General features: G+C 42.7%; 1 protein-coding gene and 1 non-coding gene across 5 annotated transcripts; both read right to left on the bottom strand.

Annotated features, from left to right (window-relative positions):
- Positions 1-6092: 6092 nt before the first annotated feature.
- Positions 6093-6164, bottom strand: TRNAA-AGC (transfer RNA alanine (anticodon AGC)). Its single transcript has one exon. It is a non-coding gene; the product is annotated as a tRNA-Ala (tRNA).
- Positions 6165-15067: 8903 nt separating this feature from the next.
- Positions 15068-108093, bottom strand: FLT4 (fms related receptor tyrosine kinase 4). 4 transcript variants are annotated; one of them, XM_056851632.1, is made up of 30 exons: positions 107996-108093; positions 75532-75628; positions 71490-71764; positions 67476-67588; positions 64480-64642; positions 60282-60421; positions 54867-55038; positions 53332-53449; positions 52109-52263; positions 49273-49435; positions 46236-46377; positions 41279-41387; positions 38974-39333; positions 37884-38030; positions 35997-36128; positions 35484-35590; positions 34751-34886; positions 34032-34136; positions 30049-30162; positions 27957-28045; positions 27097-27256; positions 25373-25467; positions 23736-23858; positions 22413-22524; positions 21714-21813; positions 21217-21322; positions 19271-19410; positions 18183-18303; positions 16925-17010; positions 15068-15327 (listed from the first exon to the last, which is right to left on the bottom strand). In XM_056851632.1, the coding sequence occupies exons 1-30, from the start codon at positions 108051-108053 to the stop codon at positions 15108-15110; spliced, it is 4158 nt and encodes a 1385-aa protein (XP_056707610.1). In that variant the 5' UTR covers positions 108054-108093; the 3' UTR covers positions 15068-15107. The 4 variants fall into 4 exon arrangements, with proteins under 4 accessions (XP_056707610.1, XP_056707626.1, XP_056707618.1 ...); XM_056851648.1 differs by having other exon boundaries at positions 15068-15324; XM_056851640.1 differs by having other exon boundaries at positions 46236-46374.
- Between the last annotated feature and the right edge of the window lie 21944 nt (positions 108094-130037).

The following is a 130037-nucleotide window of genomic DNA, read 5'->3' as shown; positions in this document are numbered from 1 at the left end:
TGCTGCAGATCACACTCTTTGTACTTCAGAGAGCGAGTACTGCGGCTTTGCTTGCGGAGTGTGTGTGTCTGTTTAGGGGATCACACCCGGGGGACAGCCTCCCTCCAAGGCAGGACGAATCGGCATGCTGCGAAGGGAAGGGAGAGTGTTTGGCCCTTTATGCATGGGAGGTTTTGCCTTGGGTTTGCCACTCTTTAGATGCACATTTCCCCATTCAAATTCTCAAAACTCTGCTTTGGGGGCTTATTGTTGAGTTCTGAGAATTCGGATGGGGAAAATGTGCATCCTGAGAGTGGCAAATCCAAGGCAAAACTCCGTCCCGTCATCCTTTTGAGGAGGGGCAGCCAGTGTGCTCTGGGTCTCCCTCCTCTCCCCCCACCCATGCATCCTGTGCATCCCCAACCTGGTAAAAGAACAGAACAAAGGAACTATGGAAATCTTGGGAAAGTGTGCGGATCGGCATGCTGCAAAGGGAAGGGAAGGGAGAGTGAGCATCCAGAGAGCGGCAAATCCAAGGCAAAATTCCCCATACATTTGGTTGCATGAAAGTGGAGTCGAGCGGTTTGGTCTCCTGAGTGCTCGCCACCAAGGCTCGCCCCCAAGGCTGCCAGCCCTCTTGGATGGAAGTTCCTGGCACTGGACGGCCGGAGCTGTACTGGGGGAGGGGGGAACAGTGATGGCCATCTGTCAAAGTCTGGGAAAGGGGGGGGAGCGTTGCCAAGTATGGTGGTGGGGGGAAACGGGGAGCATGGTAAATATAAAAATTATATAAGGAAACCAGAGGGACTGGTTCTTGTTTTTTTGCGTGGGGGCCGTGTCCCATAGGTGAACCGGACAAGGTAATCGGCTGGGTGGAGTTGGGGCGGAGTTGGGGGCGGGCATAAACAATGAACTTATCAGAAGGGGAGGGCTCCAGCAAAGGGGCAGACCAGACCGTTGTAGAATACTGCCTGCTTTGTTCCCACGAAAAACCAAAACTACTTCAGGATTGACGGGAATAATCTGCAGCCATGAAAAAAAAAATTAAATCATTTTTTTTTTTTTTTGCTCCATGGCAAGAGAGAAGCAAAATCTACTGTGAAAAGTTGGCCTTAGCCTAAAAATATCCAGAGGGCACAACAAAATTACAAAAGATGACAGAAGTCCATAGAAAAGAGCTTTCATTGCATTTGGGAAACTGGGATTTTCTGCTGGGTTATTGGCTAAACCATTAGCAGTTTGTTTGCGGATGTAGATATTCTCCAGTGTTTCATGCTCCGCATTTTCAACCTGCCCAGCAGAAAACTCCAAAACCATCTTCAAGAGAATCAGTTTTCTTTTGGTCTAGATTGCTTTGGAGACTTATGGGGAAGTTTTTGTAAACTTGCAAATGCCCAAGGTGAGTAGGTAGCAGCAGGCCAGTTCAAGGCCAAAGTCACCATCACCTTGGAACACCCCCCCACAGCCCAAAATGTCCGCTTTTGCAGGTAACAACCTTCTGTCTCCTGTTCAAAACAGAGGGTGCTATATATATGTATCTTATATTCTAATAGCATAGTCAGACAAATCTTTGGATACTTAAATCCGGTGACTGGAGCTGTGAACAGGCAATGCAGATCTTTCTACAAAACTGAAAAGGGCCCCAAGTTTGCAGAAAAATCTGAAATCTAAAAATTATAGATTGGGGAATTTAAAAAATATGAAAATGATAACACTTTAAACAATGGATTCCCTCAGTGGCTGTTGCTAGGCAACCACAGATTCCAGACTTGTTTCTGTCAGTAAAACGGGGGGGGGGGCCCTCCCAGGACTATTTTGGCCTTTGAGGGAGGACTCACTGGAGCCAAACCTGACTAGGAAGGCAGGTTTTGTGGAGGATGAAGCCTCAGCAGCGTTTAATGCCATAGAATCCTCCCTCCAAAGCAGCCATTTTCTTCAGAGGGATAGATCTTTATTCAGTTGTAATTCTGAAGGATCTCCAGTTCCCACTTGGACGTTGGCAACCCTAGGCCTGGCAGCAGCCTCTGGATGACTTGATAGCACCCGACTTGCATGACTCAAGTAGGCCTGGCTGCTTGCTACTGTTCAACAGCAGTCACCCTATGAAAGCCAGTTTGGTATAGTGGTTAGAGCATCAGAACAGGGTCTGTGCGACCCATGTTCAAATCCCCATCTTGCTGTGGAAGCTAACTGGGTGATTTTGGACTAGTCACATACTTTCAGCCTAACCTACCTCACAGGGTTGTTGTGAGGATAAAAAGGAGACTAATGTAAGCTGCTTTGGTCCCCACTGTGGAGAAAGACTGTACTTTTCCAAGGTAGAGGCTGTGAGGTGGATGGGGGGAGGGAGGTGGAAAGCATAAGACAGAGGGGTAGATAAAGACAGGTTGGCTGTTGGGTGAGCAGGAGATAGGGCTGCCAACTCCAGGCTGGGAAATTCCTGTAGATAGAGCCGGGGGGGGGGTTGGATTTTATGAGGGGAAGGACCTCAGAAAGGTATAATGTCATAGACTCCACCCTCCAAAGCAGTCATTTCTGCCAGGGGAACTAGTGTTGCCAACCTCCAGGTTAGGGCTGGCGATCACCTGGAATTACGACTCATCTCCAGATGACAGAGATCAGTTCCCCTGGAGAAAATGGCTGCGTTGGAGGGTAGACTCCATTGGCATTATACCCTACTGAGGTTGAGTCCCTCCCCTAACCTCACCCTCCCTAGGATCTACCCCCAAATCTCTGGGAATTTCCCCACCTGGAGCTGGCAACCCTAAGGGGAACTGATCTCTGTAGTTGGGAGATCCATTGTGATTCTGGGAGAGCTGCTGCCGCCACCGCTGCTGTGGGGAGGGGGAGGAATCAGGTGGGCGGTTGGGAGTGCAGCTGCCACCTCTACTGCTGTGGGGGGAGGAGGAGAGGAAGCAAGTGGGAGAAGAAGAAAAAGTTGGTTTTTATATGCCGACTTTCTCTTCCACTGGATGGAGACTCAAACCAGCTTACAATCACCTTCCCTTCCCCTCCCCACAACAGACACCCTGGGAGGTAGGTGGGGCTGAGAGTGACTAGCCCAAGGTCACCCAGCTGGCTTCGTGTGTTCCAGTTCACCAGATTAGCCTCCGCCTCTCATGTGGAAGAATGGGGAATTAAACCTGGTTCTCCAGATCAGAATCCACCGCTCCAAACCACTGCTCTTAACCACTATACCATGCTGAGATGGTGATGGGGGCAGAAAGAGAGAGTGATGGGGGCCAGAAAGAGAGAGAAAGTGACAGGCATGGAGGAAAGAGAGAGGAAGGAAAGGAATGGGAAGAGAGAGAAAGAGTGGGATACTGAGAGAAGTGGCGGGGGGGGGGAAGCAAACGTAGGGAGAATGGGGTAGCTGTTCCTGCAAGTTTCTTGTGGGACCCACTTGTAAATAGACAATTCTGTGAGTGCCAAAGGAATCAAAACCCGTGTCAATCATTAACAACAACATAAACATAAAGCACACCCGCATAAAACTGGACAATATTAAATGCTTAAAAATACAAGATGCTTCATTCCTGCACATTTCAGGACAAAGAGGAGTAGGAATGGACAAAGAAGAGTGGACATTTGCTGAGTGGACAAAGAGGAACAGGAATACATCCTCCCATTGGGATTACTTCTATCTGCCTCTGATACACGAAAGTGTTAATTACACCACTGTAAATGGCCAACTGAACAAGCCCTCATTTGGGAAAATACCCTGTTTCCCCGAAAATAAGACATACCATAAAATAAGCCGTAGCAGCATTTCTAAGCATTTGTGCAATATAAGCCATACCCTGAAAATAAGACACCCCGGGGCTGGGGTGGGGAAGACCAGGAGGAGCCCAGCTGAGCAGATGCAGTCTCCCGCGGCTGCTTCAAAGGCCCTGCAACCAGCGCGCCCGGGCCTCTGGGGGCAGGACTGGAAGGGGGTGGTAAGGGGAGAACAGGAGCTGAGAGGGAGGACAGTTCCGATTCCCCCTCGGAATAAGACATCCCCTGAAAATAAGCCATAGTGTGTCTTCTTGGGGAAAAATAAATATAAGACAGTGTCTTATTTTCGGGGAAACACGTAAGCACATATTGGCCCAGCAGAAATCCCTTTTCTCAGGACAAAGAAAGTGACCCTCCTGATCGTCTAATTCTTAAAGCCTCCAGCCACTAGAAAAGGAAGACAGACTCCAGTCTCTTGGATCATTTGTTCTGTGATGTTGTGCTCCACCTGTCTCTCTTCTTTCCCCCACGTACAGCTTTTATTTCCATTAAGACCTTGTCATCCAAGTATGCCTCTGTGGGCATTTACACTTAATCATCTTTTCTCTAGCTTGCACGAGCTCAGATTCTCTCTGTCTCATCCTTGGTATCATTTTCACTGGGGGATCATGAGTGCAGCAAAATGCCTTGATATCAGAAGGCTAGAACATTTGGCACCGACAAAAATGACTGTATCACATTATCGCTGCATTCTAATTCCTTCACACTTCTCAAATAGGTCTGTCCAATGGGAAACTCCTAAGGAAGCTCAAATGTCCAGAGGCCAGAAAACTACTTACTTGAAGTGAAGGATGAAGGGAGAAAGGAGCAGCTAGGGAGCTTAGCTTATACACATCCAAATTGGTAAGACAGGAAACACACAGGAAGATAAAACTGCCTTTAGTTCCTGTCTGGTGCTAAAACGGTAGTTCGTATACTTTCCAATCACTCAAAATTTAAGAGAACTCTTTTGAATCCCACGCCACCCATGCACACTTTGAAAGAACGGAAAGCATCCATGTTTTTGCCATTCTAACCACCCTGGTTGTGAGTACAGAAAGCTGTTTAAAGTGTTTTAAGGAGAAATAAGGCACTTTAAATGCTGTTAAGTGAGCACCTGGGCTTTCAGCCCATGGGGGCAAACCAGTTAGCATTCATAATTTGTTCAGGCTGTTTGGTGCAGGGAGTTAGCACGACTCTTCTAGTGGCTTTCCATTTTTCTTGTGTGTCAGAAATCATCACATTTTCCTTGACATTGTTACAATTCCCAGGTGAACAACCTCCTGCTCTTTTCTGTAAGAGCTAATTTTTTCCTCTCCCAGTGCAAGAAGCCTACATTTAATGACCCGTATTTTACTAAATAAAGCTGGAACATTTAGTGTGCCTGCCTCTTCTACTATCTGTACTAGGTCTCAGTATTGGTAGCTTCTAAAATGTGTAGCTCATCTTACTTACAAATAGGGCCATGTCCCCTTTCTGAACTCTCATGTCATTAAAAAACAAAAAACAAAAACCCCCTGTAATCTTTTTTATTATGGTGGTATATGATAACATGTGGAAGCACTGTTGCTTCTGATTTCATTGCAAGAGATGGAGAAAAGGAAGCTGAAAAACAACTCTGGACGTGACACTTGCTCATGGTCAGTTAACCCTTATGGAATGAATTCCTTGCACATCATTATAATTTTTCTCCTTTTGTCTTTCTTTCTTTCTTACTTACTTTATCTTTCCCTTAATGTCAGCAGCAACAAAGGAGCAGTGGCAGAAAATCTGAGCAAGATACATATTATTGTTTGATTGCCTCCTCTGATTGCTCTATGACATTCCTCAAAGAGTAAGCAAGGCCATAGGAAGGGGGGTGGGTAGCAAGAGGAAAGCAAGTGCCTGCCTCCTCTCACTCAGGCTGGTATCTGGTTCTCATCATTTGCTGCAAGCCATCTTTCTGCAACTATCATAAAATGCCAGCAGCTCAACAACCAAGCTTAACTGTCCAGTCTAACCCAGAACACACAAGTACCTTGTAAAGCCGACAGCAGCAAGAAAACATTTTTTTCTGCAAGCATTTATGTTTTCAAAGAGAAAGACTCCATTTGTTTTTGCGTCTTCATCCCACTGCTGCCAGCTGAAATCTGAGTTGCATCCATGCACTACCTTATTTCCTTGGAAAAGTGTAAACTGCACACAGGTTTTGGGCTTTTTCATCATGCCCTTTGAGTTCTTCCCCTTTTTGAAGCTGCCTTATACTGAATCAAACGCCTGGTCCATCAAAGTCAGTATTGTCTACTCAGATCAGCAGCGGCTCTCCAGGGTCTCAGGTAGAGGTCTTTCACATCACCTACTTGCCTAGTCCCTTTAACTGGAGATGCCGGGGATTGAACCTGGGACCTTCTGCATGCTAAGCAGATGCTCTACCACTGAGCCACAGCCCCTGTGTTTATCTTCCAGCCTCATGAAGAATTCTGGGGAACTCAAAACCTTGTGCACACTATTTTGTGATATTTTGATTGGCCCTAATAAAAAGGTATTGTTTTTCATGGACCAATACAGATGCCTATATTTTTGCTAAAATTGACAAGGGGTTCATAGTATAGCTACAGACAAATTCTTTTACCTGAATATGAAGAAGAAGAAGAGTTGGTTTTTATATGCTGATTTTCTCTACCTTTTAAAGGAGAATCAAACTAGCTTACAATCTCCTTCTCTTCCTCTCCCCACAACAGACACCTTGTGAGGTAGGTGAGGCTGAGAGCGCGCTAAGAGAACTGTAACTAGCCCAAGGTCACCCAGCTGGCATCATGTGTAGGAGTGGGAAACCAACCCGGTTCACCAGATTAGAGTCCACCGCTCATGTGGAGGAGTGGGAAATCAAACCCAGTTCTCCACATAAGAGTCCACCGCTCTTAAGCACCAGAATCATAGAACCATAGAGTTGGAAGGGACCACCAGGGTCATCTAGTCCAGGGGGTTCCCAAATATGTATTGGGTTCTTTAATTCTCTTTGTGGTTTTATAACACTATATTCCTATACACATGCCAATATCTCTAAGAATTTTTAAAAAAAACCACTAGAAAAAACATGAGCTAGCTCCTAAGGAAAGCAAGTAGATTCTCCAGTGCTGTGTTAATCTCTGGTCCTTGCCAGTCTCGTTTTCCTCTCCTCAACTGAGAAACTGAATTCAGGTTTTTCAGAATCACATTTTGTTTTTTACATTAATGTCATTCCTCTGACTGTTTAGAGACCATGCAACTGGATGAAACATGGTCACCTACGCTAATGAGGCTGCGGTTTCAATGATGTGCAAACTATGTTTAGTCAGATGCTGCTTCATTGGATAGATACACCCTCTCTGTTTTGATCAAAATGTTTGCCATTCCTCACCCTGGAGCTGCCCACTTCTGCACTGGTGCCAGCATAACGTTGATGGGATGATATGTCAGCTTATCTGTATGTTACGACATACAGATATGTTGTTATCCTAAGCAGTTTACAGACTGGTGTTAAAATTGTACAGTAAGCAACTTTAAGCATATTGGACCAATATTTAGGTTTGTTGCTGTTTCAGGTTGACTGCCAGTACCCCCCCCCCCCGCCCCAGTGTTGCCACAATTTTGCACAATTGGCAGGGCAGGCTATAAGTCTGACATTTTGTGACAACAAGGAACACTGTCAATTTTGAGTTCTTTGTTACAGAATTTCTGACCAAGAGCCTGCCTTTCCAATTGTGCAAAAGTCAACATTGCAGTTGCAGCATAATTTAAGAACAGCAGAATCTTTCCTGTATTCTTTCTGGGGAGACCAAAAGCCAGAGTGAACTTGCACCTCAGGGTGTGAAAACTGATCACCAAAGCAGAGTTCATGGCCAAGTAATGCTGACTAGCAAGTAGAGTCCACAAGGCCATGCCGAAAAAGGCTTGGGAGTCTCTGATCATAGGTATAATTAAATTATCTGAGGTACTAGGGGCTTTTATGGTTGCAGCATAGTAAAGAATGACTCCTGGTCATAAATATGTGGAGTTGCTGGATGAAATCAACACAGCAACAATAAAATGCACAAACTCTCCAGAGCAGTGTTTTGTGTTCCAATAATTGCTGTGGAAATATGGCCTTTCAGCTGTGGGTCATGTTTAATATGAGAGATTTTCCTTTAGTCCACAGATATCTGGTTTCCCCTCAGGATTAAAAAGTACCCCTTTCCCTTTTACAGATTGTGAAATGATAACAGGAACTTGCCCAGAGTTACACATGAAATCTTTGGCACTGAAAATGGCTATAGTAATATTTTGCAACTCTAAAGAGCTCATTCTCCTCCCTTTCTAAGGTGAGGTGGAGCTTGAGAAAAAAGTCTCAATTTTTGAGAGCCAAATCCAATAACTTTAAAGTCCTCCCCCTGGGGGGACTGGTAATACATTTTTGCTGAATGAGGAAAGTTAGTACTACACCAAACAGAGAATAACTAACTTCTGAGGAAGGATCAACCAATAGCCCCAAACCATCCTCAAGTCAGATTGCACAGAGAAGCCATTGAAATTCATAAACATCAGCACAACTTTAACAGAAGAGAGTTTAAGAATGAATAAGGCTTGGCTTCCTGTCCTGAAAACCTCCAGACTAACAAAGACTACAGTCCACAATAGCCATGCAGATTAGCTTTGGATTTCACACATTAACAGATCACTTCAGGATACAATGGCTTCATATTAACATACCACACCCTCATTAGCACATTATCTTGATACTTACAGGACAATGGTTAGCACATTACCTTTGTTACTTTTTGCAGGACAATGATTCAGCTCAAACCCAACCCCTTTCTGACTATATATTACTCTTCCTACACACTTGACACTGAGAGACACTGTCCTTCAGTGTTACTCCTCTGAAGATGCCTGCCACAGCTGCTGGCGAAACGTCAGGAAAGAAAATACCAAGACCACGGTCACACAACCCGGATAACCTACAAGAACCAATGAACTCTGACCGTGAAAGCCTTCGACAATAACATCCATATACTGGGCATCATATTTTATTTATTGAATTCAGCTTTGAACATCTATGATGAAGAAGAGTTCTGAGCAATTTGAAACTTGCTCCCAGTATTTTAAATGCTAGTCAAATATTGGTTACTTTCTTATTTACTCCGCATGAAATTAACATATTTCTATATGTTTAAGTCACAGTGGGTAGCCGTGTTAGTCTGTCTGCAGTAATAGAAAAGGGCAAGAGTCCAGTAGCACCTTAAAGACTAACAAAAATATTTTCTGATAGGGTATGAGCTTTCGTGAGCCACATCTCACTTCTTCAGATACAGCTAGAATGTGAATCCATCTGTCTTTAAGTAGAGGAGAGTGAATTCAGACAAGCATTAGTATGTAAATGTTAACAGTATGTAAATGTGAATAGCAGGCGTGATGGCATTAGGTGTGGTATGCAGAAGAGTCTGTGATGTCCAGGGGAGAGATGGGTGTGGAGAAATCAGCATTGGTCATGAGCCATGAATGCAAGGTCTTTATTCAGCCCAGGTAAATGCAATGACTTTAGTTTGAATATCAACTGTAATTCAGCAGTTTCTCTTATGTTTAAGTGTTGCAGTAGTGGTATGAGAGAAACTTTATTATAGATTTATCCTGCAGTACTGCTATTGTCACACTTAAAAGATGTGTGGTATATACAGAGCAAGCCTGTGTATGTATGTATGTTCAACAAGACTTACTCCCAGGTAAGGATTCACAGAATATTAAGATTAGGCAGTTGCAAAAAAATGAAAGAATTCCCAGAGTATCTCAAACTTCTCAACAATCTATTCCATGCCAGTAAGACAACAGAGCCCCGTGACGCAGAGTGGTAAGCTGCAGTACTGCAGTCCAAGCTCTGCTCATGACCTGAGTTTGATCCCACCGGCAGTTGGTTTTAGACAGCCGACTCAAGGTTGACTCAGCCTTCCATCCTTCCAAGGTCGGTAAAATGAGTACCCAGCTTGCTAGGGGTAAAGGGAAGATGACTGGGGAAGGCACTGGCAAACCACCCCATAAACAAAGTCTGCCTAGTAAACATAGGGATGTGACATCACCCCATGGGTCAAGAATGACCCGTGCTTGCCCAGGAGACCTTTACCTTTAGGACAACAGAGGAATTTCACCCAGGCTTTTAATGGCTCAGTGTTATGGATGTGAACCACTGAGTGAACAGGTACAAAGCTAGTGTGGTTATCTTGTGGAAGAAACTAGTTGCATCTGAACTAGCATTTGTTTAGGTGGCAGCTGAATATTGGCTAAGTCAGTTTGATTTACAGGCTAATAGTATAGCCTATGTACAACCACTTTTTTGCAGTTTGCACTACACACAGCAGTGATCCCTAATGCAACCACACTGCTGGTATTTACACTAAGGAGAAGGAGCACTGCTAGAACTGGGCTATGCTGTGAACAGATGTATTATTTTGCAGATTGACTCAGCCTGGGAGTTAGTCTCATTGAAGTCTGGGGGTAGGGGAGAATGTGGAAGTGAAAGATAGCATTCAAAAGATGGCATACATTAATAAGTACACTACTTTGAAGAAGGGAAAATTGTTAGCGGATAGCCTTTGTATTTTGCACTTCCGGGATTTACTTTTTCTTTCACCTTGAATTCTCCAAATCCTTTCTACAGAACAATAATATTTGCAATCTTTGCAGCAATTGTACTGAGACAGCAAGGTAGACTTCCCCTGACTATGGAAGATCCACTGATTTAACAATTTGTAATAATCTCTTTTCCTTTCTGTAAATGTATTGAAATGTATTAGGACAGCAGGGAATAGCTTGTTGCTGGGCAGGATATCTCTGTGTGTCTGTGTGCTCTAAGTAATTGGGGCAAAAGTCATGGAGGGTTACAGTGAACCATAACAAAGAACTGGGTGAAGCAACTACTGTACTGCCACCTCTCTGTCTGTATTACAATCAGATATGCCCTAAATGTTGATGGGCTGTCATAACTTGAATTTGGATAAATATCTCTCCCTCAGTACAATTGGGACTCAGAGATTTGGCTCGCTAGAGCATCTGGGTCGTAGCTACAGAATAAATAACTATTTTCTTGATAACGGTCTCAGGTCTCTTTCCCCCCCATGAACCCCGGTTTTACCATAACAGTACTAAGCCAGCCCAAAATAGAAGCCGGATAAAGTGGGTAGCAAAAAAAGCCCTCTCCTTAGGGGACAGTGACTCTGCAAATCATGTGGGTGTAGGTATTTTGAGTTTTAGCAAGGCAGGGTGCTGTTTACAGAGCACAGTTAGCAGGGTGTACCAGCCACTTAATCCATCAAGCACTGTCAAAGGAAGAAACAGGCAGGAAGTGCCAGTTTGGAATCTGCAAGCAGGGAGAAGTGAAAGTTAAATGCAACTGTGCTCGGAACCAAATTGACCAGCAAATGCCAGTGAGTTTTAAGACTCTGTTCTCACCTTCTGTGAAAGCTTATTGGGGTTCAATAGATCAGTAATGGCAACCAGTAACAGTCATAATAAAGAGATACAGGCCTGGCCAGTGTCGTGTGTGAATTGTGGGCGCACCTTACAAGCATACCTCTGAACTTTCTGCAATGCACCTGGGGTCCATGACAGATGTGTGAGGTTTTTTTGTAGTTATTTATTTGGCACACAGACTCTTCCAGCAGCTTAAAGAATTTGAAAACACAATTAAAATCAACATGATGAGTTGATGGGGAGAACTTTCCCTAAAGGCAGAACATTTGAAACTTATGACACTAGCCAAACTGTAATACCAATTGAAATGCAATTATTTGAGAACTTCCCAGTGTGGAAAACATGCTTATTTTACCTGCTATCCACATTGAGTTCCTTCATCATGTCCTGATGTTGAGAAAAGAGCTGCTGTTACCTCATCATGCAACAGGGGAAAACTCACCATATTCGTAATTTGGAGATACTTTTGGTAGCTAATCCTGCAGAATGTCTCTTTTTACTCTCTGTGAAATCAATAATTGGCTATTTTAAAAAACCCTGTCCACAATGATTGGAAAATTTATGACAAGGCAGTACATAAATGTAATGAAATAAGTTACATTATTTTTCAATGTGAATCACAGGTAAGGCCCTGTACCTTTGAACAAAACTGGCTTTTCCAAAGCATTTGTTTAAAAGTATACAGTGTTTTGTATAGTTCACTACTAACTAGTAAATATTTAGTAATTGATGTGAAATACTGTTGAGTGTGATCACGATGGGTAGCTGTGTTAGTCTGTCTACAGCAGTAGAAAAGAGCAAGAGTCCAGTAGCACCTTAAAGACTTAACAACAATTCTGGCAGGGTAGGAGCATTTGTGAGTCACAGCTCACTTCTTCAGACATCTACAGGGAATTCATATATCTGAAGAAATGAGGTGTGACTCACGAAAGCTCATACCTTGCCAGAAATGTTGTCTTTAAGGTGCTATTGGTTCTTTTATACAGTTCAGCATGGGGCATGACAATGAACAGAGGGGGTTAAAAATAATAAGCCATTATAATGAAGGAGAACTTCTGCTAATTTAGAACCGTAAAACATGATAACCAAAGTGAAAGTCATCCCTGGCTTTAGAACAGGACTTCACAGATTGTTATCAAGAGATGTTTTACATGTGGCATTTTAATGGATGCATTAGATGGCCCCATGGTGTATAGTTTTATATGAGAAGCAGATTCTTACCTGTCTCCTACTGCAGGTACAACAGCAAAAAGTTGTGATTAACTCTACAAAATATACAGGACATCACTTATTTCAAAATGGTCCTGGGCTTTCTAGAGCTGCAGTTTACAACTTATTTGATCTAGGTGATATCTACATTAGATATCAACTGAAGTGAGTTGGTTTTGGAGTACAAACAAATGATAGATAGATGCTAACAGAATGCTCACCGTGGTTATGTACTGTCCCTTTAAAATTTTTTAAAACTAGGTAATAATCTTAATGCGGAGGCAACTGAGTCTGTTGCAGCCTGATCTTTCAGTCTCCTCGGAGTGGCACAAGATGGAACACTGATCCGGGGAGGCTTACAGCTTCAGGGGATGTGTGTATCTTTGTCCGTTTCCATTTCTGAAGCTCTCAGTCAAATTAATGTGACTTCACTAACAGAAATGAGGAAGGAAAATGGTCTGGAGAACTATATTTTTCATTGTTTTCATCTATATGCTGCTTTCATTTTCCAATTTTTGACAGAAACAGTAAACTTTAAAAAATATAGATATATACATACATATAGGAACAAGAGAACTTCACCCTCTCCACACAGTAGAAGAGAACTTCACCCTCTCCTAATAACTAACTAAACCCACAATTGTACACTTGTATGGATAAGAAATGCCATCAAAAGGGACAAGACAATGAGTGCAGTCACACAAGGTACAAATCAACATGGGAAAGACATGGACATTGGCAGGTACAAATGTGTAAATGTATCAAGTCCTCTTATGGAGGAAAAAAAATATAATCTGGAAAACAAATATGCCCCATTGGGGGAAAAAAAGCCAACCCAAACTGTCAATTCTATATATGAAAGCCTGGCCTGCAAGCAGAAATCCTTTGATGTGGAGGCACCATTCAGAGGGGAAACTTCTGACATACAGGATTCTAAATTCACAAGTTGGTCCAAAGCTACTTCATAAAGCTTCCACGGGTGTTCTTGAGAAGTTTTTTCAGTGACAGTGACCCTCAGAACAGAAGCAGGGAGAGAAAATATGGTACAGCACTGTAAGGAGCGACAACATAAACATGCTCAAGTTGACTCTCTCTACACCTGCTGCCCTTGTGTACAAAAAATACTAATCCACTGAAGCAATGTTTTACAACTTCAGGTAGGAGCAGAAACAGAGAGGCGTACTGTGGTAAAGACTGGTGACTGAGGTAGAGGGGCAAGTATATACGTAAGTCTACAGATATCTCCAAATTTCAGAATCAGAATAAATAAAGCAAATTAGATTGAATCTGCACACATTAATTTTGGCATATTTTTCCTGGCTGACTGCAAAATTTAGAAGCTGCTACCAGGATCAAGTCTAATAATTGGAAACAACACCGAGGCTGGTAGGGACTGGGTAGGATAAGTAGATGGCAAACTCCTACTTAACTAGAGTTGCATCAGTTTTTTCATTTCATCAGAAGGTCTCTTCTTGGTAATCGTAAGGGTTAGCAGTTGATTTCTTTGCTGGAGTATAATGATTCATTAAATTTTATCATGACAAGAAACCATACTTTGCTGTGGAAACATGGGCGATACATCATTATTATGATCCTCTAAGGCTGGTTGCCAAGGAAGTGGAAATGTACTGTTTACTACGATGAAATTGTGTTCAAGCCATGGCTGCCAGCTTGTTTGAACACCAGGGAGCCAATATAAACTAAACTTTTTATTGAATCTAAGCACATAAATGGGAGAAAGGTGCTTCCCTAGCCCTCTCCTTGATGGACCAATTTCTATTAAAAGGAATGGATTGTGTGTGTGTTTTTAAATAAGTGAGCTACTACCTTAAGCTTCATTTTGGTACAGCCCCCTCCAAGACCTCTGGATTTTGCCATATTCTGTTCAAGTTGGTGGGCATTCTCTAATTCTTTCTGTAAACTGTAAAGTAGCTCTTCTATAAGTAAGTGACCATTGTGTGATCTACTACTTTATTAAACAATTAATTGTCCTTATTTGCTATGATACAAAGCAACTGTTCTCTCGCTTTCTCCCACAATTAACAATTTAGGATAAATCTGTAGGACACAATAATGCAGTAAAAGGTTCTGGTTGTTTTGGTGCTTAATGTAAATGAAGCATGTACGACTGTGCAAAAATGATGTATGTATAATTGTGTATGTTCAGTGGGGCAGGACTAACCTGGTCTGAAAATTCTGCGACTCCTCTGTTTACCAGACTCCATTCAATGGTCTCTGTTTTCCACTTCTGCTACTTGAGTTGAAATGAGAGCAGAAACAAACAAAGCAGCCTATCAGGAAGAAACTCAGCTAAGACAAATCTATTTTTATCTGACCTGAAATAAAGCTTATTATGGCAAACTAGTTGAACGGAGGTTGAATGCTGAACGGTAGCTGCAGCTCTCAAAGCAGGCATCCACCTGGTGGCAGAACACTTTAGTTTTTTTTCCAGAGAAATGCACACAAAGAGGTTATGATTAAACTATAGCACTACCAAGGGTGTGTTTGTGCCAAAGGCAAGAACTGGATCCCCTGATGAAATGCTTGGCATCCATCTTCATATCCAAGGAGTATTGCCATCTGTTCCTCCGGGTCCCCCCATTGTGTCTTCTTCTAGGATAATGGGATGTGACTTGACAAGGGCAAAGCTGCAGAAGCAGTGAAAGATGGCATCTCTGCCTGGTGTCTTCTCAATCTGTTCCTCTTTAGTATTGGTCTGAAAAGAACGAAGCATGAAGGAGAGAGGGGCTGGGTCCCTCAGTGGGCGGAGTGCAACTGCCTTCTTCAGATTGTTCTGACAGCTCTCCATATTCACTGTTGTAAAAAGTCTGACCCCTGAGCTGGGACTGATGTGATGGCCGACACTGACCCCTCAGGTCTGACTGATCCATGCTTGATTCTGCGTTTTGACTGGGCCCTTTACTGCTGTTGGGGAAAAGGGAGAGGCAGGGAGTCAGTGGTGAGCAAGAAATATCCTCAGCCACCTCTAAGAAAAGTGCCTTCGCACTGGAAAGCTAAAGACAAGCACAAATCATTTAAGCACATTGGTAAGGTCTGGCAGAGATGTAAAGTTATACAATAAAAAAGCTTTTAAAACAAACACCATTGTTCCAATGAGAAAGCAGCAAAACAGAAAAGGGATGAAAGAGTATGTAAAAAGTATATAAAGATGCTAACCAGTGCTTCATTTAATGTTGTACACTTCTTTGACAGATTAAGGCCACATTCATACAGAGATTTTTCAATTTACCTCTATTGAGAACATTTCTGTTTATAGTGATTGTCTTATCAGTCTATGAGCTATCAGCAAGCTGCCTCACGTTTACCACTGGGAATGATCTTCTCTCTATTTAACACATGAGAGTATTTGAACAAACTGAAAGCCAGACTTTGTACACCTAGCTAAATACCAGTGTGGGGATCCAGAGTGTCTGGGGCTGCTTGATCCTCCCTGTCCACCCTCACAGTTCTAGCCAAGACCCCAGGGGCAGCAAAGACTTCAGATGCAGAGAGGGGAGGGGGATCTTCTCCTGCTCACTGGCATTTGCCACGTCTTCGTTCAATTTCATAGAGCTACATGAGTGCCCTGTGCCATAAGATCATGGCAGATGGCGCTGATTATGATAATGGCACGATTTGGTTAAAGTTAAGCAATTTTAAGTACTCATTGATTTCCATGGAAGAAATCGAAGTATGTGCGCTACTCTCCCACTGAAATCAATGGGACTTCAAAGTACTTAATTTTGACCTAAGAAAATAAACCAGGGCATTAGGGTGGGCAATGGTTGATGTTCCCCATCATCATCAGTAATACCATAGATGCTATCTAAACATTTATTTAAAACATTTACATCCTTCACTCTTAGCATAAGGTCTCAAGGTGTCTTCCACAAGCAAACAATAAAATATGAATATGGGCAATCAGATAAGACTCACACAAAAACCATAAAAACCAGTGAAAAACAAAACAGGAACTTTCAATAAATACAACTCATAGAAAACAAATCAAGAGTGATGCTGGCAGAGGGCAAAAACTAAAAACAGAAAATCTACTTATGCCTATCACAGACGCACAACCGCATTCCACATGGCACTTCCAACAGTCCTGCTAGCTGAGAAAAGAATCACATTATAAAAATGTCACATTATTAAATGTGTGTGTATATTTGAACAGCAGTGAAATACTTTATTTCCAGAAACAAAGAGAACTGGGCATTTGTTGCTTGACCGTCTGGAAAGGCCTTTCATTTCCTGTCATAGTCCATCACTGTGTAAGAAGCTTCCTCTTTTTGCTTCTTTGCAGGGATTCAACTGGCTCCACTCAAAAGCCATTAAGCTCAATCAACCCGTTTTGTTATGAATGTCTTCAGGAATGCTGCCGCCAGCAGCAGGTTACAGGAGGATGGATGTGCCTGCATTTCTGTGTTCGCAGCATATTTACAAGAGGCTGCAGTGAGATTTGCTGCAGAGAGCACCACAGGGTATTGTATGTTACTGTGTGAAGAGTTAGACAATGAATTACCTGAATGCACCTTCTTTTCTGTGTCTATTTTCTATTCTCTCAAATTCCTCGGATGCCAAGACCATCCCACTGTCTGTCTGATTGTCCTGCAAGGAAACAGAAGCAAGACACATTGTAAAGTGCCAACCTTGCTGAGCATACACTCTCAGAATTTTTGACCACCTTGCTAAAGGCTGAACTTGTAAACAAAAGGCAAGGATTGAGGGAGCACTTGCAAGGGAAAAATCTGGGGGCAGGATAAGTGATCAGCTCTTTCCCTGCCCACTGCTTCTGCCCTCCAAATGCCTCCAGGCCATTTTTAATCTTTCCTCCTCCCCAAGATCTAAAGGTAGAAGAAAAACCATTTAAATGAAATCCACCAATTCCCCCCTATAATTGCCTCCTCCAGTTCCATCGCCTTGACTACTGCAGGGTTGCTAATGTGGAGCTCTGGCTTGTCAAGAGGAAAAAAATGTCTTAAGCCCTCATCAGGCACAACATTTCTCATCATAGAACCAATTTCACTTTGTGGATCTCAAGCTAAATGCACCCTCTGCATTCATCCTCCATATAGAACGAGTGAAACCTGTTTCTAGTCCAAGATCCAGCACAATCAAAATGACAGAAACTTTCTCTTCTACCTATAGCTTGAGCTAGAGGCAATGCCTGATTATTTATGGAAATACTCCCTTGGGAACGGATTGGGGGAGCATCCATCTCTTCCAGCCATCACCTGCACCTTAACATTGAGAATCAACCCTTTTCAGTCTGCTGCCCATACAAGCAGCTCACCATAGTCTTGAACCCCAGTTATTGCCATGAAAACCTCTTGCGGCAGAGTCCCACAAATCATATAGGAAAGCTTGCTGAATTCCAGCAGTTTTACAATGACAGAGCAAAATAAAAGGACTTTGGTTTCATCTTCCCGAAGGCATTCAATAAAGGGAGTAGGTGGGATTCGAGTGGCATCAACACCAGTTTGGAAAACTGAAACCAACCATCAATTGATTGTTAGCCATGCCAGTCATACTCAGAACAGCAGCAGATCCCCTTTCCCTCTAAACTCAAATATTCCCAGAGGAGAGTTGTTGTAAGGATATCATGTTTCCCAGCACAGAAACCACAATATATATTGTTTATAGGAAAATGCAGTTGGAGCAATATATTTGCTTGATCATCTGGGCTGGGCATAAGTTTGAACAGTGGTAACATACCAAAAAAAGGTTGAACAGATGTTTTTAGTTTTCTTGCTGTGGCACCAAAGCCTTGACCAACTCACCGGATGTGCTTTATACATGGTTTGTGTCATAGGAAATTCTTCAAAAGTCTTTATTCTAGACGGACACCTTATCTGATTCCCACCAGTCAAACAGCCAGGGAAAGACACACAGTTATAATATCTGGGAGAGGAAACAAAGTGACCACTAAATCAGAAAATATTCCATTGGGACATATGCTGCAAATAAGATAATCGGCACTTTGTGCTCTTCCTGTAAACAAATTTATGACATCATATAAGGCACCATAGAACATCACGGTCTAAGCATTTGCTGTCCCTCTCCTTGGGGCGCATGTTGAGAGACTAGCCTGATAACCATGTATTAGTGTATAACATTATCCTGATGCTTTAAAAAAAAAATTAAAAAGCAGCCTTGGGAGGCTATTATTAGGAACAGAAGAATGGGTAGGGGAAAAAGGCTTAAAGAGTCAATTTTGAGAAGGAAAATAGCTGTGGGGAAGGATTATCTTTTTAATGAAAATGTTTTCAGAGTGTATACCACACATATTTTTATGTTAGGTCTACGCTGGCCCTTAACCTTAAAGAGTGGAGCACTAGTTGGAAAACAGAAACATGCAGCGGAAAGTAAGACTGATAATCATTTCTTGGGAATACCAAAGCTTTGATTGGGCACGGAGCACTTTTCTGCCTGTGCCATTTCCACAGCTTCTGTCATTTTAGGACTCCAGTCTGTAGGCAAATGCTGTGCAGCAATTTCTTTTAATTCTGGGGTACCCACCTTTTCCAGCCCAGGGACAAGTCTCTATCTTCCTAAAGGAGCTATGCTATGCATATACCATGAGATGTTCAAAAAATACAGTTAGACAGCAGATCTTGCTGACTTGCTCCCACAAAACTCTGGGAGAGGAGTTCCATAAAAACAGCACGTGGAAACATTTGTGGACGAGGTTTTCCACAATGAAAGTGGTTGCGGCTGAAAATGTTGATGAGTTCCTCATAATCTAGTAAACTCAATTTTTTTGATGATGCAAGAGAGTTATATGGTCCTTCAAAAGGCATTGTTAGAAAGTCTGTTAGGCTCTCTCTCTCTCTTCTGTCATGTTTTCCAGGAATCAGCAAGGACTTACCTTGCTGCTATATTGTGACAGTGCATTCTCATATCAAATTCCTCTTCATCGGAGTTCTGCTGGATGGATGAAGCCACCTGGGAGAAGCCGTCATCTTCAGAACTCTGAGAGTCATTCAGGGGGATATAGTCTTTCCCCTCCTGATGTGGATGTAGGAAAATGTTTGTGAAGAAACAAAGAAAGAAATGGGAGTGATTAAAAGGTTTACATTTCCTCTTTTCTCCATACTGACAAAACTGACAAAAACATGGTTACAGAATTTCTAGTGGTAGCTGTGTATGACTATGCTAAGGCATAGAATAATTTCATGGGGAAAACAAGTAAATTAAAAAAAAGCTCAGAAAGTAATACCGTGCCTTAATTTATCCATCGCCTGACAAGCAGAGAGAGATATGCAAAGGTTGCCCTCTACTGTTACTCAGCCCATTTAATTACTTGCAGGCTATATCTACTCCATGAAATTGAATACAGTGTTGTGTGTACCATGCTGGTCCCAGAGTACAAGACAGACAAATAGGTAAGGAGGTATGTTTTACTGGGACCATTTCTGATTTCAAGCTTCAGATAGCTCTTCTATAAGCAGTATTACAGAAGTACTAAGAAGAAAAGGAAAATAAATGGGAGTAACCTATCTGAAGAGAGATAGGAATCATGCACAGTTGCATACATATAGGGTTGCTTTTCTTTAACCACTGCAGAAGAATGCCACAGGGCATGGACACTATGTATCTCTCATGCTCTAGAGAACAAAGTCTGCTTCAAACTGATGTATCTACATGAAGAAGTCCTATCCTCAAAGAAGACTCTTAAAAAACACACAAGTAAGTTACATATTTCAGAAGATTAGAAATATTTTTTTAAAATTGTCAGATTTATGGCATTCTTTGTGTGGGGCTCAGTTATAATTTAAATTCAGCTGCTACATTTTACTCACCTGCGAGATACTTGAAATTTATTACCGAAAAACACAATTACAAGACAGACAACTGGCACATAATGAAGTCATATCTACCTTTACAGTTTTTGCCCCATTATCCTAACCTTTGAGGTTTCATGTTATGCTCCTTTTACTTTCCAAGAAACCCATCAGTAAGACAGCTTCAAGACAGATATGCATGAAGAATGTCATACAACTTCTGAGGGCTTAGTTTTGGCAAATTCTTTCCTTAATTCCTTTCCACTTGGGTGTAGCAGGATGCAGCCAATTCATTTTCTCTCAGGATAACACCAGGGCCATATTTTGATTGCGCATACAATCTGACCATCATTTTGTGGGTTGAATAGGAATTTCCCCGCAGGTCAGATTAGCAGTCAGTCAGGGGGATTTCTTGCCGACCCGATGTATGTGCCTTGGCTCACTTGAATAAGTCATTTTGAGCTGTTTGACCTGCAAGTATATGCTTGAGACACAATGGTTTATATGTGTGGGCAGATATGTTAGGGAGCTTGAGCACTGAAGATTCTGTCTCACAGAAACAGACTGGAGAAAAAGCCTTTTAGTTCTTTCATACTCTATGATGCTACACAATCGCATAGACTGCCATCGGGGAACTAATATGTGGCTTCTAGATGTGGCCTCTGAGGCCGAACATTTGGGTAGTATGTCCATAATGCAGACAATAGGAGATAGTCTCCCATATCTCTGCAAAGAAACCCCATTTGGCTAGTCAACTCAATGCTACTCAAACATTTTTGTTCACTTGGGACGGGAGGAACCCCTTACATGCAACAACTTTTGAAAGGCACGGCATGCACACTATGCATAGCACTCACACAAGGCCAAGCTTACATGAATGAATGTGTCCCAATGAGATCAACCACCTATTTTCAACTGTGCCAGCATAAATTACAGGCACTGTATGTCTCAGCAATTCAGTGAAGAAACAACTCTTCATATACCACTCTTTCTGCTAGCTTCTGCACTGAGATAATGAAAGGAAACTTACATGCTGGACATTCTCCTGAAGAAGGTCCCCCAGAATCTCCACCAAATCAGAGAATGTTGGTCTCTCCTTGGGATCACCATACCAGCAGCTTAGCATTATACGGTAACTGTACAGGAAAATAATTAAGCTATATCATGGTATTTTTATGGTTTGGGTGGACATGCTTGCCTTGTACCTATTATTACGTATATCTTTTTACTATATTGAATAAATATGTATTTTTTAAAACCCCAAATAACAACAACAACAAAATTAAGCTTTTGCTTAACACTAAAATCAGCATCTTCATCCTACAGCTGTTGATCAAATACAATAGGCAAAAACCCCTAAAAGAGAAAACTCACCCTTAAGATGGACATTGTACTTGGGCACATGAAGTGATATAGAAACAGGTGAAAGCATTTGGACTATATTATCATCATTTTCAAAGATCTGGGGTTTCCTGCTGATCTATATTTTGATGGTATTTTCCCCAGCTGTTTTCAGCTTTGACTCACATTTCTGCAGTGGCATATTCTGGAGCTCTCATCCTGGTACCATCTTTCAGCCTCTGGCAAAATTCCTCATTGATTTGGACTCCAGGGTACGGAGAGGCACCTGAAGAGATTAACCCCCAGACTGTCAGGCAATGGTGTGATACGATGTGGGAGCAGAAGAGAAGAATGCCGCAATCTACCCTTTTACATTGAATACTGCGAGAATGCTCATGGAGACAATTTTTTTCATACTAAATGAAGCAGCCTGTTGGGAAAGGATCAAAGTCACAAGGACTGAAATCCAAGATGGCACTCAGTAGCTATTCACCATTAGGCCTTTGTCTGTATAACTGGTGATATACACACTCAGAAAAGGCCATTTTTTTCAGTAAAAAATCTGTAGGAGTTTTATTAAAAACAATAAGGTATCATCTTACCCATGTACACTAACTTGAGCATTTTGAAGGGAGAGTGGGATATAAATGTGAGGGAATGAAAAGCTGGTTGATTATTTTGAGATGAGAACAATGAAAGGGACCAGCAACTGCCATTTTAAAACAGGAAAGATAAGGCTAATGGCAAAAGAAGCAGATTTAGAATCATCTGCCTTCAGCATCATGTGCCCCGAAAAGTATATATGGTGGATACACAGGTGGGCATTGTGAGCATTCAGATCCTGACTTAGCAGGCTAGTGGACAGTTTAACTATTCAGAACCCACCCAGAGAGAAGATCTCCCACAGGAGGACTCCAAATGACCAGACATCACTCTGTGTGGTATAGACTTTGTCAAAGATGCTTTCTGGAGCCATCCACTTTAGTGGGAGGCGGGCCTGTAGAAATAAAATAAACGTGCATGACTGTTATGTTCCAGATTAAATTAATAGCAACAAAAGGAGAAAAATCACCAAAAATATGTGAATAATCTATGATAGCTCAAACCCACAGAAAGCAAATCTAGTACAATAAGATATCTATTTAGGAACACTATAGGAAGATGTAGTCTGGTATTATTTACTTGTCTGGATAGATGGGCCTTATTTACTCTCCAATTCAAAATGGTTATCAAAACAGTGAAAGTATTTCCATGACAAACAGCAAACTGAAATTTGGGTTTCCCTTATCACATCCTAATTACTAAATAAATCTTAAAATGGGACACACTATGTTGTGAGTATGACATACAAGATAGATTTTTTAAAAACATCTAGCTCATGACCTTGGATTGCCCTGTGTTGCCTGGTGATTCTGAAGAAGAGAGCAAAAAAACCCCTGATGTTGGTTCAGTAATATGAGTGCTCCAATGTCTCTATATGAAAGCTACTGAAGGATAAATGTGAGCAAATGCAGTTGTATGGACTTGGCTTTGATTTACTTGTGGATGTACATAAAAGCAGCAAAACATAAAGCATTTTTTTAGGTGATGGAAGAATGATGATTACTGTGGGTGACAGATAAAATCTGGTAGCCATATACAATGCAATGCTAAGGGCTATTGCTTACTTATTATACTGAACAACATGAGTCTCCAACAATGTTTCCCGTGCCAGTGAGGTACATAATATAAAGCTTCTTAATCAATTTATTCTTCTGCTACATTTCTTTGTGTATCAGTCTGAAAACAGATAATAAATGCATCTCTCCCCAGTTTTGCAATGTCCATTGGTCACAAGCAAATAAACGGTACTGCCTCCTGATTTACTATCACTATAGATAGTACTAAAGCAGCTGGAGCTTGTTTGGATTACAAAAGATGCAAAACCATTCAGAGACAAGGTACAGGACTCTACACACATGGGGAACTCAACAGGCTTGTTGAAAAACATGGCTTTGCAAATTAACCAAAAGGGGCAAAAGCCATTAAACTGGACTGATAAAGATTAAAAATGTTGCTGATAGGGTAGAATGTTGAGAACACAGGAGAACCACTTAAAGGGGGGTGGGAAATCAGGGAGAAGAACTCAGCCTGTTCAAGCCCCTGAGAGCTTGGAGAATCCTGGAAGGGGAGATTTCTGCTGTCCCATATCTATGACCCAAAACTCACACTGCCCTTCCTGACATAATCGGGATCCTTGTAGATGTCCCGGGCCAAACCAAAGTCACAAATCTTGACCACGTTGTTTTCTGACAGTAAGATGTTACGAGCTGCCAAGTCTCTGTGGATGCACTAAGTGAAAAGAAGACAAATAAAATAAAAAAGAGCCCTAGAAATTGCTTTTGACATAGGAAAGACTGGTCAGAGATGATGAACAGGTGCAGAAGTCTCTTCAGTCCTTTTCTCTTAAAGAAGTACTTAAAGCAAGACACTGAAACTTTGAAGCTCTTCAGTACTTATTTCCTCTGGAGTACTTAGCCAGCTCTCCAGTTATTCATTTGCTCAGAGCAAGCATCAACTCCTTTTGGGGAGTGAGTAAATTGTTAGACCCTGTGCACAGCAGTCATGTAAACAGGCAGGTAAATTTGTTTTCATTTATCTGCATTAAGTTTGCATTTGAATTCTTATGCCAAATTTGTACTCAATAGTGATCCAGGAGACTTTCAAAAATTACATTATCCTCTCATTCTTTCTGGGTCCACTATAAGGATTTTTGATTGGACAAGTCTTGCAAGTGTGAGCGTGATTTGGATCAGAAACCCATGAATGAGGGGATTAATCCCCACCCACCATTCTCCCATCCTGAAATGATCCTGGGGGGAAAACTTACATGTAGCCATCAGTGCATTTTAGTTTCCCAGCAGACCAAATACTGGTTCCCCTGGGCCATTTCAGCACATTTCTCCTATACTGTGACCCCAGTACCCATTGGGTTCCTGAATACCTGGGAATTCAGTTCTGAGCACAGAACTTGCAAGGCATGTCTGATCAAAAGTCCTTGAAGCAGACCCAGGGAGGATGCAAGATTAAGATAACTACTGTTAGCCGCAAAGTATGCCACCAAACTCTCTGAATAAACATTATAGTAGCATGACAAGAAAGTACATTCTCTTCTGGATCAGTAGCCAATTAAGGAACTAAAGTAGATGGTAGGACTAAACGTTCAATTCCTCAGGGGAGAGCAGTAAGAAAGTAATCTTCCAAGGACCTATCCCAGGACCTGTGCAATTTAACATTAATAAATAATCTTGAGTTGGGGTGAGGTAACTAAATTTCCAGATGACTCCAGATTATTCAGGATGATGAAAACCCAAGCAGGCTATGTAGATCTTCTAAAGGACCTCTCCAAACTGAGCCACAAAATGGCAAATTAGATACAACATACACATATTTTCTAACAGAGTGATTCCTCAGGTAAGCTCTCCTTCCATGGAGGTTTTTAAGAAGAGGCTAGATGGCCATCTGTCAGCAATGCTGATTCTATGACCTTAGGCAGATCATGAGAGGGAGGGCACCTTGGCCATCTTCTGGGCATGGAGTAGGGGTCACTGTGTGTGTGTGGGGGAGGTAGTTTGGAAGTTCCTGCATTGTGCAGGGGGTTAGACTAGATGATCCTGGTGGTACCTTCCAACTCTATGATTCTATGATTCTAAATGCAACATGCAGACAGTGGGGCAAAACATTCTAACTTCACATATGCAGGTCTGTTCTTATGAAGTCACTGAATCATAAATGTTCTGTAAACACCTCTATACAGAAAAGGTACGTCAGAATAAAGGTAAGAAAAGTTACATCAGAGTGTTTACCTTTCTGGATGCTAGGAACTCCATACCACGAGCCACCTGGAAGCTGTAGCAGATCAGGTCTTCCATTGTCAGAGGGCTTTGCCACAAATCATCCACTGTACAAAGGTGGAAGAAAAAAAGTTATATTTTGGATGTCAGTGGCAGAAAAAAAGTACTTCCCTTAGGCTACAGAGATTATCCTAGGGAAATCTGTGATTTGCTAGCATCAGTGCTAGTCTAGGATGCAAAAGTAGGGAGAAAATCAGAGGATTAGCTAGAATCAATGACAGTGAATCAGCCCACAGTTTAAGAGGTTTAAATTTAATTTAACTCAATAGGACTCAAGCACATGTACCTGTATGATACAGTGCCAACATGAAAACTATTATTATTTATCATTTGTGTTGCTGCAGGCATGAAATGAATTCACATGTGAGTGATCAAGTCTCCCTGCTATAGATGTCTCCAGATAAATTGGAAAGTAGCACTTGATACCAGCTGTGCCAAGAATTTCTAATCTAATTATGATATACGACAGTTGTATATAGAAAACCAATTTGAGACCTATAGAAAATTAAAAGGTGAAATCTCATATTTATTATTATTATTAAGGAATCAAGAATGGACTCAACACGTCGCTCTTAGGGGTGTCTGTTTCTGTTTTCTAATGAAAACACTTATATTTCAGTACTTGACCAGCAGGATACTTTTAATATATATTTTACTTTTTATATATATTTTTAAGCCAACATACAGCCTAACTCAAGTGTTAACTAGTTGATATTACAGGAGATATATGAAAAGAACTCCCACTGCATTTAAATCTGCAAACAGCAGCCATATGAGGACTTGACTTAAAATGGGTTTGTGACATCTGGGGCTAATCCTCTGCCACCATCACTATTTCAATCCCCCCAACCATCCTGGACTACTATTTGCCTCACAAGAAAATCATGCAAGTTCTACATGGGCACCTAGATAAGAAACATGTATTTTTTTCCTCCTTTAAGCAAATAGCAGCCCTGGTGGAGAAGCTTAGATTGCAAAAATGAAGCAGGGAAAGAATTGTCCCTCCTCTACCCACTCTCATGCACAACATGGCCCTGAGCAGAATGGCCTGGTTGCGATCATTTTTGCAGTTTTAAAAGCAGCAGGAAATCCATTAATGGATCTTTTGTCATCACTTAAGCTCTGAGCCATTTCAGGATGTTGACCTTTATGGTTCTGATAGAATTCTTTCTGTACATTTGTTAATGAATATTAAGCACACATATAGACTAGGGTAATACCAATCACTAATTTTGCGTTGTTCTTTGAAATCCTCTCATTGTAAACCCATTGCATAAAGTCGTTTCAGTTTTACACAGGTGATTATCAGTCATGAAAGAATTGCCATATGACTTTCAATACAGGTAAAACATTTGTGCTCATGCTGGGACCACACAGTGTATGACGACATGACAAATTCTGCCAGAAAACATATTGGCACCTCTAAAGAAGGATCCAGGACCCTTCTTACATTGTCCCCATATATTCCAGTCCATACTTTATGATTTAGCAAGGCCACCAAGTGCTGACTTCATTCCTTTCAATCAACACAGTGCTAGTTGTATTTCCCTTCCCTGTTACTATAATTATGGAGCCACCCTGCTCATAGAAATGTTACGGTCTCCCTTTACATTCAGTGTGATGCTGCTCTGACAGAAAAGGCTAGATACCCACAGATAGCACCTGAATCTTTTTACCTTCTTGTATGAGAGGAGGCAGTGCTGGCGCTGTCTGGCTCTTGTTCATAAAAAGTCTATTAAGAATTGCACTGTCGCTGGTACCAGAACGGCTCCTTCTGTCAGCTCTGACCGCTTCCACAATGGATTGAACCTGGATGCGCAATCTGGGAGATTTGTCCTAGGAAGCAGGCCAGACCATAAAAGTTACCATGAGAACGGTTAACTACTAGTCATGTAAACACTGTGAACATTTCCCCCTCAGATTAGGTGAAGTGACCTAGAACCTCTAACCTTTGGCTAGCATAGGGACTAACTAAATGTGAAGGCGGCAGACTCATACCTTTGGATGAAGATGTGTCACAGAGCTATAAAGGGGGACAATTTATAACAGAGGAGCAATAGTAAGAGAAGAAAGCTAAACTCTTCCTCAGCTCATTGTTTTTTTTTCCTCCAACAACTTCTCCTCTACAGATTTTTCTCTTAAACAGGTGTTGAAACTGCAGGGAAACCCAGAAGGGAAAATATGCAGTTGAGGGGAGGCGGTTGTGGAGGGAAAAGTGGAAGGCAAAGGATTTTAGCATTTGTCTTCCTAATGCAACTCCTTCACTTTAAATTATGCCCCCATACACTTGACAGCTATGTAGCATGACCCACTCCGAAGCTACGGATTGTGCCTTGTACTTCTACAGAAGCCCATCATGTTCATTCAATTGATCAAATGATACCGCACACACCAAATCTAAGGTTAAAAATGTGACATTTTTGAATCATTCTCTGGTCTAATCCATACCAAATCTACAGTGCGCATATTAATCATCCATATAGCCTGTCTAATGATAATGGCATAAAATAATCTCAAGATAATGTCAGTCACATACCCTGTAAGGACTGAATCCTTCTCGTTTGGTTCGCAGATAATTTGAGAGGTTTCCATATTTACAGAATTCAACAATAACCATCAGGGGACCTGTGGAAGAGAAGCTAAGAAGAAAACATGTTCTACACATAGAAATAAGTTGAACATCATGCATTTTTGCCTTTATTTGTTTATATCCTACTTTTCTGTCCAATGGGGGATCATTCTTCCCTCCTCCATTTTCTCACAGCAACAATCCTATAAGGGAGGTTAGGTTGAGAGAACACGACTGGCCCAAGGTCATCCACTGAGCTTCTATAGCAGAAGCGGGGATAAGAAACTGGATATCCCAGGATCCTAGTTGGACACTCTGTCCATAATGGCTCTAGCTCCTAAAGTTTATTGGATGATTGGGTACAAATTATCTCAGCTGCCTAACTTACTAGAGTGGGGGAAGGAATAACCATGTATACTGCTTTGAGCTTGGATGAAGGGTAAGATAAAAGTTTAATACAGATTTTCATACTTTTTATAATATGCACAATGCTACATATACAGGGGAAGGGCCATAGCTCAGTGGTAGAGCATCTGCTTGGCATGCAGAAGGTCCCAGGTTCAATCCCCGGCATCTCTAGTTAAAGGGACTAGGCAAGTAGGTTATGTGAAAGACCTCTGCCTGAGACCCTGGGGAGCCGCTGCCGATCTAAGTAGACAATACTGACTTTGATGGACCAAGAGTCTGATTCAGTATAAGGCAGCTTCATGTGTGTGTGTGTTCATGTGTATTTTGGCATGTATGGTGGAGAAACTAGTGCCTGATTAGATAGCTCTTGTAGCATTTTTTTTTACATCTCTCATCAGCCATCAAACAGGGCTGCCTCAAGGAATTTTGGTATCCTAGGTAGAAAAAATCTTTACTGTCCTCCCATGCCGCAGGGAAGTGACTGTGAATCCTCCCCCTTTGTGCCAAGGTACAGTGAGAAGCTGTTGTGCCCATCCCCTCAGCACCTCACTCCTGGCACTATGGCAGGAATTCATGCCCACTAGGGATGCCATTCACCTGCTGGGGGTGGGAGATCTCCTGACCCCAGCTCCTGTTGCCTACTACCACTCTGGCGGCCAGCGGGAGAGAGAGAATTTTTTTTTAAATCACTGTCAGCACAATAGCATCACACCACTCTAGGAATTGACAGAAACTCTGTGGCAAAACCTGAGTAATGTAATGCCATCACACCGACAGGGCCCCCCATGTCCCCAGAAGGTCAGTCCAAAACCAACGGGTTGAAATTAAATCAAGAGTTTTCAGCTAAACATTAGGAAGAACTTCCTGACAGAGCGTTTCCTCAGTGGAACAGACTTTCTCAAGAGGTGGTGGGCTCTCCTTCTTTGAAGGCTTTAAAGCATTGGCTAGATGGCCATCTGTCAGCAGTGCTGATTCTGTGAATTTAGGCAGATCACGAGAGAAAGGGCAGGAAGGGATGACTCAGTGCTAGTGCTCTCGTGGCCCTTTCTTGCATGCTCAGGATAATGCTGATCGCCAGTTTGGGGTAAGGAAGGAATTTTTCTCCAGGCCAGACTGGCCAGGGATCCTGAAGGTTTTTTACCTTCCTCTCTGCATAGAGCAGGGGTCACCGGGGGAGTGAGGGGAAAGTAGTTGTGAATTTCCTGCATTGTGCAGGAGGTTCAACTAGATGACCCTTGAGGTCCCTTCCAACTCTATGTTTCTATGTTCCCACTAGTACCCGAGTGCCTGTCCTCCTTGCCCCCAGCACCATGACAAGGTGGTGATGGGAGGCAGGAAGCTACTGGACATCTTCCTTACTACCTGGTGAGGAAAGGTGGAGGGAAGGAGGAAGAGGGCTTCCCAACTTGCATCCTGCCCTGCCCTCCAATGGACAGGACAGGAGGAACAGAAAGAGCAGGCTCTCCAGGGCTGCTCACTGAGGCTGGGGAGCTCCTCCCAAGACTGCTGCTTACTGTAGCAGACAACAACACTGCAAGAGTGTGAGGGTAGGTTGGTGCCCCTCTCCACCTCTGCTGCCCTGGTAATTGCCTAGGACTTCCTGGTGAATGGGACAGCCCAGCCATCAAAGCAGACCAAGAAGAAGATTTACCATTAGGTTTGGTGCAGGCACCCAATAGGTTAACTACATTGAGGTGGTTTCCTATGTGGATGAGGATCTTCAGTTCTGACATGAGTGCCTTGTGCTCACTTGCAGTAGCTCCTTCTGCAAAGATGAAAACAATATGACCATTACCTCTTAATTACAACTCCTAGCTTCACTTAGATATATCCCTATTATTAATTCAAACTACTTTTCTTTTGTTTTAAAAAATATTAGGGCATAAAAACACACACACACACACACATATATAAACATTACCATGCCTCCTAGGTTTGCACAGCTGTTTAACAGAAGCAAACTACTCTTAAACAAAAGCAAACTAGGAAATGCCATGGCCTGAAAACCAGCCCCTCCTCCTTTAACATCTAGCATGAAGAGTTCTGGAGAACTCAAAAGCTTGTACTGTGTTAAGCGAATTTTTGTTGGAATTAATCAAGGCTAATTATTACATGAGTTTTGTTATTAGATTTTTCTTGGTCCAACATGGCTACTTTGAACTTCATTTGCTCACTGAGAGCTTAATATACTCCATAATAATTGTTTACAATATCTAACCCTTGCCTTATGAACTACTGATGTCCTCAAATATTAGAAAGTTGCAAAAAAAAAAATTACACCAAAAGCCAACCGAGTCATTAAATTCCCTATTTCACAATGTGCAACGCAGGATGTACTAAGCCAAAGGATTTCCAAAACACCTTCATTCGTGAGCACCATTTGCCTCCTAACCACCAATTTTGCTTAGGAGGACAATCCACAGTCTTTGTACCAACACTGATAACCAGAGAGTAATGGCAAGCTCATAAAAAGAGACTCTTCTCTTCATGTTATATTCTATTTTTTTTTAAGAGGGAGGAAAGGATGGCCTCTGCAGCCACACAGAACTGACAATGTCTCCAGGCAATAAGCCTATTATTTGTTTACACTGAGCAGAGGACAGTCTTTGTTCTTCAAAAATTTTCTTCTAAGAATACTGTACAATATAGCTGTAATCATACATTCCTTGATCCTTCTGGGAGTGTCGCTGCATTGTTGTGCTCATTTTTGTTGCAGGCTAGCGGAAGGGGGGGAAAGTGGTGTATCCCTCACAAACAAATATAATTGGAGTCTGCAAGGACCCCTTTTGCCCTTCAGTAAAGGACAATTTGTTTTAAAGTGAGAGGAACTCTTGAAAGCCATATTCCAATGTAACAACAATTTACAGGGGCTCTGGAGGTAGAACGTGAGTACCCAGTGGGCTCCACACAGTTTCACTTGAATAGACCCTTGGCGGGAAGGTTAGAATTTCAAAAGGTTTCAATGCTCCTAATTCTGACTGAAACATATGGGGTCGGAGCTTTCTGCTGGATTTCATACCCACAAGTTAATTTTGATGAACAGCATGCTAAATGCTCAAAGGGACCATAGAACAGATGCTGTGCAAAGGATGTCACCTGGAGTATCTGAGCAGTTACCGGCAGCTGCCCGTTTTGCTAACAGTTCTGCTGTTGCTCCACTAGAGAATGTCATCCACATCCCTTTTCATATTATCAACAACAGCTCTGGTGTGGCTAAATTTCACTCTCCTACAACCAGGGAGTTATAACATTTTATTATCTCCTCTGCTCCTTACAGTTTTGTGATTTGTAATAGTAACACCTCATTGCATTTATATTTTAAAACAGATCTGGATTTGAAGGCTTAGGTTGTATAAATGTCATTCAAAGGAGCATTTGGTTCTATGCAAGTTGTCCTACATTTGTGGAATCTCAGCCCAAAGCCTGGCATAAAAGCTATTAGTACTGCCATGACAAGGTGCTTGCGCTTTCCCCATGCATCACAGATGAACCGTGAGAGGGGTTTAATGAACTGGTATATGACAGGCATGGGATTTCTTTTGTTTTTTGCCGTCAGGGCACAGCCTACTTATGGTGACCCTGTGGGGTTTTCAAAGCAAGAGACATTCAGAGGTGGTTTGCCATTGCCTGCTTCTGTTTAGCAACCCTAGACTTCCTTGGTGATCTCCCATCCAAGTACTGATCCTGCTTAGCTTCTGAGAACTTACCAGATCAGGCTATCCTGGGCTATCCAGGTCAGGTTAGGGCATGGATAGGGTTAGAAAAAGGGCCAGCAATGATCCTTTAAGTTACTTTTAGGCTGTTAACTGCTACTGAACTCAGAACAATGGTAAGACTTCCACAACCAATATTCAGGATTCAGCTTCTGCTTTAAATAAATGCTACTATAGTCAAAGCCTCTGAAATAACCAGGGGAAGTTCTTTCCTATGCTATTTAGTGGAATCCAAGCATCGAATTATGAAGACTAAAAGGCTGAGATGAAAGATATTATTTTCATTAGCAACATCTGTTATTAATTTAAAGATCCTGAAACCATTTTATAAAACAAGACTTTTCCTGGCCATGAGTGTTCCAGCTTGCCAATTACAGCTGACAATATTAAACTTTGTGATTATGCACAAAACAGACATATTTTTATGTCCTTGGTATAAAATTAAAATCCTCCCACTTTTCTTGGCACTACCTTGTTTCACTGCCAGGGCTGGTGTTGGGATTACCCAAGAGTTGCAGAAGGCCCAGTATACTAATCAGAGATGTTGGCCCACCTCCCATTTCCTTATTGGAAGTATCTTGTGAAAGCAGAGATGACTTTCCTCGGTACCCCACCTCTCAGGAAAAGGGAGAGTGCTCCAGAAGCTCCCAGAGCACCTTAAGAGCATCTGGTATGATCTTTCATTTTCTGCTAACAGAAGGCAGTAGAGAGTAGCTTCTTGTTTGAGAAGGTTGCACTCCTCTCCTTCTAGGTGTCTCTCCCATCAGGAAACAAGGGAGGGGCTGTGGCTCAGTGGTAGAGCATCTGCTTGGCACGCAGAAGGTCCCAGGTTCAATCCCTAGCATCTCCAGTTAAAGGGACTAGGCAAGTAGGTGATGCGAAAGACCCCTGTCTGGGACCCTGGAGAGCCGCTGCCGGTCTGAGTAGACAATATTGACTTTGATGGACCAAGGGTCTGATTCAGTATAAGGCAGCTTCATGTGTTCACGTGTTCATTATCCTACAGGACCTTGTGTTTTCATGGGGGCCTCTGGGGGGGGTGATTGTCTGTTTCTAGAGTTGCCAACCTCCAGGTGGTGTCTGGAGATCTCCTGGGATTACACTTGATCTCCAGGCAACAGAGAGCAATTTACATGGAGGAAATAGCTCCCTTGGAAGGTGGACTCCATGGTATTATACCCCATTGAAGTTCCTCTCCTCCTCAAACCTTGCCCTCCTCTGGATCTACCCCCAAAATCACCAGATATTTCCCAACCCACAGCTGGCAACCCAATCAGTTTCCCAACCCTAAGGGTGCCTTGACAAGTTACCTCTTGGTAAATTATCACCTAAAAACACCTATTACGGAGCAGCAGATGACCTTCTCAAGGATAGCTTTCATTATGAGCTTGCTGTTCCCTCTGATTTTGGTGCTGTCAGTCTGCCTTGATGTTCCTGGACTGGAACCTGTCTTACCTCTTGCCTGGATCTGACCTTTATAGCTACTATGAGTCAGCTCTGTTTATTTAGTTTATTTTAATAAACACTTTCAAAATATTACCCTAATTGAATAGCATAGTACTTATTTCAATCAGCTCATTAATTAATGTAATCAGGTAAAAGTTGATTAGGCAGCTACAAGATTGTTACTCAAACATTTTTAGTTGAAGGCTATATTGGGAAGAACAGATTATCGGATATCAACATGATAAAGACTAAGAAATGGAGCATTCAGAAGGAAGATAATCACTTTTATTTTCAGTGAAGGGGCATCAGTCTCAGAATTCCTGCTAGTGCAAGCACAGGTGGTCTTCAGGAGATGATAAGGGATTTACTTAAATCATGGAAAAGTTGTCTTCAGGGAAAATATTTAACCAGACGGATGTTTCCAGAGAGACAACTTCTATTCTGATGTTTACCAGAAGCCATTTATCTTGCCTACCTTTGAGCATTTTAACTGCCACAGTCTCACAGCTGTTACACTTATTAATTCCAAATGCAGAGGCTTCCATCACTTTCCCAAAGGCTCCATGGCCTAGGACTTTACCTGAAAAATAAGAGAAAAGGAACAAGATAAAAGCAGGACTGGAATGAGAAAAAAAAAGAGGAACTTGTTTTGTGTAAGTATTCAAAGACCCTATAAATCTGTGACTGTGAATAGGACCAAAACAAAACAGGAAACTGGGACAAAAAGAAGAAAAGGTGTGAAAAGGGAAGAGGAAGGGATAGAGTTTTCACCATCTCCAGGTGGCTGCCTTTTCACAGAAAGGGCATGAGAGGAAATTAAACAGACCCAGTGGCAACAAAGCAGAGGAAGGAAATAGCTAGCTGAAGAGAGGTGCCATTTGTTGCCCTTCAGCACAGTGTGTGAGAGAGGTGGGGGCCACTCTTTGGACTAGACTGACTCATCATTGGTCTATCCAGTGTTTGCCTGTCTTCTATATGCAATGTTGATTTTTTGGCTGCTGCAAATAGGTCATGCATGAGAACAGGCCGTTGAATATGATGATGGATGATTTGATGAGAGATCAACCCTGGATTCTGAGAGTTTTTGATAACAGGTGTATTCTGTAATGGATATAAATGATCAGAAATGGGAATTGGAATCACAGGAATTTGGCAAAAAAAAAATTACACCCGTTCAACACTGTTGCATCTTACCTAGCCGGAGCCTTTCCCGAGGGAACTCCCATTTGCTAGAATCGTAAGGTAGGTATTCACATTGCTCCTCCAAGGGAATTTCACCTGGGTCCATAATGATGGAAAGGTAGCCAGTCTTAATGTCAGCATGAGCAGGCTGCAGGAAAAAAGAGAAGTTGGTAGGCCTCTGTCATTTTGAACAAGCATGTATCACTGTGCTGTTTCCTTCAAGTTCTACACCTTTACGCTTAGCTTTTTCTACCCTGGTAAAGCAAGGGGGGAAAGTGGATGGTTTGGTATATCAACAACAATACTGTTATGCCTCATCCCAGCAGAAATGTGTATGCCTCTGAAAGAAAATATTTTCTGTTAACCTGGCAAAAATGGTAATTCTTACAATTCTCTCCATTAGTTCCTGCACAAGGAATGTCAGGCACCTTTGCGTGTTAATCCTTTGGCTGTGAAACATCCTGGTTTGAGACAGGGGAAACATTATGAGGGCAAAATATCTGTTTATCTAGGTTCTTCTGGTTTTCCTTCCACAGCAAGGTATTAAGTTTAAATAGCTGGAGCCACTTTAAGTTCCAATGAAAACCAGCTATTTCTCTCCCTCAAGGAGGAAACTCAACACACAAAAGGGGGAAATACTGAGTTGGGAATGTCGTTCCTTGGTGAAATTATCTCTTGTTCATGGCTCTGCCTGTGGATTACCAAATGAGAATCAGTCAGAGAACAGGTGAAACAGGACACTTACTCTCTTAATGTTGCAGAAGATCAGGATTAGGAGAATCCAGAAGAAGATGGCAATGACACCAGTCCCAATTAAGATAACAATCTCCACATTGGTCCTGTCATCTGAGCCTATAGGTCAGGAAGAACAATAGTAGAAATAGCAGAAGATAATTCAAAACATACATGGAGCAATACAAAGTATATGTTGAGTGCAAACAGTAAGTGAGCAAGAAGAAATACTGATAGGAATACGCTAGGTTTCTTTTTGGTTGGGCCAAGAATAGTACAGTTTGATTTTTTGTAGTTTAAGTAAAGAAGGTGAACTTGATCACATAAGCATAATGTATAATGAAGAATAGTTTTAAAGTATGTTTTAATATATGTTTTATCTTGTTGTTAACCGTTCTGAGCCCGGCTTGCCAGGAAGGAGGGTGGGATAGAAATGCAAGAATAAAATATCTTTTTCTTTCTGCTTCCTTTCTTTCCAAAAAATATTTGCCTCTAGAGACATAGGGACTGAAGTTAGCAATAGTACCTTCTACAGAGACACTGGCAGAGGAATTCACACAACCCTTGGCATTGCAGACGCTACACAAGTAGAGACCGGCATCCTCTTCTCTCACCCTCTGGATACTCAGCCTCTGATTGGAATCTGCCAGGTCAATCCCTGAAACACGCATAGGATAAAGATTTAGAGGTGTGAATTAATGAAATCTGGGGATGGCTCATATTAAGTTAACCTACAAAGAGCAGAAGCCTGAACCAAATAGTTGACCGTTATGTCCAAAGTGATTTCAGTTTCTTTAACCATCATTCTCAGCTTTCTTGTGGTAAACAGAAGCAATTTTTTAGTTTCCATTATCATGGATAAAAACCAAAATCTGTGCAGTCAATTTTTGAAGACTTGATAGCCAGAAGTCTGAGAAGTTTCCTAATAGTATCAGAGACACATGGCAATTTCATAGTTTATTTTTTTCAGCCTGTTAATATATATACAATACAACTTTAAATGGATGAATGGTAGTTTGCCAATCCATGAAACAAGTCTTTTTTGCACTATTTTTCCTTTACAGCATAAATGTACTCTGAGATATATTCCAACATGTGCTGACTTGCCAGTGCAGATCAGTAGAATTAAAGGAGCCACTTATGAAAACTGCATGTACTCTCAGAAATTTTCCTGAAGTTTTAAATTTTACAAATGATGAAACAAACTGTTTATCTGAAAAATACCGTCCTATAGCAATGAAAACTACAATGGTGAAAACTACACACAACCCCCCCCTGACCTGCATCTCAAGCTATGTGTGGTGTTTCTTTTGTAAGCATGCAAACGGAGCCTTTGGATTGTTGCCCATATTTTAAGCACAAATGTTTATTTGGAGGTGGCAAGGGAGGGGGTAAGCTTTAAAACAAATGACAGGAATAAAATTTAAGTTGCCTGCCTGAGCTTTGGAAACATATTCACAATTTTTACACTGCATTTCTCTTATGGCTCTGTCTCTGTTTACTAACTACAAACAGATGATATGGGATTTACATTGGATATATGTGCACACAGACAACTGCAGCAAAGTAGAATGTATGGACACTCTGAAGCATTAACTAAATTATATATCTATCCCACCCTTCCTCCAAGAAGCTCGGGGTATTGTCCATAGGGCTTCTTTCCATTTTATTTCACAACCTCATGAGATCAGCATAGCCCCCAGAATGCCCAGAGCAGCCGGTGTAATCCCATGCTGGCGTAAGTGCACCTTTACGCCGTGATAAACTGGTGCTTATGCTGGCACAGGGGCATTTACGCAGGCCCCCCAGATGCCAGTGGCAGCATGGTGCTCAGATGCTGCCACAGCCTCCTGATGGCATTCCAATGGCGCAACACCCCACGCCGACATCCTGGAAGGTATTCCCGGGGTGTTCCTTGGGGCGGAGCTGCCTTTAGGCAGCTTCCTAACCCCTTTGGCCTGGGAATGCCCCTCACACTGTGATGTTGCTACACTAGCTATTTTGCTGGTGTAGCCTTGGTAAAGGCAATGGGTTTTTTGGGGGGATTTTCTATTTTCTTTTGTTTTATTTACTTTTTTTGCAGCTGGGAAGCCTCTGAGCAGGCGGCGTGGCTGCGCCACTCCTGGCCAACGCGTATCCACGAATGGGCTGCCTGTCTTCCAATGAATGTCATGGCTGGTTGTGATTGGAACTCAGAACTTCTTTCTAACAGTCATATGAATTACATTACATTGACACCAATTTTGGTGTTGGAACTTGGAACAACTGAATGAATTATGTACCCTTACTTGGCATAAACCCCAGTCATTTGAACTTTCAGAGTTCTATACCCAGAGCCTTGCCAGTTATTGTGCATAGCAGGAAAATTCACATCCCGCTCTTCCCACCCACAGATCTCTTCAGTCAGCCATACCTGACACCTCTTCTACCAGCTTCTCATCCTTATACCAGTTGATGTTTGGAATATGTGTGCCATCAACTCTGCAGCGCATCTCTATGGAATCACTCACGTTCACCAAGATGTCTGTCAGATTCTGCTTCAACCTTGGGACTTCCAGAGCTAAAGCAGTAGCAACCCAATAAAAAAGGCGGTTAACAACATGGTGACAGTCAAGAGTAAAATATGAAAACTATAGGCATGTAGATAACTCTGACTTTACAGTACGTGCACAGAAAATTACCATGAGCAGAAGGCACAGAGAAACCATGCAACTTTTATGCTTTCAAAATGCATAAAACAGCTCTGATATAGCGAGGCTAGAGGCAGAGGAAATGGTGCACTTCTTCTCAGATATAACTTTTGTGTGTGACAAGAAGCTGCACTATTAAGGTTCTATAGGCAATCATTAGCTAAATCTGAGTGCTGGTGAAGACATAATAGCTTGGATCTAGCGATGTGCGAGTAGACACATAACTAGTTCTACTTACTCAAGAGCTTGTGAAACACTCAACACTTTCCCTCCTTGTATATTATAGTGCCCAGAAATTAGTTGCAAAAGATCTTGCACAAGTAGAAACACAAGTGGGGATACAATACATTTAATTTGGTGAAAGCAGTTCTCGCAATCTTTCTCTTGCATTTCTGCTTGTGCAAGAGCTCTAGTGCAAGCAGAAATTTTGCAATGGCTCCAAATCCATATTTCCAAATGCTTAACTATAGCTAAGGAATCTGAATTGGGCTGTAGGTAGTGGGCTGGGGGCTCCCTCCTCTCACCGCTTCTTTCTGGAGTATAGCCCTCTCCCACCTGGAGATGAATGTTATATCAGCAACAACTGGGTGGCAGTTTTTGTTGTATCCCTTTATCTGTTCGATCTGGAGCATTTAGCATGGGATAATCTTTATCTCTATGCACGGAAAAACTTCACAGTAGACTGTCTTCAACTCATCCCAAACTAGGATAAATCTGACAGTAAGTGGTAACAGTTCCCTGCATCTTTGCCCAACCAAGGGTTCTCTTTCAGCATCTCAAAATCCAAACAAACCTGTTCAGTGTAGTCCTTACCATGCACAGAAATATACTTCTTGTGGCAGTGTTTCTCACTGTTCTCCCGGTTCTGCACTTCACACACATAGTCTCCCTCGTCCTCTAGTGAAATATTTGGGATGGTAAGTGTCAAGGCAGCATAGTTGGAATTAGGTTTGAAGTGCAGTTCGCCTTGCATCTTGGTTGCATAGTGGTGGACATTCTTGCAGTCCAGGACCAGCGGGTTGCCCTCTTCATCATGCAGCTTGGAGAGGTTGAGCCGGTACCACTGCAGGTTCTCATAGGTATAGTTGTCAGCATTGCAGCTTAGCCTCAGGTCTTGTCCCTCAATGGGCTCTTCCGAAGGCTGCGACTCAATTTCAAATCCATTTGGAATGGCTACCAGGGAACCAAGGTAAGGAAACAGATGTCTGATTGAGGCTTTAAAGCTTATGTCAGGTTATGCTTATAGGATAGTATTCGGTTTACATTTATTTGTTTCTTAAAATACATTTGTAAATTAAAGACAGTAACATTAAAATTAATTCCCTTCCAAGCCAAAGTCTGTGAAGGGGGAGGGAGGGCCATTACTGACTACTGATCGTGGACACATCATTATATAAATGCATACTCAGTGGAAGTTTCCAGTTTCCTAATATGAAGCCTGGGCTTCAAATATCTTGGCTTCCTAAGCACCTTTAGAGTTGTTCAGATATACAGAAGAATCCATCCACAAATAAAACAACACTACAGACAGGAAATAATGACAATGACATCTTTATATGTGGGTGAAAATTAAGCAAACAGCAATGTAATCATTGCACTGGAGGGTTCAGCTTAAATTAAGATCAAATTTCACCATCTCTCAGGTCTTTTACACATGGCTATTCCTCTCGCTGTTACCCTCTGACAACTTTGGCTCTTTGTTTGGATTATGCATGCCGTTTCCGACCATCAGAGGTCGCCTCGCTCTCCCCCTGTGTTTTCCTGTGTTTTGCCCGTGTTTTGAGGGACCTGTTTTATCTCAAATTTGAAAACGTGGGCAAAATGTGGGAAAAGGCAGGGGGAGAGCGAGGCGACTTCTGACGGTCGGAAACGGCATGCATAATCCAAACACAGACCCAAAGTCATCGGAGGGGTGACAGCGAGTGAAACAGCCACGCATAAAAGACCACAAACATTTGGGTCAGATCTTTCATTGGTGAACAAACATGGATTCCTATTTGTACGCGCAGTACTTATTTTTCTTTGCCAGGCAGAAAAGACTCTTTGGTTTCAATCATTCCAATCACAGCTACATATGTAAATACCACTTTTGAGGAAACAACCCCTGAGTTTAAATAATGAAACCAGGATAAAATAAACCATTCCACGCCGGGAACAGAGCACTAGGGGGTGCCACTACTCCAGAAACATTTCTCAATTCCATTTTCCAGATTTGTATTGAAGAGTTTTGAACTCTTCATTCACAGGAAGTATGACCAGGGACCTATGCTAAGAAGAGACCAACGTATTTTCTCTCTTCTGGCTCCAGAACATGTGTATCATTTTGCTCTGCAGGAGAAACCAAGCCAGCTTTTAACCATCTACACATTGGGCAGTTTCCCGTAGATAGACTGTTTTCGCTGAATGAGAAAGCAGTTTGAAATACGGATGCTCAAATGTATTTATTGATTTAGATATTTATATCCTGCTTTTCTCTCTGATAGAAACACAAAGCAAATTACAACATCGTTCTCCTCACAACAACCCTGTGAGGATGCTAAAAGAGAGTGACTGGCCCGAGGTCACCCAGCAAGCTTCCATGGCCGAGTAGGGATTTGAAACGTGGTCTCCCAGATTCTAGTCTGACACAGTCACCACTACACCATACTGGTACAAAAATATACAAACATTTGCCAAGCGAAAACTAAAATACAAACTGCCAGTTTCTGTGTGTTTGCTTAAAAATCTGAATGTTTCACTACCAAATTTAAAGTTTTGTTAATTTCTGAGACTACTCACACATTATACATCTGAAAAACAGAAATGTGGGAAACTGTACACATTTTGAATTTGAAAAATTTGTTTTAGTCCACCTCGTGCACGTCTAATCAAAGTATCAGTGTCTTCCAATGATATGCATCTAAATTCTCTTGAGATCATAAATGCACACACTAGCACAGGCCATTGGATGTTTGTGTGCACAAGATAACAGTAGTCTGATTAATACTCAGTTGAATGGCTTCCAAAAAAGGCTAAGGATTTTTGGAGGTCTTTTCAAACACTTTTTGTGAATGGACTTCTTGAACAAATGTCACACAGAAAGCCAAAGGAGTTATCCCTTTTGCTTTCTGATACTCACTGGTCACGTAGAAATAGATGAGGCGTTCATCGCGACCAACTTTGTTGGAGGCTACACACTTGTACATAACAGAAATGCTGGCTTCTTGGATGACTAGTTTGCTGACCGTCTAGTAGAGGAAGAGAAGGAAATATGAATGAAATTTATAATGGAGAGGTGGAAGACCTTCACGACTCCTTACCAACTTTTCAGGAGAGAGGATAATGTTGTTGCTATATCCCTACAGAATGGTAAAACAGGAGATCTAACAAATATGTCAGGCCTTCATTAAAAAAAAAAAAGGTACGTTTCTAGTTCTTTTTGTTTGGAGGAAGTGTGAAAGCAGTTTTCCCCAGGATTGCCAAGTGACCACTTATAGTGGGCACACTTCCGGCTGTTGCCCTCCCCCAATGCTCAGCTGGTTGGTGGGTGGAAACCAGCCTGCCAAAAAACAACAAGAACAACACTGGTACCAAACTGCATAGTTAAACTGGAACAGTGGTGCTGTGATCAGCAGGTAGACCTTTCTAATGGCACGAAGCACAAGAAACCGTCTAATACACTCGTAGAAATGGTTCTATATAATGAAAAGGTCAGCCAGGGACACTACTATCCAATCCCCCCGCCCCCAAGCAATAGCACTTTCCTTTTCCAGAGTCTAACTATCTGAAGGGCTAACCAGTTAAATCAGTATTTCAGGATATTTACAAACATTTTCTTTATATTCGTCATCTTCCTAACTAAAAACTGGTAGGGAAAATAAAAACTAGATATTATAGTTATATAGACAACCAGGAAAAGAGGTGGCAGAGAGGGAACGAAATGAAAAAATAAAATGGGGAACTACAGATGGCAACCTCCAGGTGATACGTGGAGATCTCGCGGACTGATCATCGATTTCCGGACAACAGAAATCAGTTCCCATGGAGAAAATGGCTGCCCTGGAGGGTGGAATCTAGGGTAACAGATCCCTCCTGAGCTCCCTCGTTATTCTCCTCAGGCCTTCTCCTTCAAATCTTCAGAAATTTGCCAGCCCAGAGGTGGCAAACGTAAGGGGGGGGGGGAAGCTATGCAAAATTACAGCCACAGTATTCAAAATCACTTGTTTTTTCTGAATCACAGGTTCAGAAAAAAAAAGTTCATTCTTTTGGTTTAGTTGTTGAATTACTAAACCAAGTTTAAACAGAACAACAAGAAAATAGTTTCCCTCCCTCCTTTCTTCCTGGGAGGAACTCCTGACAGGGACATTGGAACAGGATGTGATTTTGGAGGTTCGTATGAAAACAGGAAGTGACTTTAGGAAACTGGGAGCCATTTGTTTGTTCTTTAGCCTAGATCACTATGATGCATGCATGATTGGTGACTGACATTCTCACCTTGAACGGGAAGCTAGTAATAGAGCAGCATGCATGCCTCTGGCACTTATTGCCACCAGAGATTACAGAAAGAAACCAGCTATAAAATGCTGACTAGCCTTTGACAGGGTCATCAGAAATGGCAAGTAAAATTCTCTTCCACTGAGAAAATGCAGTATAAGATCCAATGGAACTTCTCATGTTCAGGGCTGCCCTGGCCAAATCAGATATGACAGCGGCAGAACCATAAGTGAAAAACTAAGTGTGTGGCTGAACTGTATATATAAGAGGTGGAGTAGGGTTTGATTTAAAATGCAGCATGGGTGGGGAGGGGGGGGTTACTGAACCCTCCACAGTCTTTGCTTTTCATCCTTTTACTGCTCTGCCGTAGCTGTTCCCCACCTCCTTGGCATTCCAAAACTATAGGAAACCCTGGCTGGGAGAATAATGGCTGGGCACAGTGGGGGATGGATTCAGATCCCTCCTCTGCTGTACTTTCAACTGTCCCTTTGCTTAATATAAAATTAACAGAACCAGAATTGGGTCTGCTGCTGTGCTATCTAGCTATTGCCTATGGCCTGGCTTCAGTATATGGAAATCATAGAATCATAGAGTTGGAAGGGATCTCCAGAGTCATCTAGTCCAACCCCCTGCACAATACAGGAAATTCACAACCACCTCCCCCCCACACCCCCAGTGACCCCTACTCCATGCCCAGAAGATGGCCAAGATGCCCTTCCTCTCATGATCTGTCTAAAGTCATAGAATCATCATTGCTGACAGATGGCCATCTAGCCTCTGCTTAAAAACCTCCAGGGAAGGAGAGCTTACCACCTCCCGAGGAAGCCTGTTCCACTGAGGAACCACTCTGACTGTTAGAAAATTCTTCCTAATGTTTAGACAGAAACTCTTTTGATTTAATTTCAACCCGTTGGTTCTGGTCCGACATTCTGCGGCAACAGAAAACAACTCGGCACCCTCCTCTATATGACAGCCCTTCATTTATCTCTATCCTTTCAATTAGCCATTTATTAGCCTTGTCTGTAAACTTTCTAGCTTCCAGAAATATTTAATTATCATTATAGCAAGTGGAAAGGTGGCATAGAAATGTTTTAAGTAAATTAATTAATGAAACCTGTCAACACCCTAGCAGCACTCTCCTATGCAGAGTTACAGTAATTTAAGCCTGTCAGTTTCAGCGGCCTTCAACTACGGAAACTTCATACAGAGTTGCACTGTTGGTCTATCGTCCAGTTGGAAGTATTGCTGAGAAGTGGTACAGAGATGTGACAGTGATTGACTGGTGGAAAGGGGACACAAGGTATTATAAAAAAGCGCAAAGTTGTGCAGGTTTCTGTTCATGTACAATTTTGCTATGAGTACCTCTACCAAATAGAGACAGTGATATACAGAGACAGTAATGTGGGAAGAAAGTTCATCTTGACATCATAAATCCTATCATAAGGAGCCACCTTAGGCAAGTCTCTGGAGAGGTGGTCTATACATATTCAAACTAAAAAAATAAACACAAATAAACCCCATCCACAATACTGCTAATTCAGACCACTCCACTTGGACTTTTTGTTTGAAGTTGTTCAGTATCTATGTTGCTTATTTCCAGTTCATTGTGATCTCCCATTCCTAAATTCTTGCTATCTGAACTTTTCCAAAACAAACATTAACAAATACTTGAAATGTTATCATTATTTTGATATTTTCATATGCATGCTTCTAAAGAAATAATTCCCAAAAACACAAACACAAAATACTATGCTGGAATTGGGACATAACAGATGTTGGCAAGTGTTTCACCCCCCAAAATTTGTTAATATTGTCTATCTTTATTCACAGAGGGGGAATAAATGGGAGTGGAAATGGCAACTTAAGCATATGGAGTCTTACTTTAAAGAAACCACTTTCTTGTTTCACTTTAACCCAAGATAAGCAGCGGTATGTGAGACAGTAAAGAACTTCTAAAGGCAGTAAGAATAATATTCCATTTGCTTAGACCTATCTCAACAGCTTGAGTTTTGACACATATTTCAGTAACACCTTTCCTATTGTCATTAGCCTTAGATATTTCAATGCCATTACAAACAGCCAAAAAGTGAAAGCCATGTGTGACGTGGGTGGCAAGATATTTTACGAATTGCATCAAGCATAGCAGTCAAGATCCTTGTTATAATTATAGAAATTATAGAAATTTTAATGGAAAATATCCCTAACTTTCCAGTTCTCAAATCAAGCTATTTTTCTCACTTTAGAGTCCTGACTTGCCCGCCTTTGTAGATGCTTCTTGGCTTAGGGTCTCTTGGTCCTTTATGCATGGGTACTTTCACTCCCATTTGCCCCTGGACCGACTCAGGTTTTCCTTGGAGTTATGCATGAGTTTTCTGTCCATTAGAAATGACCTTGCGCCCATCCCATGCAAACCCTGGGTCTTCCTGTTCCTGTTATAACTCGATTCTTCGATCTTCCCTGAGATCTGCCCATGTGAAATCACCATGCATAAGCCAAAGCGCAGGACAGGGGAGCTGGGGGGTTGGGGTTGATGTTTCTCTCTCAGTAAGCACTACAGCCAATTACAAAGCAGTGTTTTAAGGGGCGGGGACTCAAATGCTTCCTGCTTTTTGTCTCCCACATGGAGTACTATTTTCTGAGCAGACATTGTCACATAAAAATGGGTTTTAAAGTGATGCTTGGGTGTCCCCCCCACCTTGTTCCTTTCAAAGAGCTCTATTGGTTTTTAAAACGGCACTTGGGTTTCCGCTGTGGAGAGAGGGGAACTGAACGTTTTTCTCACAGTAAGTACTACAGCCAATTACAAAGCAGCGTTTCAAGGGGCGGGGAGTCAAATGCTTCCTGTTTTGAGCTTGGTGACTTTGCACAGCGATTTTTGAATTTGGAAAAGAAAAGTGTGTGTTGAGCGAGCATTGAACCCCAGGTAAAACTCCCATACATAAATGGCCTTGGTCTTATAGCCTCCTGGGCCTATATGATACAAGACTTGAAAACTGTCTTTGAAAATCTCCAGGTATGCCTGAGAGTAACCCCTTCCCAATCTCAAGGCAAAGAAATGGCCATATTTATGCACAACTCACTTCAAACCATATTAAAGCACCTTATATTAGTCAGATTTTTGATCTGTCTTGCTCAGTATTATCACTTTGACTGGCAGCAACTTGAAACTTCAGCATATAAAGCATTTGCTCCACTGAGCAGAATCCTCAGATTCAACTCTAGGGCAATGCAAACAACCGTATACGGCTCAGCTTTATAAGGTGAAGTTGGATTCACCATGTCACTTTCACCATTTATTTATTTACTTCCTTCACGATGTGATTTCACCATATAGCAAAAAGCATAGAGAACTTTCCCTTCCAAACAGAGTCCTCACTCTGTCCACTCCAGCAACTTTTCCAGGGATGCAGCAAATTTCTATTTGGAGAAGCTTACGAACAGTTGCTGAACTGGGGGACCTTGTGGTACAGCCAGCTCAGGATGACTTTGTGTTTAAAAATACGCTAAAATTGGTATGCTCTGAGAAGACTCCATCCCATCAGTTTGAGATCTCTTTCTTCCACCTCCTTCCAGTACAGAAAGGAAATTGGGAATGGCCTCACCTTGTTCCTTCCTTCCACAAACTCTGTCCAGGTGTCAATACTCTCAATGGGGTTCACAGCATCCTGCTGCGATACATCCTTCCAGTCCTTGCATTCGGGCATCCGGTCACGCTGATGGCGCCGTGCAGCCCTCCTCCTGCTACTTTTTATCCAGAAACCATGAAAAAGGAGATAGAGAAACAGGAGAGCTCATTAGCAGGGAAAGTGGCTGTTGAGAAGGGTGTAGGAGAAACCCGTAGGATGGGATATTATAAAACTATTATGTAGTGAATGAGAACGTTTATATATTCTTGCAATTGGAATATGTTGTACAGTAGGCAGATCTGAAGCTTCAAAGCCTTATGGGTTTGTGTTTCTAATATGAAAAGATCATAGAATCATACAGTTGGAAGGGACCACCAGGGCCATCTAGTCCAACCCCCTGCACAATGCAGGAAATTCACAGCTACCTCCCCTACACCCCCCCAGTGACCCCTACTCCATGTCCAGAAGATGGCCAAGATGCCCTCCCTCTCATGAACTGCCTAAGGTCATAGAATCAGCATTGCTAACAGATGGCCATGTAGCCTCTGCTTAAAAGCCTGCAGGGAAGGAGCACTTATCATCTCCCCAGGAAGCCTGTTCCACTGAGGAACCGCTCTAACTGTTAGAAAATTCTTCCTAATGACTAGACGGAAACTCTTTTGATTTAATTTCAACCCATTGGTTCTGGTCTGACCTTCTGGGGCAACAGAAAACAACTCGACACCATCCTCCATATGACAGCCCTTCAACATCTCAAAATGTGAGATGTTGGATTTTTCAGCAAAAAGTAGGTCTGCTAGCCATCATTTAAGGGTTGAAGAGAGAACGCTGTGTGATATTCACTGGAAAATCAGCATCAGGTGTAAAACACCATATAATATGGGTATGTACTAGAACAGGGATAGGCAACTGGTGGCCCAAAAATGTGTCTCATTGTTCTTGCCCCCAAATTGTCTGGACATTAGAGTGGTTCCCAAGGACGCAAAGACTAGATATCTTTGAGCTGGGAAGGCGTGGGGGAGAGCTCTATTAGTCTATCCCATTGCAAGGAGAATGTGTAAACAACAGGAAATCATGATGAAGCTTCCTGCATCCTCTGGGCTAAGCAGAAATGTTGTGGCCTTGGGAGACAGTGCTCATAATTCACCGACTCTTCTTCTTTGTGACAGGATCACAAAGCTCTCTGATGGGACTGGAAATGCCCTTCTTTCCTCAGTGAGTCACACAGCACATTTATGCATCAGTATTTATAGCGGCACCCCACTTCCACCAAGGTCCATACTGTTCCCTCTCACATTCTTCTCTACCATGGTGGCCTCTTTGTATATTTCTGTCTTTCCCCAAAAATCTTCTGATAGTGCTGTCTAAAGGAGGGTAAGACAGTTTGATTCCTACTCATTAACCATTTAGAGTAGTGATGTTATATAAAGTTCTTAACAGCGCTTCTGCAACAATTTGCACTACTATACAAATAACCACAATTCAAACAATTCCTTCACGCCTTAACCTCCCACAGAACCATACTCCAGATTGGTGAATGGTGAACCCTGATCTGACTAGACAGAGCTCTTCCATAATTTCTCTTCTCTCAATAGCTACAGCTCTTAGGTAAAAGGAAACTTGTGAGAAATCAATGGGAGTGATCCTGCGCAGGTGTGCTCAGAAGTATGTTCCACTTTATTCAATGGGACATAAACCCAGAAAAGTGCTCAGGATTTCTCTTAGTGTACTAATAAAATTATGACATGGGTTTTCATTTCCCTGTGTAAACACATCTTGTCTTCAGATTTTTGTTCTCTAGTTTTGTTCTCTAGTTTTACATATTTCAGCAACATTATTGCACCCCCCTACATTTCTTGAATTCTTCCCTACACGCTGTATAAGAATTTATGCTCAGGCATATGCCACATTTACCACAAGCCATTGTCTCTCCTGGATATTTCTGCAGTACTTCTTTCTATTGGAAACTTCGGTTTGTGTTAAGGCTTCCTTTGCTCGGAGACGGATTGTATTTAAGTTTTTAAAAAGTACTTTTGTACTTCATTTGTACCTGTTTTTTTGCTACCCTGTTTCCCCTTCCCTGGATTTAATCCATGATATATTCTAAGGTTAAATAAATCTGCCTCACTAATCATGCTCCAGTCTGTCTCCAGCCACATATTATACAATATTTAAAGAATAATACACATTTGTGATAATAGTTATAAATCAGTTACAGCGGAATCTAAAATTTCTCCTTTACTTGGAGTTCTAGTGAAGAGTTTGTGTCTTTCATGTGTATCATTTCTTCCAGGTGCACAGTATGCTTGAAATGAATTAGTTTTCTTCCCTACAGCTGATCTCAAAATAGCTGCTCAAACTTACCCAACATGTACAGGGAGCCAATGCACCAAAAGAGTTCATTGCATGGAAAGGTACCGTGTGATATTATTTAAAGCAGCCTCTGCATCATATGCATTGGTATACAGAAGCATGCCAAGGCCACCCTCTCTCTATTAGAGTGCATTCCTGAGTGGGGGGGGGGGGTAAAACCATAGGAGCCAGCATAACTGCCCATTTAATCCAGGGTAAAGGGCACTTACGCTGTCCCGGGTGGCACACACATTGGTGCCTGGGCACCCCAGAGCGGTGCGGGCCTCCACTGCCGCCACGGCAGCACCTAAATCCCAGAAGCGGCAGGCAGCTCTGGTGTTGGGGGGCGTTTCCAGGCCGTTCCAAGGGGCGGGGCTGATGTTTGTACGCTTCCTAATCCCTTTCGCATCAGGAATGCCCCCTTGAGCTGCAGCGTGGATGTGTCACCTTTTTTGGTGGCGCAGCCTCACTGTTTGCAATGGGGCATTTCCCATTTTTTTCTTTTTAAAAAAGGCTCCCCCCCCCCTGCAGTGGCTGGGAAGCCTCTGAGAAGGAGCAGTTGCTGTGCCGCTCCCAGCCATCGCGGATCTATCCCTCCACCCCCACCCCAGGAATGGGCTGCTCTGAATCCAGGGAAGGTCTAAGAAGGAGAGCCTCTTACAGACTGCGGTGGGAGAACATTCGGCAGGGTGTCCAAGGCCTCCACTGCCACTGGATTTTTTCTGGTGCTGGGATGCCATAGACAGTGCAGGTGAGCGCTTGCCGACTCTTACGGGAATAGATGTTTGGTGAAGATGCTTCTTTCTCATGGATTTGTGGAGGAACTGAAACAGCAAAATATAAACATATCAGCCTTAGCAATAACAGTTATGGGGGGGTACTTGTGCCCACCCTCCACTTGCCCAAGCCATTGATTAAAGCAACCCTTAACTTCTTACAAGCAAACCAGTGGTAAATAACGACACTGTCACATCCAGCAACCTGGCACCTTAATTTTTGGAAATTAAACACTGAATGTGACCGGCAAAGTTGTGGAAGCTAAAATTAGATGCTTTTATAGCATGGGAGTGTCTTTTTTATTTATTTAAAACCACTTAAGTGCTGGACCAGCTCCAGGCAGTCTTACATATTTCATCCCTTTTTAGTATGTTGACATCATGGTGATATAAAACTGCAAATAATTTGGTCCTAATAAAACCCCTTCATTTCTCCCATTCACATTTCACCTTTGATTTGCAACTTCCTGCTGCTTCCTCTCCTTCTTTGTAGAAACTTGCCAACAGCCCAGCCTTAACATTCAGGTTTGCTATTGTCGTTTCTAGACTGTCCCAGAATGTTTTATTTAAAATCTTCAATCTTCTAGGATATTTTCACTTAAATGAATGGCATTCTGTCAGGAAATGTTGCACAAGCTGATGAGAGTCAAATTACAAGGTGATCATGGGAATCCCACTTCCCCTTCTTTTTGTAACAGCCCCATTAGCTATTGTTTTTAGATAGCTACCAAAGGGGAGGGGGGCAAATTGGTGGGGCTGACAGATTCCATTAAAAACCTCCACCCACCCCCAATAAGTCAAGCACCTGATGAGGGAGAGCAGGATGTGAAATGTGTATGTACATCTCAATCAGAATCAGTGTGGCTCCTCTCCAGCTATTGAGGAAAGGGATTATTTTTCCAGACAGAATGCATTAGAGGAAGGATTACAGATCCAGCCTAGAAAACCAAGGAGGGATACTTTTCTTAGGACACATTGATTGATCCCATCCCTGGCTTTCTCTACCATAAAGACACACCAGACAGCCTCCTGGGTCAGTTCAAGGGAGGCCCCTCTAATGGAAGCAGCGCACAAGCCCGGGCCCTCACACTTGTAAAGGGCATTGCTGGGTCCAGGTACAAACTGAATGACCTGTGATGATGCAAAGAGGTCTGAGGCATGGAGATTTAGGCCTTTTATGCAGGGACGTTTCCCCGCGGTCACTCCCGCCATCTGCTTTGGGGCTTCCTTTTGATTATGCATGCCTTTTCCACTCGTCAGAGGTCGCCTCGCTCTCCCTGCGCACTTTGCCCATGTTTTTCAAATGCTGTTTTAGTCAGAATCTAGAAAATGCAGGCAAAACGAGTGGGGAGACCGAAGCAACCTCTGATGGGCAGAAAAGGCATTGCATAATCAAAAGGAAGCCCCAAACCAGTCAGTGGGAAGTGACAGCAGGGAAATGTCCCTGCATAAAAGGCCTTATTTTTAACCCTACCTTTTTTTAACCTTACCCTTCTTCCAGCAAACATGGTTTTTAACCCTTTTTATCAGAAGAAGAAGAGTTGGTTTTTATATGCTGACTTTCTCTACCACGTAAGGAAGAATCAAACTGGCTTACAACCACCTTCCCTTCCCTTCCCCTTCCCACAACAGACACCCTGTGAGGTAGGTGGAGCCAAGAGAGTTCTGAAAGAACTGTGGCTAGCCCAAGGTCACCCAGCTGGCTTCATGTGGAGGAGTGGGGAAACCAACCCAGTTCACCAGATTAGCGTCCGCCAGTCACATGGAGGAGTGGGGAATAAAACCCGTTCTCCAGATTAGGGTTCACTGCTCCAAACCACCGCTAAGGACAGAACTAGATGTAACAACAGACAAGTAGCTGCCACAGCTCTGCATCACTTTGCATCTCCCTTCTTTGTAATGTACATTAAAACACAATGTGTGGTGTGTGTTTCCTACCCCCACCAGGCAATGGGATGAGGCAGGATGTTCAGCACAATGACATTGTGCCATGCACTTTTTGTGGAATATGTTATAAGGAGAGTCACCAGAGAGACAAAGAGCAGAGGCAGCTCCATGTATCTTATGGGTGATCCATGAGAGGAAGACTGGCCCAAGGCCACCAGCAACTTTCATAGTTCAGCAGGGCTTTGAACCCAAGTCTGACACTCCGTCTATTATGTTATACAAGCTCTCCATCTTCACCTTGAAAACCTTAAGCTTGCTCTGATTATGCTAATTTTGTACCTTTTAAACACTGTTCAGGCAGTGGGATATTGTACTGATGGGATATCTAAATGCTGCTTTGTAAATGCTGCTTTGCTTCTGTAGACATCAAGCTTCATGTTATATGGCAAATGACAATGTTTTTAGAAAACATATTAGCAGAATCATTTCCAATGATCCAGGTACTTCTCATCTGGCACCACCACCCAACCCAATTTGCTCTGGCTTTTGTGCTAGGTAATGGTACAAGGGTTAAGTTAAATAGATTTCTTATTGATTTACTAAATAAAATTATTGTGATATGAAGTTTTTGTGAACTTCAGCCTACTTTGTCAGATGTAAGAAGTGTATCCTATATTGGTGCATATACAATGTACATATATATGCATGTACAAATATAAATTGACAAAAATTAGACACATGGTTTGGATTAGGGTCATATGGAGGGCCTATGGTAGCTTTCAGCAGCCCTAGGGATGAATGGCTATCAGACTTCACGGGTGACTCCAGTCTTACCGTTGACCACCAGCTGGAGACTAATGTGCTTCTCTAGGCCAGCCAGCCCATTCCTAAGAACCAATGTATAAGTGCCAGCATTCTGCTCTGTCACATCCTTGATCTGTATAGAATACTGAGACTGTCTGCTGGCAATTAACCTTCCATCCTTAAACCTGGACAGAAGCGGAGAGAAAGTTATTAGCCTGTTCCTTCTAAAAGGCAATCCCAGATCTTTGGCCAATGAGATGGGTGCTTTCTCAAAAGGCCTCCCTCAGTAATCCCCCCCCCCCCAAGGATACACAGTGTATGTTCACTGGCCAAAAGAAAAATACTATAAAAAGTTGGAGATATGAACAGATGTTTCACTGCCTTTTAAGACTGCCATCTGTGACAATCTACAGCCACTTGGGTGAACAAAGGGGTGAACTCAAGGGCTTATATTGCCTTTAATTTTATAGTCATCTTGCACTGATATAAAGCAAAGTGAGGTAGAATCAGTCTTCCTTACTTATTTATTCATTCTTTTATAAAAACATTAATCCTCCACCTCTCCCATTGTCAAATGGTGGCTCATGGCAGCTACTTTCCTTTCTTTCCAGATTTATTGCAGCCAGCTGATCAGAATGAGAGATCAGCAACACACTCAAGACTTCCACAGGACCACAGCTATTTATTTAATATTATCACCCCTCTGTCCTGTGTATAGGTACAAGTCCAGACGAGAACACGTTACTCTCCCTAACACGTTTCATGATGGTCCCTTAATCAGAAAGGCCTCAGCCTGCTGAAAGAGTAACAGGTGTTTTACAACCACAGGGAATATGAGACAGCACTTGCATGTTGGGTGGGTGTTGTGAATGCGAGAGTGTGTTTGCCAAAAGAACTAATGATGAGAGAGATTTGTTTTCTCTCCGCCTCTAATGTCTGCCAGAAATCTGGTCAAAAAGCTGAGGAAGAATTTTTTAATGTCCCTGGTGAAAAGCGTAGCTAATTTCTCCACAGCATAAGGAGAAAGCGAATGAGGTGAATTTAGGGATCACAGCAGCCATCAGAAATAGCTCTTGTTTTGAAAAAGGGCTCCAAAGCCAATTCCTCATACTGTAGCAGGGCAATGTCCCTCCTCTCAAAATTGATTTCAGCAAGACCCTTCTTAATAACAATAGCCACCCCCCACCCCATTCTCCTATCTACAAATGACAGCCCAAAGCCTGCTAAGCCTGTGGCTAAGAGGAAGGTATTACCACTGGAACTCAGGCTGGGGGTATGCAACCACTTTCACTGGCAGCTTCACAACTTCATCTCCTGCTGTGGCTTCTATTACTGGGCCCTTCTTCCACTCCACATTGATGAAAGGTTTCTCTGTAAAGAACCAGTCAGATAAGGGGGAGGGGAAGCAGAATGAAGCTGTTAAAGAAGCTTTCTGAGGCAACAGCAAAGGTATCATTAACCCAAATACATAACAAAAGAGTCAATTTTAAGCCAATAAATGTACATACTGACACCCTTTGAATGTCACACACATAAATCAACACAGACACAAGAACATTAGGCAACTATTATACCAATCCACATTTCATACTCAAGGTTGCCAACAGATCTCTTTAACAGAGGCTTAATGTATGGAAATGTGCAGCTGAAGCTTTCATGGCATGGAGGTAAATGACATCCTTATTAAAGGGACAGAACATTTTTCTCTAGGCCTGTTGGCCATCCTATTCATACAATGAAGACATGTCTTTGCTATCCTTTGGCAATGCTAGTGCACCTCAGACTGAAAATTATTTTTCATTGGACTAATATTTTAACTGAGTCCTTACCACTTCTTTTATCATAAAAGTTTGCTAGTGGTGATAGTGGTAGGCCTTTACTACATACCTCCTGTAGAAGGACATAGGCAACAGCAGGACAAGCGACTGTTTTCATAGTCAATTAACCTGTCATTTAGTAAGTATAAATACTTGGACAGCTTGGTGAAAGGGTGTTCCCACTACATCTCCTATGGAGAGGAGTATACAGGAGATCCTCACCATTCACAGATTCATGACTTGCGATTTCACTTTACTCGTTGTTTGTGATTTGATCACATGACAAGGTCTCCAGCAGGTTTTTACCCTTACCAAGATATTATCATAATCATCAAAGGGTTAAATTTTGCAAAAAAAAAGTTTTCTTTTTCATATTGGGAAGCAGCATTCACAGATTTCGCCATTGCTGGTGGTCCCAGCAATACATTGTTACTTCATGGCATGCCTTAATTGAGGAGAAAGGTAGCCCACTCTCAAAAGCACCCACTTGGCTTTCTCTGGCAGGGACAAGGGGACTGAACCCCTACTTTACAGATTATATCTACTGAGAGTGTGGTGTGGCTGTTAATAACGCTATCACCCTCATATGGGGGCAGTAGAGAAAAAAGGATGCTAGCTTAGGGTTGCCAACAGGCCTGAAGAAAAATGTCCTGCCCCTTTTAATAAAGGCTTAATGTGTGGAAACGGTTAGCTGAAATGTTCATGACATGGAGATAAATAACATCACCTTATCAATAACATTCCATTAAGTATCTACTAAAGGGACAAGACATTTTTTTCTCCAGGCAGCTGGCAACCCTATGGAGTTTTAACTACCTTGTCTGTCCATGGATTCTCCTTTCATTAAACATACCTCTTCTCATCTGACTGTTGTTTCATGAGGAGGAAATCTGGCTTTAGAGCAGTTTTCTGCTGTGTAAATACTCTAAAACATCTGAAAGGTTTTCTCAGCCTGAGTTTGTGGTTTTTACCATGTACGATGACATCTATGCTCTCCTTGAAGATCTGCTCCCCATTGCTAGCCATGCACGTATATTCCCCCACATCCTGCTGGCTCACATTTTGAATGATCAGGATGCTGGAGAGCTCAGTATGTGTCTGCTGGGAGCGCCTCTCAGGCAGTTCTGTGACTTCCCGGTTCATCTGCCAGAAAAAGTAACAGAAGAGAGTCAATAAATAGATAAAACCTGCAGGAAGTTCTTCTCCAAACTGAACCATTCCATCTTTCTGTTTAAAAGATGAAAGAGTAGTCCAAGGCCTAATTCTCACTGAGATGGTACTCCTTCATTTGTGATATATCTGTTCAGACTACAAGTGTAGGCTCCCATGACTCAATGGCCATTTATGCATGGGTATTTAGTTCGCAGTCCCTGCTGGACTGCTTCGAGGCTTCCTTTGCATTATTCATGATTTTACTGACTTTCAGACTTAACTTCGCACTGGCCTTGTTCTTCCCCCGCAGTACCAGGATCCTATTTCAGAGCAAATTTAAATACTGCTTCGAGGCAAGAGCAACGCAAATTCCCCCCAATTCCATGCACAGCTTTTAACTTCGGGTTTCTCTCCCCACACCCATTTTGGCTTCTCCCTCCCATGTGTCTGTCCTTCCCATCCAACCCCTTCCCTCAAAGCAAAGCACAAAAGAGGGAGTTAAAGATTCATGAAATGTGCAGGAAGACACTGAAGAGAGGCTGCAAAAGTTGGAAGGCAGCTCCCTGTAGGGAGCTGTTGAAGAAAGGTGGGGAGGAATACCCAGCAAAAGCGCACACAGCCCCTTTAAGAGCTAGGGCTGCCAACCTCCAGGTACTAGCTGGAGATCTCCTGCTATTACAACTGATCTCCATCCGATAGAGATCAGTTCACCTGGAGAAAATGGCCGCTTTGGCAATTGGACTCTATGGCATTGAAGTCCCTTCCCGAACCCCGCCCTCCTCAGGCTCCACCCCAAAAACCTCCCGCTGGTGGTGAAGAGGGACCTGGCAACTCTGTTAAGAGCTGACCCACCCCTGCCAAGTAAAGTGCAACAAGGCTGCGTTTTCAGGGAAGGGACTCAGAAGCTCCGTGATTCACTGGGGATGCCTAATTAATCACAAGGTACTCCTGGAAGTGGGGTGGGGAAACCCTCATGCATATGATGTTTGAGAATTCGGAGCAGAAAACTGAGCAGCAAACCAAATGCAAATTTCCCCTGCATAAATGACTCAATGTTCCTCCGTACAAACAAATTCTCCAAACAGAAAATGAGCATGTCATGAAGGAGATGGTCTAGAACTCTTTCTCCTCAGATGCTAATTTTCTATGTGTTGGAATATTTTATGCAGGAACATTAAACCATTTTTTGCATGGTGGAATAAATGGAAATAAACTGGTATACAGCTTAGGGCACCCCTGAAAATCAATAGAGCCCAGGCTTCATAGCACAAGTCATTTGGCCCCTGAGAGTCACCAGGGTAACTTTTTTTTTTTTAATCTGTTCTTTCCCCCATTTTTGAGGAATCTTCTCAAAAAATGTACCACTAAGGAATCATTCAAGGCCTGAACTGAACATTACTACCAAAAATAATACAAAATCAATTCAGTGTATTTAAATCTCAAGTCCTTTTTGTGTTTAAACAGTATTTTAGCTGCAGGGCACTACTGATGGCTGTTTTACCAGCCATTTTTATTAAATATTAAATAGAGGGGGAAAGGTAATAATTTATTTTCCAATAAAAATGTCTGCCTTTGGCTGTTTTCAGCTACTTTTCTCATAATTCTTCAATAATATTTCTTCAAATGAATTTCGTATTAAGCTGAGCATATGTCATACTTAAATTGATATCTAAGAGCAAGGCAGGAGGGTGTGCACTGGGGTAGTGTGGGGAGTATAATAGAGATATAAAGAAAACCATATAACTAGAGCAGGAGGCATACATGGCATAGAGGACGTTTCATGTTTCAACTTCAGTGATGAATGTTTCTGCCATATTTTGTTATGCTTTTAAAGTGTTATATTGAATATTAATAAACCACTGGGTCCAGACGGTATACCCCAAGAATTCTTAACACAAATGAAATTGCTGCTTTTCTAATGAAAATATGTAATTTGCTATTAACACTGGGCTCTGTGCCAGGAGACTGGAAAACAGCCATTGTCATACCGATTGTTTTAAAAAAGGGATCTGGGGGGGACCCAGGAAAATATAGACTGAGTATCTTAACTAGGGATGTACACACACACAAAATTCAGGAAAATTTGGATTCAGGTATATTGGACCTGAATATTTTCAGGATTCCTGACTTTTCCCAAATACCCATACTGGTATGGTTTTTTCCCAGGTCCTCCTGCCCCCTGCCAAGAGGTGTACAAAATTATGCAAGGTGTAAAGAAAGTAGATAGAAAGAAATGTTTTTTTCCCCTCCTTCCTTAGAACTCCGGGTGAGCCTATGAAACCGACTGGCAATAGATTTAAGACAGGCAAAAGAAAATACCACTTCATGCAATGGATAGTTGACTTTTGGAACTCCCTGCCATGAAATGTGATGCTGACCACTGGCTTAGGTGGATTTAAAAGGGAGTTGGCAGATTTATGGAGAATTCAGATACTGTTGGCTACTAACCATGATAGCCAACTGGGGCCTCCAGGTTCAGAGGCAGAATGCTTCTAATGGTTAGATGGTGGGTAACAGTCAGCAGGTGAGGCCTGGGATATTGACTATGGGTTGTGCTTGGAAGCTTCCCTGTAGCATCTGACTGGACACTGTTGGAAACAGGACATTGGAGCAAATTAACCACTGGTCTGACCTGTCATAGTATGTTCTTATACCAGCATGGTGTAATGGTTAAGAGTGGTTGATTCTAATGTGGTGAACCAGGTTTGTTTCCCCACTCCTCCGCATGGAGCCTGCTGGGTGACCTTAGGCTAGTCACAGTTCTCTTAGAAGTCTCTATGTCCTACCTAATCTCAGTGGGTCTGTTGTGGGGAGAGGAAGGGAAGGTGATTGTAAACCGCTTTGAGACTCCTTAAAGGTAGAGAAAATCGGGGTATAAAAACCAACTCTTCTTCTTCCCTCCAGATAGATATATTTAGGCATGCTAGTAATATTTTTTCTCTTCTTTGGGTAACGGTATGTATTTGATGTGTAAGACATTTTAATGTTTGGGAAGTAGACAGAAGTGGGTGACCATTCCCCACTATTCACAACACAGCACTCCTAGGTTTTATGTCTCTACTCCCATCTTTAAGGATAACTGTGTTGATGGGTAACTTTTCAAGGAATAACTCTGTCCTGTCCAGTTACCACAACAGTGTGGGTAGAGCAGGGGTGCAGAACTTAAACAGTTAGGTGGGCCATAACGGATCTTAACTGGAGCTAATGGGCTTCCCGGCCCCTGTAAATCTTCTGGCTCATGGTGGTCAGAAAGCTGCCTCTCACCTGCTCTCTAGACTGAGAAGTGGCACTCTTATTCCTCCATGGGAAATGTTTCTGTTGCATCCCAGATGCTTGTGTTTGCAAGTCCCTGGGATGCAATGGAGATTTCATTTTGCATTTGATTCTGCAAGTGCAAGACATTTCACTGTTGCATCCCATGCTGTGCAAATGCAAGACCAAGGGGGAAATGTCCATACTGTTATTGTGTGTGTGCGTGGGAGGTCAGAATGCTGTCGAGAGGTGGCATTCTACACCCCCCCAAATTCTTGCCATATCCCTCGAATTCAGTGAAAATGGGGGAGGGCATGGTCAGAACACTGCTTCTTGGAGATGGGGAAGAGATCAGAATGCCAAGTCACAGGTGAGAGCCAGTGTTTTGATTCCTCTTCCCTGTGAAACATTTTACCATGTTCCAGCAGGGCAGGGCTGCCGAGAGCCACCGAGGGCCCAAAAGCAGGGGCAAACTGATGATGTAGTGGTGCTGGATAAGAAGTACTGGGATCATTGGGATGGATTGTGCTGATATATTTTCTAAAAAGTTTATGTCATTTGCCATATAACATGAAGCTTGACGTCTACAGAAGCAAAGTAGCATTTACAAAGGGATATTAGATATCCTACCAATATAACAACAACCCACTGTCTGATCAGTGTTTAAAATGTAATTAAATCTAATTAAGGGCGGCGGAGAAGGAATTCTCACTTTTGAGCCACATGTGTAATCACTCACTAAGACACAGTAACATTCCACTACCGTACATGTAAAGTAGAGGGGGGGGGGGAAGCATTCTTTTATTACTTTGGTAGATCATGAGGAAATATTAACTTCCTTCCTTGGCTTCTGTTCATAATATTAACAAGGGCCTGTTGCTGCACTACTATTAAGTACATTCTGAGTTGCCAACCAGAGATGAGACGAAGACTGACAAATATAGGGGGGAATTAGAATGGGGGGAGAGAAAAATGACAGCATACAATGAAAGGAAGAGAGCAAAATGAAGGAAAAGTGTGGAAAAGAGGAAGAGAAATTAAGAAGAGAGAAGGTTGTTTTATTTTCTTCAACACACTAACAGGAAAGATCTGGTTGAGCAGACAAAACTATGGAACTGGATGGAAGCAAAGAGGGAAACAGACTGCTGGAAACCACAATCTTCTTAGGAAGCTGCAGCCTGTCAATGAATGTAGCAGCCATGAGCTGTGCTGGCTGGTCTTGCCTTGCTCTACTGCTGGCTTGGTTGATGGGTTTAACAGGATATGAAAGTGTTTGCCTTCTTGTAGTAGGCCTCACAGAAAGGCATTGTAAGCAGAAAGCAGAGCTGCTTAGTTTACTGTGCTTTGCTTTCCCTGTAACCCTAATGGCTGCAGTGTAGAACTGTATTAGAAGCAAAATAAATAAGAATGCATTCCAAGAATGAAGCATGACACTGGCTTCAGGGACCCTCCAGCTGAATTGGGCCCCAGGAATTTTGTCCCCCCAGTCCTTCTCTGAAGCCCTGCAGCAGGGATGTAGTGAGAACTCCCTCCCTCCACAGGAAATGCAGTGAGAGGTTTGGGAGAGATATCAGCTGGGGGTATCCAGCCAGGCACCACTCAGCGCAGCTGTACTAGGCCACATGTCATGCAACACAGGGGTAGAGTGTTTTTAAGAGGTAATTCTAAAACCTGGGGCAAGTCACTTTCTAGTTTCAGATCTTCATCTGCATATCAAAAGATACTGCAGGGGCCTATGAAGAATGGATTGGATTAACATCTATTTAGGAAAGCATATTTCATTTTTCTTTTTGCTCCAGGGGAAAGAGAAGGCAGTAGAGAATGAGGATGGAATTTCAGGGAATGTTAAATGTGCACTAGATTTGTTGAGTATGCATGATTTTCAGACTTTCCCCTGTGCCCTCAAGGAAAAGAATTTACACAAACTGTCCTGTGAACCTGGAACACAACACTTGTGGAATGAGACACATTTTGTTTCATACCTGTTTTGCAGGGTAGCCCCACTGGAAATCTACTCCAGAATTAAACTCAGCCCATACTGTGCAGTTCAGAACTAGCTTTTCTCCAACTAGCAGCTCCATGGCCTTCCCTGGAAACATCTGAATGTCATAAAGTTCATTTCCTGGTGTAGAAAGGAATAAGACAAAAGTATTATTCAAGGAAAATCTATTCAGTTTTTTAGTCCTGGGAAAAAATTGGGAAATGTCTGGGACCCTAAAAAATAGTTCACATAATAAATCAGTGTGGCTTTTTAAGTCAGTCTCAGTGTGAATCTAAGAACCGTTTCCTGGGAGTAAGCTCCACTGAGTTGACACGAGTAAGACTCTGAGTATACTGGTTTAGGATGTCACTATGTGGAACTGGCTAGGGACACCCATTGGCTCACACACTATGCATGCACTATAAAGCAAAGACCTCTACCTAAGTGAAAATTATCCATTGGCAGAAAAATTGTGCTTATATGAGATACGTAGTGCATTTTTATCTACCTTTACTTTGGAGTAACGCCCAATAGGAATTACTCCAAACTAAGCGTGCATAAAGTAAGTAGTGCATTTTTATCCATCTTTACTTTGGAGTAAACCCCACTGAAGTCAATGGGAATTACTCCAAAGTAAGTGTGCACAGGTCTGGACTCAGTGGGGCTTGTTTCTGTATAAACATGTATAGGTGTATATTGTCAGTGAAAAAGGACAGAGATGGTTTAACCCAGAGATGGTTTTATAATACGAGTTTTCAAATCCATATTGATGGGGGGTTTAGCCCCACAGTACTTAATTTTTTTCTGGAATACTTTCCTGCTATGAAGAAGTCACTTGGCAAAATGACAGGCAAAATGCAGATCTGTGGTGTCCCTCCCCTCCAGAAACCCTGGTGTTTCATTGGCTGGTTTTTCTTGGGGCTTTTTTTGGGGGGGGACCACATCACCAGCATGGGCTGAACCCCACTATGGGGGTGGGCATTTAAAATTAAAATACTGAATTGATCAGGGTGAGGTCCACCCCCAACCAGCTAATACCGAGCCGCACTCTACGAAGGGGGTGGCAATCCTCCCATGGCTGCCCTGAGCCCACTGAATAGCTTACCACTTAATGAGCAGAGCACTGAAGAAGAGCAACACACAAGAGGGGTGTATTGCAAGGGCAGGCAGGCAGACACAAAATGCATCGGCTTGTTGGTGCCGATTGACTTGTAACTCCCCCCCCTGTTTTTTTTAACTGTAGCATGCGGTGGGAGGTGAAAGCATCCTCAAGGAATGAAGGCAGAGCAGGGATAGTTAATTAACTCTTTCCATAGGCAGTCCAAGCACTCATTTCCAACCACCAAAACAACAACAACAAAACCCCACCCTATTTTTGCAGCTTTGCAAATACATCAGGAATGAGACTAATTCCTTTGGTTATTTTTAAAATCGTTTTATCGCTATTTCAATATTTTTAAACAAAAACAATTAAAAAGAAAAGATCTAAATCGATTATCGGCTGTGGGCTACAATGCAACAGGGAAACTAAAAAACAATGGTGGATGGTGGGTGAAAGAGGGGGAGTTGGAGGGAGGTGGGCAGGAGGAAGAGTGGGAGGAGGGACGAGAATGGGGGCGGGAGAGGCGGGAAAGAGAATACACCGAGGTAAGGACTATTAATGATTTTGCCTTCGCTTTGAGGCAAATATTAAAATCGCAGTAACACAGGTTCCAAGAAATGCGAGGCAAGGGTGAAGTGGACGCGAAGCAACTGCTGAAGGGCAGAAAAATCATGAATAAGTAAAAATTATTTGCGAACAAGGCCCGTGGGTATGGCGTGGCTAATCACCAAGCATAAATGGCCACAGGGTTTTTGCGAGGGCAAAATGGATTAGAGAAGAATCATGTACCTTGTCCTGTGTTCCTTAGAGAAAGGGCAGAATGAAAACAAAGCTATTACCACTATTTGTCCATGCTTTTGCTTTCTTTCTTCACATGAAAAAAATCTTACATCACCTTTAGAAAGCACCTCCCAGCTTTCCCTCCTTAAAAAGGTAAAGGTCCCCTGTGCAAGCACTGGGTCATTCCTGACCCATGGGGTGATGTCACATCCCGACGTTTACTAGGCAGACTTTGTTTATGGGGTGGTTTGCCAGTGCCTTCCCCAGTCATCTTCCCTTTACCCCCAGCAAGCTGGGTCCTCATTTCACTGACCTCGGAAGGATGGAAGGCTGAGTCAACCTTGAGCCAGCTACCTGAAACCGACTCCCGTTGGGATCAAACTCAGGTCGTGAGCAGAGCTTGGACTGCAGTACTGCAGCTTACCACTCTGTGCCACGGGGGTCCTTTTCCCTCCTTATTCTATTATTATATTACATTACAATTGTACTTAGTATCTTTATTCTACGTGCATCACTGAACTTTTCACATTTTCATTCTTTTCTATTTACTCCTTCACTCTTCCTCCTTTTATCCAGTCTTTTGTTTTAAGACTGTAAGGTGTTCTGAAATAAACTTGCCTATTTTTATTTGTTGAACAGCACAATACAATTGCAATGTAATTCTAAACAGAGTTATGCTCTTCTAAATCCACTGAAGTCAACCGCATTGTTAAAGACGGTTGGGGTTGGATCCATTTCCGCCTCCGTAGGGGCTCTTTGAAAAACACTGATCTTGCACGCATGGATGTGCTAGCAGCAGAGGAAGTGAGCACAACAATGGAGGAACGCCTCCGCAGCTGCTGGAGAGAACAATATCATAGGATTCAAGAACAATATCATAGGATTCAACCCACTATAAAGAAAGAAAAAGAAGACTGGAAGAACTTCAGCTGAATTCTGGCCTCACTGGGAACTACTGCAATTATTACTCTGTAATGTTCCAGTGGAGGAGGGAAGGCAGCATGGTACAGACCAATCTCGTCAGATCTTGGAAGCTAAGCAGGGTCAGCCCTGGTTAGTATTTGGATGGGAGACCACCAAGGTTGCTATGCAGAGGAAGGCACTGGCAAAACACCTCTGTTAGTCTCTTGCCATGAAAACCCTATAAGGGGTCGCCATAAGTCGGCTACGACTTGATGGCACTTTACACACACACACACACACACACACACACACACAATGTTCCAGTGGAATGGGTTGGATCTAAATTCAATTTTCTGGGGCAGAATGAAACTTTCCTGTCTCCCCTCTCCCACTATAGCCCACTGAGCTCCATTAAATGCTGTACCAGAAAGGGGGGGGAGGGAATAGAGGACCTTGACATGAAGGGGAACAGCAGCAGGGGAATGGTGGAAAATGCCTATTTAGTCAGGATCCAATCCAGTGTTAACAGCCTAAATCAACAGGCCATGGTTAGCATTTATGAGAAATGGTGAAGCACTCAGTCCATGGCAAATGTGCTTACTAAATTATGAGCACGTAAAGAAGAAGCATTTGTAACACAAACAGTGCTCTGGCCAAAGCAGGCTTTACATTCACATTATAAGGCAATTAAAACAAGCACTGATATAAACCTCGTGTCATGTGTGATAATGTTTTTCTACTACGTGGGCACAGTTTCAGAGTAAGCAACTCTGCCCTGATGTTATAGCAGCTAAGAGAACAAAGAGTTTACTGCTGGTTCAAATATTTAATCTGAACTTACCCATGAAATTATACTGGTGATAGCCTTTAAAATAAGCAAGCTAACAGAAAACAAAAAGCCGAAACATTTTAATTTATAACCAAAATTGGAAATTAGCTCTAATTAATCAGAATGTACATAACCTTGACAATCCACACTATGGACCATTTTTTCTTGCAAGTATAAATTACACACACACAAGATGCTACCTTATAGATAACTGAGATCTTATCAGGGAAAGAAAACACCAGGTTATATAATGCTGACCCATGGGCTTTCCCTATTTCAAGAGGTGTATATAATGTATGCAAATTGCTTTGGTGAGAGGCTGTGGCTCAGTGTAAGGGCAACTATCTGCCTTGCATGCAGAAGGTCCCAGGTTCAAGCAGAAAGTTTTGTACCAGCATAGCCAGTTAAACAGGTCAGGTAATAGATGATGTGAAAGATCTCCACAAGACCCTGGACAGCCACTGCCAGTCAGAGAGGCAATGCTGAGATTGATAGACCAAGAGTCCGACGCAGTATAAGGCAGCTTCATGTGTGAACACTGAAGACCAGATACAGTATGATGCTGATGATGAAAAAGAAACTCACCTGCAATGTGAACAAGGAAGAAACTGGATTTGAAGGATCTCCCGTCAATGAAAGTTTCACACTGAACATATAGGGAATCCTTGATCAGTAAGGTCGGAACCAATATGCCTCTTTTATTGTCCCAGATAATGCTCTTCCCATCTGGGTAGATGACAGAGGTTGTCTAGAAAAAGAGAGACTTTAAAAAAAAATCTTTTAAGAAATGCACAGTTGTAATATTACAGCTTCATCCTCTATTACTTTCAAGGATGGTCAGCTCCAAAGTCAACCAGCCATGATTATTTGTACTAACCAAAGGCAATCACATGAAACTCTATACACCCAGTAACACAGAGATAGACAAGCTCTAGATATTCAAAGTTGGGCAACAACAACGGGGCCACAGGAAAGTTAAGCATAGGCAAAACCAAGAGTGATAATTATATCAAACAAGTGGGGACCTGCAAGAAACTTGTGGGAGTTGCTATCCCATCCCTCACCTCTATTTCTTCCCTCTCCCCCTACTTCTCTCAGTCTCTAACACTTTCTCCCTCCTGCTATCCCTTTTCTTACTCTATCTCTCCTTCATACCTATCACTTTTTCTCTCTTTCTCCTCCCCACCCATCACTCTCTTTCAGTTCCCATCAAGTTCCCAGCCTCTCACCTGCTTCCTCTCCCCCTTCCACAGCAGCAGCAGCAGTAGTGGCAGCACTACCAGTCGCCCACCTGATTCCTCCCCCTCCCCACAGCAGCATTGGTGGCAGTGCCTCTCCCAGAATCACAAGGGATCTCCTAACTACAGAGATCAGTTCCCCTTAGGGTTGCCAGCTCCAGGTTGAGAAATTCCTGGATATTTCGGGGTGGAACCTTGAAAGGGTGAAGTTTGAGGAGGGAAGCAACCTCAGCAGGGTATAATGCCATGGACTCCACCCTCCCAAGCAGCAATTTTCTCCAGGCGAACTGATATGAGTCATCTGGAGATCAGGTGTAATTATGTGTGATCTCTAGCCCTCACCTGCAGGTTGGCAATCTCCAGGATTTTTTCAACCTGGAGCTGGCAACACCTAACCAGGCCTGGTCCCAATGAGTCCTCTCTCAAAGGTCCCCCACCTTGTACTCACACCAACTGAAGCCTGGAATGCTGTGGTTGCCTAGCAATAGCCACTGAGGGAATCCATTGCTTAAAGCTCAGGCGCTCCTTTTATCATTTTTGGGTGTTTTTTAAACCCTCCAATGTATTTTTTTTTATTTAACATTTTTCTGCAAACTTAGAATCCTTTTCAGTTTTGTAGAAAGAGTTTTGCTCATTCACAGCTCCAGTCACTGGAGTTGAGTATTCCAAACATTTGGCCGACTTCACTATTAGAATATTAGATGGTTTCCATAGTATGACATGACAAACAACTGTAAACATTTATGTTGAATGTTGTAGGCTGCCAGTTCAAACAAAATTACCACATAGATAATATGTTTATCCATATCATGGTGCACAAGACAGATTTTATTCGTGTCCCTTAATCTAGAGTAGCTATCAATAATATCTTTCAAACTGTTCCAATGTACATGTTTTTCACCTGAGAAGCAAAAAGTAATAATAACAAAATACCCATCAGAAACATTATGTCAGCGGCTACCACAGGTATGTTTTTTTCTGTGGTGACATCCATAGATGACTCCTTACATAAATCCAAAAGTGTTTTCAGATTAAGCTTTTCTCATGTGAATATTCTGATACTGAACTGGCATCCATGTGAGGGGGAGATGGGAGGAAAAGAAACTAGGGTAGGGTAGGGCACACTATGCAGAGAAATGCTGAGGAACAGTGTACCAGTTCCTGAGTAGGAAGTTGAACATGGGTTGCGGGTGGGGGGTGGAACGACATGACTAGGAGTATAACGTAAGAAAGTGGAGCCGTTAAACTGTGTGCAGGTCACCACTTTTTTCAGATGTGGAACATATAAGCTGTAATGTTGGTCTGGGACTTCCAAGACTAATATTTGCCTTTGCTGTTGCCAAGATGGACAGATTCAGCAGCAAATGTGTCAGCACACAGGCTTTTTGCACAGTGCCCAATGACTCGTTGAAGAATTTGAGTAGTTTTAACATCTGTTGAGCCCTTTAAGAGATTAGCATAATCCTATACAGCTTCTGCAATTTAAACTCATTGAAATCAACGGCAGTGTAGCAAGGAGCACTTTACATTTTTGGGTTCTGACCTAACATGTTATTAGTCCATACTTTAAAACATTACACAAGCATACTTTCCCCAAACATGTGCATTATGCATGATGGCTCTCATCATGGAGCCATGAGTAGTTGCAGCTCCCCGTTTGGTATAACCTTGGTGGCACACTTAAGTTTGCTTTGGAATAATGACCACTTGTAATTTAGCCCATGTTGTCCTCTCTTCCGCTATAGGTGTATATGTTTTTAAAAGTATGAACACTTTTCAACACATCTGCTTTCTGGCAATTGCATTGTGCTTTTAACTGAATGATGGCCAAACAGGAAAATTAATTTACAATTGTATTTTAAACTTCTGATGCACATGTGTGAAATGGCCCTCACAGCCTGCAGAAAGGTAGTGCAACTTCCAGACATGGACAGTGTTATGGTAATGATAATTATATAAATTGCATTTGATATGCCAAACACAGAATCCAAAGAGAGCGGAATACGTGTGCAGTGTTTCCCTGGCACAGAAAAGCTTCTTTCCTCTCCAGAAGTTTCACCTTGCCCTGAAAATTCTGAATAATAGTAAAATATCCCTCCAGAAAGACCACAAAGAATTCAGAATAACCCACAGGTAGTCCAAAAACTGCAGTCCAGACCAAAATGAAGAAAAAATGGTGCACTGGGAAATATCACTTAGGATTTTCATGGATAACAGCTTTATCAGGTTCTCTTTTTGCCCCGTTTTGTTTCCCATTCCCTAGGATGTGTTCTCTTTTCCTCCTTAAACTGGTAAGATTGAAACAAAGCAGAGTCCTGAGTCATCCCACAAGAGGTTACTTACCGACAGCAAAGTGATGTTAAGGTCTGGAATGGATACCAGGCATGGGACGCAGATATTCTCCTTCTTGTAGATAAGAAGAGTTTCTGGTTTATTGATAAATGGCTGTTCAAAATCTGAGAAAGAGAGGAACGGAGAAAGATCAGAGAACAGCAGCAGCAGAATAACAGAAGATAGAGAAACAGGGAAAATGTGGTTATTATCTCTTTGTAGCAGTTTTTTTGCTAGATAAAATCTATATAAAATGGTACTGAATCTGCCAACAATATGAGGTTGGGGTGAGAAATGTAAAGTGCCCCATATGATCACTGTCTTAGGTTCCTTTTTTGGGTCCCATCTCTACTATATTACCACCATGCTTAATAGCTAAAGCAAACAAAATACCTTTACCCAGACATGGCAGGGAATGTTACAAGTTTGCCTATGTTTCAGCTTATCTAGCCAGCAGACCTATGAATAACTATAAGACTGAACAAATGATTTGTCTTCATTCAGATTGCTTAATTCTTATTTTCAGTTAAGTGCTTTATTCTTGTTTGCTAATATTATTAATATTAACAACATTATTCTTAAATCTTTTCAAATAATTGGTAAGCCAATGTGTTTGAATTGTTTCAGGGAAACCTGCTCAAGTGTCTTATCACTCAGCCTAACCTACCTTACAGGGTTGTTGTGAGGATAAGCTAGGATAACACCTATGAACAGCAACCAACCTATGTTTCTTGGTGGGGGGGAGGATGCAAATGTAATAAATAAAATACAAACCTTAATTTAGACAATAATGCTAATTTCTTCTGCTTGGATAATTAAATTTTCTTTAAGTCATCACAGCTCTATGACTAAATTTTCCAGCTCCAGGTTGGGAAATACCTGGAGATTTTGGGGGAGGAGTCCGAGGAGGGTGGAGTTTAGAGAGGGGAGGGACTTCAATGCCAAAGAGTCCAATTGCCAAACTGGCCATTTTCTCCAGGGGAACTGATTTATATTGCCAGGAGATCAGTGGTAATAGTGGGAGATCTCCAGCCACCACCTGGAAGTTGGCAACCCTATTCATGACTCAGCCATTTTGACACTATGAGCTGTGAGGCTACGTAATGACAGCTAAGGAAATTTGCCTGTCTTCCTCCCACTTTTGCCTTGTCAGTTCCCATCCAACTGTAGCCAAGCCTAGGTTGATTCTGATTGTTTCCCAGCATGCATTTCTTGCCTTTTAAGAGGAAACTATTTTTCTGGCAGTGTGTAAGGTACATCTTATCGCTCTTTCTTTCTCTAGCACATTTACAATAAATAGGCAATCCAACAGAGAGTTTTAGAATATAAAATCAGAGACATAATGAAACATGATCTTTCGTTGGCAACCGCTGAGGCAGGATGTTTTCAGTGGGTGTGTTCATTAAATTCCTGACTGCAATTAATACTGATCCATGCATATCAGTGGATGTGGCAGTCTGCTTAGGACGGCAGAAACTAATACAGCCCCCACCCCCCCCATTCTCCAAATGCAAGTTTAAAAATAACAACTTTCAGGTATTTAAAACAAAACCATCACTAAAATTCTTCTTAAAAGTTAAAGCATAGAAGCTTCAGTATTGTGGGGTGGGGCTGTGGCTCAGTGTTAGAGCATCTGCTTGGCATGCAGAAGGTCCCAGGATCAATCCCCAGCATCGTCAGTTAAAGGGACTAGGCAGGTAGGTGATGTGAAAGACCTCTGCCTGAGACCCTGGAGAGCCTCTGCCAAGTCTGAGTAGATAGTACTGACTTTGATGGACCAAGAGTCTGATTCAGTATAAGGCAGCTTCATGTGTTCATGTGTGTACACTTATCTAACATAAGCACCACTGGGGGAAAAATGGGACTTACTGGTAAGCAAACATGCATCGGTTCATGCTGAAACTTATCAATTCAACTTTACAATTTACAATTCCAAACATATAAAGATTCATTTTAGCACATAACGGCCAGCTATAGTGGCCTGTATCCTAATTACTCCACTATGCAAAGTTTATTCTTCCACCCTAAGATTTCCTCTACCTTAAGTCATGCTTCCACTTGCTCACATCCCTTCCCAACAGTGTATGTTTTTAGAGACAAAGACATTCAGGCAGCCTCACAAAGCAAGACTGCACACATTAGATGTGTATCACATGTTAAATGGCAAGTGCACCCCACAGGGGCAAATAATGCCTTTGAGAGCTGTTTGGATTGGGAAAATGGTGGTGGTGGGAGCTGGAGCCCCTCTTCCTCCCATGCCAATGACCCCAGCACACTGGGGAACATAGTTCCCAGCAGCCGCCCTCTCACTGTGGGTGGATTAGACCGCCAAAACGTATCCTTTAATTTGGCAGAATGTTTCAGTGAAGTTCAAGAGGGGTCATTTTGGGCTGCAACAGGAGAGAAGGAAGTACTGTTCCACTGACAGAAATCTCTTCCATCAGCAGAAATTTATTGCAGGATCCAAGCATCTGATTCTATGATGAAAGCCATGGCAGGAACATTATGTGATACTCTGTCAATTTCCTGTTGCAACTTAAGGTGGAAAGATTTAGGAAATAGAATATAGGTCTTTGGCTTAAACATCTGTCCATTCGTCTACCCATATATCTATTCAGATATGCCAATTTATGGGTAGCCAAGTACCAAAGTTTTTTTTTTGGGGGGGGGGGAATTCAAGCACACAACAACTTCCCTGTAAATTGGGAAAATATATGTAATTTAAAGTACATGGAAACAATGCACTTTGTACAAAATACCCAAGGGGCTTAGTGACAGAGATTGTGATTAAAGTAGGCATCCCATATCCTCTGTGAACACACCCTGAAGTTGGACCATAGTTCTTCTCCAGAAGCTCATGATATCCACACTTTCCCAATTCAATACTGCTACGCTGGCAAAAGGCAAAATAAATCTAGACTCAAATAACAAAGCCATTTCTGCTTCGCAAGACTGCAGCACATGGTCATGCTTGAAATATATTTTCATAGGCAATGTTGTACGTCAGCTTCTTTGCTGCTAAATGCTCCTGACTAGAGGTTTTGGAGTTTATTCCATCTCTGTGTTTTTATATAAATATTTCTCCAGGATATATTTGAAGAGCAGCCACAGATGTTCCTAGCAAAGACCAAGAGCAGATTAGATTAAGCGAGAACTAACATTCGCAAGGGGAAATTCCTGCCAAACTTCTAATGCCTCTGGCTATTGTTATTTTGAGTTTGTTATTGGAGAATGATTTGTTTTAAAATACCAGCAACAGTTGCTCAGTTGGCAAGACTCAAGTGCTCACTATTAATTGCCCACATTATATTTAGACCGTATGCTAAACATCTCCCAGTCAACCTAGATAAGAGGAAAACCTTTTAATATCATGGTGCAGGAATCCAGCAGCAACAATGAAAGCCAAGACATAAGAACATAAGAAAAGCCATGCTGGATCAGACCAAGGCCCATCAAGTCTAGCAGTCTGTTCACACAGTGGCCAACCAGGTGCCTCCAGGAAGCCCACAAACAAGACAACTGCAGCAGCACCATCCTGCCTGTGTTCCTCAGCACCCAATGTAACAGGTTGCTTCTCTGATACTAGAGAGAATAGGTATGCCTCATGACTCATATCCATTTTGACTAGTAGCCATGGATAGCCCTCTCCTCCATAAACATGTCCATTCCCCTCTTAAAGCCTTCCAAGTTGGCAGCCATCACCACATCCTGGGGCAGGGAGTTCCATAATTTAACTATGCAGTGGTTAGACAGCAGAGAAGGGGTGAAACAGATAGCGGTAACCTGGCAAAAACATATTTTTACATCATTCTGATTGGATTAGTGTTTCCCTTTCAAAAGACAGGGTCCCTCCTTTACTTTACAATGAATTAAACCTCAAATACCTGTTCCTTTGTAATATCAGCCTTCTGTGTGTGATACGGAGTTTCAGAAAAATTTAAACAGGTATAATAGAGACTGGCCAACGGGCTCTTCCACTTGGAGTCTAATCTATTTTTGACCATGCAGGTCTTTTTACCTTCTTACCTCTCACAAACACATAGGTGCTGACTGCAGTGGTGCCCTCGATTTTGGCATTGATGTACTTGTAGTAACAGCGGTAGTAGCCTGTGTCGTTAGCCTGAGTCCCTGTCAGTGTCAAGACCTTGCAGTAGGGCTTTGTGTCAGTGCCCTCACAATCCTCTTCCTTGACTGTTCGGACGCCGTCGAGACTCACCAACACCACTGATTCGCTGTCCTTTCCAATCTGGACAGTGTCCTCCTGGCCTCCAGGCCACGACCACTCCAGGGGATGCTGTCCTCTTTACAGGAACAAAAGGAACAACAGAAGCTAGATTTAGTCAGGTTGTTTATTTGACTCATTTCAGACCCACCAGTTTCCTTCTTGCAGAGACAACCTCCTGATGGTTTGGAGGAGGAAAGTGGTAGATACCCAGTCCTGAACTTCAGATAGGGTTGTTAACCTCCAGGTGGGGCCTGGAGATGTCTTGGAATTACAACTGACCTCCACACCACAGAGATATACACCTCTAAAAAAAAAAAAAAAGGCTGCTTCGGAGGGTAGACTGTATGAAATCACACCCCAACTGATCTCCCTCCCCAAACCCTGCTCTCTCAAGGCACTGTCCCCCAAATCTCCAGGAACTTCTGAATTAAGCAATTATCTTTTTGAGAATAAGGTGGTACAAATAAAGAGAGCAAGGTACCACCACCCCTTGCTTCATACAACTTCCAGAAGTTCCCAGATTAAAGGCTCTCTGCTTCCAGAGGTGTTGGTGATCGTTTAGTACACTGACAGTTCTCACGGGGGGGGGGGAATTCACCCAGGCACTTTTGTGAGCTGGGCCTGTCCTGCCCTTTCAAATGCCTGATTACATTCACTTACTTCCTCTCTTTGCCTAGGAGGGGGATATAGTCAGATTGCCTCTTCAGTAGTAGGGGTTGTTGTCAGTATCTGTTGCAGAGCCCACACTATCAAACTGTAGATTGCAATACTTCAGAGGTCTTTCTGAATGTAAATTCTTTGGGCATTATATAACGGTTGGTAGTACCAGTTTCTTGGATATTTCTTTTTGCAGCTGTGCTGACATATTCTTTATGCTCTACTTTTCTTAAGTTGGGAGCTACACAGATCCTTTGTATCCTTTCTGTAAAGCTGCCAAGGGTATGCTTGTAGGAATTTGTCTTAAATATCCTGTGATGCTTATGAGGTTCTTCCTATCACCTCAGATTTTGGGTTTCCTTTAAAAGTATCATTTTAATCTTTCTTTTTAATAGTTTGCTGTTTTGTGCTTTTATGACAATATTAAAGTTCTGTTTTTCCATGGGCTGCCTTGACCATATTTTTATGGAAGGGTGACACAAAAAAATGTTCCATATAAAATAAACAAAATAAGATACTTCTAATGTAGCTTACTATTTTCCTTGCTGTGTACTTTTGTTTCTTATATTGGATGATTATTAAAAGAAGTTTTCTGGCTATCTGAAGAATTAGGTAAAAGTATATTGGAGATCTGAAAATCCAGATGATGGTGGTTAATAAGGTTTTTATAGGTTTTGGTGGCCCTTGGTTAGGTTCCTGGAGGCAGATTGCAAGTTTGTGTTTAGGTTGGAAAGAACTCTGCATGTTCGGCAAGGAAGGTCTCCAGAGCGAGAGTTAAAGAAGTCATGACATTGCGAAGGTTGAGCCTCATTCTTTTCCAGTGATATTTAGCCAACCTTGTGTTACACTGAACGCCTTGCATGCTATCCACCTCCTTTTGGATGTCTTTAGCTTGACATGTGGCATATCTGTGGTCATCTTCTGTCAGATGGGCTCTCTGTCGGCCCCGGATATGAAACAAGATGGTTCCCCCCATGGACAAAATGGAGTTTTTTGTGCACTCCGTTCCTCCCCGTTTGCACCCGGTCTCCTGCCCTAGATCTGCACCTCAATGGAGACCCGCCCGAGTAATCGCTGATCTGATACCGGGTCCTGCAAAACAATGCCGGAAGCCCGGGAAGATCAGCCAGTTAACACATGCATTTATTTCCTATATGATTTGTCTTAAGTCTTTACCTGTAGTTAACTTCTGTATTGTTTCTTTGTCTTCAAAACCTAATCAACCCCATTGTATTTACCCTATATATGTACCAATGCTTCCCCATGCCTGTATTCTAGCCTTAAGTTTCTATGATTTGCTGAACTCGCTGACTTTCTGAAATAAAACGTTTAACTCACTGCACCGTCTGGAGAGAAGTCTTTATTACCAGGAACGCAATGTGTTGCTGAGACCTGACATCTTCCCTCAAAACCTGAAGAGGCACTGAATCATAACAGAAAGCAAGGGAAAGCGGGCTGCCGTTTGGGAAGATTCCTCTGTGTAACTCAGAAAACCAAGTTTTGCTTTGGCATGGACAGCTTTTCAAGTAAGAGTTTAAATCAGAAACAAAAAAATTTCTGCTGCTCATGGTTCTGTTTCACATAAAGCGATGCATAATGTAATTTGAACTGAAGAGACAATGTTAGCAGAACTGTGGTTCATTCTCTGGAAGGGGGCACTTAAAGGAAATGCATGGCCCAGCATATTTAGGTTAAGAACATGTCTTAAGGCAAGTGGGAGAGGAGTATTTGTACTCAACTGTGCTCCTTCAAGGTGTCCTAAGGAGGAAAGGTCTGGGGACACAGGTTTCACGTAAAAGGTGCATGGCCAGGTAGCAGTGGCCCAAACAACTGCTGAATTTATGTGAATGGGCACTGACTTTAGTGCTTGTCTGCATAGCAGCCTATCACAGTGCAGACTGGGAAACCTAATTTCCGTCCCAAAGAAATTATTAAGATTATATTGTGCTTTGCCAGATCACAACCCGCTTTTGAAAGTTCCTCTGGTTTCAGAAGTGGTTTATTTTGTGGCAAGGGGTGAGCTGCTGCCTAAGAAACACAACACCAATACCACTTTAAACACACAGTCCTAGTCATACAGTTCTTTGGAGCTCAGTCATAATTGTTTTCAGTCTCTATTTTTATTATTACTTTTTGGAATTTGTGTTCATGGGTGAAAGCAGTGCCACTTCCCATGGGTGCTATTTCTTACGCCAATCACACTCTCTCAGAATTGTTCAAATTTTAACATCAGCACCAGAGAGTTCCATTCAAAGCCTGCAGTAGGCTATGGTGGACAGATAGTCATTGTCTTGATTTTCCAAATTATCTGTCAGGACACTTCCACATATAATCAGCTGGGAGATCCAGAGGTCCTCATTTGAATTTAGTATGCTAGGAAAACCTTGTTTTTCTATGTGATGTATTATCCAGTTGGTAGCAATATAAAATGTATGTTCCTCCTGTCTTTCAAACACATAAGTATTTACCCACCATTTTTTTAGCACAACTTGAATAATTGGAGATAGTTCAAAGTGGGTAGCCATGTTAGTTTGTCTGTAGCAGTACAAAAGATCAAGAGTCTAGTAGCACCTTAAAGATTAACAAAATTTATAGCAGGGTATAAGCATTTGTGAATAAGTGAGTCTTTCAGGCCAGAACTACATGTTATATAGCATCTTGTGTACCAAAAGAACAATGACCACATTTAATCTGCATTGGAATGGAGGACTTTGTAGCAGAGCAGCAGTGGGCCTAAGGTTGCCAGGTTCCTCTTTGCCACCAGTGGGAGGTTTTTGGGGCAGAACCTGTGGAGGGCGGGGTTTGGGGAGGGGAGGAACTTCAATGCCATAGAGTCCAATTGCCAAAGCGACCATTTTCTCCAGGTGAACTGATCTCTATCGGCTGAAGATTAGTTGTAATAGCAGGAGATCTCCAGCTAGTACCTGGAGGTGGGCAACCCTACGTGGGCATCAGATAGGTATTCTGAGCTTCAACACCTTCTCTCACCCTCCAGCTGTTTATATACCCATGTTTCTATTACAAATGGACAGATATCTAGAATAGGATTATAACCAGTCAACGTAAGCTCCTCCATTCCAGCTGCCTTCAAATGGGTCTCCTGCTGCTGAGTGTATATGAATGGCCTTTGGGAACCTTTGTCATAACAGTCGGCAACAGTGAAGGGCATTAATATGTGACTCTTACCTGCAAGTAATATTCAATGTATCTTTAGCGTTGATCACGTATTCCTCTTCTGTGACGCTGAGAGTGGGCGGGGTCATAGAATAGCTTCTCACCAAATCTTGGGAGAGAAAGAAACAAGTTCATCATATAGAAAAACTACATACTAGCCACTCACATTACCATCATTAATTATTTTAGAACTGTCAAGTACCTGCCATGAAGTAACATTAGAAGAAAGAACAACAGAATATCAAGATTTAGTCCTAATTTTCACAGGTTTCCTAAAGTCTGCTGGTTATAGTAGACAAAGAAAAGAATAATGTAAATGCAGAATACTTCTGTCAATGATTCCTCTTAGCTGCTTGTGTTATATGATTCATTCAACTTATCATTGTGCAATCCCGTCTAGAGTTGAAAAGGGGGGGACATATATACGGGGCATTTATCATTAAAATGTGGTGGAAACTGCCATATGAATAGTCTAGTGAATTGTTATCATCTTTACTAGATGAACATTTCTATTATTGCCGTTAAATTATGTTTTGGTTGATCAACAAGAGCAAAGAGTCCAATTAGACACAAAATGTTCCAGCAGGGGGAGCTACGTTGCGCAACACTCACCCTTCCAGGAAAATAAAGGGACAGGTTAGAGAAAATTGTAAAAACAAAACAATCTACACTATTGGATCAAAATAACTTTAGGATTATGGAGGCTTCTGAGGCAAATAGCCTGACTCAGAACTTTCAATGACATTGCTATGAATTCCTTTGGCGTACAGGCCATAGTGAGGAAAGGGCACACAATATACATACAGAAGTTTGCTGATAGATCTCAAAAGCAAGGGACATAAAGGAAGAAGTTAACTTTTCACATGGGCAGCACTATCCAAAGGGGGGGGGGTAGTTTTGCTGATGCCGAAGACAGCTCAGCCATGGCGCTGTGTCTCTTGAGCAGTTTGCTGTGCTGAGGCAAGCAAGCCATATAGGAAAATTCCCCCAAAGCCCGTGAAACTGCTGTATACAGTTTCATGGACTACACGAGCACTTGTGCCAAAGATATACTGCCACCACGGCTTTGCTGGCGCACATGCACGCGCCACTGCACCGCTCCTCGGCAGTGGCGTAAGTGGCCCAGCACCAGCTTTAGTGCCAATTTGGATGGCTCAAGTGGCAGTTTTGCTGGTGCTGGGTCAGGCCACCTCCACAGCCCTTTCACACACACCCTCCCCAGAATTGCACTGTTAGTCTCTTCCCCCCTCCAAATTCCGATTCTTTTTTTACAAAGGAGGAAATGTCTGTAAGTATTTGAATTTCAGCTGATTTCAATTTCAGGAACAATTTTTACTTGAACTAGTTAAACAACACACTAGCCCCTCACACATTAAGTGTTGCTGCTGCTGCTGTTGTTATAAAGGATGGAGCCAAAATGACCTGTAAGGGTAGGGAAAACCCATTTTCCTCCTCCTTGCTGTTGCCTCTGCCACCCCACCCCACCCCCATCTCCAGCTCCAACTTCTCTGGCCTGCTGGCCTGCCAGTTCCCACCTACTTACTGGCTTGCCTCCCCACTGGTCTATTGCTCACTCGTTCCCCAAGCATGGGAAAGGATGGAGAAACAGGTGGGTTGGGGGGGGGGAGTCAGCCACCAGTTTCCTCTCCTCATCTGCTCTTTGTGGCTACTGCCACAATGATTTTCCAGACCATTTTGGACTGCAAACCCAAAATGCAACCGAAGTCTGGATCGTTAATGAAGTCTGCTCATTGAAAGGCATTGCTATTAGGTGGGGGAACTTGTTTCCCCATTTTTTTTAAACTAACATTTTCCTGCAAACTCAGGAATACCCCCTGATTGGTAGAACCCTATGTAGTTTCTATGGCTGGCCCCATTGTGTGGATTTACCTGTCCACACTTGGGCCAGCCCTTGACTGTTAGATATATAGGCAACTGTGCTTTATAGTAAGGGATATTTCTTTTTCAGTAACGTCATTTCCAAGAGAAGTTAAAATATCTGCACTCCTTGGCTAGGACATATATGCATTTTATAAAAACAATAGGAGGCTGAGTGAAGAAGAAAAAAATTCCCTCAGATTGAATTACAATCAGGAAAAGCAGGTGAGGAATGCCAAAAAGAATAAGAGGAGAAAGCATTTCGGGAAAAGGCTCCCTACAGACCTCTGAGAAACGTGCAGACTAACATCCAGATCATAAGGATGCCCTGCCAATAATGTAGTTCTGTGTAGACATCCTTGCTTCTTTTAATTATTTTACACTTCCTTCCTGCCAAGAAGTCATTCTGAGTGTGGTCATTTGACTATGTGTATGTATAGAAACTGGCTAGGACTACTGAACACTCTCTGGAGGACATGACTGTTGCTCAGTCATCCTTCTTCCTGTAGTAGTGGTTGGAGTGGCAGTAGTAATAGCAGCAGCCACAACAGCAATATGAAATGACAGGATGGAGGCAGACCCTTCCTGGATTGTTATTATGTTGGGGTTTTTTTCTTCCAATGCTCATGACATTTAGAGTAATACTTTCCAGAGCATGAATCAAACTTCTTTAAGGGGGGGGGGAATCACCATATCATTACAGGCAACCATTCATGGATTAAATAAGAGCCAAAGATTAGGCCATGTGAAGTTTGCTATAATTTAGAGGATTAGAGGATCACTGGTACAGAACTGGTATAGAACCAGTATTATTGAGTCTGGCTTCTCACAGTGGGCATGGTTGTGTCCAAGGCCAGAAAGTGATCATGATACTGTTAAATTTGAACATGTCATTCTGCTCATTTCATAGTTTGAAAACCACCCACAAGAACCATGTATGTCAAGGATAATGAAATATGTACAGATAATGATACAGATCATGAGGTCAAATTTTCATATAATGTGATATTTTATGTGGCAAAAAATGGGCACAATTATTTTACCATGTCTTTTTTGGGGGTGCTTGGTGAACATGTCATTTGATCCTGGCATAATATGGTAAGAGCTACCACCACCAAATCTAATTTCTTGTTTTCAAGTGTTCTCAACATGGCCAAATCTGTGGATACTTACATCCAGAGATTGGAGCCATGAACAGACAAGGAAGATCTGTCTACAAACCTGAAAAAGCAGGGAGGGGGGAATATGAATTAAAAAGAAAATCCCCCCAAAAAACACAGGGGGTTAACCCCCCTAAAATAATGGAAGTAGCACCTGTACCTTTAAGAAAGGAATGCTCTCTCAGTAGCCATTGTGGGGGGTTGCTAGGCAAACACAACAATATTGCCAGCCTTCAAACCTTGGTTTCTATCAGTAAATGGCAGGAGGGAGGCCTCTTTCCAAGACTATTTTGGCCTCCCCTGCCTCCTGCCTACCACGCAAATCACCTGAATGATTTTCTACCACATTACTTTGCTAACTTGGGTAGACTTTTCCCAGGGATAGGTTGACAAGTGAGGGAAGAAGGGAAAGCTGATAGCCAATGTGGTGTAGTGGACAGAGTGTCAGACTAGCATCTGGGAAACCCAGGTTCAAATCACTATTATACCATGGAAGCTCAATAGGTGACCTTGGGCCAGCCACTCTCTCAGCCTAATCTACCTCACAGGATTGTTGTGAGGATGAAATGGAAGAGAGAAGAATGATGTAAACTGCTTTGGATCCCCACTGGGGAGAAAGGTGGGGTGTAAATGAAATAAATAAAGAATAAACAAATGGTTGGTTAGTGAGTGGGAAAGAGCAAAGGAAGCAGGAAAAAGGGAGATGACATGGGGGATACCAAAAAGAAAAAGAGAGGAAATGGTGTTGGGAAGAGGATATAGGGGGAAATGAAGTGCCCCTTGCAACTCTTTGCGGGTTCCCCACATGGTGCTTTCTAATTTCATTGCTTTGCACAACTTAAAGTTCTTAGAAGTAAGCTTCTAAGCCATGACTTTCCTAGTTTTGCCAGTGTCCCCCTTCAGCAACTCCTTCAGTGTATGTTTCTCACACAGTTGACCTTTCTGGTAACGGCAACTATATGAGTAACATACACTGTCCACACATCTCTAGCTGACTCTCTTTGCTCCTTGTTGAGATATTACCATGCTAAGGCATAAGTTTCTCTTGTTTTTCTAATGAAGTTTGGAATTTAAAGTGAGGCAGTCATTGCTGCAATATGTCCCCCCTCCCCTTACATTATTACTACCAAACTTATGAACATCTTGTCAGCTAATGAGTCCAGTGGACAGAATATCCTTGCTCTGTTGTGGTCCACCTAAGCCAACATGTTTATAATGAATGAATCGATGTCCCTTGCAGCAGCTAGCCTCTATCTATTGCCTCATTTAGATAAGACATTGAAAGATGCTTGAGATGTGTGATCTTCCATTCTGTTTGTGAGGAGTTTGCATGGGACTGGAAGCATAGATTCATGTCAAAAAGAACTAGGTGGAGGCTACCAGGAAGGATGCATTGTATCAAAAAATGAAGCCATCTCCCTCAGCCTGATGACCTGTTAGGCAGCAATACCACAACAAGGTAGGGGAAGAAAGAAAAGGCAGACCGTGTGCAGGTTTAGGTTCTGCAGTTCCTGCAGATGTATCCTGTCTGTGCCTCTCCACAACTACAACAGGAAAAGGAACAAACTCTCCACTGGAATAAGCCATGAACTGCGCTCACTGCAATGAGTAGGGGCAACCATCTACGACAGTGACGGGTCTGTTTGAGGTCATCTCAATCAATTCATTCTATACTTCTTGGTCCTGCTTTTTGTCCCTTTTGATTGCACCTTCTTTCAGAAACAAGTGGGAGCTTTCCAAAGACTTTGGTGACAATTGTATAGTTCTCTATTTAGATACAACTTCTTTAAACTTATCTGGAAAAGCACCCATTTCCTTTAACGTTTGTTATTTGGATTTTACATCTAGACAGCATAGGTGAAGTACATTTAAAGAATTGCCAGATCAAAATACTAAAAATAAGGGCCATTATATTGAGGCTGATAGGGCTCAGGTGCGAAAAACAGATAGGAATATCTATTCTATTGTATTGAGGATGAGAGGGCTCAGGTGTGAAAAACAGATAGGAATATCTATTCTATTGTATTATGTACTCCTATGATAATTATTGGCTGGGAAGGCAGTATGCTATAGCCCAGTCTCATCAGATCTTGGAAGCTAAGCAGGGTCGGTACTTGGATGGAAGACTACCAAGGAAGACACTACAGAGGAAGACAATGACCAACCACCTCTGCTTCCCACTATAATTAACAGCTTTGCACAGGTCTTGCAAACTGGAGGCCATGGCTTCCTTGATTATGTCAATCCATCTCATGTTGGTTCTTCCTCTTTTCCTGCTGTCTTCAACTTTTCATAGAATCATTGAATCACAGAGTTGGAAGGGACCACAAGGGTCATCTAGTCCAACCCCCTGCACAATGCAGGAAATTCACAATTACCTTCCCCCACATACCCCAGTGATCCTACTCCACGCCCAGAAGATGGGGAAAAAATCCCTCCAGGGTCCCTGGCCAATGTGGCCTGGAGGAAAATTGCTTCCTGACCCCAAAGTGGTGATCTGCATTTCCCTGGGCATGTAAGAAAGGGCCACATGAGCCAAACCCTAACACAACCCTTCCTGCCCTCCCTCTCATGATGTGCCTAAGTTCACAGAATCAGCACTGCTGACAGATGGCCATCTAGCCTCTGCTTAAAAGCCTCAAAGAAGGAGAGCCCACCACCTCTCGAGGAAGCCTGTTCCACTGAGGAACTACTCAAACTGTATGAAAGTTCTTCATATTGTTTAGCCGAAAACTCTTTTGATTTAATTTCAACCCATTGGTTCTGGCCTGACCTTCTAGGGCAACAGAAAACAACCCCGCAACTCCCTCTATATGAAAGCCCTTCAAGTACTTGAAGATGGTAATCATATCATCTCTCAGTCATCTCCTCTCTAGGTTAAACATACCGAGCTCCTTCAACTTTTCCTCGTAGGACTTGGTCTCCAGACCCCTCATCTTCGTTGCCCTCCTCTGGACATGTTCCAGCTTGTCTATAACCTTCTTAATCTGTGATGCCCAAAACCAAACACAATACTCTAGGTGAGGTCTAACCAGACCAGAGTAAAGTGATGCCATCACTTTGTGTGATCTGGACACTATACTTCTATTAACACAGCCCAAGACTGCATTTGCCTTTTTAGCTATCGCATCACATTGCTGACTCAGTGTTCAGTGAATGGTCTACTAAGACCCCTAGATCCTTTTCTCACATACTACTGCCAAAGCAAGTCTCCCCCATACTATAATTATGCATTTGATTTTTCCTACCTAAATGCAGAACTTTGCATTCATCTTCGTTGAAACTCATTTTATTTGTTTTAGCCCAGTTTTCCAGCCTGTCAGGATCATCCTGTATCCTGACTTTGTCTTCTTCCCTATTTGCTACCCCTCCCAATTTAGTATCATCTGCAAATTTATTAAGCATTCCCTCTATTTATTAAGCATTCCTTCCTTCATCTAAATCATTTATATAGATGTTGAACAACTTAGGGCCCAGGACAGATCTCGGAGGCACTTCACTTGTCACTCCTTTCCAAGAGGATGAGAAACCATTAAAAAGCACTCTTTAGATGTGATCTGTCAACCAATTACAGATCCGCCTAACAATACTAGGATCCAAACCACATTTTACTAACTTGTCAACAAGGATATTATGTGGAACCTTTTCAAAAACCTTAGTGAAATCAAGATAAACTATGTCTACAGCATTTCCCTGATCCAACAAGGTAGTAACATTCTCAAAAAAAGAGATAAGGTTAGTCTGACATGACTTGTTCTTGAGAAACCCATGCTCGCTCTTAGTAATCACAGCCATCCTTTCTAAATGCTCCAGGACTGATTTGTTATAAAAACTTTTCCAGATAAAGACATCAAGCTGATGGGTCGGTAATTACCCAGATCCTCCTTTTTCCCCTTCTTGAGGATGGGGACAACATTTGCCCGCCTCCAGTCTTCTAGCACCTTACCTGTTCTCTGGGAATTCTCAAAAATAATGGATAGAAGCTCAGAAATTACACCAGAGAGTTCTTTTAATATCCTTGTTGGCAATTTATCTGGCCCTGAGGATTTAGTTTCATTTAAAGAAACTAGATGTTTTATGCACTATCCCTATGCTGATCCTAGGCTGCAACTTCCTTTGCTTCATCATCTGTTCTGTTTTGGCCATGTTGAGCACTGTTTCCCTCGCAAGAAAAGACTGAGGAAAAGTAGGAATTGAGCATTTCCTAGTATTACTGTATTTACATTTTATACATAGGCCTTATTTTAAAAGCCACTGTGCCTTATGTATGCATATATTATTTTAATATGCACACACTTAACATGGAGAAAGAATGAGTGTAATTAAAAAGGCATGCACTAGCTCCAGTGATATTTGATTTTTCAAGATGGTTTCCAAGAGAGCTGGCAGCAGGATACTAAAATAAACAGAACTGGATTGATGGGACATCAAGAAAGGAAGCAGGATTCCACAGCCTGCTCACACCTTGTCTATTTCTGGAAAACTGTGTTTCCTATCGGTTTTCCTATCCTTGATCTCTCCGCTTATGGCTCTTAAAGGGGCAGACTGCAGACACAGGCCTTTATCCAAACTGGATTTATTGTCTGTCATTGTTTAATTTATGTGTTGCTATCTTCTCTTACTCCTTGCGACTGCTGATTCATCTTGTGCAATGACAATATCATTATTGGCAGAGTTGCAATGGAGAAATAATTCCCTCTTTGATCATTCCTTTATGTTCTTCACACTACAATCTCATTGTTGCTGTATCAAGGAATGAGAGCTCATCTCTATTAAGGCAACATTTGCTATAGCGATTATACAATACAATCAAAAAGGCTCCTGTGTGTACTGACAGATTAATAAAACAACTGTTATTACCTCAAGAGTTGGTACTTCATTGCCATTACAAGCATCTTTCTTCAAGATTTGTTTTTAGTAAAACTAAAACAAAAGAATAAAACAAACAGTAACGCTTTCTATGCACATGTGTGCATTTTAGCCTGTGTTTATAGTTGCAGAGAAACTGCGCTGTCAAATTTGTTGAAAGTGACACTGAAATCTGCATAGCAGATTAATAAAACATTAATCGGGTGCCTCAGATCATGAGATTTAAAATTGGAGATTGGGATTAGTTATCTAAAAATGCTCAATTGCATTTTTTTAAAACTTCCCCTGCAGCGGTGACTGTTCTAATGCAAAATGATGTAAAGAAAAGATGAGAGATCTGCTGCATTATGATGTCTTGAGAATGAAGACTTTAAGTAATTCTCCAAAACTCTGAAAGATGCACTATGATTTTGAGGATCAGAACTCAGCATGGAAGCATCATTTTGCATTAGCAGTTGGATGGATGGCAAAAAGAACATGTGTGTGTGTGTATAAGAGAGAAGGGGAAAGGGAAGGAGAGAGAGAGATCAGTGATTATCTATCATAAAATCTTTTTGCAATCTCTGCCTTAGCTCAGGATATGTATTTTGTTTTCTTTGTTTAACTATATTATTTGTTTGAAGCGATGGGTTGTATCTCAGTAGTTTTCTGTGAGCTGCTTTAGTTGCCTTCAGGGAGAAAAGTGGCATATGAATGTTGCGAACAAACACACTTTTGGCAATGGGGAAGCTGGGGGAGTAGCCCTTGTTCCAGTGGTCAAGCTCTACTCCTCTACAAGAATACCCCCCTGAACAATTCTGTTTTGCACATTTTGCAAAACCATAGAAGCGCAAGGTCCTTCCTGATAGCCTCAGGTAGACCTTTCCATAATGTGGGAGCTGCCACAGACAATGGACAGATGCCGATTTTATCTGCTTGCAAGGTGGCACCTTGAGAAGGTATTGCTCTGATGAGCGAAGCAGTTACAGAGGAACACAGCAGGAGAGGCAATACTTGAGTCCATTGCCATTAAGGGCTGTATAGCTGATAGTTAGAACCTTGCACTGAGACCAGTATCTGAGAGGTAACCAATGGAGTTTCTTCAGGTTGGGAGTGATATGCAGATTCTGCTTAGCACCTGATAATAGCTGGGCTGCTGCATTCTGTACCAAATGGAGTTTCTGAGTTGTCTTTAAAGACAGACCCATGTAGAGTGTATTACAGTAGTCTGGCCTTAAGGTAACCATAGCAACACAGTGGCTGTTTCTGCCAAGGAACTGGAATTTATTTCTTCAGTCCATGTATGCCCCCAATAGAAATAATTCCTTATTCCTTGAATCCATTTAATTAATTTAACTAACACTGTGTAGTTTGTTTTATCCCCTGTCCCCAGTGAGTATTTACTGAGACAGAGGAAGTGAAGTATTTATAAACTGGAAAACCTTTACCAACCCAGACTTAGCTACTTCTTCCCTTCTCCCACACTATTCTGCTCTTCAGTTCTGCATATTTTCTAGTTATTTATTTCAGAATTTCTATTACACTTTTAAGCCTAAACTCCCAAAGTGATTAATGTAGGAGTTAGATGAACACTAAAATAGCATAAACTACAGAAAACAATAGATAATCTCTCCTGACACTCATTCTGCTTTTCTCCATTCTTCTCTGAATTTCTGTCCTTTCTTCTGTAAAACTTTTTCTTGTTTATGTTATTTTCTGCTTCTTGTTCTAATGCAACAGCCATTCACACATACACAATGAGGCATATACAAGCCATTCTTCCCTTGTGGCGCTCACCTGCATGGCTGTGGTATATAGTGTGAATTCACTTGCTCTTATAATGGTATCTGACAAAAGGGAGCTTTTGTCCCTGAAAAGATTATAACCCGAAAATCTTGTTGGTCTTCTAAGGTGCTGTGGGACTTGAATCTAGCTCTTCTACTGTAGACAAACACAGCTATCCTCTGAAACTATCTTATAACAGTTACATCCTTGTTATATTGTCACCTTTGCTGTGTTAGTTTTTCTCTCAGGTGGAATTGCTTGACACAGGGCAATTTCAGGCAGCATACAAATGGAGCTGAGATTGTGGTTTTCAAATCTGGGTTTGTTCTAAGCTTGTCAGCACAGTCGGGGGAGAGGAGGAGAAAGAACCAGTTTTGACCAGGAGAATGAAATCATTTTTTCTTTAATAACAAGGGAAATAGCATTTCCCTTCTCTCAATCCTCCCTCTCCCCCTTGTTTGCCTCTAAGTTGATCTCTGAGCTTTTCCAGATATTAGTGAATATGTTGGCAGCCAATTGAATGTCTAGACGGCCTTTGGGATAGTTCCTTGTGTCAACAAAAGCAGAGGTTATTGCTGACTAGTGATGTCAGCAGAAGAAGTGTCAGAACAAGGCCACAGATTTTGCCTTCCTGGAACTGAGCTCATGTGCTCTTCAACTAGTCTTCTGCAGATGTAGACCCTGTGAACAAACACCTGGGAGGGGGACATTTTTCAACAATAACTGTTCTGAAGAGGTCACAAATGTGCAATGGAATAACATGGACCACATTTGTCACTGGAGGTAAAAAGGGGAAAATCAACTACATAATTAGCAACACTACCTCATGCATCACTAGGATCAAATTGTGCTACTTTTCTGGACTCTGCACTAGCTTCCTGTACATGAGCTCTGCACTGTCTGGGGTGTTGGCACCTTAGAAAGACGAAGGAAGTAAAAAATCATTCCCACAAGCATACTAACACAGAAGAAGCATACCAACGCATCAAGCACTGGTTCAAGCCATCAACATTGACCCCCTACTCATGACTCCTTGCTCCTTTCCATCCTGCTTCAATCTCTGCCTCCAGCTGGGGAACATTAGAAAGCATCCTATAGCCAGGATCTAACTCAGTCACCTGCCCATGGGGCATTTTGTTAACTTTCCCTAACCTGAGGGAGTGGAAAGACATGTGAGAGGAGAAGGTATGGAGCAAGCACGGAGGAGGAAGACTGACAGGCCTGAACCAGCACTCAGTTTCTTGGTATGCTTATTTGCCAGTTCTGTTGTGAAGCCAGTGTGGTGTAGTGGTTAAGAGCGGTGGAGTCTAATCTGGCGAATAGGGGTTGATTCCCCACTCCTCCACATGAGTGGCAGACTCTAATCTGGTGAACTGGGTTGGTTTCCCCACTCCTACACATGAAGCCAGCTGGGTGACCTTGGGCTAGTCATAGCTTTCTTAGAGCTCTCTCAGCCCCACCTACCTCACAAGGTGTCTGTTGTGGAGAGAGGAAGGGAAGGTGATATATAAGCTGGTTTGATTCTCCCTTAAGCGGTAGAGAAAGTTGGCATATAAAAACCAACTCTTCTTCTTCTTTGTATACCATGGCTAAAAAAGCTCTGAAAATTATAGAGTAATACACTCTCCTACATCTCTCAGTTATTTGAGTAGTCAGACAGGTTGATAGTGTGCCTTATTGTCCGATACAAATAGGGTTGCCAGGTCCCCCCTCTCCATCAGCGGAGGAGCACATTGCTGCCGTTTTGGGGGTTTCAGTGCTAAAGTGATGCTGTACTTCCAGGGGTAAACCCAGAAGTTACCTGATTGCATTGCAAGTGGCCACTTGTGTGCGATTCCTGCTGTTTAGCAGCTGGGTGCCAAAACCACCCACCTGGCAAACCTAGATACAAACAAAAAGGGCAGATTCAGGGTTGCCTACTCTGGGTTGGGAAATACCTGGAAATTATAGGGGTGGATCCTGGGGAAGGCAGGATTTTGAGAGGGAGGGGAGGGACCTCAGCAGGGTACAATGCCATACAGTCAACCCTCCAAGACAGCCATTTTCTCCAGAGGAACTGATCTCTATTGTCTGGAGATCTCTGGCCCCACTTGGAGGCTGGGCTACCCTAAGGGCAGATAGACAGGTATAGCCAATGTCATCTCTTCAGCTCAAATGCTTGCTTCCACTGGAGGTTTTCCTGAGGTGGTAAAAAACATTTAACGTGTCTAAGAATGTGCACAGCTTTATATTATCTATGTTTATTTTCATTCAGAGATGTATAGAGATGCAAGACTATTATGTGTCTTTGTGCTTGGGTAGGGAATTTAAATATACATCTAAGTACATAAATTCACACCAAAAGCAGATGAACAGAATTAACATCACCAATGTGCTGTTTTCATGGGACTGGTGCCAATATTCTTTCCCCGGTTTTTTTTTTTGGTTTTTTTTGCAAGAGGGCATCAGACAGTAACCCATGTGTGCTCCACATGGGGTTAATTTCAAGTCTTCCATCACTGTCCCATTCCTGTCTTATACAAGATTAATTGCACAGTTTCAGGCAATGTCTTCTCCCTTCGTAAAGTATAACTAATTACAACTTTTTCTAGTCAAAGTTTTTGCCGTAATTTACAAGGTGTTGATTATAACAAGGACAGCTGGGCCCACCCATCCAAAGTTAATCACATTGAGAGTCCAAATAAACTAGACATTAGTCAATATCCTCCCAGTGTGCTCTCACGTGGTGTTAATTAAAGTGTTCAGCGCCCCAATCTATGCTGAGACAGTTCTTAACATTGGATGCCGTCTGCTTCTTTCTCAAGCAGTATAATCTACAGTAAATGACAGCTTTAAAAGAAAGGGCTGTGATTTTTATATTAAACTGAAAAAAAATAACAAATGCTCTAAGACAATTCACTGATCCACTAATTTCTTCAATTGCCCTAGTAAGGTAATATTCTAGTAACATTCAATTAAGATCAGAGCAATAAACAACACCAAGAAATAATTTGTTATCTGGAGAAGCATATTTATCTGCATAAAGGCAAGCACACTACCGTTTCACCTTATAACTAGGTTGAAGGCAAATGGGTTTCCTTTTCTCCCCTAGTGAAAAACCCCCTGCAGGGCAGAATTTATTTCTCCAATTACGCCCTTTTTCAGTGGTGTAGATGCCAGCATAGGGACTTTGGTGGCAGGAGGTAAAAACATGAAAACTAGAAACTGTCCTAGAGACTCATGAAGCAGTGAATCTACAAAGCCTAGCTCTCACTGAGACAGTTTCCCTGTGAGTTGGCTCCAGCGATCTGTCAGTGAAAGGCAGAGATGCTACCAACAAATATTCAGTGTTTTACACAGTAATACAAACAAAAAGATACCTGCTTGCAACATAAATTTTGAGAGTAGGAGAGACAATAGAGAAAGGGATGGCAAAGGGAACTCCTAATTCCCAGGGACCCAATTCCTAGCCTCCAGACCCCACCTTGAGGTTGGCAACCCTAGGTATTATCCTGTCCCCTTTTATACACAGGGTGGATCCTAACATTTGAGGTTTTCATTCACCCTCCCACATTTGCACTCTTGCCCCCCCCCCTCAGGTTTGCTTTTCATTTCCCCATGTTTTACTTTAGTCTTATTTCCCTACCCACACCTCATAATCTTTCTTCTTTGCCCCTCCATTTGCACTCTTTTCTTATCACTCTCATGTTTGCTTCTCACCTCCCCTGTTTTTTTAAGTGCTTTTCATTTCAACAACATCTGGATCTGGATCTTCACTTTCTCTTTTTCTTCCCCTCTCCCTTTGAAAGCAACTTCTGGCTTTCATTTTTTTGCCCTGCTTTTTTTTGGGGGGGGGGATTTTTATCCTACTGCCCTTTTCCCTATTTGGGGGAGGGGTCCTGCTTTCTCTTTACTTTTGTCCCCTATATGAAGCTGGAAGTATCTCCCTCTAATCAAAGGAAAATTTGGATCTATCTACATATCTTTTTATTCTGCCCTTCATATAAGTAACACCCATTTTATCTTCACAGCAACACTGTGATGTCGGTCAGGCTGAGAGAGAATGATTGACCCAAGAGTACCCAGAGAGATTCAAGGATGATTGACTATTTGAATCCAAGGGTTCCCAACTCATAGTCCAACACTCTAACCCAGTGGTACTCCATGGCTCAAGAACCACATGTGACTCACATGCTACCTCTGGTTCTTCTTCCAGTTTGAGTTTTATGGGGTTTGATCTGCACCTCTGATGGCATGCCCAGAAGTAAACACATGCAATACATAAGTTAGTGGATTTTAGAATTCATTGAACTGAAAAATTATTTGGCTATATGTGGCTCTCTTTTTGTAGTAATGGAGTGAGTATCACTGTCCTAACTAGTAGACTACACTTGATAACCACCCATGTCATGGGGCTGGTGCCTTATCATTCTCTCCCCCTCAGAATACAGCAAAAGATCTACCCCTCAAAACTGTATTTAAAACTTAAAAGGAACTTCTCCCTAATTTTTTACTTTCTCCCCTAAACTTCCCCCTTTTAGTTTGCCTCCATCCTCCACCCCTGCCTCCTTATAATTACAGAGATAGGAGATGACTCTGTTTAATGTGATTTTTGATGTGCCTTCCCAGTACAGTGAAATGCTTCTCCCCCACCCATCTATTAAAAAGGTTCCATTTAACTAGAAATTATTTTATAGTTACAAGGTAATAAATACAGTAGTGATATTGGACTTTACCACTGGCTAGTAGGAAACATCACTTGGCTATCAGACAGAATTTGTGGACCTTTGATATTAGTTATACAGCTATTACAACAACATTATGAGATCTGGTCTCAGTTCCTTATTATTATTATTATTTTGTAACTTTTAACGCTCTACAAGAAACTGTCATGGAACTATTAGATCGAAATAGGTGGCGTCAAGAAGCTAGGATACTCTGTTTTATGGTATCAGAATATTTTGAAATATCGTAAAAGAATATTGGAGGTCTGGCAGCTCTAAGCTGTTCTCTGAGACAACATTATTATAGTTGGAGAACGGCTCTTATGAGCTTGCATGTTTAGGTTCCTTAAAGCTACAATGAAAAACCTTCTGGGACTATCTAGGGAGATAAACAGATTGAGAAAACCTTGCAAATGCCAAGCATCTGGGAGGAGAAGGCTGAGGCATTTTGTTCATTTGTCGAAAGTGGCTGCTGTTCAATTATTGTGTCAATATTTGAGTGTGACAGTGCCTCCTCAAGAAATTCGTTTATTCTTACAACATTTAGGAAATGGGTGGGGGCTGTGAAGCACAAATAATTTTATGTAAACATTCTTGCTTTACAGAGTACCTGCTTTTAAATTAAGACAGATTAAAATGTGTTCATAGTCAGTCTGAAGCCAAGCACTGAAACACAATTCCCCAACACTGGTTAAATGCTACATTATAGTAAGAAGATGGACAGGTCTATCACTTCTTGTTCCAGGTGCTATAGAAGTCTGACTGTCCTTTCCCCTCACTCACCTGATGCAGAAGAGGAGGAAGAAGAAGAGTTGGGGGGTTACCGCACTTTGTATTCCCAGCGATGTATTAAGAGTTTGAAAATGTTGTACAAAACATCGCTTTAAAAGGGTTTTTGTATGCCACGGCTTATAAATAGTTGGAAGACGTCTTCACAGCTAAAGGGGCCAAATAAAGTGCAAACAGTATTTTTTATAACATTTTCAAACTCTTAATACATTGCTGGGAATACAAGTGCGGTAACCCCCTTGGTTTTTATTCCAACTTTCTCTACCACTTAAGGAAGAATCAAACCGGCTTACAATCACCTTCCCTTCCCCTCTCCACAACAGACACCCTGTGAGGTAGGTGGGGCTGAGAGAGTGTGACTAGCCCAAGGTCACCCAGCTGGCTTCATGTGGAGGAGTGGGGAAACCACTCCGGTTCACCCGGTTCAGTTTATCCCAGGTAACACTATGCACAGAAAAATTTTGCACTGTGTGCGTTAGAGAAGGTGATACAAGGTGATACAAACCTTGTTCAGCTCCTTGCTGGCAACAGAGTTCTGGAAGTTACTGGAGTTCCAATTTCAATGGGAGATGGCCTGTGATTGCATTGTGGAAAAGCCAGTGTGGTGTACTGGTTAGAGTGTCAGACTAAGATTGAGGAGAGTCTCAATCAAATCGTCACACCGCTATGAAGCTTGCTGGGTGACCTTGGTCCAAACGCTCTCCCTCAGCCTAACCTACCTCATGAATGCCACCCTGAGTTTTTTGGAATGGAAAGATGGGATAACAGTGTACTAACTAATCAAATAATATTAAGTAATTGCCACTGCGAGGAAGATTAATCTGTATAATGTTATTATCCTACAGACAGCAAGGTTTTACTGCTTCTTTTCAATTACTATTTTCAAGTTATAATGAAACATACAAATGTCTCAACAAAGACAAATGTAAAGTTCTGCATTTAGGTAGGAAAAATCAAATGCATAATTATAGGATGGGGGAGACTTGTTTGAGCAGTAGTGTGTGTGAAAAGGATCTTGGGGTCTTAGTAGACCAAACACTGAACATGAGTCAGCAGTGTGATGCTGTAACTAAAAAGGCAAATGCAGTCTTGGGCTGCATCAACAGAAGTATAGTGTCCAGGTCACGCGAAGTGATGGTATTGCTTTACTCTGCTCTGGTTAGACCTCAACTAGAGTACTGTGTTCAGTTCTGGGCACCACAATTTAAGAAAGATGTAGACAAGCTGGAACGTGTCCAGAGAAGGGCAACAAAGATGTTTAGCCTGAAGAGGAGAAGACTGAGAGGGGATATAATAACCATGTTCAAGTACTTGAAGGGCTGTCATATAGAGGAGGGTGCCGAGTTGTTTTCTGTTGCTCAAGAAGGTCGGACCAGAACCAACGGGTTGAAATTAAATCAAAAGAGTTTCCGTCTAGACATTAGGAAGAATCTTCTAACAGTTAGAGCGGTTCCTCAGTGGAACAGGCTTCCTCGGGAGGTGGTAAGCTCTCCTTCCCTGGAGGTTTTTAAGAAGAGGTTCGATGGCCATCTGTCAGCAATGCTGATTCTGTGACCTTAGGCAGATGATGAGAGGGAGGGCATCTTGGCCATCTTCTGGTCGCTAGAGGTGTGGAGGGGGGAGGTAGTTGTGAATTTCCTGCATTGTGCAGGGGGTTGGACTTGATGGCCCTGGTGGTCCCTTCCAACTCTATGATTCTGTGATTCTATACAGACATTATATCATAACCTACACATACTTCATGACATTAACATAGTGGCTTGGAACCTACTGCATTGTTCTGCTTGCATTTACACCTTTGCACAAGCACATTTTCATTGTCAGTGAGGCTTTTTCCATAATGCAATAGATTGTGAAAGCAGAAGCTATCATGGAGGGATAATACAAGTGATTCAACTGGTGCACAGGTGGTGGTATGCAAAACTAGACTTTGGTTAGGTCATTAACAGTGCAATCCTAAACAGAATTGCACCATTCTAAATCAAGTTGAAGTTAATGGGCTTAGAAGGGTATAACTGATTAGGATGGCAATGTAAATGTTTCACAAGTGCTATGCAGGGTCCAAGACATTAAAAAATATTAGAAAAAGTGCAAGAAAAATGACTTTAAAAATGTAATACAGTTAAATTGTTACATGTATATAACTGTACTACTTAAATTTTTATAATCCAATTTCTCAAAGGATTTCCATAGTGGATAAAAACGATCCTTTAAGAGATTATTATCATTATGCGCAAAATGAATAAACTTTACTCATTTGTGACATCGAACACATGAAGTCCTGTCAGATTTCCATTCGGCAGCAACCATAGTTTTTGCTATTATTTACCTATTATTTATCTGATTATTTGGCTAGTAACAGAATCTTAAATGTAAGGGCACTTTGGCTGCAATATCCTGTTATATTTTCAATTAATGCAATAACATCCATCTAATAGACATTACTTTTTTAAACAATCATACAAAATATGTGCAAAAATAATATCTTCTGGTTTCGACATAACCCATTTCTGTGCTTCTATTTCTGCTGGGATTTCAGTTATCTATCAGTTTCAAAAAGCAGTGTGGGCTTCTGAGATTTTGAGACACAACCTGGACAGAACAATATAGCATTAATGTGATGCAAGGCAGCCTTCCACAATATTCCTTTTCGAAAACCTGGTCTGCGTGCATCTGGGGACCATTACCTGACTCTTCTAATGGCTCTGGTCTTGCCTTTGTTTTAGTATGCCATATCCTTGGCATGTTGCCATGTTTTGTGAACAATATGTAGCATTTAGACCAGAGTAATGAAGGGCTGTGGTTGACCCCTTCGCTTCCTAATGTCCTTGCCATGTGTTTAAGACCTTCAAGGAAAAAATCCTAAGACCTAAAGAAGCTGGGAGTGAAAACCAGCCCAGCTGCATAGCACCCTCTAGGACTCAGCTCTGGGAACAGCATCTGTTCCTTTGGTTTGTGTCCTCTTGACTGTTTATCTGTCTGCGTTTCTCCCTGGCCCTCTCCAGGAAACACTATCTCATCACCCCCCTGCTTTGCTCCAGCCTGGTTTCCTGAGTTTTGTTGCCAGGTTTACCCTTCATTTTCCTCCACGCCTCCCCCACACCATCGCTGTTAGGCCATGTTTGCATTTCTCTCTGTCAGCTTTCCTTTCCCCTGCTCCATCCTCTCAAAGAGTAGATGTCCTGAGCCAAAGTTAGCCTGTCAGGTAACCACATGTCCGGCCTAGAGCCAGCAGGTCAGCCAGGGCCACCCTGCAGACCTCCTCTCGGATCTGGGCTGTCAGCAGCCCTTCCAAACCTCTGGGGAATTTGATATTTGCTGCTCTTTGCACAGCTGAACATACTCATTTCCCTTAGTATACCAATAATTGACAACGCCTTTGTTGCCTTGGCAAAGGGGAGAGCCTTTTCTTTCTCTAGGTCTGGCTGTCACCTTTTTTCCACTCACAGCTCTCGGACTTTTAGCACAGGCAGAAACTCAGCTGATGAAGCATTTTACATATTCCGGCCCTTCCTTGCTGGGAAAATTTCACCTGTTGAATTTCTTCAGATCATACAAGAGTTAACAGGAAAATAACCCTGCAACCTTTCTTCAGGTCTTGATTACAATTCTTCGAGATTGCATATTGCCAGTTCCAGTTTGTTACCTTTGATGCTATCAGTGTTTTCCAATCATGTCAGCTTTATTCTCTCTTTTACCTTAATAAATCTGTGATGGTTTCCTTTAATTCCCTGTCAGAGTTATTTATTTATTTGGTATATTTTTATCCTACCCTTCAACCAAGGAGTTCAGGAAAGCATACATAGTTCTCTTACCTCTTCCATTTAACCCTCACAACAAGCCTGCGAGGTGGGTTAGGCTGAGATGACAACAGTGCCTTGAGGCAGACGTGGCTTTGACCACTTAATTCTTTAAGGACTTCAGTATTTGTAGCCTTCATTATTTAATATGATCTGAGGGATTACACTATAATCTTTGTGAAATAGCACAGTAATTACATTAAGCAGTTAAAACAGAGGATTAATTGACACAGAGATCGATGTCATTTGGAACTATGATGGCCTTAAATGATAATCTTATGGCAGCAAGAGGTAGCCATAGTAATGGTTGTACCAATCCAAAATGACAGTAGAGTGGTCTGAAAGTGATGCAGAAGTTGTTGAGCCAAATTCTACAGCTTGGTTGTAAAGCTACTTATTAGTCTTTTCTATCCTTAAAAATTTATAGGGCTGTAAACAGGGGGAGAAGCAGGAATTATGCTGTCCATCTTGAACTAGATACCAGTGTCTCTCAAGTCAGTGCCTCTCAAGTCAGCTCTGTCTCACGAAAGCTTGTGCCAGAATAAATGTGTTCCTCTTTAAGATGCCACTGTGCTTCTGCTTTATTTTGCTACAACAGATTTACACGGCTACCCCTCTGGATTCATCTTTGATATCTTTGTATACTTGCACAGAATTGCACAGGGCCATATTTATTGTTATTTCTTTTATCTGCCATTGTAAGAAAACATGTTTTGTTTGGTGTTAGTAAGAGGTCACTTCAGTGCATAATCTGGTGCATTCCCATTAAAAGCAGTTAAAACAGACTCTTATCTAGTATATGGAAATATTACATTGCTTTTCCAGCCCTCAAATTAAAATAACACATTTTAATGCTAGCTAATTTCAATGTATTGCTACTGGCACATCTTTGAAAAGCAACCCAAGACTTTCTTTTGCTATGGAGGACAGAAAGCCAGGAATGAAAGGTCTTCAGTCAGCATTAGGTTATGTTTGTAAAACAGCTGGGGGTGGAGAGGGGCTGTAAATAATGAGAAAGGCCAAACGATGGGAGTACAGGCTTGTTTGACTACTACATGGAGCAAGCTGAGTACTTGTTAAAACTACAGATCAACATTATGCAATGGGCGCTTATTATATGAAGATAAAGAAGAAAGAGGGAAGACTCACACTTGCTCCTCCAAGGAGAATTTGGGGAAAAATGCACAGTGTAACTCAACTGGAATCCTGTTATAAGTATTTCTGTGTTTCTTTCATCTTTGTTCTCATTCCAAAGGTATTATCTCCCCAAACATTAATGCACTATGCAGCAAACATTGAAGAATGTGTCTCCTGGGACATTGCTTTCAGGGATGGGATCTTTCTTGATTTGCAGTTACTATGCAGATACTTGATGGGCATCCAGAGAGTGTTACAGGTCTGGTACAGACCTAATCCTTAGCCACAGTTAGTGGTAGCTATGGTTTATTGTCTTTAGTTAAGGTTCCATATGAACTCAATCTTTGTTGATGTATATACATGAAATTGTACAAACCACTGACAACAGCATTAACCAACAGTATAAAGCATCTACTGATTTGTTTGGGTTGCAGTCTACTGCCAGCTAGAACATTTTTCCCAGTCACCAAAGCTGTAGAGCAGGGGTGTCCAATTTTTTGGCTTCCCTGGGCCACATCGGAAGAAGTTTTGGCTTCACTGGACCATATTGGAAGAAGAACCATGCAATCGAGTTACAAAAAATATTTGCAAAAAACTCTCATAATGTTTTCAGTAAGTTTATGGGTAGCATTCATAGCTGTCCTGGGCTGCATGCAGCCGGGGGCCACGGGTTGGACAAGCCTGCTGTAGAGTATGGCCAGCTGCCATCTGATGCAACAAAAGAAGGAGGAGGCAAATGGAGAAAGGTAGCATGTGAAAGCCAAAGGAGAAAGGTGCAGAGTCCTTTCCAAGGTGCCACACTGCCTAAAGCTAGTTCTGATAGCTCAATATTAATCTAAGAAAATCCATGACTTGGTCTTTATTCTGATCAACATGATTTCATTATTTTTACAACTTTTATACCATCTTTTCCCACAAAACCATCACCAAGTTGGGTGGGATATCAATCAGTCAAACAAACATGTAGACAGTCCAGAAAGTCTTGTCATACAAAAAGGTACACATTTCTGCTTTAGACAGCAGTGGTATGCTTTAGAATCAGTGACAAGATTTGTCATTGTGTCAGCAACTCTGGGGGATTCTCAGACTCTGTTCTCCTTGTGCATGACTTCATAGTTTGTCATTATGTTTGAACCACAAACCTTGGTTTGCTTCCTTTCTTCTAAACCTGGATTATGAACTCAGTTTTAACCCTGGTTTGGAAGGAAGAGAACAACCCATGTGATTCAGACACAACAAACCATAGTTTTCAGACAATGTGGCAACCTTTAATTATTAAGCCATGAGTGAGAGGGAGGGAGTATGCAGGTTTGAGAATCCCCCAGGCTCATTCATGCTATTACAAACTTTTTTGTTACATCTGAGTATCACCAAATACATTTGGTAGAACAGATATGCTTGCAGACAGAGGAATTTATTAACATAACACTTGCACAACATAGGATAGCATAGGACAGGAAGGAAAATCACACTAGATCTGAATGCCTAGAATCCTAAGATAACTGGAACTGTAATAATAGAAATTGTGTTGAATCCAATGAAAAATCTCCTCTGACCAAAGGAATTCCATCAGTGGTGCAGGATTTCTCTGCCTCCTACTAACACTGTAGCATCAAATGCCCCTCTAAACTCTGCTCCTGGAGACGGGGAACTTCAAGGAACAGTATGAGTGGTATGCCATAAGAATGGGGAATTGATAAAAAGTAATGAAAAGTGGACTCTTTTGCTAGATACCACCGACTGTAATATATTCCTTTCTGTATTTAAAATATTTTATCTCTTTTCCATATCAAAGTTCCAAGCATATTTACAAAGAAGATCATTATAAACAAATCATACATCACAAATAAATACAAGTGATATAACACAAAACACCTTTAAGCCATTGGAGGGTAATTAAAGGACTATGTAGGGAAGACTTGAAATGACAACAGGTGAAAGTTAAAACAAAGTGCCAAAGCAGGCCTACAGCTGAACATCAAGAAGACAAAAGTAATGACTACTGGGGAATTACACAACTTTAAGGCTGACAATGAAGAAATTGAAATTGTCCATGACTTTATATTCTTCACTCCATCATCAACCAAACGGGAGACTGCAACCAAGAAATCAGAAGGAGATTGAGAATGGGAAGGATCAAGTTAATTCATGACATAGTGTTCCCTTTTACTGTGTATGGGTGTGAACGTGGGACAATGAAGAAAGATGACAGGAAGAAAGTAGATTCCTTTGTGCGTTGGAGGAGAGTATTATGGATACTGTGGACTGCCCAAAAGACAAATAAGTGGATTCTAGATCAAATCAAGCCTGAACTGTCCCTAGAAACTAAAACGACTAAACTGAGGCTATTGTCCTTTGGTCACATTATGAGAAGACAAGAGCCACTGGAAAAGACGATAATGCTAGGAAAAGCTGAAGGCAGCAGGAAAAGAGGAAAACCCAACATGAGATGGACTGACACCGCATGGGTCACAGGCAAGCTGAGGGGGGAGGATGGTTTGGGGTGGAATGGCTGGAGAGCCAGCTTTTCTTGTTGGTCTTGGCCCGGGGGAGAGCGAGGGGTGGGCCCACTGAGCCGGTGGAGGGTGCGGCCAGCGGCAGGCAGGCGAGGGGGAGATGGTGACACAAGCTCCAGGTGCCCAAGCAGTTGCAAGCTGGAGAGCGAAGGGAGGGCATGGCACGCCTCCCACTCACCTGGAAACGGCCGGTGAGAGAAAGGGGAGGGCGGCTTCCGGCCAGGTGCACGTTTTGAGTGGAAGTTGTGTGTCTCTCCAGGAGCAGGAAGTGGGGAGAGTTGGGAGAAATGGCCCAACAATTACCCAATCAGCATCAATTTTACATGTGTGCCTGCTTGCCAGCAATGCCTGAAGTGCTATGGGGAGAGCCTAAATAGGGAGAGCTCGAGTGGCAGGGCCCTGGAGCTCCTGGAATTGGCTCGAGGGCCAGGGAAAAGGATCTCGCGGGCTGGATATGGCCCCCGGGCCTGAGGTTCCCCATCCCTGTTTTAAAACAATCCCCCCTGAAGCACACTCTAAAGGACACTACTATGTTCTTTTCTGTACCACCCACAACTCCTGAGCCTAGAATCATCCAGTATTCTCATTGATAATTATACTTTTTTCTTCCCCCGTATGTATCCATCTAAGTGGAAACAGAACTTCAGTTTTGTAAGCTTTTGGTGAATTCCTTAACCTTGCATAGCCCAGGTCATTCCGCAAAGTAGTACTTAAATAGTAATAATCATTGAGTGAATCTTGAAAAGTTTATATCCGATTTTAACCAGGCAGCATTCATTTGTAAGTCATTTGAGTGTAGAATACTGACTTTAGGATTTTGCCGGACAGTAAGAAATTTCCTTCCTCCCCCCACCCCGAGCCACACTCTGTGGGACACAGCTCTGTACCTTTCTGTTCTGTCTACATCTCCTGAGACTAGTCCCATCAACTATTCTGGTAACTGACTGCCATGCACTTAATTATGATTATTCCTTCCTGCAGATGCTTGCTTTGTGTTGAAATCAAGGAAAGCTTTAAAACTATCAGCAAGCCCAATGAGACAGACAGCAAACTGAAGTAAACAGAAAAGGCAGCAGATGAGTAGTACGTTTTTCTAAAGCTACACAGTCTGGCTACGCAGCAATTTCTACCTACCAATGCTTCTTTGTTCTAATCCCCTCACAAACATTATGAGGAAAACATGACTCTGGGGACCCTTCATTTGCTTTGTAATATGTAGTTCTTCCATCCTGCATTTAAAAACCTCATGTTCAACATGTGAATGGTATAAATGATTCTAATTGAATATATTTGCATAACTGTTGTCTTATAGTGTGGTGTTCTCCCCCCCGCCTGAATAACCTTGTCATTTTCGGTGGAATGGAAATCTGATTGTTATATGATACTCTGGGTTTGATTTCATGTTTCCTGTTTCTGTTTTCAAACAGTGTCTCTCTAGAGTTCTTGTTTTCCATTTATCATTCACCATGGGGTAGATGAAACCATTGATACAAAGAACTTTAAACCACAGATCACAGTTGGATACACATCGCTTTTTGTTGAGATCACTTTGATGAACACATCTTGCTAAGTATATGCATGACGTTACTAACAGGTGTTTTGCTGGACCTTGAACCAGAGAAGTCATTTGCTCCATGAAGAAATGGTGGGTGATGAAGCACAGTCGATGTTACTTTTGGTATTGCATTGACTTCATGTAAGATTTTTTTTACATGGAAATATCTATCTTTAAAACTACGTTGAGATGTACAGACTGTGGTGGAATACTATATACGGAAAATAAGCATATGCTAATGTTTTGTTTACTGCCACTTGCCCTCAGAACTGCCCCTCCCACCTCCAGCTGACAAGCCCTGCGTCACCACAAACCATGCCATTGTTATCACCGGCCTTTGCTGACACATTGTCACCATCAGCAAGTGGAATACTCTGCCCAGGCTTGGACTCCAGCCAGGAGGCTTTGCTCTAGGATCCCCTTCTCCTCATGAACTCCTTCCTGCATCAACTGCTTCTGCCGCCCGCATCGAGACTCTTGCAAAGGACGTCATCATTTCAAGCCTTCCTTATATTATGATTAGAATGCAGCGTAAACGGCATACTAGTGAGTGAGCCGGCAAGCCCAGGGAAGTACAAACACGCTTATTGCCTCAAAATGGTTGGTGAAAGTGCCAAAGCAAAGGGGGAAGAGGACAGGCTAAGCGTACCATTCTCCTCCCCCATCCCAGCTAAAATGAAAACTACCCCATTGCCTGCCATGACACCCATCATAAAGGGGTTTCTGAGCTGTTATCAGGCCATGACAGTTTCCGCCATCGCATTCCTCCTGCCCATCAGGAAAGCTAAATAAGGAACGTAGTTCAGGCGGCTGCAGGAAGAGGGGAAATGCAGGACATCCGGCCCAGCTGCCAAGTTTTCCTTTCCCATGAACCACTACTGACCTCCACCAGCAAAAGCTTGGACATCAAGCCTGGCACCATAACTAACCATCTTCACTTAACTCTTTGGAAGCTACCTTGTGATGATACAAGACCTACCTTAACTCATGTAAGCAACAAGGTTCAAAGTGTTACCCTAGCTTTAGAAAGAGGAACCTTAACAAAGTTTGATTTGAACAATGTATCACATATCTTCCACTTAGTAAGCGGGTGTCTCAGCAATTCATATCTTTAACCTTTGTGCACCAAACTGTTGGCTGTGTATATCAAGAACATTCAAGGTAACTTAAACATGTTCCCAAAACATGAGCTGGTTAGAGCCAAGCCACATATCATGCTGGGCATATGTATCCCCAGATCTGTAACTTAGATACGCATTGGGACTGAGAATGGGAGGTTTAATGGGCCCCCACTCCCTTTTCCCAGTTGGAAATGCCCCTGACTTCTTCAAATTCTGGGAGGGAGAAAAAAAATCAGGCACAAAATGGATACCTGGGGCTTAAAGCAGATGAGGGACATTTTCAACACTGAAATGGTGCAGGACAAGAAACAGCTTCCTTCTCCAGTGTTGTGGCCCCATTCCATACTACCTCCCTCCATTGCAGATGTTTTTGCAGATCAATTGCATGTTTAGTGATTCCCAGCATCATGGGTGGTTTGGCCTTACAGATGAGTTTACGGTTGCTTGTTTATGTCGCACTATCCACACCAGTGATCCCCAATGTGCTCTGTGAAAGCCATGGCATTAGAGTTGCCAACCCTCCCAGTATTAGCTGGAGATCTCCTGCTATTACAACTGATCTCCAGCTGACAGAAATCAGTTCACCTGGAGAAAATAGCTGCTTTGGCAATTAGACTCTATGGCATTGAAGTCCCTCCCCTCCCCAAGCCCCTCCCACCTCAGGCTCCGCCCCAAAAACCTCCCGATGGTGGTGAAGAGGGACCTGGCAACCCTACATGGCGCCCATGAGTGTCTTTCCTGGGACCCATCTGCTTCTTCCTTGTAGTGTATCTTCCCCAAAACAAAGAGCTAATTCTGCCATTCCTGCACTTCACTGGAAGAAGTTTGGCTTGGAACCTCTCAACATTTTATGATTGCCCCTTCCCTCACTGCAACCATTTTGTTGTGGTACCCTCTAGCTGTTCTCAACATTCCAAATGTCTCCACAGGTTCAACAAGGGTTTAATTCCCTTACTTATAATTATACATCAATTGCTATTTTTAAGCTTGAAAAATAGTGCTGATATGGGTGGGACCTGCAAAAACATGCACTTTCCTATCTACACAGCATACAAAAATGCTTTGATTTTGATCTTTCCAAAAAGATAACCGGGTTTGGGAAAGATCGCAGTAAAGCTGGGGAAAACATGGAAAGTGGACAGTTAATGAACAATGTTGTGAGGATGCTGAAAAACAACAACAACCCAACTCTAGTTTGAAAGCCAAACTGGAGCAAAACTTCTATGTGGAAGCAGCCATGGTTGGGGACCCATGATTCACCTATTCCCAAGATACTGGGAATACTGATTTTTTCTTTCTATGAAGCCGTTTTAGGAGCACTTTAGTTTACTGTTATGAAGACACTATCTCAGAAACTTACTTGTATCTAAAAATAACCCTTCAGCTCTCTGCAGTGAATATCATGTTGGGTTATTACTGTTTCTCTCTAATCAGTTAAAAAAACGCAATTGCTTTAACCTCTTAATAAAGAAACATCACACGATTATTATTACATAGAAGAAGTAACTGGGGGAAAAGCACTTTAGACTAGTTTTACTGACGGCAGTGCAACTACTTCAGTTTGAGAGATCTGAAAGTAACTCTTGGAAAATGTGAGGGCCACAATCACAAACAATGTCATTTAATACATCATGCCCTCTTGGATGTGGTGTACAACTTTGCATTTTTTCCTTGTCTTTGCAGTGGCTAGTGATTCATGATAATGTCGTCATTTTACAAAACTGTTCTCTTTGTGCATTTAATTGAGACGTTTACGAATTTAAGCATAATAACTGACTCACTACTTGCCAACTCGCTTTGGGTTTTCCATCGCTTCTTGGTCTGGCTCATTGATAAGCCTTACCATCAAGAAACCAGATCTGGATTGAGCTGCTCTATGTGTTCTGGAGTAATATGAGAGTTGTTAAAAACAGCCACTAGCAAGAATGAGTGAGAAAGTACACAGAGAACTTAATTTTTCCTATGTACTACGACTTGACGGCACTTTACACACACACACACACACTCAGTTACATATTCACAAAAGGATATCTGACAATCTGCTGTTATTATGCATAAGGCTGAGCCACGCTTAAACACAGCAGTTGTTGACTACCTTCTTCCTGACTTAGCATATCCATTCAGCTCTGGTGTGTGCCCTTAATGATGAGATGTTTTAGAGAGGCAATATCACTTCATACTTTGCATCATTCATTACAATTTTGCCCACAGACAAAATGCAACCCATGGGACTAATCTAACCATCCCAATTAACAGCTTGAAATAAGAAACAAAGGGTCTACGATACCCAGAGGCAATGAAGAGCCAGGGATTAATTTAACTAGTCACTGGATAGCAAAGCAGCTGCAGAAGTATATCTATGCCCACAAAGGAAAAATTATGACCACACTACAATCCGTTGGAATGCCTAGCACCAAGTCACAAGAGACAGAGAGCTTTTTAACGCACTGCATAAAGCATCGTCATTGTAGCAGGTGCTACATCGCAGGGAACCTATCCAGGCATAGCAAGGCCACAATACATTCCACATGCCTTTTGTAGCCGTATCAGCATGCTCCTCCATGTCTGCAATGAGGATTTGTCTGCCTTCCCCAGCTACATTCCTGGAGGTTGTAGGTTTGAGTCTTCCTTGGCCTTGTGCCAAAAGGATGCTTTTTGCGCTCTCACTGTCAATGGAGAATTACAATGCCATGCTAAGCCGAGTCACACCATTCTAATTCCACCAAAGGCAACTGGCTCAGAAAGGTATAACTCTGTTTAAGATGGCACTGTTAGCTAGGTAAATGAAATCCAGTGTGGACCAGACACCTTTCTCAAACAGTCTAGGTCAGAAAAACTGGTATGCCCCTAAACAAGCAGCTTGATGGCCCTTAGAGGAATGACAGCTACAGATCTCACTGGTTTACCATTCTACATATCATTAACTGACAGTGAATTATAGGCATCAAGGAGGTAGCATAGAATGGGTTCTTCAGGCAAAACCCAAATATAGTCAAGAAAGCCATATAGAAGTCTGCCACCTGCCTTTTAAATGGGGGGTAGTCCTGGACCACAACACTTAAGATTTCTTTTTTTAAAAATGCATCAGTTTGAAGTACAACTGTAGAACAAGAATACTCTGTTTTAGTTCCAGGTACACACATGTAACGAGCCCCGTGGCGCAGAGTGTTAAGCTGCAGTACTGCAGTCAAAAGCTCTGCTCACGACCTGAGTTCGATCCCAATGGAAGTTGGTTTCAGGTAGCCGGCTCAAGGTTGACTCAGCCTTCCATCCTTCCGAGGTCGGTGAAATGAGTACCCAGCTTGCTGGGGGTAAAGGGAAGATGACTGGGGAAGGCACTGGCAAACCACCCCGCAAACAAAGTCTGCCTTGGAAACGTCGGGATGTGACGTCACCCCATGGGTCAGGAATGACCCGGTGCTTGCACAGGGGACCTTTACCTTTACACACATGTAATCCCAGTGTTTGCAACCACTACTCCCAGAATGTAGATGCTCAAATAAATGATTGCAATAGAATTGATCATCACTTTCCTTTCTTTAAAGCTCAATTAATTAAAAGCAATACATAGACCTACTAATCAGACAAGTGGGGAAGCACTACATGGGCCTCGTTTTATTATGGTTTCTCCAAGGAAGTCATTCTACATTTAAGAAATCTGCTTTTGCTTTTAAAACAGCCTCTTTAATTGACATTGTCATTGGTTTGGTAACCTAGAATAATATTTAAATTAGGTCATTTTGCTCATAGCTACTCTTGGTAACAGAAATAAACATGACCAATGAAATGACTGATAATATTGAAGTTCTTTTAGTTGTGTGACTACTACTTTTAGTTGTATGATTCTTTTGAGTCACTGTCCCTCACTCAGCTACAGTTTTAAAAACTGTTTAATTGTGGAAGGGCCAAAAAAAGGTCACAAATCAAATCTGCGTATGCTTTCAACTGCAGTGAGGACTGATCACAAAAATTAATAAGGGCCAGGAAGTATGTCAAAGGAGTCAAAATGGTTGTGTACAGGAGGTCTGATACACTGGCTTTACAGTTACTTTGGGAACGTAGTTCCCACTGCCAAGTAAATGGGTTTAGGAATCAAGTATCAGCCATTCATTTCTTTGTTTGACACCATAATCTGTAGGGTTGCAAGAAGAACTAAAAGCTATGCCTAGAGCACAAACTTATTGTGCAAGCTGTCACACGAGGATACCAATGGGGCAACATCTGGTTCTGCATTTGTCCATTCATTGGTTGGCATATTTGTACTGTCTTTCCATCCAGACTGGTTGCTAAGAGTAATAATATTAGAATACATAGCATTAAAATGATAAAGATACCAGTATTTAAAGCCCATTTCTTACCATATGCACAGAAACAGGAGAAGACCAACATCTTATTCCATCAAGGTGCAACAGAATAAAAAAACATTGCACTGCTGGATGCACATGGTATAGTTGCTGTACATGTCTCTGCACACTTTACTGGCTCAGGATACACGCTCGTTATGGATCCTACTGTCATTAAGTACTGTTCCACCCAACTCACAGTCAGTCCAGTAAGCAACACACCACAACAATGATGACTCATGGAGTCTGGATGATAGAAAATGGTTTACCAAGGCAAAAATGGGTTTTACCACATGCAAAGCTTCCTGCGCTAAGATTTTTTTCTGTGGTCTGTTTGGTTCTCCCATCTGAATTTAAGCAAGTCATGCTTCTCCCCAGAAACATTTTCTCCATCTCAGTAAATGTGGCTTACAGATTTATTGCCTGATTTGTTTCCCTCACAGAACATCTTTCCAACCCCAAGTCTCTCTTGCATGTCCCTGGCCCTTTTTTATTTAATCAGATGGAGCTGGGTCAACCAATGTGTTTTCATGTTATATGCAACCACTTAAATCTTAATATGCCTCTTAGATTGGAAACATTGGTCCAGCACGCAGGTGTGACAGCTATTACTGTATAGTATAGTATATACTATACTTGTACTGAGCCATGGTTTAGACTCCCAGCTTGTGGGGAGTACATAAACTCTGATTCACCTGGGTGCTGGCATTTGTACATCATGGGGAATCAGGAAACCTTCATTGTGCTCCATGCAGGAAGGGAGGGGGACGTACATAGCACATGGCAACCAGCCGTACTCCTGCACAGTCTTGCCTTAATGGGAGCCTGTTGTGACATCTGAATGCAACCCAACAGGCAGCAATGTTTGTCCATAGCTTCAAAAGAGTTGCATAACCAGTGACTGGTTAATAAATTACGATTAATAAATTAAAGGCCTTCCTTTTATCTTTCAGATCTCCATGCCCACCATGTCCCTCTACTGCAGGGGTGGGGAACCTTTTTTCTGCCAAGGGCCATTTGGATATTTATAACATCATTCGCGGGCCATAAAAATTATCAACTTAAAAATTAGCCTGCTATATTTGGTCAAACATTTAGCCAAGAGGCCCAACCAGAGACGGCTCCAAGTGTCTGCCACGTAGTTTCTCCATGGCCCTGGTGGGAAAGGGTTAACAGTTTCTTGGGTGGTCCTAGCAGCTCCATAGCTAACAATTCTTCTGCAAGGGGGGGGAAGGGTTCCTTTTCTCGGCAAAAAATCTCACATCTGCCTTGAATAGAGGCTATTCCTGTCCGCGGGAGGGGGTGGATCATCAGTCTTAGATCCTTCTGAGCTAGAGATCTTCCAGGACCCACGAAGGGCCAAATGATTTTGCGGGCCTTATACGGCCCCCGGGCCTGACGTTCCCCACCCCTGCTCTACTGCATGGACAAAAATATCTCTTTATTTTCAAACAGGAAAGGAAGCGTTGACTGGTTTCCTTCAGACACAGCACCATACTTGTGCGTGTCATACGATTGCCCTTGCATTTCATGAGACACACAGAATAGCGATTACATACAACAGGCAGGCAGCAGCATATTTTGCTTTTTTCAAAATGCACACTCTGATTCAACACAGGACAAAGGCAGGATAGGTCAATTCAGACGGCAGCATGAATTTCCTGAGGAACCGGCAGGTTTGTCCCCTGCAGAAAATCCCCGTTGCTCTACTAAGTTAGAAAGCTATACAAAGCACCCTTTGCTGCCATAACTTACGTGGTCGAGCATAGCCGGAGGAAAAGATTAGTCACCGAAGAGGGCCCTCTGGTGGTGGAATGAAAGCCAGTTGGCCACAGTCAGCTGAGAAAAGCAGCTGTATGTGCAAAAACCAGTGGGACTCTTTGCGGCACTTTAAAGACTCACACAATTTATTTCTAGTTTAAGTTTTCCTGAACTGGAGCTCACTTCTCCAGATGCAGTCAGTTACATCTAAGGAAGTGGGCCCTAGCCCTCGAAAGTTTATGGTGGAATAAAACGGTGCATTCCGCATTAGTCTTTAACAGGTGCTTCAAGCCTCCGACTGGTTTTCAAGGCCCCAGACCCCACACCGCTACGTGCTACCCCTCTGGAACGATGTATTTGCGTTGGAAAAGGTGAACCGGCTGCAGCAAAGGAGGGATCGGTTGGCAGACGCTATGGCCAGGGCCAGCGGCCGACTGGGTCTAAAGATATCGGTCGCCAGGAGACCAAGGGGGCCCACCCACAACTAAAAGGCGGTCATTTAATTTTTTTTATTAATTTTTATTTTTAACATATTGTCTCATGTTTAAGGGGGCCCACTTCATCAGGGGGCCACACGGCCCGCTTGCCATCGGGCAAGCTGACCCAATGGCCAGCCCGCCACTGGCCAAGACGCGCGAAGGGACGGACGGGACGCAAGGGTGGGAAAGACAAGAGAAATCAGACGGGGGGAAAAGAGGTCAAGCGCAGGGGGGGAGGAGGATGCCGGGTTTTCACGGGGTGGTGGACAGCGGCAAACAGGAGGAAGGGCGCGGGAAGAACGGGAGAGGCAGACGCGGGGGGGAGAAGATAAGCGCGGGGAGACAGCGGCCGCCGGGCCCTGGGCCAGCCCGCCGGTCAGTGCGCCAGGCCAGGGCGAGAGAAATCCGCGCGCCACTGGGCGACTCCAGCAAAATGGGCAGCGCGCGCGCGGGCCAAGGAGCGTCCCGGCTCTGCGCCTCGGGTGCAGAACCTCTTCCAGCCCCGGCCGTCCCCGGCAGGTCCCCGGCGCGCGCGCGGGGGGGGGGGGGCCGCACAGCGCGCGCTCCATCGACGGCGCGGCGCGAGGCGCCTCTTCCTCACCTGCCTCGGAGACGATCCAGAGCCAGAGCCAGAGGGACAACGTGCCAACTCTCTTCATTTCCAGCGCCGGGGCGAGGAAGGGGCGTCGGGAAGGGGCGGCAGCCGGCGGGACGGCGTCTGGCCGGCGGGCTGCGGAGGCTGCGGCTAGTCGCGGAGGGCGCAACGTTTCTCCCCCCCCCCCTACACTCCGCGTGGTGCAACGTTGCCTCCGTCCCCCTCAGGCAGAACGGAGGCGCTCTCGGGGGTGGGGGGGCGTCTCGGCCCCCTTTCCCTTCCCTTCCCCTCCTCCTGCTCGCGCTGCGTCTGCTGCCGCCGCCGCTCGCCAGCGAGTCCCGCTTGGGCGGCTGGGCCAAGTTTGCCCGGGCGCTGGAGCTCGCCTTGATGGAGGGAACCGAGCCGGTGTGAGGGACCAGAGGGGAAGTAAGGAAGGAAGGAAGGCGCGGTGGGGGGGGGGGGGAGGCGGGATAGGCTGGAGGGTGAACCGAGGGGTCAAGGGAAAGGGAGAGGGCAAGGAGGAAAGGGTGTGAGAGGGGTGGGCGCCCGCACTGGTTGGGGGGGTGGGGCTTTTTTTGGGGGGGGGCGCCCAACTGAGCCCGGGAGGAGGCGGTTTGTGTGTGTTGCGGGGTGGTCAGAGAGGAAAACTTCGTAAAGAGCTTCAGAACAGGATGGAGAGAAAAAATAATTCAGTAAAGGGTGGAAGGGATGGGCAGGCAGAAGTGGGAAGAAGACGAGCAAGAGGACAGGGATGAAGATAGTCCCCAGAGACTGCTCTTTTAAATACAGCCTGTTTGTTGAGGTCGGGATTGCCAATGACCTATCTGCACGGAGCCATCTTTTTTTTTTTTTTTAAAGCAAGCTTCCTGTGCCTTTACATGAAAGGCAGAAACTCAACAGATGAGGGTTTTCCTGATATGGGAAAGCTTTTTGTGCTGACTTTCTGATTGTTATGTTGCTGTAGGAAAACAAAAGTTTCAACCTTAGGGTTCTCTAGCTGCCTTGGTTATATATATCGGGTTCTATCCTGTAACTCAGTGCACAACTGTCAAGGAATGCCTCATGCTCCTGGGGGTTGTGCTTTTGTGTACAAAACCATCTGGTGCAACGTGGCACCAGGTTTTGGGTGAACTGCACTACTTGTGTGCACCCTATGACCCCATGGTCTATTATGTGGATTGGTAAGATGCCTGGTGTAGGGACTGAATGCACTTAATAAGGCCCTCTGAGATCTTGTACAGATGCTGATATAAGCAGCGATGGAGATGGAAAACACAGAGATATAAAAGATCAAGGCAGCCACCCCAGTAGGGGGTAGACCTTGGTTCAGTTCTCTGCTCAGCACTGAAATTAATGGAGTTACCTTCCTTGGCCAAGTCATAATCTCTCAGCCTCACAGGGAAGCTGTGAGGATAAAACTGTGGGGGGGGATCTGCACATGCAACCATAAACTGGCTTAAAGGAACAGCAGGGATATTGTTTATTACTTTAATTACTCAATTTATTGTCCACATTAAACATAAACGTGATGTATTGATACACAAGTCTGGATGCATATAATCATGGAGCTGAGGAGAGGCATTTGGATCAGGTTGACAGACTTGCAGAAAGTAAGTATAGTTGCCAAACAGTATAGCTGTCATGCACATACTGCCAGTTTAAGACATGCACGAGTAGAAACATGGCCGTACATCCTTAGCTACAAATCAACATACACACATATCCAAGACAATTCATGGTATGTACACCATCACAACTATCTATACATATCCCAAATGATTCATGGTATGTACACCATCACAACTATATATAAAAGACCAAAAACAAGCATGCATATTTGAGTACACACACACACACAGCAGTAAGCACATATGATCTCTCACATGTTGTATATGGCATTTTAAATACATGATAGGAGTAATTGAAAGATCTCTTGCCTTCTGCAAAAATCAGTGCATCAGGGAACTAACCTACTATTTCCTCCTGCAGCAGTTTGTTGTTTTGTTTCCCTTCCTTTCCTTCCCCCATTTAGCAAAGCCCACATTGATAAGTGCATAACTAATCTTTCAAAGCACAGCTATGACAAAGGGATCCCAGCTATGGCAGGGATGTGCTAGAGGATCAAGATCACCCATTAGCATCTGCAGAGAGACTCCTTCAACTTCTTATGAGCAGTTCTGCCACCAACACATAGCGCTGTAGCATTTTGCAGCAGCTACATAGGCTAGAGAATACGGCCATCTCATTTTAGAGATGGCAGGAACTGCCACAGGATGCCAGTGGTTGAGAAACAGAAGGAAGTTGGTCCTTGATCCTTTGTGGGCTTACAGGTGTTGACAGCCTGTAAAGTGCTGGCTTTGTCCATGCTAACACTCATAGGATGTTGTTCTATTGTGGATGGCTTGCAGATAAGATAATGACTTTAAGCAATTCCCTGATGACAGATAACAGAATGCTGGCTTGTAGAAATTAAAAGAACCACTTTGTGCTTTATATGACAGGCACCCCCTCCCATGACCTCATGCCTTATAACCATGTTTGAAGTGGAGACACCAATCTGTAAATACAGAGGAACACACCAGTCCCTAGTCATTCCCTTTCCTGCACCACCTCCCTGTAAAGCCCTTTTCTCCTTTAATTTGTGGAAATAACTTGAAGGGCACTGACATACATCTGACAGTTTGCCTCAGTAAAAGACAGCTTAATATGCTCAGCCTTAGTAGTCTTTAATTAGATCTCAAGTTACAGATCTTTTGCCAGTTTATTTTTTAAAGTTTCTTGAATAGTAAGTCATTTTTAAAATTTGAAATATGTATATCTGATCAAGCCCTGAACTGAATAGCCCAGGCTAGCCCAATCTTGTCTCTTGTAAACTAAGCAGAGTCAGCACTGGTTAGTACTTGGATGGGATACCACCAAGGAAGTCTAGGGTTGCTACACAGAGGCAGGCAAAGGCAAATGCTTTTTCTGTCTACCTGAATTTTCTGCTTTTCCTTCTGTTAATTTTATGTGTTCAGTAAATTAAAACACGGGTATTGCCTCCTTCACTGTGTGCCATTCCCAGCTCCTCCTTGAGGGCTTGCCCCAGATTGTGCCTGTTTCAAGCACAGACAAAAGATCCCCTTGACACAAATCTTGGAGTGGATGTGTGACCAAAGTTCACACATGTACTCTGAATATTTCTGGTAACAAGAACTGCAAGATTTGCTGTTGTCTACTGCCTCCCTCCCACCCCAGAATAGCTTTACCAAAATTAAGGAAATTGATTAAGCATATTGTGGATTTCAGCCTAACTCCAAGACCACTCCAGCAAATGTATTTAATTGGGTGGGGGGGACAGAAAGTGCTGCACCTAAGAAATTTCATATTGCGTTGCTTTGTGTGGGGGGTGTATCAGTGCCAGAATGTCAATTTAGTATCACATGCTATCCTTTCATTCCCTGCCAAAGTGAAAAGACTCCTCATTATTTGGCCATTGCAGAAGGTAGCAATGCCCCTGATTTCAGTAGATCTATCCACTGTGAAGAATAACACCAAGTGAGGTTTTTTTTAAAAAGGCAGAGACCTCTTGGGCATGTTAAAAAAGCTGCTAAAGGACTAATGTGAGAAATGTTAACGGAAAATCTTTTTAAATGAGAAGCGAAAATGCAAAAATTGATGCTAAAAATAAAAGCCTGAAAGCTGTAAACAAATGTCATTAAATCATCAGCTTGTAAATTTAGAGTTCTGGCTTTATATAAATGGGCACTGTCATAATTTCCAGATTAACGTTACATTCAGACATGGACAATCTGGACACCAGCCCTTGAATTGCAGAGTATATCTTGCCTAGCATGAGGTGAGAGTTGTTGAGTGGATTGGAGGGGGAATGGTGCTACAGAAATTTATAAATTATACAACTTTGCAGACATCAAAAAAGGAGCTGGGAATGAGAACCATGTGCTCAGCTTTTCTGAATGGCATGAATAGCATGTGTTCTCAATTGTGTTCCCAAACTAATTCAAATATACATCATGCTTTATTTACAAAACCCAAAAAGGCAGTGGAGAGGGACTGCAGGTATTACAGAAATGTTTGAGACAGTGCAGTCCTAAACCCTGTTCTGAATGGTTTAGGATTGTGACTCAGCCATACACTGGTGTATCTCAAAGCTTTATTAGTGTATTTTGAAGGTATGCTAGCACATCTGGAGATATGCCCAAATGAAGCTGTGCTGGCACTGCACCAGCATACAATTGAGTAATGTCAGGTGTGCCGTGGGTGGAGAAGTAAATCAGCTTCCTAAGCCTCTCCAGGTCTGGTCAAGAAACCAATGGCTAGCATAATATTATGCCAGCAAGCATCTGATGTAGTTTTAAACATCCATAAAGAAGACACGGAGAGTAAAATACAAGCTCCCCACCCCCCCAATTCCTGGCTTAGGATACTGGCTGAAGCATGGGCTATATCTCTCCAAGTTTGTGCACATTCGAAACACACTTGATGGGGTACTGAGCCCAGTAAATAAATGTATGGATTGCTGTACAGCTGTTTGCTCATGGCATGATAGATTAGGTATGGTTCCTACCTCCTGCTTGTTACTAACTTCAGCACACAATTCACACTGGAAAGGACTTAAGGGGTGATTCAATGAATGCACAGGTATGCTCTTGGAAGAGCACACTTTCCCAGATTTGATAAACCAAGCAGCCTGCATGACTGGGGAACAGAGCACAAAGGTTGCTGGGGAGAATGAGCGTGATTTGAACTAGCAACTATTCGCTGCATGTGTGCCTGCCTGTCTCCTCCCAGTCATGCATGGTGCTCCTCCCAGTGAAGGATGCTGTTTTTGCTTTGTACTGTCCTTAGTGTGTTCAGCATATGGGTGGCAAAGGCCTGAAATACGGGTATGTGTGTGCCTAGGGCTTCATCAGTTGGTGCTGGTTGGCTGTCTCTCTCTGCCTATCATGGTTTCTTTGGTGGCACATTGCTCTATTTTTGGCAACTTGCAGCATGGTTACTGTGGACTCTGGTGCAATTGCTATGCTCTCTGCCCCATATGAAGGGGAGTGTTTCTTTCATATATTTTCACTCTGCAGAGTGGGCATACAATACTTAACTAGCAGAACTGGTATCAGGGTCTTAGGGCTGGGCTGTAATGGAGTTTTAGGATTTTTTGGGTCCTAAAATGGCTATACATATAATGTAATACATTAGGCTGCAACACTTAGGCTGCAACCCTAAGAATATTTTCCCAGGAGTAAACCCACAGAATGGGACTTAGTCCAAAGTAGACCTGTGTAGGATTGCTTCCATAGTTGATTGGTCGGTTCAGTTAAGCAATTGAAAGCCTTCTTCTCAATTAAAAAGTTACTCCTAAGTTAAAAATCAGGCAAATTTTTCTTTTAATTCTCTGTTGTTGTTTTTTTAAATAAAAGTAATTAAGAACATCATGGCTGGCTGGTGCTATCTTAGAACAGAATTCCTCCTCCTTCCTCAAAGGAATGCCTCTTCTAAAATGTTACCTGATTCAATGCATGACTCCATTAAAAAAGAGCAATAATGGTTCTACTGAAACTATTTTATTTATATACATATTGACCTCAATTATCAGTTGATTAAAGCCCATACAATTAACTAAAATGTCTTTTATCTAAAAAAAAGGAACTTTAATTATTCTATTTAGTGTTTTCTGTGTTCAGAATATTAGCTCAAAAGTTCAAACTTAACCTCTGCTCCTTACATTGTATAACACTCATACATTTTCCTTTTTTTTTTTTTTTGGTTAAGCTTATGATTCTTTTAAATTGTTGCATATTATGTTGTTTCCCTAATGGAGGGTTTTGAGGCAGGAAACACATCTACACATTTTCCTTAAGTGTCTTTATTTAAGATCTGGGCTGTATATTCATCAGCTTAACTTTCTGAACATGGTAAGGGTGGGTTTCTGTTATATTTGTTTACTGCCTGTTTTTCACTAGTCATCAACCAATTACAGGTGCAATCTGAGAGTCCTCTTAAGGTCAGCATTGTCATGGTGTGACATTCTCAGCAGGACACATTCTAGACCAGTGACATCTTCACAAAAGAGGCAGTAACTGGCCTCTCCACTTTTGAAGATATTTTTTACAAATCACTAAAACCTTTCTTTCTAAGTCTGTCTCCTCTAAATATCCCCAATATTTACTGGGTTTAGAACAGCATGCTGCAACATCCAGTAAAAGTAGTAGGCATACCATTCAAAAGCAAAAATAAGGGACTTTGGCAGTTTGGCTTCCGGTATAATGAATTGCAAATACTTCAGAGTACCCTCTTTCCAATTGGAGCCCTTAATCTGTTCAGGTGCAGAAGCCATTTGCTGTGGTTCTCAGACTGGAGACTGAGGACCCGGAGAACAGAATAGGCAGGGAGAAAATAGCCCCCCAGGTTTAAGGCTCCAACCACACTGCTGTGGTGAGCAGTGGCACTACTCAGATGGAACCGCTGAGGCAGCTGCTGTGATCCTGCCCCCCAACTTCTCACAAGAGCTGTAGGTCTCGCTTTTGCTCCTGCATCTCAAGATTAAGATTCTAACTCACTGGAATATTTTAATTCACTGTGGTATAGTGGTTAAGAGTGGTGGTTTGGAGCGGTAGACTCAAAACTGGAAAACTGGGTTTGATTCCCCACTCTTCCACATGAGCTGCGGAGGCTAATCTGGTGAACCGGGTTGGTTTCCCCACTCCTACACATGAAGCCAGCTGGGTGACCTTGGACTAGTCACAGCTCTCTTAGAGTTCTCTCAGCCCCACCTACCTCACAGGGTGTCTGTTGTGGAGAGGGGAAGTAATTTTAAGCCGGTTTGATTCTTCCTTCAGTGGTAGAGAAAGTTGGCATATAAAAACTAACTCTTCTTCATCATCTATAAAGACTTAAATAGAAATTTATTTTAAAAACCTGGCACTTAATCTATACTGTTCTCCATAATTTCAGCTAATTTTTAAAAGTCAAACTGACAAGAGCGTGTACAGAATGCCTTTGCCTCACCAGCCAACTAATCACACCCAGTTTACAACTAGGTAAATCAGACAGATTTTCAGGAGCTCCCATTTTAAATCTCAAGCACTGCCCTTTAAAATGATGTGTGTGTATGTGGGGGAGATTGAGAAAGAGAGATCTCCCTGTGATAGTTTTTTAGTCTAGATGTCCAGTGATGTGCAAACAGAAAAAGAAATTAGCATAATTCTGTTTGTGGAAGGGGTGCGCAAGATCTTGAGCAACATCTCCCTCTCCTGTTCTACTTTGCTCACATACGCAGTGACGTATGCAAGATCTCCCACTGCTGCACAAAGTCATTCTTCAGCCATTTCCACCTGGAATGTATTTGAGGAATTGCCCTGTGATACCCCTGACCTATCATTATGTTCCTTATACTTCTCTGGTCTACAGTAGAGCTTTGGAAAGAGCAGAGAAACTCCAGGACTTTATTTAATGCCCTCAAGAAGGGCAAGAATCTCCTCCTTCTCCCACACAATCCAGGGAGCCATTTTGAGCATGAAGAAGCTGCTAGGTTAATTTCTTGAAAACCTGGGATTGATTGCGCAGTATCTTACACAAGTGGGGATACAATAAGATTGACTTAGTGCAAGCAGTTACTGTGGTTTTTCCCCACTCTTGCTTTTCCACTTGCACAAGAGCCCTAGTTTAGGCCCTCAGATTATAGGAGGTCTCTAAATACACAAAAATTAATTCTTACCAAATTACCACTTTTTGGTAATTTTATGGGGCCTCTTCAGTTTGGTATGGTTTAGGGGCTCGGCATGTCCTAATCTGGCCCTGCCTCTATTACAGACTCACAGTCTGGAAGAGGAGCAATTTTTTTTGTGAGTCTAGAGCTTTGCTTGAGCTTTTTCTCTGGCTGCTCTTTGAATTTAGTCACCGTTGAGTTTGATTGGTCTATAATTTGGGGCTCGTTTAGCTCAAGCCATGATGAATTTAAAGGGTTCAGTATTTCTACCCAAGTTTAGCTTTTGTCTGTGAGCGCTGCCAGAATTTTAAAGTACGGTAGCCATAGGAAGCCCTCCCTGCTTGACTGTGCAGAGGGGATTCTCACACTGGTGGTGGTTTTGCTTGAAGAACTGCACATGAAAAGCCTGGCTTTATTGTAGTGCTGGACTCAAGACACCAGACATTTCTGTGCCTTTTCTTGAACAATTTTAACACATTTGTTTTCACTTATTGAAGTTAAATTGGTCTGTAAAGTAAACATAAAATCTAAATTGGGTTGATTGATTGCACGTACCTTCTCTGCTCTGCATTCTATTTGACATGAATCTCAACAAGAAAGGCAAACTGTAAGTAAAGTACGGGTAGATAAATAAATGAACAACAATTATATAAAAAGGATGACAGGCTCAGATGCATTATACAGTGTGTTGTAAGAAAAATATTGGTATTTACAGTGGTTATATACTAGTAAGGTTTATTACAAGGTACATTAAATATATGCAAATCAGTTGAATGTACAGATTCAACTTACAGTTGATATTACAGTAGTTATATACTAGTAGGGACTGTTACAAGGTACATTAAATGTCAGATGAATTTACAGATTTTACCTGGAACAAAATCTCATTACTGTATCTAATAGCCAAGGAATTGGCCCCATGTGGACAGCCATATTAGTGCAATGGAGCCAGCCCAGACTGTCACTCAGGAAAAACCCCAGGATTGAAGAAAAAAATATGATTTTTTTAAAAAAGAGTTTTGAGATGAACTTCCAACAATTTACCTGAGATGTCATCACATGCGCCGATACAGGTAGCATAAAGCAACTTGCCACAATTCAGGCAACATTTTTAGTTGCCAAAGCAACCCAAAAAGCTGCACTGGACACGTGGTGGTGGTGATGGTGCTGGACCGGAAGAACAGGTGTGAGTGATGGAGGAAAGCTAGAGAACAAGACAACAGTGGGGGCAGAAGGAAGTCAGCTGGAGCCAGCGCAGGTGGGAGAGGAGTTTTTCCATTCAATAAGATTCTACCTGAAAGCCGTGTAATTAAAATAATGCATCAGCGTGGTGTAGTGGTTAAGAGCAGCGGAGGCTAATCGGGTGAACTGGGCTGGTTTCCCCTCTCCTCCACTCGAAGCCTGCTGGGTGACTTTGGGCCAGTTATATTTCCCAAAGAACTCTCAACCCCACCTACCTCACAAGGTGTCTGTTGTGGGGAGAAGGGAAGGCAATTGTAAGCCACTTTGAGACTCCTTAACATTACAGAAAAAGTGGGGTATAAAAACTAACTCTTCTTCTTCTTCAAAATAACCAGACTGAGATTTGGAATTCATTTAATTGCTTCTTTTTGAAAATGTCTGTGCTAATTTCGCAAATAATATTTGCAAAATATTGTCGAAGGCTTTCACGGTCAAAGTTCATTGGTTCTTGTAGGTTATCCGGGCTGTGTAACCGTGGTCTTGGTATTTTCTTTCCTGACGTTTCGCCCGCAGCTGTGGCAGGCATCTTCAGAGGAGTAACACTGAAGGACAGTGTCTCTCAGTGTCAAGTGTGTAGGAAGAGTAATATATAGTCAGAAAGGGGTTTGAGCTGAATAATTGTCCTGCAAAAAGTAAATCCCTTTTTTCAAGAGATACCTAATAAAGAAAGAGTACAATGTGAAAAATAATTCCTGTGGGTCATTCTATTGTTCATTCTCCCAATCTTAAGAGATCTTTCCATCACAATGATGTTCCCCCAGCTCATTAGCGAAGCAGCCATTCAGAGCTAACAAAGCAGGGTTCTTCAATGTGTATATTCATTTGGTGTGGTTAGGGTCTCTGCTATGCCAGTCAAGATGGCAGTTGATTTCTACAGTCTGGAAGGGCCCTCATTAGCGGGGAGCTGCTGCAGCAAGCTTTATTAAAAGCTTTAATTGGTCCATCACCAAACAATCTGTTACTACAACAAATATTTTATTGGACAATAAGGCTAAGGATAGGAGTGGGAAATGAACATTGGGCGGGGACATCTATACAAATGTTTGTATCAGGTAAGGGCAGGAGCTGAGGTGTGGCACAGAGATACAAGCAGGGAATGACAGAGAAGTGACACTGACATACATTACACTCAAAGGAAATGCAGTGTAATTCCATTGGAAAGTGTGTTGATGGCAGTGGAAAGCACAGGGTGGGAATGAGGAGACCTTGGCATTAGTTCCACATATTTCTCTGGTCCTCTGGGGGATGAGCAACATCTGATCCTCAGCAGCAGGGGGAGATTTGCTTCCTACCTGAAGAATAGGCCCAGCCAAATCCATCACAAACCTGTTTGGCACTGGATTCTGCTATACTCTGGCAGTATTGCACAATTCAAACCAGACAAACACCAGCCTTTGCCATACTGCCATCTAATGGTAGGAAGTGAACTATTTAAGTTTTATGGTTTTATTGTTCAAGATCTCGGTCTAAGGACAGGGGGAAAGAAAAGTACTCCAGCAACCAAACAGGAGAGACCAGGTTGGGGGTTCTGCCCTGGTTATTTCAAGAAGAATGAAAAGGAACAAGCAGCCACTAGCAAGTGTTAGAAATAACAAAGGCTTAATGTCCCCTCCCTTGGGTTTGCAACTCAAAGCAAGGAGATGCTTTGCATGTCTCCTGGTAAGTCAAGAAGGATGGAGTCGCAGCAGTTGCTGCACACATATCCCAGAAACGGGGTGGGGAGGTGGGGGGAGGCTCTGAACCAGAGGTGTGCCTATTCTGCACTAATAGAAATTACCACTCTGCAGCCAGGCACTCCAAACCACGTGCCCAGTAAAGCTGCCTGCTTTGTGAAAATGTCTTATTTTGAGTAATATATTTTGCCAGCTCTACTGTTTTGCATAGGTGATTTTAGTTTTTCTCTCCGTTGAACAATTTCTCCCACAATAACTGAAATTCATTCGGAGAGTTCGGTAGCCGTCTTCCACTTACTGTATTTTTGCAGTCAACGAGGACTAGAAGCTTACTTTGAAGAAAACGAATTCAGATATTCTCCAGTAGCCAGCTTTTACACACAGGACCATCTTCCTGTGCAATCCTGCTTCCCTGATCATGCCTCAAGTTTGATCTTCTCCAGCTCTCCTCAAAGCAGATCAATTTCTTTCTTTAGGTTCTCTATTTAGCCTATGGATTCAAACTTTTTTTTTTTAATGAGGTGGTGCTAGGCTTAACCTCTCAAAGAAAAGTAGCATATGTTGTGACTGAGAAGAGTATAATCAGCTCAAAGTTACCAGGCTGAATCTGGTGTTGGCTGCAAACTTACGAGGCAGGCTCAGGCAAGCCCCTCACTTATAGCCCCAGTACCCCAATTGTCATGACAATGGTAACATCGCCACTAGCCTTCCTTACAGGATTGTTGTAAAGGTAAAACTGCCCCAAGAGCGGTTAAAACACTTAGGGCTGTTGAGCTTGGATAGAAGGCAGTTAAGGGGAAACATGATAGAGGTCTATAAAATTATGCATGGTATGGAGACAGTGGACAGGGGGAAGCTTTTCTCCCTCTCTCATAATACTAGGATGCAGCATCATCTGCTGAAGCTGGAGGGTGAGAGATTCAAAACAGATAAAAAGGTAGGAAGTGAACTATGACTTTATTTACACATAAGCCACATAATATAGGGAAGTATAAATGAACGGATTCATTTTATTGCTATAGTGTGAAGCAGTGGTCCCCAATCTTGTTGAACCTGTGGGCAGCTTTGGAATGTTGAGCACAGGTAGTGGGCACCACAACAAAACGGCTGCCACGGGGGTGGGAGGAGGACTGAGTCCAATTACAAAACGTTGAGAAGTTACACAAAATATTAGGAGGTTCCAAGCCAAGCATGCGCTTAGACTTTCCAGGCCTCCTGCTATAGCAAGAGTCCTCCTGCTGGCAAGCTCTGTTGCTTGCTGCCACTCAAAGTGGTGGTGGAAGAATTTTTTTAAAGTGACATCATCAGTGTTTCTACGTGACTTCTGGGTAGAACCCGGAAGTGACAACCGGTAGCTCTAGCAATCACCAGGAACTCTGTGGTAAAACCATAGATGTCACTAACATCACCCTCCCCTCATGTCCCCAGCTTGGCCTGGGAACCCTGAAATGGTGGTACCTGTTTCCATATGGGTGCTCCCAGCAGCCACAAAGGTAATGCTGCCTATGCTCTTCTGCCACTTCCTACTTCAAAGAAGTGGAAGAAGGCCAGGACTGGCTCTTGTTTGGGGGAAAAGAAGCATAGGGAGGGAAGCAAGAGGATGTCAGGAGGAAACATCAGCAGGCTCTAGTGATCCCTAACTAACGTGGAGAAACCAAAGATTCATTGTTCTCCTGTTTGCAGAAGAAAATGTCAAGTGGCACAATATAGTCAGTTATAACAAAAACAAAAAGAATAAGAGAATAAGTTGGTTTCTCACTGCCTCTTGAAGGTGCTAGTTTAGAAGAGATGAATAAGATGCACAGGTAGGAAAACCAAGGCAAGTTTAATACTAAGGTTATTGACTTCTCGTAGAATTGTATTAGCAAATCAGCCTGGAAAACAATGAAACAAAAGAGAAACCACCCAAGTAAAAGGATATATTTTTTTAAACGACGGCAGCACTTTCGGTTTTAATTATATACAGATTTAACTTGGCCATGCATGCTCAGTCATATGAACTCGCAGAGTTTTTTTTTTTTAAATGAAAGAATGTTTTCATCATGAGAATCTCATGCATAATGAGGGGGAAAAGTAAAACTGCAGTTAATGTCATGAACAGACAAGTTTAAAAAAATGGGTTTCTGTAAAGAACAAGTGGGGAATCTGTAAGGACTTTCAAGGGGCATTTTGTCCCCTCCCCCCACTACTTTATCTTATTTTCCCCTGGCAGCCCCCTTAGCCTCTGCCCTTTTCCTGCTTTCTTTTTTTCCTTTCCACCCACCAGCCAACCTACCTTCGTTTGCCCCACTGTCTTCAGCTATCCCTCCTTTTCCCCCTCTGGCAGTTTCACCCCTGGAAAACCCTGTGGCTGCGGTGTCTGGCTCCAGGCCGGGTCTATTTGCATGATGTGAACCCGCAAGGACTTGTGGGGTGGGGGAGCACTTCCCTTTTCCCTGTTATCTTCCTCCCCATACTATTTCCTTTTTTCTCCTACTGGCAGCCCCTGTAGTTACTCCCCTTTCCTTGGTTCCTTCTGTCTTTTGTACCCACCCCCAACGACCTTTTATCTGCCACTCATCTTCACTAATATTTATTATTCATTTCATATGCCAATAAAGGTGTTTTTCATTTATAACCTGAGGACCCAAATCAGTTTACATCATTCTCTTCTCCTCCATTTTATTCTCACAACAACTCGGTGAGGTAGGTTAGCTTGAGTGTGTATGACTGTCCTAAGGTTACCCAGTGAGCTTTCACAGCAGAGTGGGGATTCAAAAATCTCCCAAATCGAACTCTGAAACTCTAACCATTACACTACACTAGCTTTCATGGGGTGGCTGCTGTTGAACAGTAATAAGCATCTGGGCCTGGGTGAGTAATGCAAGTCACATGGCAGCAAGTTGCTTGGTGGTTGCTGCAAGGCCTGGCCCTAATGAGCCCTCTCTCAAAGGCCAAAACAGCCCTAGAAACGGCTCTGTCCTCCTTTACTGACAAAAACCAAGGCTTGAAGGCTGGCCATATTGTTGTGATTGCCTAGTAACGGCCAGCAAGATGTAATTTTTGTTTTTTAGATTACAGATTTTTCTGCAACCCTGGGGTTTTTCTCAGTTTTGTAAAATGATCAGTCTTGTGTGTTTGTGACTCCAGTTTCCGGATTTAAGTATTAACAGATGGGGCAATGTTGAAAATTGGATATATTGATGATATGATAAAAGTGCATTATTTATACTTGTTTCTGAATGTTTTTTTAAAAATTGTAATCCTCTCTATGAAACCTAGATTTTAGTTGTACATACAATATTTGATCACAACAACAGATTCACCCACAGTATAGTTTGCTTATTTTATCCTCACTATTGGCTCTGAGAGTATTTAAACTATGGAATCACCCGTGTCCATCAGATGAATACATGGACGTCTTGACATGTTAGTCTGAAAAAAACACCAACCTCAGTCAGCACTTTGTTTCCTGACAGTGACCCCAGCAGGGGTTTCAATGTGCTTCCTCCCCTCCTGACCCAGAGTGCATTCTGTTTCAATACAAGTCTCTTCCTTGCACAGGAGGTGGATGGGTCAAGGGCATATTCAGTGAATCAAAGAAGAGGTGCATGTTGGGAGTTGGAACGAGTCCTTCCGAGGCACCACACCAATTATAAAAGAAGTACGCCACACTTTAAAAAACTGGATTTTCACGTCTCCAATCACACTTCATTTTTTAGCCTACAACGTAAATGCAGAATTATCACTGAATTGTCTCGCATATCATAACAGTCTCCGTTCCTTTTAGTGCCGTCATGAATAGGGTTGCTAACCTCCAGGTATTAGTTAGAGATCACCTGCTATTACAACTGATTTCCAGCCGATAGAGATCAGCTCACCTGGAGAAAATGGCCCCTTTGGCAATTGGACTCTATGGCATTGAAGTCCCTCCCCAAGCCCCGCCTTCCTCAGGCTCCACTCCAAAAACCTCCCACCGGTAGCAAAGAGGGACCTGACAACCGTAGTCATGAATAACTTTATGTATTAAAGATAAGCATTGCATTTTTATTGACAAACACACAAAGTCTGATGAAAACAAGCAACATTTTTAATTTTCCAAAATGTCCTTTCAGCAGTTTTTTTTTTTTTTACAGCATTGTTCTCTTGCTGTAGTGAACTGGTGTGTTGTTCTATGGACAAAAGTGTCCAGTCTTCTTGTTTCAGTTGGCACGGCATGTCTCATTTTAAGTGCAACTCTTCTTCAAGTAACCTGAGGTGGCTGAAGGAGGAAGGCCTTGGAACAAAGTGTAATGAAGAGACTGAGGAAATAAGGAGGGAAGCTGAAACGGGAGAACAATAATTAGGGTCAAATTCTCACTTAACACTTCAGGCACTTTTCAGTGCCTTCCTGTTGTCTGTATGTACACATGTGAAAGACAAAACCGAAGTCTGGTGGCACCTTAAAAAGACTAACAACATTTATTCCAGCATGAGCTTTCTTGAGTCAGAGTATCCGAAGAAGTGAGCTCTGACTCACGAAAGCTCATGCTGGAGTAATGTGTTAGTCTTTAAGGCGCTACTGGACTTCTCTTTTTGTTTTGCTATAATAGACTAACATGGCTACCCATACGAAAAACAAAAAGGCAAATTCTAAATGTATAAGTATCGGGTTTCTGACTGAATTGATGGCCTTGTAGGAAAACCAGTCTTAGAAATCACATTTCAATCTTCCTGGACTTTACAGTGTTCTTGTAATTTTGGTCTGTGGCAAATGGGAGGTCATCAACAAGAGGAAGCAGAGAGGGGAAACAAGGAAATGGATTACCAGTGAAAAGTATCAAAAGGCTGCTTTCTATTTCGTTTCTTTTCATATTTGCTAAGGGAGCTGGAAGGGGATTCTGGATATGTGTTAACCCTCACAAACGTGTGTCTGGAATCCCTAGGAGTGATGAAACTGGGGGGAAGTTACAGCAGAAAAGTGGCAGGCAAAGAAAGGGTCAAAAATAACCACCACCCCAGTTTCGCTGAAAATAATACCCCGCTGAAGCTGTTTGTCACACTGCAAGAGGCAACCATTGTGTTTAAATAAATACAAATATTTGAGTGCAAAATGTCAGTCTGGCTCAACAACCATTGCACAAATGTACACACATAACTTGAGTTCTCAGCCAAATGCGTGGTGTCTGAAGTTATGTCAATGTCCTCTAGTTCAAAGGATTTCTGAAACTGCCAGATCTTAACCAGCCTTCTAACAAGTAAGAAAGGAGTGGCCTGATTAGCTTCCCTAAAAAGGGAATTCCGCAAAGAAGGTGTCATTTCCAAAATGCCCATGATCCTTGCAACCATCAGCCTGACTCCAGAGGGCTGAAGCATCCAGAGCAGTGCTACTTCATGTAAGCTCATGTCCAGGAACTGAGTTGGGACATTACAACATCCCTGGAGCAAGCTGAGTGGCCCCGGTGCTGCTGCTTGACTCACACCCAGGTTGTGGTGACAGATAATGGGTGTAGGCTTAGCCCACTGGCTCCTCTGGTCCAAGTCAGAGGAGATAAGCCAATAGATAAGGCCTCCTCCCCTGATTTTGGCTTTGGAATGGCTACAGACATCGCTGCTGGCCAGTTCAAAACTGAGTGGCCCCTGCAGCTTAGTCCAGCCTACTTGGAGTCACCAGCAACCATTCAGGTCAGTGACCCACTGGAAACTTTCTCAGTGAGCCAACAGGCCTTTCGCCTCAGTGACGATCCAGATGTAAAGACTCATATGGGAGAAAATGATCCCATACTGGAATATAAGTTTGCCAGGTCCCTCTTTGCCACCAGCCGGAGGTTTATGGGGCGGAGCCTGAGGGGGGTGGGGTTTGGGGAGGGTAGGGTCTTCAATGCCATAGATTCCAATTGCCAAAGCAGCCATTTTCTCCAGGTGAACTGATCTCTATCGGCTGGAGATCAGTTGTAATAGCAGGAGATCTCCAGCCATCACCTGGAGGTTGGCAACCCTACTGGAATACCACATTGGGCCCATGCTATATGAGGCTTTAGAGTTCAGTACCTTGTACTGCACCAAGAAACTAAATGGAAGTCACTGAAGCAACACCATGGGGGAATATGAGAGCTCTGTCAATAGGGCTAAATTACATATTCACACGAGCAAGTCATCATGCTTCATTCATCCATGAATATGTGTGTGTGAATCAGCCCTCAGCATAATGTTTAGGATTGCCAGCTCTGGGTTGGGAAATACCTGGAAATTTTGGGGGCAGAGCCGGAGGAGGGTGGGGTTCGGAGAGGGGAGGGACTTCAATGCCATAGGGTCCAATTACCAAAGTGGCCATTTTCTCCAGGGGGACTGTCGCCTGGAGATCAGTTGTAACAGCGGGAGATCTCCAGCCACCACCTGGAGGTTGGCAACCCTAATAATTTTGTAATATGTACTTTGCACTTTCCCATCCCTTTTCAAAATTGAAATTGCAATAACCCAAGCACAGTTGCTAACCCGTATCATTGTGGGGAAGGAACAGCCAGGAAACTCTGCAAAAAGGGATCTCTTTTCCTCTTCAAGGGAGATTAGATTTGCTGTTTAGTCCCACTGCTGCAGCATACGTGTGGGTCAGCCAGCTTCTTCATTGAATTACACTGTCTTCACCTTTTCTTATGGCCTGGACATTGACAAAACATCCCCAGGAACTTTTATTTTTCCTCTCCCAGCAGGGAATTTCAAACAAACAACTGCCTTTGCTGTTCTGTTTTCATTTCATCTGTGGCCAGCAGGCCAAAAGGGAGCTAGTTCTGTTCCAGAACATCCAAAGACCAAAAAACAAAACAAAACACCCCCCACCCCAAAACGCAACAACCCAGGATGAACAAACTCCTTGAGTCCTGTGCATGCCACAATGGGTGGTGGGAGAGCTTTGGAGCTAAAAGTGCCCTGAGGCCCTGGAAAGAGAAGCCCATGGCTCAGAGCTGTCATCAACACATGGGAAGGTGGTTCTTGGAAGACAAGAAACTAACACAGAGAACATGAAGAGGAAAAACCAAATAAACACTCAGTAAAGAGTGACTCCCACAAAGCACATTCTTTCTTCAAAGCCAAAAGCAGCAGCCGCGAGGGCTTGAGCAGCTCATCAGACACCCCTGCTCAGACCCAGATCTTGGTGAAAACAGATGATCACCTACCTCATGGCAGTTGCAAAATATCCATACAGCACCTTTGCTGTAAACAGGCAGGAAAACCGGTTGCCTTCAGGCTTTGACTGTGCGGGGGATAGCATGGCTATGACCTGGCTTCTTCACGTATGGAGATATGTTCCTGCTAGTCTGTAGCAGACCAGCTCCTGGCCAGGTTTCATTACAGCCTCCATTTGGAAGCAGTGACCACAGAATAATGTTTTTACCTCCTTAGAGAGAAAAGGTAGCAAAAGAGGAGCTTGGTTCCTATTATCAATGTTATACACATTGTTCCACTTAGTACAGTTGCCCATAACTGTGGCTAGAAGTGCTGTTACTGTACATCACATCACTGTCAACACAGGCTTGAGATTTAAGCCTGTAATGTTTCCTGACACATCTGGAGTACATCCTCTACCCCTGCCTGCTAAGGGACAGAGAACAGTATTAGCTATATATAAGAACAGAACAGACAAATCTATGGACTTTTTTGACATCACTTAATTCTGATCTCTAGTATCTCTGATGGATCCAGCCACCAAGATGGGAATGTTATCCATTTCTCTTCCTGGTGCCTTTCTGTATTAAACATATGAATGGTTTCAGGAGTAAGTTATTGTCATGCTGTATTTTATATTTATTTTGAAATTACTGAACTCCTCTTCCCCTTTTTCATAAGTATTTTTATTTGTCTGGAATTGTTTCAAAGTTCTTGTTCATCGCCAGCTTCAAACTGCCTGCTTCAAACATGTATATTTCAGAGTTAGGTTGAACAATAGTTTTCAAACCACCTAAATTAAATAGGAAGATGTGGCATAGAGCTGTAATCTTGATTGATTTGGGAGTAGAATTGGGTGGAGGCAGCCTGTGCCTGGTGAGCCTTATTCATTCATTCATGAGTGGAAATTGCCACAGGGCAGTGCTAAGATGGATGATGAATAAGTTGGCTTTTATATGCTGACTTTCTCTACCTTTTAAAGATAATCGAACTGGTTTACAATCTCCTTCCCTTCCCCTCCCCACAACAGGCATCCTGTGAGGCAGGTGAGGCTGAGAGTTCAGAGAGAACTGTGACTAGCTCAAGGTCACCCAGCAGGCTTCATGTGTAGGAGTGGGGAAACCAACTTGGTTCTCCAGATTAGGGGAATCAAACCCAGTTCTCCAGATTGGAGTCCACTGCTCCTGACCACTACACCATGCTGGATAAGCATGCTGAGTCATCCCAGGTAGAAGACCCATAACATGGCAGATCAAAAGTCCTTCTAGTTCAGCATTATTGGTCAATAGTCACCAGTCACACTATTAATACTGTGTATTGCAAGTGTACAGTTATCCAGCAAAAGTACATTTTTTAAAGATCTGTTTAAAGGACTCAGTTATCCTAACACTACATCTCCTTTGCATACAGAAGGTCCCAGGTTCAATCCGCTAGTTTTTCCAGCTAAAGGAACTCAGATAGGAGTTGCTGGGAAAGACCGTTCTTACCTGACACCTTGCTGCCCATCACAGTAGACAATATTGAACTAGATGGGGCAGTGGTCTAGCAAAAGTCAGCTTCATAGGTTCATTTGGCTCACTGGGAGGCAGCACTGGCTTTGTAGAAAGACTCAGATTCAGCCCCCAGACTGTACAGTGAAAAATAGCGGGAACCAATAGTGGGAAACAAAGAGGCCAAGCAGATGTCCTGGAAGAAGCACAGAAGCCAATTCCTCCTTGTTTTGTTGCCATCCAGCAAGTAGGGTCTTGGTGCTGAACATGATGGGGGTACTACTTATCAACCATGGCTAATGGTTATTAAAAGAACAATCCTCCAGGAATGTATCTAATCCCCCTTCAAAGCTTACTAAAATAGTAGCCATTATGAGATCCTGTGACCGTCAGTTCCACAATTTATACATTGAGTGAAATTCTTCCTTTTGTCAGTCCTGAATCCACTGCCAATTGATTTCTACTACTCTGGGAGGGAAAGCAAATGTTCTTTCTTGTTCCTTTCTCCATGCCATGCATAATTTTATAATCCTCCATCATTTGCTTTTAGTCACCTTTCCCCCCTCCCTAAGCGAAAAGTCTAGAAATGTGAGAAATAAACCAATGTAAACGAGATGCTTTTCCCACAAGTATATAAAAGCTCATGTTGAAATGCATCTCATTGCATGTTTTAGGATAAAATACACTGGCAAACAAAATATTCCTTGTTTCAAGCCAAGTTGGACATGACAGATCTTTTCCTCTTAGATCCTGAAATGGAAGAACAGTCCCGGTTGTTCAAATGCAAACACACCAATTCCAGAGGCACAGCAAGTTCTACACAGTATCAGGTTGTATACAGGGAATGAAATAAAGATAATTTGGTTCTTGCAGAGTGTGTATGCCATCCGTTTGGACTCTGCATTCTTGGTATGGTAATTTTTTTTTTACATACTCCTTCCCCTCCCCCCATGGAAAAATCTCAGTTGTGAAAAAATGGAATTTAGGTAAAAAGTTGTGAGCAGTGCCAGCTGACAAAGGCTTACAAACACCAGGAGAGCTCCTTGATAGGGACTTTTGAGTTGTTAGGGCTTGGGTACCCTGTGGAAATCCCTGTTCTTCTCTATGGTTCTTAGGCCCCAGTTGCTGCCAGCTGTGTTCCTTCCACATTTTTTCACTTCCACGCAGTTCATTACTAATATATAGTTGTGCAAAACCTTGCACCGAGTAACCAAACATATGTTAATGGCATTCACATACACCAACATAACCGATTCAATGGCTAAGTTTCAAAAAGGGCAAGTATGGGACCTGGGCATATACTTTCAAGACACTCATTCTATTTGGGCTGTACTTACACTCTAGAAACAATGTCCTTTTCACGAAGCATTTTAGCCTTTCTGGAACATTAAGTCGGATAGCTGAGCTTCTGAGAAATAAGAGATTACTTCACTCAGTGCCAGGGCACAATAATGTAACACTGGTGATCCCTGACTGCAGTCAGATTAGATAACCATGACAAATCCTTCCTCAAGCATTTTCTCAGCCCCCAAAGTTGCAGGCTTCTGCCAATGAAGATGTGGGCCTTGCCAGCTGGGCCTGGATCCACCCGCTTTGCTGAAAGACATAAGCCCCAGCAAGGCTCCTGCTAATCTCCCCCTCTGGAAAGGTTGTTGACAGATACGCTTCTTAGCCAGGAGGTGATACAGCCAGCTTCTCCAAGTGTTAAATCAGCCCTGACAAGAGTCCAAACCTGACACTTGAAACCCACTCTTAGGAACCTAAACAAATTACAGAATCAGGCTTTTTAGAGCAGCATTTGCTACATTCTTGAGGATTATGGGACTCATTTGTCGCTTTCAAAGGTATGGACAAAAGGCTTTCGAACACCATGAAACAAGTGCTGTGGGCCAGCCACCAAGGGGCAAACTGCACTTATCCATATAATGCAGTTGGTGCAAGCAGCAACCATTCAGCTGGTCTGTGTTTTAGCACAAAGCTGCTCTAAGGAGGCTGAGGGATGGAACTTGTCAAGCCTTCAAACCTGGGTTGTAATGAACAGATGCAAAGCATAAGCGAGGGCAAATTCCAGCAGGAAAGAAATGACTGTGAGGGGGATGCTGAATCCTTCCTCTATCTGGTACTTCTCTTTTACTCACAAGCTGTACTCTCAGCCGTAGTACTATGCTGGCTCCATAGATGGAAATAAGCCATAAGTGGGGGGGAAGATGACCTGTGGGAAGGAGGATGGGCGTCTGCATGTGCAGTAGGTGGAGGCTTGGTTCAGTGCTAGGGTTGCCAGGTCCCTCTTTGCCAACGATGGGAGGTTTTTTGGGGCAGAACCTGAGGTCGGGGTTTGGAGGAGGGACTTCAATGCCGTAGAGTCCAATTGCCAAAGCGGCCATTTTCTCCAGGTGAACTAATCTTTATCGCATGGAGATCAGTTGTAATAGCAGATCTCCAGCTAGTACCTGGGGGTTGGCGACCCCTTTCAGTACCCTGCTTCTGTCCACCAGTTTCCTGCTTGAAATTCTCCCCTGCATTAAAACTGCTGAACAGCAACTCAGGTTTAATGAGGTCTGTGTCTCACCCAGCAGTCCCTCAGCCTCGTTACTGTAGTTGTATGATAAACACAATACAGCTTTATGATGGTGAAAAGCGCATGCACGGTGCAGGCATAAATGGATCCAGAGTAGAAGAGATGAGACAGAAGCTCCATTTAGTCAATCTCAAGGCCAGCTAAATTTATCCACACACTGCTTTCAGGAACGAAGACCTTTCGGTAAATAGACTGACCCAATCTCTCACCCAAATTACAAGCCAAAATGAAGTTTTGT

The sequence above is a fragment of the Euleptes europaea genome, chromosome 1 (assembly GCF_029931775.1).
Source record: "Euleptes europaea isolate rEulEur1 chromosome 1, rEulEur1.hap1, whole genome shotgun sequence".
Taxonomy (NCBI): domain Eukaryota; kingdom Metazoa; phylum Chordata; class Lepidosauria; order Squamata; family Sphaerodactylidae; genus Euleptes; species Euleptes europaea.
The sequence above is the reverse complement of the archived record's forward strand: the minus strand, read 5'-3'. Positions and strand labels throughout refer to the sequence as shown.

Bases quoted from the DNA above. Each gene is read 5' to 3' on its own strand.
- FLT4 (XM_056851632.1), bottom strand. From the start codon at position 108,053: ATGAAGAGAGTTGGCACGTTGTCCCTCTGGCTCTGGCTCTGGATCGTC. The intron at 49,436-52,108 runs GTAAGACTGGAG...TTGCTGTTTCAG, and splicing joins TCTCCAGCTGGTGGTCAACG to TTCCTCCACAAATCCATGAG. The intron at 34,137-34,750 runs GTAAGATGCAAC...CTTATTTTTCAG, and splicing joins TCGGGAAAGGCTCCGGCTAG to GTAAAGTCCTAGGCCATGGA.